This window comes from Mesocricetus auratus, unplaced genomic scaffold, assembly GCF_017639785.1.
Source record: "Mesocricetus auratus isolate SY011 unplaced genomic scaffold, BCM_Maur_2.0 Super-Scaffold_100008, whole genome shotgun sequence".
NCBI classification, from domain to species: Eukaryota; Metazoa; Chordata; class Mammalia; order Rodentia; family Cricetidae; genus Mesocricetus; species Mesocricetus auratus.
Window position 1 is genome coordinate 84,682,511 of NW_024429192.1, and position 143,226 is coordinate 84,825,736.

The 143,226-nt window shown below is 45.9% G+C and overlaps 3 protein-coding genes and 1 pseudogene across 6 annotated transcripts; 1 reads left to right on the plus strand and 3 right to left on the minus strand.

The window, feature by feature from the left end:
* Positions 1-5,362: 5,362 nt before the first annotated feature.
* Cdx2 (caudal type homeobox 2) lies at positions 5,363-11,919 on the minus strand. Of its 2 annotated transcripts, none has more exons than XM_040750264.1 (3): positions 11,096-11,919; positions 7,794-7,935; positions 5,363-6,597 (listed from the first exon to the last, which is right to left on the minus strand). In XM_040750264.1, exons 1-3 carry the CDS (start codon positions 11,631-11,633, stop codon positions 6,456-6,458), a joined length of 822 nt encoding a protein of 273 aa, XP_040606198.1. In that variant the 5' UTR covers positions 11,634-11,919; the 3' UTR covers positions 5,363-6,455.
* Positions 11,920-18,432: 6,513 nt separating this feature from the next.
* On the minus strand, positions 18,433-28,897 carry Urad (ureidoimidazoline (2-oxo-4-hydroxy-4-carboxy-5-) decarboxylase). The gene is made up of 3 exons (XM_005083203.4): positions 28,851-28,897; positions 26,747-27,019; positions 18,433-19,943 (listed from the first exon to the last, which is right to left on the minus strand). Exons 2-3 carry the CDS (start codon positions 26,919-26,921, stop codon positions 19,564-19,566), a joined length of 555 nt encoding a protein of 184 aa, XP_005083260.1. The 5' UTR covers positions 26,922-27,019; positions 28,851-28,897; the 3' UTR covers positions 18,433-19,563.
* A 6,227-nt stretch (positions 28,898-35,124) lies between these two features.
* On the minus strand, positions 35,125-114,146 carry Flt3 (fms related receptor tyrosine kinase 3). Of its 3 annotated transcripts, XM_040751382.1 has the most exons (25): positions 113,858-114,128; positions 102,133-102,459; positions 92,929-93,050; positions 80,589-80,791; positions 78,615-78,730; positions 74,053-74,182; positions 71,480-71,607; positions 70,526-70,665; positions 70,288-70,441; positions 68,655-68,823; positions 58,798-58,901; positions 57,829-57,937; positions 57,224-57,402; positions 56,198-56,304; positions 55,984-56,116; positions 55,635-55,739; positions 52,346-52,456; positions 51,211-51,364; positions 49,657-49,739; positions 48,100-48,227; positions 44,161-44,283; positions 40,360-40,471; positions 39,896-39,995; positions 37,717-37,822; positions 35,125-35,696 (listed from the first exon to the last, which is right to left on the minus strand). In XM_040751382.1, exons 3-25 carry the CDS (start codon positions 92,929-92,931, stop codon positions 35,562-35,564), a joined length of 2,832 nt encoding a protein of 943 aa, XP_040607316.1. In that variant the 5' UTR covers positions 92,932-93,050; positions 102,133-102,459; positions 113,858-114,128; the 3' UTR covers positions 35,125-35,561. The 3 variants fall into 3 exon arrangements, with proteins under 3 accessions (XP_040607316.1, XP_040607315.1, XP_040607317.1); XM_040751381.1 differs by lacking the exon at positions 102,133-102,459 and having other exon boundaries at positions 113,858-114,146; XM_040751383.1 differs by lacking the exons at positions 80,589-80,791; positions 92,929-93,050; positions 102,133-102,459; positions 113,858-114,128 and having other exon boundaries at positions 78,628-78,730.
* On the plus strand, positions 89,156-89,847 carry LOC121142046 (annotated as a pseudogene).
* Positions 114,147-143,226: the final 29,080 nt, after the last annotated feature.

The window sequence follows — 143,226 nt, forward strand, 5'->3', positions numbered from 1 at the left end:
GTCTAGGTAATTAATCTTTATTCGGATGTTACTATTGATCAATTAATTAAGATGATCTAAGTGCCATACAACACACCACTATCTCATATGATAATGATGAACTCTTTTTTGTTTGTTTATTTATTTGTTATTTATACAGTTTTCTGTCTGCATGTATCCCTGCAGGCCAGAAGAGGACACCAAATCTCACTACAGATGGTTGTAAACCATCATGTGGTTGCTGGGAATTGAACTCAGGGCCTCTGGAAGAGCAGCCAGTGCTCTTAATCTCTGAGCCATCTCTCCAGCCCAACAATGATTAACTCTTATTTTATTTTCCGTGTCTACTTTCCTGAATTCAGAGAGGATTTTTTAAAGTAGCATTTTTAATTATTTATTTTTATTTTATGTACATTAATGGGCTGGGGTTGTCACTTGTTTTGTTATGTTTGTTTTTCAAGACAGGATTTCTCTGTGTAACAGTTCTGGTTGTTTTGGAACTCTCTTTGTAGACCAGACTAGCCTCCAACTCAGAGATCCTGCCTCTGCCTCCTGAGTGCTGGTAGTACATGTGTGCATTTCCCCTTTTTGGTTGCACATTGATGCCTTGTCTGCAAGTATGTCTGTGTGATGGAATCAGACCCCCCCCCAAGAAAGGGAGTTAGAGACGATTGTGAACTGCCATGTGGGTGCTGTGAATTGAACCCAGGTCCCCAGAAGAGCAGCTAGTGTTATCACTGAGTCATCTCTCCAACCCTCAAGTAGCATTTTTATACAAACTTATACTGTCATACTGCATGTAGAATGTATTATGACAGCAGGCTGCTAAACCCAAGAGTTCTGTAACAACTCTTGAGCCTCAAGAAAATAATTCCTTTCCTAGAAGCTAAAATAGACATTCAGGAACTGCCTGGGGTTCTACTACCAATAAAATATGGGACCCATAAACCCAATGCATGAACTGAAAATTATTGTGTGTGTAAATGCGTGCATATGGAGAGATGATTCAGTAACCACTTCATCTGAGGGATGTCTTCACGCATCAACCGCTCTGGCGGTCTCACACCTGTGAATCCTTGAGTTTAATCTCCAAAGCCACAGACTAAGACCCAAACCAAACCTAGCTTTGTGCGTTCAACCCCTAGCCCAGAATCGCCAAGGGCTTGCAGGAAGAAAAATTAACTTTTCACTCTGGGGCATGGTATCTTAGTTGATAGTATCTATACCTGCAGTTGTTAATCACAAATTCCGATTTGGAGATGTTGTTAAAACAAATGTTAATGTTTGGGTAGTAGAGACAAAGGAGACAGAAGGTCACCTGTGTGCTAGCCTCCACCTTCTCTGAGCCAATTTCTCCTAAAGAATTTCAGGTATGGGCAAGAGAGAAGTTTCAGTGCTTAAGAGGTCCTGAGTTCAATTCCCAGAAAACACAAGGTGACTTCCAGCCATCTGTAATGAGATCTGGTGCCCTCTTCTGGCCTACAGGCATACATGCAGGCAGAACACTGTACATAATAGATAAATAAATCTTTTTTAAAAATTGTCAGAAGCTGGGCGTTGGTGGCGCACACCTTTAATCCCAGCACTCGGGAGGCAGAGGCAGGCGGATCTCTGTGAGTTCGAGACCAGCCTGGACTACCAATCGAGTTCCAGGACAGCCTCCAAAGCCACAGAGAAACCCTGTCTCGAAAAACCAAAAAAAAAAAAAAAAAAAAAAAAAAGAAGAAGAAGAAGAAGAAGAATAAAATAAAAATTGTCAGATATATGCTGGTCTAATCTCTGCACCTGAGATATTCTGCCTTTTTTTTTTAAGGCAGCCATGGGTGGGAGCGAACATCTTTAGTCCCAGCACTCAGGTGACAGAGGAAGGCAGATCTCTGTGAGTTCAAGGCCAGCCTGGTCTACAAAGTGAGTTCCAGGACAGCCAGGGATGTCACACAGAGAATTCAAGTCTCAAAAAACAAGAAAACAAGCAAACAAACAAAGACAAGGTCTCAGTCAGAAATAATGACCTTTAATCCCCACACTCAGGAGACAGAGGCAGGAGGAACTCTGAGTTTGAAGGCAGCTTGCTCCACAGAGTGACTTCAGAGCTACACAGTGAGACCCTGTTTCAAACAAAAACAAAAACCAAACAAAAAGTAAAGACAGGGTCTCACTATGTAACCCTGGCTGTGCTGGAACTCACTATGTAGACCAGGCTGACTTCAAACCCACAGAGATCCACCTGCCTCTCTCTGTCTCCTGAGTGTTGGTATCCAAAGATGTGGACCACCAAGCCTAGCTTAATTTTTTTCTTAAGGATTTCAAAATCGGGGGTGTGGTGACACATGCCTTTAATTCCAACACTCTGAAAGCAGGGGCAGGAGGATCTCTGTGACTTTGAGGTCGGTCATTCTGGTCTACATAGCAAGTTCCGGGATAGCCAGGGCACCATAATAAGACCCTATCTCAAAATAATAATTTCAGAGCTTTTTTTTTACCTCCTTAGAAATCTGATATAAGAAATAGATGTATTCCCTCTCATTTGTAGCTAAGGGAAACAAACAAACATTGAGGCACTGCGTGATGATTTGGCCCTAGGGTCTTTCTGGGCTACTCCTCCAGCTGTCACCAACACCTGCCTGGTTTCCTTCAGTCACAACACAGCTTCCAAGGAAGACAGAGGGGACCAGCAAAGGGACAAATGAAGTTAAGAGTTCATGAGACTCAGAAGCTCGTATAAGCTAGTGATGACTTAAGAAAACATTTTAAATATTTACAAGTAAACCTACATAATTTAGGCTTTCCTTTTTTGGCTTTCGAGGCTCATTTGGTACAATACCTGCCGCAGCAGTTTCAATGTCTGGAAACCTTAAGGACCAGAGTAAAGCACCTGTCTGGAAGACACTTGAGGGATGCAGGGGGACTTAGGGCATCAAACCACAACTGGCTTTGGGAATGACTCATGGAAGAGCATGGAATTAATGAGATGGTGTTGAGCACATCATCGCAAAAAAAAAAAGGGATCTTTTTTTTCTCCTTTGGGATAAATAACAGAACAAAACAGCAAAAAGAGTTACAAAGAGGGTTCAGAAGCACCTTCAACTAATCTTCCCTCCCCTAGAAACCATGTGTTTGGACATTTCTAGGAGTAGCAAGGAAGCCGCCCAATGACTGCTTGTTTGTCATCTTCCCATCTGGAACTCAGGCTAGTTTGTCTTCACATCTGGAACTCAGGCTAGTTTGTCTTCACATCTGGAACTCAGGCTAGTTTGTCTTCACATCTGGAACTCAGGCTAGCACCCTGCTGCTCCAGAGTGCATGAGGTTCTATGGGTGCAGCCGAGGTTATTTTGACAAAGCAACCAGAGCTAAAAGATCCAGGAGTTCCAGGAAGGGGCAGTTCTGTCGAGATCTGAGAAATGGTCCATCCCAAGGTTCTTCATCGTCAGGCCCTGGAGCGCTTTGCACAAGATCGGTCATGATAAAAAGCAGCGTGGCTGTTAGGAAGGCCTAATCGTAAGTGTGTGCTGTAAAGATACATGCACCTATGACCTCATCTGATTCCCATAATGCAGACAGGTGAGCTGTAACTCAGAGCTGAGATCTCCCCAAGGTCAACAGACCCTGAAATAGTAGCAAATTACAGCCCGCAAAACAACTATTTCTTCTCTGTCCTTCAGTAGCCCCGTATTGCTTTGTCTTTTTTCCCTTGTTGGTTATGAAAACAACAGCAAGAAAATGACTGGTTATATGTTTTAATTGCTAATCCCTACCCCTTCAGCGCTATACTAGTTTTCTGCAGGCCCAGGGCTATCTTGGGAGATCTCGGGAGCCCCAATGTGGCAGCAACTGAGGTGAGGAGAGGTGCTATTTGAAATTTTCTGACTGGCCAGGATCTGGAGCCCTTTCCAAGTGTTTCCCTGCAGAGCTCAGAGCACTAGCCAAGCCTCAGCTCTTCCCAGAGCACAGCGCCCCCTAGAGGCCTGAGCCCAGCTGGATGTCTCAAGGGCTCCATGCTGGGGCGTTTTGGAACCTCTTGAACCTCTTCTCTAAAACAGTTTCAAGTTCCAAGCACAAGGCGCCCTGAAATTTATTGCCTAAACTGAGGCTGCGCTGCCAGTTCCCGCCACATCCCACGTTTCCTCCAGCTGGCTTTGGCGATGACACTGTGTCTCTGGGCTTGAAGCGTCACTAGCCCGGGAGGCTCAGGCAGGCGTTTGTTGCAGATAGCCGGGTGGGGGCAGGGGGGTTGTCTGCTGGGTTGCTTTTCAGAGTGAGCCCCCAGATCATCTCTGTGCCTAGAGGGGGCCAAGCCCCGGGAAGGGGGAAAGAACTTGTAATCGCGTGCAGCAGGACAATGCCGACTTTTGAACCTCTAACCACTAAGCAAACAACCCTTGTGCTCTTGCTCCACTGTCCAAACAGGGTTTATTGACAGGCGTTTCACGGCAACGCATAGCAACCGCGCCGCCAGCGAAGGGCTGGCGTGTGGGCGCGGCCAGAGCTCTTTGCTGGGGCAGGAGGCACCTAGGAGCAATGGGGATGGATCACCTGGCCCTGAACCTGGGGAGCACCCGCCCCACAGACGCCCTCGCTGCTTCCCTCTGGGTGACCAACTCCTTCCTCTTCCCGCTGGAGCCACCCCCCCCCCTCGTTTCCCAATCTTATAACAAATCCACCACCTGGAAGGGCGGAGAAATTGGGGAGGTGCTGCCAGGGGGCTGGGGGGGGGGGAGCGCATGTGTCTCGCAGCTGCACACACCCTGCCCTGTGTGCCTCCTCCCTTCGAGAGTCCTCGCCCTGCGTTAGGGCGCGGTTTAGTCCTAAATGCTGGGGTAAATCTTCCCTTCCCGGCCTTGCCCGGAGACCGTCAGATATGCAACCACCACTTGGATCTTATACTGATCTTGAATTCTTGTTTGGGGAATGAGGATGGAGGATAAGGTCATTCCGGGTTCTAAAGGAGTGTAGACAAGAGAGGGCCCATGGAAATGTCTAGTGATTCGGAAGACTACATATAGTCATGGAAATGTTGTCTGGAAAGAACAGAAAAATATTAATCAATGCTTGTGTCCACTTCGCTGGGCTAAGGGGCATACCTGGGCGCTCGAGGGAGGGAGTTGTCCTATATTTGTATTGAGAAGGGAGTTGAAGCCCGCTTACCCCACCCCCATGGTTCTGTAGCAGCTGGGAAGCAGCTAGCCTTTGTGATGAGCATTTTGCCCAAAGGCACCCCTAGGAAAACCACACATTCCACAGCCCGATGCTGGACTGAGTCGTGGGGGCGGGGAAGGGCTCAGAACCTGCTCCTTCTGGCTTCTGAAGCTTTGGGGGAAAAGCAGGCCGGACGGTCTTCTCAACCTTCTTCCTTCCCCCACCCCACCCCCACAACTTCTAGCTTACAATCAGAGAACATATTTTATTTCCTGAAAAAAAATAATTTGTCAAAATCCAAAGAAGATAAATGCCAGGATCTGAAATCTGTAAAGTTGGTTTATCTTGTCTTCTTAGAAAATAAAAGTCGACTGTGTTCGGATACCCCTACTTCCCTACACCGTATCACCTGTCTACCCATGGCTTTTTAAAGGCTTGCTTAGCTGGTTACACAGATCAATGACTCCAACAGCAGCAACAGCTCCGTTCTTCACCAGCCAGAGACTAGGGAAAGAACCGGAAGTCCAGGTTGGCTCTGGCATTTACAACACAGACATACATTCAGCCTACAGCAGCTCTGGTGACAGGCTTTCCAAACAAGCCCTTGTCGCAGGGGCCTGGAGTTGGCTGACCACCCCCTCCTCTGGCCGCAGTCCCTGAACCCACCAACCCTTCCAGGTCTGTAAAGGGAGAAGAAAACACAGACCACCTGGGGGCTCTGCAGACTTTGATCAGCCCAGCCTGCGATGCAGCTGCCTCTGGCTCCTGCAGTTTGAACTGTCCCTGCCCCTGAGGCAGGACGTCCAGCTGGTTCTCAGAGAGCAGTCAGTAGGAAACAGCCATCTCGGCTCAAGTATTGCTCATTCTCCCAGCCTCACTCCCTCCAACCAGATACACAGTCCATATGGGAAGCTAAGAGCCGGGGCAGAAGAGGCTGAAAGCTTGTAGCCAGTCCTGGCAGGGAGCATGAACGAAGGCCCAGAGATCACTTCCTTTGTCATCACTGGCCGGAAGAGTCAGAATGGAAAAAATAAAAAACTGGACCATATCTTCCCCTGAGGCCCACAGTCCCACTTGTCTTTACTTCCGTCCCCATTCTTCATCTGTAGGTATTGTTTGTGGGTGGCAGGAGAGGGGTCTCTTCTGAGGACTCTAGCAGCGCCCATGCTCCTCATGGCTTAGCCTGGAATTGCTCTGCCGCCGCTACAGACCATGGGAGGGGTCACTGGGTAACAGTGGGGTTTAACACCCCTCCAGCTGGCCCCAGGACCCCAGGGACAGAACCAGGCACCGAGCCTTGCAGTGATGACACGGGACTCAAGGGCTCGGGCACGCTCCTCAGCGACCCTGGCTGAGGCTGCGAGGGCTGTGGTGGAGGTGATGCCAGCTGCTGCTGTTGCTGCTGCTGTTGCTGCTGCTGCAATTTCTTCTTGTTGATTTTCCTTTCCTTGGCTCTGCGGTTCTGAAACCAAATTTTAACCTAGAAATGACAAAAATAGAAGGTAGGAGAGGGTATGAAAAGAGAAACAGCACCACTGAGATCGTTCTCCCAGCTCTTCCAGAAGTTTCCAGTTGCCTTCCCCCATGGAGCTTCAGCGCAATGCCGAAGCCTTCATTCCCTGAAGAGAAGTGGCCGGCTCACTCCTTACCCACACCCTCCCCATGTTGCTTCCCAAAAGAGCCCTTTGGAGTCTCAGAATCAAGAACAGAAGCCCTATGCAGAGGGATGGTCCACTCAGGTGTGCTTCACCGGGACGGGACTTCCTTTGGCCCTCAAAAGCAGTGCAGGTAAACTACGTATATACAATGTTCTTCACCTTGGCGCTGGCAGTGAGATTTCGCACAAAATTTCCCGGCTGTTTATTTGTCCTGTTTTGTTTTATTTCCCTTTTCCCTAGACTGTAGAAGTGTTCTTGGGCCAAGTAGTAACTCCTTCGTTTTTTAAATAAAGCTTTTATTTTGAGTTATGTGTGTATGTGTCAGTATGTGTGTATAACAGAATGAGAGCACCCAGGGAAGCCAGAGGTACTGAGTGACCCCTGCAGCTGGAGCTACAGGCCACTGTAAGCCACCTGACATGGGCGCTGGCAACAGAACTTAATTCTCTGAAGGATCACTATGTGCTCTTAAGCACTGAGTCATCTCTCCAGCCCCTGCCTCTATAATGTTTATAAATAGACTGGGACTTTGTTTTCCTTAATTTTTTTTCTAGTGCTGGGTGTAAATCCTAATACAGTGCTTTCTCAACCTTCCTAATGCTGTAACCTTTTAATAGGCTCCCCATGATAAGGTGACCCCAACCGTAAAATTAGTTTGTCGTTACTTCATAACTGTAATGTTGCCACTGTTACGAATTGGAATGTAAGGATCTCTGGGCCCACAGGTGAAAAAAATCACTGTCCTAATAGATCTTTATTGGCCCAAGTGGAGTTCCATACTGCAGCAGCATCTTGGCTTTTTTTCTTGTAGCTCTCAGATCCCACAAAATAAAAAACAATTCAGAAACATCAGGAAAGACAACTGGAAACACAAGGATTCTCAAAAAGCAACTGCTTGCTCTCTTCCTTTCACGGAGGAAACAGGGGACTCTTGGCCAAGCTTTCTAATGCTACCCACCAGCCCCCCCCCCCGTCCATGCAATAATAACCAGACCCCCGGAAAGCGACACCCACCTGCCTCTCAGAGAGCCCCAGTGTGGCAGCTAATTCAGCTTTCCGCCTGATGGTGATGTATCGACTATAGTGAAACTCCTTCTCCAGCTCCAGCCGCTGATGGTCTGTGTACACCACCCGGTATTTGTCTTTCGTCCTGGTTTTCACTGGGGAGGAAGGAGAAGCTTTGGCTAAGAACTGTAATCCATCAGTCACAGGTAATGACAAACCTCCTTAACCCAGGAGCCATTTCTCTTCCTTCACTGATGTGGGGGAAACAGGTTTAACTGTCTACTACCCAGGCTCACAATATCCACCACAGGATCCCAGGGAAGGGGAAGGGTGTCAGCCTGGGGGCACAACTAAACTAAACGGGACTTCTCACACGGCCCCCTCCCTCTCATAAACCAAATATAGTAGATTTAGGCCCAGAAGAAAGGGAGGTGGGGGGAGTGGCCAGATTCCCCAGATATATAATATCCACAATTTCAGGTTTACTAGAAATGGCAGCCACCTTTAAAACACCTGGGGCTGTGGGGTCAACATAAGGGGGAAGCTACCCTTTGTTTCAATACAGTGCAAAGATGGATACAGGGACTGGCAGCTTCTTGAAAGCCACCGGAATCTTATTCTAGATACTCCTGCCCCGGAATTCTGAGCTCCGCAAGATCAGGAGGAAAACCCCTCCTGCTGAGAACACTTCACGCCTGCCCAACCAGGTTTGGCCCAGGGACCTTCTCTTTTTTAATTCCCCATTTATTCTCTGGGACAACTATCTGACCAGTGACCTACGATCATTGGATTGAGTCAACATATTAAATCTTGGATTGATTGTTTTACTGAAGGGCCTTGACAAATAGCGCGGGACTGCTGCATCACGCTGGAGCCTGGCTATCGGGGTTGCTCCTCCAACACAACGCTGGCCAGGAACTGTTCCACGTCCCAAGTTGGAGAGGCCTCACAGCAGAACAGGTTTTAGCGCCCAACGCCTAGTCGAACAAGGAGATCTAAGGGGTGGGAGTTGCCCAGAGGTGTTTAAGGCCCCGCAGGCTGACTTTGTTCAGGTAAAAACCTTTGCAAACCACAACAAAAGCGCCCTGGGAGGATACAGGCGGGATCAGAGAGAACCCCCCCAGCCTCTGAAAGGGGAACACAGTCGCAAACAATGCAGGACAAGGCGATCTTATCAAAGAAAAACCCTTTCAATGCCTTAATAACAACCGCGTTCTGTTTGAATTACCACTACTGAGCAAATGGCGGCCTCAGCTTTCATCCCCTTCCCCGCCAGGCGCATTAACATAAACACAGCCCCGCAGGCGCATTTGAATGGGAGCTGCGGCCCCGACCCCGCGCCTGCTTTGGAAGAAAGGCATCCAACACATCCTGAACCCCACTCGCGAGTGCCCCACTCTAGGGGACGACAGAATCGGACCCGGCTGCGCAGCCCAAATAGCACAGCATTTGGAGTCCTATAGAAAAGTGTCAGAGCTGAAAAGTGAGGCGCAGGACAGTTCCCCACAGCGGTCCTCGCTTAGGACGGATGCTGCCTTTTCAGCATCACGCAGGCTGAAGATAAGGACTCCTCTGCCCGCTCTGAGGTCCGCTCCCACAAGGGCCTTGGAGGTAGCCCCGCACCCCCTGGGAACCAAGGAGGGGGGCTGGAAGAGGGGAGGGATGAGAAGGAGTTGTCAGAATTCATTATTGACTGCGAAAGTCACCACCCTCTTTCCGGGGCCCTAAAAAAGACAATGGCTCGGCTGAAAAGGTGTACATCAAAGCCGGCCGGGAGGCGTACACGCCTCTGCCCCTTGACAGATGACGCTCTGCAGAGGAGTCGGGCTCGGGCGCTGCGGGCCACAGCCTCCCCACATTAACATCACAAGGGCGCCCGGCGCCGACAGCGGCCTTGCCACCTCGGCGCGGGACTTCACAGCGGCTTCTCATCTGCTGACCCCGCGGCCTGGGCTCCTGAAGTTATCTTCCCCCTCCCAGGACCTCAGTCTCGGACCACCCACCCCCTGCACGCTAAAGGTCTTTCGTAGGTCTAAGACCCCTGCCGGCGACCCCCGCCCACTGTCCTTTAGGCAGGCGTGTGGAAGGAAGGTTTGGGGGTAGCTCAGGTCTAGGAGTTAAGTCCTCCTGGAAATGGCCAAGCCAAAGCCCAATGGAGGCTAATCTCCAGTGATCATTTTGCCTTCTTTCTGACAACATTGCCCACCAGGACGCTCATGGGGTGTGCACAGTGACGCAGAAGAGTCCAGAGACAGGCCCCCAAGTGCCGCTCTGATTTATACGGCTGTAATTGGCTATAAACCTCCGCAAAGTGGCCATAACTTGCATGTGGCTCGTCTGTGCTGACAAGAAGCAAACCGAGAGAAGTGGAAACTCAAGGAGCTGGAGGTTTCACGGAACAAAAAGGGGACTCCAGTATCACTCCCCTGTCACACTTTTCTTACTTCCTTCCCACCCCCCCCATACACATCGGGGACATCAGAAAGGGTAGAGCCGGTGGCAGTGAACCCCGAAGTCCGGGAAATCTAGGGTCTTTAGTGAGTCTGGAACACACAACACGCGCAGACACACGAGATTCTTGAAGTGAAGGTTTGAGAAAAATGGCCCGCGTCTGAAGAAGCTGAGTCGGCTCAGGCCTTCCTCTCCCCCGATCCTTGCTCTCTGTGATGATCAGAGAAGACTTCCGTGGGAGACTTTGCTTAGCAGAAGGAAGGGTCAGGCATCCTGGAGCGCCCCCTTCCCCTTAGGCTCCTGAGGTCAGCGCCTTCTCTCCAGCGGCGCACAGCAGCGTCCGGTCTCTGCTCGAAGCATCGCTGACCCCTTGAATTGACCCATATGGCCAAACCGGTCCTGGCGCAGCCTCCACACTCCCTGGCCATTACCCCTTTTGCGGGTACTCAGATGGAGGAAGGAGAATGGGTAGCTAAGTGGTGTAGTCACAGTAAGGAGGATCCAAGGTCCCCACTTCTGTGAGCTGTGTAAGGAATGCCGGCGGCAGCGAACTCGAGGACGTGATTCTGCTCGCGGCCGACAGTGCTTACGACATTGCCCATTGCCGGGAGCTTCCGAAGGTATCCCGAGGTTGCCAACGAGGGACTGTTAGGAAAAGGAAACCATTCCTCTGCCCTAAACAAACCCTAGTGTGCGAGGCACAAAATATGCACTTCTGGGTACGCAGTCAGTAAAAGACCCCTTTTGGGGTCCATCCCTGTGTTTTTCCCTGTGCCCCTCCTCCTCTACTGGCGAGAAACTCGCAGACAGCTCGCGACAGCCCCGGAGCGCGCGGGACCTGGGGCGCGCCCCAGCACCGCTTACCTTGGCTTCCCAGGGACGGCTGCGCGGGCTTCCGCATCCACTCGCACAGGTTTCGCCGCTGGCCGCTGGGAGACAGCTGTTCGGCGGCGCCGGTGGCTGCGGGTCCCGGAGGGCCGGGGTTGAGCGTCTGCAGCAAGCCGGAGGCGCAGGACGGCGCGGCGGCCGGATGGTGCGGGTGGTGATGCGGGTGATGGTGAGCGTGGTAGTCGGCGGGGCTGCTGTAGCCCATAGCGGCGGCCGGTGAGCCCCCGTTGAGGCCGTGGGCTACAGCGTTGGCTGCGGCAGCGCCCCCAGGCGGGTAGCCGTTCCAGTCCTCGCGGAGAGGGGCTCCGTAAGCGGTGGACCAGGATGGCCCTGGCGACTGAGCGCTGTCCAAGTTCGCCGCAGCAGCAGCCGCGGCCGCCACGTGGTAACCACCGTAGTCCGGGTACTGCGGGGGGCTGACAAAGTTCTGCGGCGCTAGGTTGAGGCCGCCGGAGTGGCGCACGGAGCTGGGGTACATGCTCACGTCCTTGTCTAGGAGGTAGCTCACGTACATGGTGGCGAGGGACCCAGAACAGACCTCACCATGCTGCCTGGGGACGAACGCTGGAGGCTGCCAGGGGCGCAGAGGGCTAGGGATGAGGGGGCGCGGGGAGCTGCGGGTGGCTAGCTGCACCTCGACCCACGGTCCTCCGCTGGCTCCTTGCGGCGCTCCTGCCTCCCGGGCAGTCCCTCCCTCTGTCCTGCCTCCTCCCTCTCTTCCTTCTTTCCTCCCACCTCCTTGCCACTAGGCTGTAGAGGCGGGGAAGACCCGCCACAGGTTGGCTTGCAGAGTCCCAGGCCAGCAGCCTTACGTGATTAACGAGTGTTTACAAGACTCTATTAGTAATGACACAGACACCAATGGCTGGAGACGCCGAGGCGCAGCGCACTACGCTCACAACCCCCCCCCCGAAACAAGATTTGCATTTTAAAAGATAAAGGGGGGGCTCGCGAGGGGGCAGCGACCAGATCACAGCTAAATATTCAATCCTTTATTGTTAAAGAGTTTCCTCCTTCCAACCTGCTGCACTTTAACCTCCAATCACAGGCTCAAAGAACGAAATCAAGGGACTGGCGAAAACCTTGGGGAGAGCGAGAGCAATCTTGGTGGGAATCTGGGTTTAGAGACAGGAGCAGTTTTATCCATGCATTCGCAGGGAGGAGGCGGGTCAAGAAACTCAAAGAGAAGAGAAAAAAGAAGCCATTGCTTTGAGGACATTTCTGACCAGCCTAGAAAGTAACTTATGGAGCTAAGACCTTCCCCCCAGGATGAGACTGATTCCCAACAACTGTCAGCACTATTCCTTAAGTTTATTTCCTTGTCAAAGGAAATCACTGGACTTCCTCCAAAGATAAAAGACGATTCTAGTTCCAGGTTACGCCCTCAAATTCGTCCTTACACTTAGATTTGAGTTCAATTAAAGTAATTCATTTTTACATTAAAAAATCGAACACTTCTACAAAGCCATGCTATGTTTGGCTATGGCTTACCTTGGAAGGCAGTAATCGGAGGGATGGCTAGGATCTCGGTAAATTTCTACCCCTTGCTAATTACAGGGTGTATTCAGTTTGAAATTTCAACCAATTACACTTGTTTTTATTAGAAATATTTAAGAGTTGAAAAATCAAAGAGCGTATTTCTGTCTACACCTTACCCAGTTACTGTTGTCTTGCATCATGCCTCTGCCCCCTCCCTTTTTTTTTCAAGACAGGGATTCTCTGTAGGTTTTTTGGAGGCTGGAACTCTCTTTGAAGACCAGGCTGGCCTCGAACTCACAGAGATCCACCTGCCTCTGCCTCCCAAGTACTGGGATTAAAGGCGTGCCCCACCACCGCCCGCCCAGCCATGCCCCTGTCTTAAAAACACTTTCTCCTGGGAACTGGAAGGGTGTTAGGAGCACTGGCTGTTCTTTAGAGGACTTGGTGGCTCACAACTGTCCATATGTCCAGCCCAAGGGACCCTTGTTACTTCTTCAGGCACCAGGCACATGAGTGGTATACAGACATATGTGCAGACAAAATGCTCATACCCATAACATAATAAATAAATCTTTGAAAAAAATTGAATTAGTTTAAGACAGTCCTTTCTCCTTTATGATTTAAAGCCCTCTCTATAAAAATTTGGTGTTCATCCCCGGGGAATGAAGAGGCAATTCCCTGTCAGCATAAATTATTGCTAGTGAAAAGCAAATGCTGTCATGGAGACCTGGACAGGTCCCCTACAGCAGAGCCTCTAGGGTGGGTGGGAGAAGCCACCTAATTGCACTAGGCAGCTCGGTGATATTGGGGCTGCCGCTTCAGACACGAGGTTGCAACATGCCTAGGCCCAAGCTGAGCAGCTCTCCTTTGTTCTTGCCGGTGCCTGGAACCTTCCTTGGAGTCCTGCTTCAGTGGGTTCTCCTTTCACCATGCCTCTCTGGGTTTGTGTTGGGGGGGCACTTTCCGGGGTTCTTTATCTCCTTTTTTCCCCACCTCCTGTATGGCCTACAACTGTGGGAACTTGCCTGCTCTTCCTACCCTTTGGGCTTCGTCAGGAAGGTTAAAACTGGGGGTGACTGGATATTCAAGGGCTGTCCCTCAAGAGGCCCAGGATCTTTGTTGCTCCTCCATCAACCCTCCTGGGTGGGTACCTAGCAGGAACCATCTCACTTTCCAAGAAACAAACCTGGAAATAAATATCAAACCCTACTACAGAAGGCCAGAGAGAGCAGAGAGCAGATAGGGGTGTTCACAGTTTCCATGGGGTGGCTGGGATGTGGGATGTGGGGGATTAGATGAGGGGCACTGTAAGCTTTTGATCTTCAGTGTCCCTCACCTCTTCCTGAGACTCAATACCTCTTTCCATCTTCATGGCCCCTCCCAGGCTGGAGCTCTGGAAGGCCAGGACCAGACCCAAGCTCAGCCTGAGTCCTTGAATGCCTGCATTCTGGCATTTCTTTGAAACAATCACTTTATTAGGGACATCCATTCCCTCAGCCCTGTGGTGGCTACTTCCTGAGTTTTTATGGCCCAGGCTGCCAGCCTCTGGCTAATTGTCCTGTTCCAGCTGTGTCTCTGTGCCCTACCGTGGAAAAAGGACTCCAGCTTGGGCACCACAAGGGAAACAGACAAGATTACTCTGCTCCCCCAAACCAAGCAACAGGGGCCCATGCGCTTTATTTGGGGTGCTTGAACCCAGGAAAGGAGATGATACTAGCATACTAACAAAACTGGTTTTCCTCCTTGTAAAACCTAGGCACTCCCGCAGTAGTAGCCTGACCATGGTTGCAGTGGTAGAGTCTGGACTGTTTGGAGAGGAGAAAGGAACTGATTAATACTGTCTTTTAACAAGCACTTCAGAGTGGAAATTTTGCTAAGCCTCCCCCTCCTCCATGGATGGGTTCCTCTCTTAGCCTAAACAAGGCCCAGCTGTGTCCCCCAAAGGGACAAGTCTGTGAGTACAATTCTGACTTTTGTAGAGGGTGGCAAATGGGAAGTCTGTGTGTCATTCCACTGGGGACAGTTCTAGCATGTTGGCAGGTTGGTGGGCCACGCCTTGGGCTCAAGCATGTCCCATAGATGCAGAGCCCACCCATGACTCATGGCATAACAGCAGAGCAGGAAGCAGCAAAGTCCCACCTCAGACTCCCCTTACTGTTGCGCTGAAGAGCTTAGAAGCTTTCTTAGTGTTTTTTTAGTCTGAGCTGACACTACTAGAGAAGGGGCCACTCTGGGTGTCACCCGGCTGCACTGTAGGTGGAGGCTGGCTTCCACATACTATCCCAGGCACCAGCCTTCCATGTTGGGAAGGCATGAGCTGCTAGGGCAGAGAGTGGGAAGGGGAAGAAAAAAAAAAAGATGAAGCCACAGGAAGACTGCAGAGCTGCCAACCTGGTTATCAAAGGAATGGCTCTTTGTTACCGACAACCTAGAGGACATTCCACATTCCTTGAAGAGGGTGCCCTTTCAGGATCTAGGCCGGTGGCCTGAGCAGGGGCTCTGAAGGGACTGGAGGCTACCGGAAGGGGCGGCTCCCCCACCAGGCAGATGGGGCACTCCTTAAACCCACAGATCACTGACATGGCTCCCTGCCTGCTCAAAGGTCTTGCTGTTTGTTCCAGCCATAGGACCTTGCCTCTGACCCACATCTATGGCTCTTGCAGCTTGCAAGTGGGTCACCCACCTTCCACAGAGTGGGCTCTCTCTGCCCCTTTGGCACGAACGTGTCCTTTCTGAGTCCCATGTAGACAGGACTGATTTCAGCAATGCCACCTGCTCATTAAAAACCTGAATCTCCAGGAAGAGCAAGAGAGAGCCCGTGGCTAGTCCTCTCAGCCTGTCAGGCAGAGTGCTGTGGGGCACTGCCCAAACTCCAGGGATTTCTGAGCCGCTCTCCTCAATAGCAATCCACTCACACAAAGAAAGACTCAATATTGCATGAATTGACCCCACCAGGGCCTGCTGCAAACCCACTCAGCTGGCATCTCCGGGAGGGGAGTCAATAGCATTGCTCTTCCTCTAGGGCTTCCCCAGAGTCTGCCACCTGTCCAGCACACTAGGCTACAATGGAGGCCCAAGTGTCCATCTAGAGCAGGGAGGAGGTGCTGCAGCTGCTCACAGCTGTCTGCAGATGTGGTCTCAGCTGGCAAGATGTCACATGCTTTTCCCCCCTAAGCACACTGGGGGCCAGGTCCCCTCCAGCTAAGAGGCTTCCAGAATTTGTGGCAGGGCATTGGGCTGGGATTCCCGAGCTTGGGAGGGACACAACTGTCTCATGCCTCTCCTGGAGGGACCATGGGGTGTTCTGATCCAATGCAGGGGATATAGCTTGTTCTGTCCAAAATATATTCTCCCAGCCAGAAGGTCCAAGAAAAGAAGGCTGTTGAGGAAAGGGAGAAATGTCTAGAACTCTCTGTAGAATGATTTTGCTCATTGGATGAAAGTTAAACAAGTAATGGGAATAACTTATTTTTTCCTTTGTTCTAAAATTAGCGTGTGGATACTTGGAATGTTGGGCAATCCGTTTGATTGCTGTATGGGAGATGAAAACAAAATATGACTGGGAAGCACTGGGGAGAGCTGGTATCACAGACTCACAACAGAGAGCATTACCAGTGCTCTTCTGTTAGCATGTTCACTCACCATTGCCTCATGCCTGGAATGACCTTTGCTTATCATATGAAAATCTTTTCCAAGGAAAGCCTACAGAGTAAGTTTTGTATGGCCAGTTTGGGAATGAGCATAGACAAACCTGTCTCCCTCTCAGTTCATATCCACTAACAGGCTGGTTGCCTTGCCTGAAGCAGGGTGCTTGCTGGTGGTGCTGGTGATGATACTGATGGTGCTGGTGCTGGTGATGATACTGATGGTGCTGGTGCTGGTGATGATACTGATGGTGGTGGTGGTGACAGTGGTAGTGATGGCCACGCTTAGAACCTGGACAAGCTGCTGTTTTACAAAGACTAGAGAGGATTGGAGATTCTCCCAAGGCCTCCTAGCTAGCTGTTCAGGTCTCCAGTGTTAAACAAAAACACAGTATGTCTGATCTTTGCAACATACAGCAGTCTGTACAGATGTTAATTATTACTATGTCTGTTGGTACCACCCTGGAAACATCCCCAGTACAAAACCAGCTATCATGGTCTGAGAATTCCCCACCCTATACACACCACAATACCAGAGTAATCAGGTTCTCAGCTGCTACGATGGATGCTGACCACACTCCATACTGCTCTCCCTCTGGGGTACCTGCTCATTTTAGTCTTTCTGTTTATTGAGTACATTTCCCCCCAGAAGTACTATTCTAGCTTCTTCTCCAACTGGCTGTAAAGGTCTCCATCGACTTTTTTCTCATAGCAAACACCTTCTTAAAGGGGGGGGCATTCCATTTTTTTTAAAGAGTTGGAACTGATATTCTGTGACTCAGCTTGGAAAGGTATCAGCTTAAAAATGAGTAAAGGTTATCATCAAATGTGTGTCCCCCCTGCTGCCCCCTCGTTAAATACCAGCGTCTTTAAAGACCAAGGCCCCCAAATAGATTTTTAAACACCTTTCCTCCGTTCCCAGATACAAAGGTGAACCACAAGCTGGAAACGGGTTCCTGCTTTCCAGGCTGAACCTTGTGCGGAGATCCCTTTACAGGAACACTCGCCTGCTGGGCTCGGATGTTTTTGTAAGGGACAGTGACAGTGGGGGAGATGAGGAGAGAAGCCATCCCCTCCCCCAGTGTGTGTGTGTGTGTGTGTGTGTGTGTGTGTGTGTGTGTGTGTGTGTGTGTGTGTGTGATGAGCTGTCTGTTTATCGGCTGGAGTCAAAACACACTGTTCTCGAATCCTTAGGTTGTCTGGTTCTTTTTCATTTTCAATATTTTTTTCTTTGACGAATTCATAAGTAAAATATTAATTGTCCCCACCAAATGCAAACCAGCTATCCCTGCGCCCTCCTGGTGTTTGCCGGGTCCACCCAAGCGAGTGCCTTGCGGTGGTGCCTGCGCTGCAGGCTTGTCTCCCGCATGCTGCGCACCAGAGAGTAAGGAACCAGAGGAAGCGCCTGGTGCAGACTTGTCACTGTTGGGACTCAGATACGGAGGAAGGGAACTGCCTGCCATCCTCTGCAGCACCGATCACCCGCCCGGTGCGGGGAAGCCATACTTGGTTTCCCCAACACAGACAGGGCCTCTGACGCTTGACTCCCTTGACAGGGCTCTCCGTTCTTTCCCAGATCCCAGATGGCTTCCTCCCTCGCACATTCAGCTCTGACCTTCGGATTGCCAGCGCTCCAGCGTCTTTGGAAGAAGAGTCCTTGAGTAGCCAGTTCTCGTACCCTCACCGCCACCTCCCTCCAAAGGGACGCCAGCAATTGCCCAACCCCATGCCCTTTCCCGCAGGGGTAAAAAATTCGGGATAAGCCCTTGACTGTTAAAATGCAATTATGTCACTGGAGAGACCCGGTCGTTCTTCTGAAGCACAGATTGGATCTATGATTCTAAAAATAGCCCTAGGAATCTTGTCCCGTTGGATTCTCTGCATCTTCAGTTTAACAAATTTACATAAAGAGGGTGGATTCTGCGTTTTAGGGCCGTTTATCTAAGGGTTGGGTTTACCGGAGGGCTAGGCAGAATGCTTTGAGTATAGTGGATTTTGAGTCTTGGTCCTGTCCTGTGAGCCCGAGCGTGTGCTTGTGCTGAGTGTTCGAGCACTAAGAGAGAGAGGGAGCTAGGCATAGAGTGCTGGCCTTTGTGGGTATCTGGTGCTCCTGTGCCCCAGGCTCCATTCTCCCATCCCCAGTTTCTCATGCCCATATTGCTCAGGGAGGGACATAGAAGAGGTGACAGAAAAGGTAACTGGAGCCTTTATTTTGATTCTGGGTGCTCCAGGAGGGGATTATTTCTGTGGACCATCACCCCCCAAACCCAAAGTTCTGTGGCACAGCTTTTTACCGAGCGGGGCTATGCCTTTTGTCTTATTTGGTTGTTCACTATTGGAAATCAACTCTGCTTCTACCTGTCTGTGTTGGGGAAGCCAAGTATGGCTTTGTTTTTTCTTTGCCAAAAGAAGTGTAAGTAGTAGTCCTGGGACTCACTAACTCCGCCCCTTCTCTTTGGCAGGGGTGGCGGGAACGGGATTATGGGGGAGGGGGGATTTGATGGTCCCTCCTGCCAGTGGTGTTGCTTCTCATGTGGCTACCACAGGCTGCAGGGTAACTGACTCTGGAGCTCCAGGTTCCCAAGTCTGGCTTGTTCTACGGGAAGATCTCTATTGGCACCATCCCTGTGCCCATATTGCCAGCACTATGGGATGGCATCTTCACCTGGGCTCCACAAAACCCAGGGCTTGGCTTGCAGGGCCATCACCAAAGGCTGATCTTCTGGGGGGACAAGTGTGACACTGGCTCCTGATTATCAAAACTTTCCAACTTGGACACACACACACACACACACACACACACACACACACACACACACACTAAACTGACTGACCTCCTCAGGGCATCTTCCCCAGGCTGGAAGTTGAGTGGGAGGACTCAACTCCCACTGCTAGTTGGTCACCTAGGACCAAAATCAGTGTTTTAATTTTTTTTTTCAGAGTGGGAGAAGAAAGATCGCTCTGGAGTACAAGACCCCCTTTTCAGTGAGTGCCTTTTGCATTTCCAGTTCCTGCTTAGCAGGAGAGTGGGGGAGCCGGGTGGGAGCTTTCAATCTGCCGAGGCTGCAGTGTGGGCAGGCCGCAGGGCCAGTGGAGAATTGAAGCAGCCATCTGGATAAATCGGGGGCAAAGCGCTAAACGCTCTAGAATCTGACATATTTTGCCGACGCGTGCTGTGTGGATGGGTGTACAAAGGATGCATTAGTCGTGTCATTGCTTCAATTCTCCACTTCCTTTGTGTGGGTGAGTGGATTGTTCTTCCAGGCCGGAGCCAATCTCCAGCGAAGGGTGTGCAACGCCAAGTCCCCTACGTGGCGCATCCTACTGGCATTCGGATCTCCAGCCCCGGGGCGGTTCCACCCTGGCGGGATGGGCGCCTAGCAAATCTACCAGGCGCAGGTGGCCAATCTTCTTCACCTCGCCCAGGGCAGTACGCAGCTCGGACTCTGGCTGGCAGTGCAGCCGGCGGGCTAGCTCCCGGGGCACCGCGTCGCGGTCGCTCAGGCGCGCAGCCAGCACGAACGGGAAGCCGAAGCGCTCTCGGTATTGCGCGTTAAGCCGCTGCAGCCGCAGCCGGTCATCCGCATCCAGGCTGGTGAGGCCGGCTTGGCTCTGCTCGCGCTGCGACTCGGCGGTGAGCGTGCCCTGCTGCAGATCGCGGCCCGCTAGGTCCGGATGACAACGCAGGATGCCCTCCTGGCCTGCGGGGAAGTACAGACACGCACCGACAGAGGGTTACACCCCCGACCCCCGCAGATCAGAAAGCCAAGCAGGGTCCCCGGTAGTGGCCTCTTTCTCCAAAGACGGGATGCAAGCCCCTCTGTCCCCCACCCTCCCCCTCCCCCACCAGGACCCGGGGGCGGGGAGAGAGCGACAGGTTTGGCCTTTCAGACCAAGGGGTACCTGGAACGGAGGAGAGAGAAGGCAGTCGGGAGAGGCTGGGAATTTACGACCTGCTCTGCCCGCCCGCCCGAGAGCTAGGGAGCGATAAGGAGTCCCAGCTACTCCTATCTATTCAAAGTCCTTTGCTCTCAGGGGGGCTTTGATGTTGAAAGGGGGCCGGATGCGAGGGCTTGAAGACTTCCGCCAAAAGACCTGGAATGGGTTTCGTTCTGCCTCAGAGAAGAGGCAGGAGTAGGGTGGGCCCAGAGGATAATATCCATGGGACTTGACAAATAAATGCCTAGATTTTGTGACTTGAAGTGTGAGTTCTGGGTCCCTGGGATGAAACAGCCATAGAGCCTGGCGGATTAACCGAAACGGAAGCCCATTTCACCGAAACTCTTCCGCTTTTGATGAAAGCCTTTTTATTGTTGTTGCTGCGGGGGGGGGGCGTCTTTAATTATGACCACCCACTCTTCTGAGGTTGTGTTATTCCTTTTCCGACTGACTTCAGATTCCCGAAGGAGGCTGCGTGGGCGAAAGCGCTTGTCCTAGGCCTCACACCGTGGGAAAGTCTAGCTCTAATTCAAGGCAGGTTATGTGGTTTAAGCACTGTAAGGAACGAACTGGAATTCCTAGGCTAGACAAGATCTCAAATGTGACCATGAGGACGGCCCTCTGTAAAAGAAGAGCCGTGACACCTAATTTACTAATTGGCCGACTATGGAGAGCTAAAGATAATCCATTTCCCCCCACCCTGACACCTAAAGCACAAGCAGTTTGTGTTAGTAGGAAGTCCAGGAAATTGGAACCATGAGAAGCGACTGCCTTTTTAGACCATCTCCGCGCAAAGCAGGTGTCTGTCTCTCTTTGGCAGTGGGGATAGGTAGGCTTCGTTGGAAATGGGGAATGATGAAAACATCCTTTAGTAGTTGTATCTCAGTACTCACAAAGAGGAAAAACCCGCCTTAAATATGGTGCGGTTCTTACCACGTAGCCCCCCACCCAGTCCCTAACAGGATGGAAAGTAAGGCCTTGGCCAAAGCAAACCCGCGTCCAGTGTCCTGAGAACCTTGTATACGGAACTCCAGCTCCAGGGCATCCGACAATTTCTTCCGGGCTCCCTGGGCACCGTGGCGCACAAACAAGTGACATACAATCACACTCGCATAAATAAAAATAGACATTAAACCTAATTTTAAAAAGAACATTCAGCGGAGGCTCGGAAAGCAAACGTTAGTTGATCTGCCCAAGGTCACTGAGCTATGCACCTGTACCCTTTGCTCGAAGCCCACAGCCCCCTTCAAGGACGTGCCTATCCCTGCAAGTCGAAGGGGGGTCACCATTTCCACTCTTCCCGTCTCCTGGGTACCCTAATTCTAGGCCACCACAATCAGGCTTAGTTAGTTCTGCTTTGCCTCTGCCGTCACGCTTTCCGGGTGGTGCGAAAATGTAGGTGTTGAATTTTCCCCACCAGGGGGTTGCCACGCTACTCAAGGCAGGTTCGCCTCACAGTCACCCAATCCCAGGATGGGCAGGCAGCCTGGGCTGCTCCAGGGGAGCTGCAGGGGAGCCGGCACATTTGATACTAAAGGACCGCGCACCCCCAATTGATCCTCTCTTGTTCCGAGTTGAAACAACTCCAGGAGGATCCAATTGCTTTACTGTGTAGGTTCCCGGGACAGTCCAAGCTCCCATCAAAGTAGTTATGGGTAGGATTCTCGGGAGTGGAAAGTTTTTTTTTTTCCTCCTCCGTGTCCCTCAAGAACCTGCCAGCACGCATGCGTGGAGCGAGAGCGGGCTGCCTTGCAGCGCAACCCCCCCCCCCCCAGCGTTCTTGCCCTAACCCCTCACTTCTCACTCTTCCTAGGGTTTATCTTCCCTCTTGAAAGCATCGCCTGGGTTAATGTTTGCCTAGGTGCGAGATGTGTTTTCCACCCTTGCAGAGAGGACAAGAAGGGAGACGAGAAAAGAGGCCCAGAATAGGGCAGAGCAAAGGGCAGAAGAAAATACGCTAAATTAGCGGAACCGAAATTCACACACACACGCGCGCGCGCGCGCGCGCACACACACACACACGTCTTTCAGCGGCACATAAGAAAAAGAATTGACGTCTGAAATGCTAGCCTACCCAGAAGTAAATCTGACTTGCCCAGACACAGACCCCACCTTTGCTGCTCCAAAGCAGTGATTCAACACTCATCTGTCTTCAGTCACACAGCAAGGGCTTTCCCTAGTTCCAATCAACACTGGGTCTCCTTCAAGGTACCCCCAGCCGTGGCCAATAATCCTAGTAGATTATTGTGGAGGCTGAAGGCTGTGGAAGTCAGCCTACATTCCTGAGTCTCCCTACGTGGGTGGCCCAATGCCCGGCAGGTTCCCCACCATCGCCCGGCCCCTGATCTGTTTCTTTTTCCTTCCTTTCTTCCTTCCTTCCTTCCTTCCTTCCTTTCTTTCTTTCTTTTTGAGACAGGGTTTCTCTGCGCATGCCTGGTGCCCATGGATGAGGCGCTGGAGTTCCAGGTGATTGGTTGTGAGCCCTGGTGTGGGTGCTGGGAACAGACAGAACTCAGGTCCTCTACAGGAGCAGTATTCACTGTCAACCTCCCAGCCACTTCTCTAGACAAAGTGTTCCTTTGGTGACAGGGTCGCTTCTAGACAAGGCTGGCCTTGGACTCCTATCTTCCTCCCAAGTGCTGGAATTACTGCACCCACACTGAGTTTCCACCTGTGGTTTCTTTTGGGTGCATGCATGCCTGTGTATGTTTCTTGATATTGATCTCCCTCTGGCAAACCCACCCACCTAAATCTTGTTGACCTTGGCTCTCGCCTCTTTAGCAGCAGCTTCTAGCCGGCCCTGCTACCCTGACCACAGTGCAAACCACCCGCTCTCTCACTTCCAGCCATTGCAGTAGCCTCTTGACCCATCTCCCTGTGCACAGCGTAGCCTGTACACAGCTTTTCTAAAAAGTGGAATTGATACCGCAAAGACAGGAGCAAACACACACACACACACACACACACACACACACACACACACACACACACACGGGGGGGGTGTCTAGAGAAAGAGAGAAGAGAAATAGAGACAGAGAGAAAGATGGAGAAAAACTGGCAGAGACGGAGGAGCAAGAACAAAAGAGGAATGAGAGGGAAGGAGGGAGGGAGGGAGGGAGGGAGAGAGAGAGAGAGAGAGAGAGAGAGAGGGAGGGAGGGAGGGAGGGAGGGAGGGAGGGAGGGAGGGAGGGAGGGAGGGAGGGAGGTTTGGACACTGGAGATGGAACCCACAGCCTTAGGTGTGGTTGTTTCCCCTGGCCCACTATGACTTAGGACAGAACTGCGCCGGTACAGGGTCCCCGTCTCCCCCCCCATGTTTCAACCTGGCTTTCTTTCCTTACCATAGCTGTCACCTTGCCTCTGCTTAGGGCAGTAAGAGTTGATTGGCAGTAGGTAAGGCTTGGGCTCAATGTTAATCCTTTACTGCCATCTAGTGGCCACTATACATCATAGCTTCCCCTAAAGGAAAGATCAACCTCCCTTTTTACTCCAAAACTCCAATTTTCAGTTTTCTGTGAAAGGTAGAAAGTTTTTTTCTTTTTCTTTTTTTTTTTTTTTTGGTTTTTCGAGACAGGGTTTCTCTGTGGCTTTGGAGGCTGTCCTGGAACTAGCTCTTGTAGACCAGGCTGGTCTCGAACTCACAGAGATCCACCTGCCTCTGCCTCCCAAGTGCTGGGATTAAAGGCGTGCGCCAACAACGCCCGGTGAAAGTTTTTTTCTTTTTCTCTCTTTCTTTTTTTAAAAAAGATAATCCGTGGATATGGAGAGATGTCTCAGCAGCTCTGGCTGCTCTTCTAGAGGACCCGGGTTCAATTCCCAGCCCCCACATGGCAACTCACAACTCCAAGATCTGACACCCTCACACAGACATACATGCAGGCAAAATACCAATGCACATGAGTAAATAACTTTTAAAAGATCTGAACAAATCCTTCTCCAGGAAAAGCACTGAGTCTCTTTTTCCTCTCTCTCTCTCTCTCTTTCTCCTGTGTGTGCGCGCGCACGCACACACACACACACACACACACACACCTGTGATACTTCATTTTGTCACTTTGACACAAACCAACTTGTCATCTGTGCAGAGGAAACCTCAGCTGAATTGTCCTGTGGGGTGTGTATGTGGGGCATTTTCTTTTCCGTCTGTCCTTCCTTCCTTTTTCCTTCCTTCCTTTTTCTTCTTTGGTTTTTTTGAGACAGGATTTCTCTGGGTTACATCTCTAGCTGGCCTGGAACTCCTTCTGTAGACCAGGTTGGTGGGGGACTCGCAGAGGTCCACCTGCCTCTGCATCCCCAGTGCTGGGATTACAGATGTGCAGCACCGCTGCCTGGCTTATGGGGCATTTTCTTAATTGTTAATTGATGAGGGAGGGCCTGGGCCACTGTGGGCGGTGCCATCCCTAGGCTGGCAGGCTTGGGCTGGATAAGGCAGTTGAGCAAGCAAGAGAAAACAAGCTAGGCAGCAGTGTTGCTCCATGGCACCAGCTTCAGTTTCCTGCCGCTAGGTTCCTGCCTTGAGCTCCTGCCCTGACTTTCCTCAATACGGACTTGATGTGGAAGCGTAATCCATGTAAACTCTTTCTATGCCCAAGCTGGTTTTGGCTATGGCACTATATCACAGCAACAGAGAAGTAAAGTGGGGTGCCCTCTTAAGGTCTTTTCTACCCTTAAACTGCAAAGATTCTATTACCCAGTTTGCTCCTTGTTGTCCAAAGGCAAAAGATAGCACGGGGGGGGGTCAGAGTGTGATTGCCCGGCACCCATGTCAAAAGCCTGTCTTGACTGCCCGAGCCTGTGTCCCAGGATTGAGGGCAGGTACAGGCAGATCCTCCCAAAGCTTGCAGGCCAGTCTGGCTAAAACAGACTTTGGGTTCAGTGAGAGACCCTATCTCAAAGGGCTAAATCAGAGCGAGAGGGGAATTCACCCGATGTTGTCCCCTGTGTGTGCATCCCACCCATGCCTGTATGCACACACACACACACACACACAACACGTGTGCATGCATGTGTGAGTGCTCAAACACACCTTTCTAATTTTGTTTTAGATTATGTAGAAAATCCTCCAGAAGCTGAGGGATTGACTTCTAGTTTTGCCATTAAAAAAACAACAACGACAACAACAACAGAAAACCTTTAGGTTGGGGTGGAGAGATGGCTCAGTGGTTAAGAGCACTCGCTACTCTTGCAGAGGACCTGAGTTCAGTCCCTAGCACCCATGTCAGGTGGCTCACCACTGCCCATAGCTCAGTTCTAGGGGATCAGACACCCATTTCTGGCTCCACAGCCACAAACATATACTCTGTCACACACATAGTCATAAATAAATCAATTTAAATATCATGTTGGATTCATTATTTTAAGAACGGGGCCCCCATAGAACCAATGTGCAAGGGATTGACTGCAGCCCAGTGGATCCTGGGGTTATGGCCTGGGCCACTACTCTGGGCTTCAGTTTGAGATACGCACACTTACATTTGAAATTTGGTGTGTTTGAATGTCTTGCCTGCATTGTCTGTGTATCACATGTGTTCTTGGTGTCCACGGAGGCCAGAAGAGGACGTCAGGTTTTTGGAGGCAGTTGTGAGCAGCTATGTGGGTCCTGGGAATTGAACCCGGGTCCTCTGGAAGAACAGGCAGTGCTCTGGCCTGCCAAGCGTCTTTCTGGGCTCCCAGTTTGGTTTTGTGGCAATCCTGTTCTTCCTCGGTAAGTTCCCCTATGAGGTCATCCAGGTGAGGATGGGAAGCCACTGAATGTCACAGCTGTCCTGAGGGTAGCAGTGTGTGCCGCCCCTTTGTGAGACCACAGGGTCACCCTCCTGCCTGAAGTCCCCAAGGGTATGTCAGGTTCGTGGAATCAGGGTAGCCTGTGAGCAGGGACAGTGTGCCGTTGACCTCTATGCCATTCAGTCTGAATTTCTACCTCCTCACGTTCCCACCCCATGGCCCAAATGTCTCAGGGCTCTCTCTTTCTCTCTCTGTCTCCCTAGAGCACACCGATCCCCCTCAGCTTCTCTTCTGGGGTCTGAGTGAATGCACTTCCCTTGTAAACATGCCGGAGCTTTGCATCCCCCTTGGGGTCCCTGAAATGTACCCCTTCTCTCTTGCATCCAGAGCATGGCCAAAGCAGACCCTGGGTGGCTGAACAGGACCAGCCTCAGTCTGCCCTTTGGCCTCTAACTCACAGAGGCCTTTGCCCCATTCCGGTTGGTGGCCTCCAAGCTCCCATGTTTATTTGCCATGCTGTCTTACCAGACAAACTCTTAGGTCTACTTAGCATCTTCAGAGGGTGCTTACTGACCCCCCCATAAGCCCCCACTAAGTAATTTTAAGTATAAGCAACAAGGCTAAAATAACCTAAACTATTTTTTTTTTTTTTGGTTTTTACGAGACAGGGTTTCTCTGTATTATTTTGGAGGCTGTCGGTCCAACCAGGCCTCGAACTCACAGAGATCCACCTGCCTCTGCCTCCCCAGTGCTGGGATTAAAGGCGAGCTCCACCACTGCCCGGCAACCTAAACTATTTTTATAGACGAGATTAGAAATCGCTTTGTGCTCATGGTCTTACCTGATCTTGGAAGAGCATCGATAAAAGCAAAAAAGTGACTTTCTAAGTCTTCCAAGTTAGAGAATGGACGCTGGGACCACACAGCAGCTGCAACCAGAGGACATTTTTCAATGATGTTCCCAAACACATCCACAAATTCCCCGAAGCCCATGGAGTTGACTCTCTCCATATCCATGGCTGCTCTCACTGACCCAGTGGGTTGGATTTGCTGAACACACAAGCTGGCCTTGTGCAACACCAGCTGAGCCTCTGGGAGGAGCCTGCACAATGTTCCTGCAATGTGTAAACACAGGTTTCAGGATTTTGTTGGTGGCAGGGGTGACATGTGTGCTGGGGACAGAACCGGCTAGACAAGCATTCTACCTCCGAGTTTTGTCATACCCAGGCTTAAGGTCATAACCAAGAGAGCAGAGACTTCTGTATAATGAATGTTTCCAACCACGTTATTGCCGTAATCAGAGCCAGCGGTGGCCGTATTTCACTAGACAGAAGTGTGGCGTCCTTAACACCCTATTCTATGTGCATGGATGTTTTCCTGCATGCATACCCGTGTACCTCGTGCATATCTGGTGCCCACAGAGCTAGAATGGGGTATGGGGTCCCCTGAAACCGGAGTTACAGGTGATTGGGAATCACCACATGGATGGTGGGATAAAACTGGGGTTGCTCCTGGTGAAAAATTTCCTGGTAACTCAGACAGGTCACAGATCTGCCTACTTAAAAGTTGATTTTTTTCATCTGCCATTGAGGTTGTTCTAGAGCAGGCTCCCAGTCTTCCTAATGCTTCGACCTTTTAATACAGTTCCTTGTGTTGTGGTGACCCCCAACCATAGAATTATTATTGCTACTTCATAACTGTGGTTTTGCTATGAATCACAGTGTAAATATCTGATATTCAGGGTGTCTGATATTTGACCCCTGTAAAAGGGTCATTTGACTCCAAAGGGGTCATGGTCCACATGTTGAGAAGCATTGCTCTAGAAGCTAGAAACCATGTTTTAATCTATCTTTGTACCCCAAACACTTAACGGAACAGATACTTAATTAGTGGGTATGAAACAGGGTAGGTATCTCAGGAGTTCTGCCTCCTTCCTTGTGTGCTATTTTCTTTCTTTTTAAAAAAAGATTTACTTACTAATTTTAGTTTTTTTGAGACAGGATTTCTCTGTGTAACCCTTGGCTGTCCTGGATTCAATTCTGTAGGTAAGGCTGGCCTTGAACTCGCAGAGATCTGCCTGCCTCTGCCTCCCGAGTGCTTGGATTAAAGCCTTATTTTCGTTTTTTAAATTGGGTGTGTTATATGTGTGTGCACACATGAGTGAACCCAAGGAAGAGGGTGTCAAATCTGCCTGCAGGTTCCTGTTTGTGTTTTTTCAATAGCATTTCCCCCGCCCCCCCGGTTGTTTTGGTGAGTACTTTAGCACAGAAGACAGTGTGGCAAAAGAGTTCAGCTAGGCCTATTACCAGGAGAGTCCTTCTCGGGAAAAGAGCTCAGAAACGATTAGGAAGGAACACAAGACACCGCAGGGGGCGGGGTCCCAGACAGGAGGGCGTGGGGATGAGAAGAGGTAGTACAGGAGGCTCTGATCTCGGGGGACTCAGTTAGGGGCCAGCACGAAAAGCGCTCGTTACCATGAGTCCAGAAAAGATAGCACCCTGGGTAAATGATCTTCAAAGACTTTCCTTTCACTCAGTATTTGTCTTTCCAGTTATCAGGGAACAGTCGGGCCTGATGGTTGGGACTCCATTTAGAAACGGTGGTGTTCGGGCGCCACCTGCTGGCACAATCGCGTAAAGCACTGCTGGAAGGGGTTGCCTACAGACTCCTCTTAAAGCACGTTAAGGAGGGTGAGACCTTGTCAGCCGCTGGTGTCACCATGCAGGTCTAGGCAACCATATTGTTGAGATTAAAGGAGTCCTTGTAATGAGAAGCTTTTTCCTTGTCAGCCACTTGCCAGTTGCCTGTGCTCTGCCGCGTTGTAGTCCCCAAATAACACACAAGACTCTGTATTAATTATGAAGCTGTTGGCCTTGCTTGTTTCTTACTGCATAACTCTGACTTAAGTATTTATCCCATAATTGTTAATCTAAGTGTTTCTCTTACCGGAGAAGTTTCCAAGCTTCTTACCCCCTATGGCGGTTACATCTTGACTCCTGTGTTTCTCCTACCCAGAGTTCTCCTGGATTCTTAGTCCCACCTATCTTGCTTCCCTATTGGCCAACAGTGCTTTATTGACATAGGACCTCCCCATCAAGTCCTGGTCCTCTCTGTCTCTTAAAGTCTTTCTACAGCCACATTCCTGGTGTCTCCTGGGCCTTGGGATTACATTGTGAATGTACCAGTTGGGGCTGGGCACACTATGGTCACTTATTCTCTGCATTTTGACCAGTTGTAAAGACAACCAAGAGCTAAACACACAAAGCTAAAAGGATTCAGTAGGGTGTGTGTGTGTAACAATACTTATAGAAGAAGATGTCAGTCATGAACTTGATAGGCAGTGTGAGTGGGGGTGGGACATAGGAGGAGTTAGAGGGGGAAGAGAGAGGGGTAGATATGAAATTCTAAAAAACCATTTAAAGAGAGAAGTTATGGCAATCAGTACTCTAGTTACTGCCCAGCTGTGTGCCTCTTGTAGTGCATTTAATAAACCTTTCTTAAGAAAGAAAGAAAGAAAGAAAGAAAGAAAGAAAGAAAGAAAGAAAGAAAGAGAGAAAGAAAGAAGGGGTCACATCAGGGACACAGCTTGGCCCAAACTAAAGTGACCAGGAGCATGTTTATTGATCCCAGTTTCCCATTCTGTGAAGACATTGCCCACATTGCCCAGAAGCATATTTAAATATCATTAGTTTGAGAATGAGTGGTCATGGTGACCAAGGACTGTGTTTACACAGGACATCAGCAGAATGAGGAACATAGATAATATAAGACAGGCGGGACAGCCGTATCTAGAATGGTGGGACCAGACTGAATTCTAAGGTTGTCGGGATTGGAATATATTCGTGCATATAATTTACAAATCCATTTATGTTTCATGTGTGTCTTATTCATGGTAGCTTGATGCAAGAATTTTAACTTTCCTTTGTCTCACCTCCATTCACAGGAGGCCAGGCACAGGGTTTTCCGTGGGTGATGTATCAGGCTGGTGTTCAGTGAGTTCAGATTCTGGGTTTGTGTTTTGGATCAGAGATGCTCACTGCATAACATGAACATGTCTTTAAAGAACAAGCCTACATTGTACTTTAAAAATGGATTCATGTGTTTATTTTATGTCTGTGTGTACGCTCCTGAGTGTGGCTACACCATGTGCATATAGCACCTACAGAGGTCAGTAGAGGGTGTTAGATCCCTTAGAACTGGGGTTACAGGGCTGGAGAGATGGCTCAGCCGTTAAAGGCTAGGCTCACAACTAAAAATATAAGAACTGGGGTTACAGGTGGTTGTGAGTTCCCAATCATGGGTGCCGGGAACCAAACTCAGGCTCTCTGCAGGAGCTATGGACGATTAACTGTCTCTTCAGTCCCTACATTGTGCTTTTTAAAAGAAAGAAGCATCTGGTACTGTACATAGACTATTATACCATTTTTATACCACTCACAAACAAGAGGCTGCTCATTTTCATGGAAATGAAGTCCTTTGGTGATTTCAACATTGCACACCAGGAGGCGACTCCAGGTGTAAACAGTGTGCTTCACTCCGTCCACGGAGATGTCACAGACAGAGTGAGTGTGTGTATATCCCAGGCAGAGTCACTTTGAGAGAAGAAAGATGACTGCCAGGGAGTTAGCACACCAGCGATCGCCTTGTTGCCAGCACACATCTTATGACAGGCAGTCCAAGAGGCGTTAGCAAATGCCCATAGCTCTGCTCTCTCCTCCAGTTCCATCAAGACAATGGGGAAATGTAAACTGAGAAAGAGCACTGGTAGACTAAGAGAGAGAGAAGGCAAGGCCAGCAAATTCTTCAGCTGTGCCCCGAGCTAAGAGCCAGTCTGGGGGTGGGGGGTGGGGGTGTGTGTGTCCCACACTTAGGTTCTCAGGTGTAAGCAACAGAGGCAGGTATGAGGGCCAGAGGGCAAGAGCGGTGCAGCACTCAGGAGGCCGAGGCGAGGCTGAAGCAATCCAGGGTCTGTTGACAGATCAATGGCCAAATAAAACTTGCTGTGTGCACGTAGCAGGTTATGGAGCCCTTAAAGAGAAGAGAGTTCTGACACATGCTGTGGTTCAGGTGGGGCTTGTGGACACTGCGCTGAGTGAAATAAGCCAGACCCGCAATGACAAACTCTGAGGGATTCTGTCTCAGGTTCCAGGAGGGATCAGATTCCCCGCATCAGAATGGTGGCTTTGGGGGCTTGTGGGTTTGAGGAATCCAAGGTGTTTGCTAAAACAGAGCTTCAGAAGCACTGAAAAGCACTCTGGAGACCTTGGATTTGGACTCAACAATGCATATTACTGTTAATGAGCTCAGGTGTTTTTGTTTGTTCGTTTGGTTGGTTGGTTGGTTTTTTTGAGAGAGGTCCTTTCTACATAGTCCTGGTTGTCCTGGAACCCTCTCTGTAGACCAGGCTGGTCTCGAACTCACAGAGATCTGCCTGCCTCTGCCTCCCGAGTGCTGGGATTAAAGGCGTTCGCCACCAACGCCCGGCTGAGCTAAGGTTTTTTTTTTTTTTAAGTTTTATTTATTTTATGTATATGATACTTATCTGCATGTACATCTGCAGGCCACAAGTGAGCATCAGACCTCATTATAGATGGTTGTGAGCCACCATGTGGTTGCTGGGAATTGAACTCAGGACCTCTGGAAGAGCAGACAGTGCTCTTAACCTCTGAGCCATCTCTCCAGCCCCCTGAGCTAAGGTTTTTTTTTTTTTTTAGATTTATTTATTTATTTATTTATTTATTTAACACACAGTATTCTGCCTGCATGTATGTCTGCAGGCCCGAAGAGGGCACCAGGTCTCATCATAGATGGTTGTGAGCCACCATGTGGTTGCTGGGAATTGAACTCAGGACCTTTGGAAGAGCAGTCAGTGCTCTTAACCTCTGAGCCATCTCTCCAGCCCCGAGCTAAGGTTTTTAATTTTAGTTTTTTAAATGAAGAATCTTTTTTAGGTTTATTTACTTGTATCATTTTGTTTTATTTATATTATTTTATGTGTCTTAGTGTTTCTCCTGTGTGTGTGTCTCTGCACCAAGTGTGTGCTTGGTGTCTGCAGAGGTTAGAAGAATGTTGTGGAATAATCTTTTTGTACACTGTGAAGATGTGTCTTTGCTAAGGCACCTTCTGGTTGGTTTAATAAAGAATTGAATGGCCAATAGCTAGGCAGGAGAGGGTAGGCAGGATTTCCAGGGAGAGAGCGGCAGAGGAGAAGGAGGAATCTAGGAGTTCAGATTACACCAGTGAGATACCAGGGAGACACTGAAGAGGTTGGACATAGGGTACAGAGTAGAGGTAACCAAGCCACTTGGCAGAATGTAGATTAATAAAAGCAGGTTATAAGAGCTAGTCGGGGACTAGAGAGATGGCTCAGAGGTTAAGAGCACGGGCTGCTTTTCTAGAGGTCCTGAGTTCAATTCCCAGCAACCGTATGGTGGTTTACAACCATCCATAATGAGATATGGTGCCCTCTTCTGGTGTGCAGACATACATGGAGGCAGGATGTTGTATACACAATAAATAAAATCTTTAAAAAAGCCCTCATGATAAAAAAAATAAAGAGCTAGTGGGACAATCCTAAGCTAATGGCCAAGCTTCCATAGTTAATAAGTCTCTGTGCTTTTTATTGTGAGGTGACAGTCTTAAAGGAAAGTCAAGCTACAGAAGAGAGTGCTGGATCCCCTGGAACTGGAGTTATGGATGGCTCTGAGCCACCATGTGAGAGTGGGGAACTGTACACAGGCCTTGTGCTTCTGCTGTGCCACTCTGCTGGCCAACACAGGCCTTCTGCTAGAACAAGTGCTCATAACCACTGAGTCAACTTGCCAGCCCGAGTTCTGTTTTTAAAAAGGTTTAAGATGGTACATATTGTGTTTTGTGCTTTTCCCCCAACCAAGACAGATAAGTTTTACTTTCAAAAAAAAAAAAGAGACCAAGACTTCCTGTGTGCTGTCTTTTATGCCTTCCCCCGTAACGCCCCCTAGCCATGCCCAAAAGTGGGCCTGGCTAGTGACGTAGTTCACCTCACCGCCTACGTAGTTCACCGCCTGCGTACGTACATATACGTCTTTACATCCGGCTGTATACGTCTTTAGTCATGCCTAAAGTGGGTGTGGTTAGCGGTGTGGTAAACGACCCTTTTATTACCTCATCTGTATGCGCCTCTAGTAAGTCACATGGTTAATGGCGGCATACAGGCTTTCTCCTACAGATAAGTAAATAGAATCAGTGAGTAATGCTAGAGTCCACATGTACTCTCAGGAGATAACAGGGTTTGGAGACTGCAAGTCATACTCTTCCGGTTTCCTCAGAGGAAAACTAAGCAATCAGAAGGTTGAATGCAAGCAATTATGGACTTCTAGATCATACAAGGGTCTCGCAAATATGCAGATGTGAGGAGTTCCCCACATATTATCAAGGACAAAAAGCACATTTGTCAACATGGCTAGTGTGTCTGCTTCCATTTATGTAAAAGCAGAAAAGCGTGTGACGGTTTGACCGAGAATGTCCCCCTTAGGCTCGTGTGTTTGAATGCTTGGTCTCTGGTTGACAGTGTTGTTTGGGTTGGGTGTTTTGGAACCTTTATGAGAGACATGGCCTTGCTAGAGGAAGCATGTTTCTGGTGTGGACTTTTGCGTTTTAGGGGTTTCTTGTTTGTTTGAGACAAGGTCTCAATACATATCCTGGGCTGTCCTGAAACTCACTATGTAGATCAGGCTAGACTCGAATTCATAGGGATCTGTCTGCCTCTGCCTCCTAAGCGCTGGGATTGAAGGCGTGCACCTACCTGGCTTGGGGTGGGATTTTGAGAGTTCATGGCCTCTGCCCACTCCAGTTCACTTTCTGCTTTGTGCTTTGTGGTTGAGAATATGCACTCTCAACTTCCTGCTGCAGCTGCCATGCCCGCTGCCTGCCATGCCCACTGCCTGCCATGCTGTGCCTCTCTTCTGTGATGGGCTCTTATCCCAAACAAATTCTTTCTTCCATCAGTTGCTTTTGGTGATGATGCTTTATCACAACCACAGAAAGGTTACGCATGCATGTGCATGCATGCATGCATGCGTGTGTGTGTGTGTGTGTGTGTGTGTGTGTGTGTGTGTGTGTGTGTGTGTTAGGAATACATTTAGAAGGTAGGAAAAATACACCTGACACCTGAACAGGACTTCAGCTAGAGAGGTGTCCCAACATTTGTTACATGGCTAAAGGAGCGTGGCACTTTCAAGTCTCAGTAAAAACAACACTAGTTGAATGTTTATCATCACGCATATCTTACGTTTTTACATCAAAGGGCTAAACTGGACCAATGGGGGTGGAGGGATTGTTACCGGGGCACACTCAAGTATGTAAGTACTTAGGGAGATGGACGCTGCAGCAGCTGAGAGACACATTAGATCAATGGTTCTCAACCTGTGCCTCAGGAATTCCTGCACATCAGATATTTCCATAACGATTCATAACAGTAGCAAAATTACAGATACAAAGTAGCAACAAAATAATTTTACGGTTGGGGGGTCACCATGACAGGAGGAACTGTATTAAAGGGTCACAGTGTTAGGAAGGTTGAGAACTGCATGAGACAGGCTTAGAGAAGAATCAGTGAAGCCAGGCATGGTGGCACAGCCTGGAATCCCAGCACTTGGGAGGTAGACACAGGTCATCCTTGGCTACTTAGTAAATCTGAGGCCAGCCTGGGACACACGAGATCCTGTCTTAGGACAAAACAGAGGTCTACAAGACAGAACCTAGCGGCATCCAGCAATGCAAGGGGACAAAGCAAGTCAATTTATGAGTTGGGAGTTGCTCAGTTTCAAAAGAGATCAATAGCATGGGTAAGAAAGGGAGTTAGTTACAAAGGACAGAATAGATATGGCATCGGTTGCCCTCAGCGTGGGGGACTCTGGATACTTTTAATATTCTGATGAAAGGGTCCACCTTCTGCCAGATGTAAGGATGCATGCTGTTAACCTCAGGACTCGAGGCAGAGGAAGAGGGTCTCAAGTTCGAGGCCAGCCTGAGATATATAACTAAGTCCTCTCTCAAAGACTGACAACAACAAGGAAGCTGCTCCCAGAATGCACCTGCTCAAGAGGGAAACGCGCGCGCGCGCGCACACACACACACACACACACACACACACACACACACACACACACACACGAGGCCATGAGCTCCAGCTTGGGCCTTCCCTGAATAGTTTGAGGAAAGGATTGAAGACCAACATTTCTATAGTAGAAAGTTTATTTCCATCCATAAAATATATCACTAAACAGATGAAAAAGGTACGTATTATTTTAAAACATAGATTTTAAAAAATCATATTTAGCTTCTCCCTTAGCAAAAAATGGGTCTTATTTTGTTTTGTCTCATGTATTTACAAGAATATACTATATTTCAGATGCATGGTTTCCTCCTCAAGCCAGCCTGGGAGGCCTCCCGATGTAGGCGGGCTCGCCAATAAATTTCATTACTGGCTCTTCCTGCCTGTTCGAGGGGTGGTTTGATTTTAGAGAAGTCACTTTGGAAATGAGAGTAATGGCAGACAGCATCTAGAGACGAGCCCAGCAAAGCAGCAGCCGGCAGGCCACTTCCTCTGAGGCGAGGCTAATCTTGGCTCTGCAATCTACAGCCTGTCGAGGGTGGCGGGGGACAAAGGCCTCCTCACTAACTTCTTTCTCTATGAATCTTCACCTGGGCCTGTGGCGATGGCGGCTCCGAGCCTGCCTCTCTGCTGACAGGCTGCCTGTTTTGGTAGATAGAAGGATGTTCTGGAACGTTGTCCCCCAAGTTCTGATACATCTGGAAAAGGGGAGAGGCAGCAAGGGTGATGATCTGAGCAAGACTCACCTGTTCGCCTAAAGGCAAAGTACTCAGATAAGCCACCTTTATACAGACCATTTAAAACTGTGGACTTAGGGGCTAAAGAGATGGCTCAGCGGTTAAGCGTGTTGGCTGTTCTTGCAGAGGACCTGAGTTTGGTTCCCAGAACCCACACAGTAGCTCATAACTGCCTATAACTCCAGGTCCAGGGAGTTTAACATCACCTTCTGTTTTCTGAGGGTCCTCATACACATTAATACACATAATAAAAAATAAATCTGAAAAAAGAGAATTATGAATTTGGATAGTTTCCTCAGCTTTTTTTTTTTTTAGATTTATTTATTATGAATACAACATCCTGCCTCCATGTATGTCTGCATGCCAGAAGAGGGCGCCAGATCTCATTACGGATGGTTGTGAGCCACCATGTGGTTGCTGGGAATTGAACTCAGGACCTCTGGAAGAGTAATCAGTGCTCTTAACCTCTAAGCCATCTCTCCAGCCCCCTCAGCTTTTTAAAATGCTTTATTTACTTTTATTTGCACATACAAGTGTGTGCCAGCTTGTTGGTATATGCACCACATGAGTACAATGCCTGCTGAGGCCAGAAGAGGGTGTTGGATCCCCTGGAACTGGAGTTATAGGTGATTGTGAGTCACCAGGAAGGTACTGGGAAGTGAACCCTGTTGCAAGAACAAGTGTTCTTAACCATTGAACCATCTCTCCAGCACCTTCCATGGTTTTTGTCTTTTCTTAAATAACAGCCACTCAGTTTTAATAAAAAGTAGGGAAAGGGCAGATGAATCGTCCTTTATAGAACTACAATCCTGACCCCACAAGATGTCCACGTTGAAGGGTAAAGTAGCAAGCACTACATAAGATGTAAGTGATGGAGGTAGGATCTGACCCTGAGAGCTCAAGGCTCCATCCTTGGCTCATCGCTGGACCAGTTCTCTCTCTAGTGCTGCTAGGAGGAGGAGTAAGAGAGTGAGGTAATCCCAAGATCCTGTTGCTGGAGGATCAGCTAGCTTTGTAACCCATTTTACAGATGGGAACACTGAAGCTGAAAAAAAGAGATTCTCCATCATCAATGAGGATTAGTCAGCAGAGCTGGAATGGGTCCTCACAGCATCAGACCAGAGACCTTCCCAGCTTCTGCACTCACCGACCCAGCCAGGAGGAGCCCATGCTCCAGCTTCACGCTGAGTTAGAAAAGGCCAGTGGTTTCTGGAGGAGTTAAGTTTCATTTACTTGTCTAGTCCTTTGTACTGGACCCTTAAGAGCCCCACACCTCCCAGACAGGGTTTCTCTGTGTAGTTTTAGCTGGCCTCAAACTCACAGAGATCTGCCTGCATCTGCCTCCCGAGTGCTGGGATTAAAGATGTGAGCCACCACCACCCAGCTCCTTAAGAGCTATTAACTTATTATTATTATTTATTTTATTTTATTTTTTTTTTGGTTTTTCGAGACAGGGTTTCTCTGTGGCTTTGGAGGCTGTCCTGGCACTAGCTCTTGTAGACCAGGCTGGCCTCGAACTCACAGAGATCCGCCTGCCTCTGCCTCCCAAGTGCTGGGATTAAAGGCGTGCGCCACCAACGCCCGTCTTAAGAGCTATTAACTTATTAATCAGTTGGGTGAAATCACAGTGGTCCCCCAAAACCACATTAAAAAGTAGGCGGTGGTGACGCATGCCTTTAATCTCAGCACTTGGGAGGCGGAGGCAGGCAGATCTCTGTGAGTTCTAGGCCAGCCTGGTCTAGAGAGTGAGTTCTAGGACAGCCAGGACTACACTGAGAAAGTCTTTAAAAACCAACTGCGCACAACTGTGAAAGGGTAATCAAGACAAACTGAAGACTCAGGTGAGAGTCAGTCTGCCACAACTGGATCTGATGAGAGTCAGTCTGCCACAGCTGGATCTGAGGACATGATGCCCCCACTGTCACTCACACATCTCCTTCTTGGGGGTGGTTATTATCATCAAGCCCACATCTCTACATACCGCTTCCTCTGCCTCTGCCAGCTGACATCCTAAGAATGACGTCAGATTAGGGAAGGATGGCCGCTTTCTTGAGTCAAAAGCCCAGCAGGACTGCATTACAAAGTATCTGTAAGAGCAAGACAGAAGGCCGCAGTGAGGAGGAGAGAATGGACGCAAATAGACTGTCACCCTCCGCCCACACCCAGGGCAGCTTCCATCTGAGGCATTAGCTTTCGGCAGCCTGTGCACGATGCACGGGCTTTGTGGAAAGCCCGTATCAGAATGTGTGTGATGGGAGCACTGCATGATGCCTGAGGTGGAGTCAAACCTTGCAAGCAAAGGAGTTAAGCCCTGGAGTACTGCCTGTTAGGACAGCAAAGTTACCTGAAGCGAAAGGCAAAGTTCTTCTCTGCTTGTCTTGTTTGTTTGTTTATAGCCTTGCTATTAGGACAGGCTAGCCTACTGCCCCAAGCCTCCTCTCCAAAGTGCTGGGATTATAGGCAAGCATCCCCTTGCCCTTCCCGTTTCTTCTTCCTCCTTTCTCTTGAAACTTTTTATTGATTGAGTGATTTTTTTTTCAAGACAGGGTTTCACTGTTTTGAAACTCTTGCTGTTCTTGAACTCACTAGCTAGACCAGACTGGCTTCAACTCAGAGATCCTCCTGCCTCTGCCTCCCAATGCTGGGATGTTGTGGAATATTTCTTACACTGTGTAAATATGTGTCACTGCAGAGGAACCTTGGGGTGACTGTCCAGGCAGCCAGATGTCTCTGTCATTTCTATAGCTTTGGAAACTGCTTTCTCTGTATTCCCTGTTCACTCAGGTAATATTTTATCCTTCTTGAGTCTCTGTTGGGGATTGAAGATTAGATAGTTTTACAGTTTTTCTTGCTATCAAATTCAGAAAAAAACTTAAAGAGATGTAACATTTATAAGGTTGAGAAACATAAAAACTTAAGTTATTTATCTAAAAAGATGTTTTAAGGTCTAAAAAGATATTTTAGGATGGCAATGTAAATTATGACAAAAATGGTTTAGGTATAAAACTTTAGACTAAGATAGGATAGATAATGAAGCATTTTCTCTAAATTTGGACTGGACGTTGTGAATGTGATTCTTTTTTTTTTTTAAGGTTTATTTATTATGCGTAGTGTTCTGTCTGCATGTATCCCCTCAGGCCAGAAGAAGGCACCAGATTTCATTTCAGATGGTTGTGAGCCATCATGTGGTTGCTTGGAATTGAACTCAGGACCTCTGGAGGACCAGTTAGTGTTCTTAACCACTGAATCATCTCTCTAGGCCGTGAATGTAATTCTTACCTAGTAATTGTTCCTATTGTATATAGGTTTACCATATTAGAGTTAAACCCTTTCTTTTTTATTTAGATAAAAGGGGGAAATGTGGAATATTCCTTTACATTGTGTGAAGATGTGTCACTGTGATGGGCAGGAGGTATGGGCAGGACTCTGGACAGAGAGAACTCTGGGAAGAAGGCGGAGTCAACAGCTGGATGGATTGGAAGCAGGAAGGGGAGTACAGAATAAAGGCAACTGAGCCACATAAGAGAACACTGATTAAAAAATATGGGTCAGTTTAAGTTACAAGATCTAGTTAGGAGCAAGCTAAGCTAAGGCTGAGCTTTCATAATTAATAATTAGTCCCCATGTCATTTTTTTGTCAGCTGGTACAAAAAGAAAAGTCTGCCTGCATGGGATTAAAGACATGTGCCACTGCACCCAGCTTTCTCTGTTTTTGGTGATCAAGGGCTGGAGAGATGGCTCAGAGGTTAAGAGCACAGGCTGCTTTTCTAGAGGTCCTGAGTTCAATTCCCAGCAACCACATGGTGGCTCACAACCATCTTTAACTGTAGTCTCACGGGATCCAATGTACATGCCAACAAAACACCCAAACACATAAATAAATATGTCTTAAAAAAATAAGAAGAAACCTAAGCAATGTAATAGGAAAGTGATTTTTAGTTGGGTGTGGTAGTATATGTCTTTGGAGACCAAGGCAGGAAGATCTCTGAGTTTAAAGCCAGCCTGGTTTACAGAGTGAATTCCAGGATAGTAACACAGAGAAACCATCTCAGAAAACCAAAAACAAACAAAGCAAGCAATCAATTTTCTGTCATGCATTTGGAAGATTTACAGCACACAGTAAATGTCCTGCTACCAAACCCCAGTCTGACTGTACTTACATCTCTTCTGTAGCATAGAATGGCTGGTCCATTTTAAATCCACTCTGAATCAGTTTATAGAAGTTAGCATCAACGGGAATGCCAGGGTAAGGGTTCACACCTGAGAAAAACACAAGCTCAGTGGGGCCACACAAACATTGGTTTTCCATGTTTTGTTGCTGTCGTTTATATATTCTGTTGGCAAACAGGCAAAGAGAATTCCTCAGTGTCCTCGACTGAGGGCTGCAAGCAGACCCAGAACTCCCAAGGCCTCTGCATCAGTCATAGTTAAAGGCAGATAGCAGCATGTCAACAACTCACAAACAGTGACAACAGAAGGCCAGAAGCAAGGCCAGGAGCCACTGGAGCGACTGGGTGGTCTCACCTACCTTCTGACTTGGATGACAGAAGGGTGGGGGAGGGGTGCAGAGGGAGCAGGAGACACAAAGCCAGAGCCCAGGGAGACCTGCCATGTGCATACACACCCAGTGAGAATATCTCCCAGAGAAGGATTCCGTAGGACCAGACGTCACTCTTGATTGTGTAGATGCCTTCAAATAAGCTCTCGGGAGCCATCCACTTCACGGGTAGCCGCGCCTGCGGGGTCAATCACAAGAGAGGATGGTGAAGTTCCCATGCGCAGACTCACGGATTTTTAAGTTTTTGTTTTTAGCTTTATGTGCATGGGTGGTTTGTCCGCATAGATTTAAGCGCACCACATGCATGCAGTGCCAGAGGAGGCCACAAGGGGGTGTCAGGTCCCTCTGGAACTGAAGTTCTAGTGGTTCTCAACCTTCCTAACGCTGCTACCCTTTAATACAGTTCCTCACGTTGTGGTGACCCCCAACCATAAAATTGTCTTCATTGCTACTTCATAACTGTATTTTTGCTACCGTTATTAATTGTGATGTAAATATTTGATGTGCCACCCTCCTAGCAAAGCACACTTCTTTGAAAGTCATCTTGGACACAGGCTTCTGAATTGGCAAGTCTAATAGTAACGACTTCCCATGAAGGAAAGGCTAGCTCATCATTTGCTGGGAGATAAGCAAGTTCGAGCCAATGAGCATAATTCTTTACCAGAGCGTTTCTCAGGAAGTATCATCCTTGAGGATGTGGCGCAGGCCTTGGGTTGTCACATCCAGAAATAACATGAGACTGCTCTGTGGCTTCCAGCAGCATGTAGGGGGGCGGGGGAGGGGGGGAGCTTGCCTTAGTCTGTGCAGTCTTCCATTTGAATCGAGACCCAGTGACCAGCTCCTGGGGCACAGGGTTTTGCTCTGAGTGGGTCTCAGGAACCCTTAGTGCCTGTGTAACCAGCCAGGCAAAAGCAGACTCCCAGAAAGAAATCCTCTTTTAAGTTCTATGTAAATGGAGTCACGGAACAAGTCAAGTGGGCCAGCCTGGGTGACCTGACTCAGTAATAGAAGGTTCTGGATGGAATTCACCTTCCCGCATGAGAACATATGGGGTGGAAGCCACATAGCCACACAGAGCAGTCAGCATTTCATAACTGCAGCTATAATCACCGTGAGCCGATTTTAAGCCATCGGAGATGGGATTTAACTTGAGTTTTCACACTGTGGGGCATTTACCCTCAGTAAAGGGCTTTGGCACTGGTGTCACTGATTTCCGGGATCCTACAGGAGATATGTTTGCCACTGCAGTGAGTGACATAGACTCAGACTCTACGTGCTCATAGCCACACATGCACTTAGTAACCACAGGCAAGCTGCTTCTCTCTGCCTTAATTTCCTCTTCACAGAGTGGGCACTTTCAGAACTTGTGAAACGCCCAAGAGACTGTTGAGCATGGAGGAGGAACTGGACCAGCCCTGGCTGCTTTTATTTCACAGAATAGCAATGATAATACTGGGAGAATCCCCCAGCACCAAGTGAATAAACAAGAAGCAGCATAGGCACTTAAACCCAGGTGTAATTCCTTCCCCATTCTGAGGCTCGAGCCAAAGCCGCTCACAAGCCTGGTAGGAGCGCTATGCAGAGTGACACCTGGCCCCCTGACTGTTCTTTTCATTTTCTGCCTGCATGTATGCCTGCATGCTGGAAGAGGACATGAGATTCCACTATAGATGGTTGTGAGGCACCATGTGGTGGCTGGGAATTGAACCCGGGTCCTCTGGAAGAGTAGCTGCCGGTGCTCTTAACCTCTGAGCCATCTCTCCAGCCCCTCATTCTTTCTTTCTTTAAAAATTTCAGCTGGGTGCACGCCTTTAATCCCAACACTTGGGAGGCAGAGGCAGGAGGATCTCTGTGAGTTCGAGGCCAGCCTGGTCTACAGAGTGAGTGCCAGGACAGCCTCCAAAACAATACAGAGAAACCCTGTCTCAAAAGACCAAAAAAAAAAAAAAAAATCATGCCATGGGGCTGTAGAGATGGCTCAGTGGTTAAGAGCACTGGCTGCTCTTCCAGAGGATTTGGGTTCAATCCCCAGCACCCAAATGGCAGCTCACATCTGTCTGTAAATCCAGTTCTAGGGGATCTCATACCTTCACACCAATGCACATAAAATGAATTTAAATAATTTATTTAAAAAAATTATGCCAGGCGGTGGTGGTGCCTTTATTCCCAGTACTCAGGAGGCAGAAACAAGTGGATCTCTGAGTTCAAAGCCAGCCTGGTCTACACAGCGAGTTCTAGGACAGCCCAGGGCTACACAGAGAAACTGTCTTGAAAAAATGTTTTTAATTGTGTGTTAATTTATTCATGTGCATGAAGTGGGAATTGGGGGAGGGTGCCTGCGACAGTACACAGGTGAAGGTTAGAGGTCAACTTATAGGATTCTGTTTTTTTCCTCCATGTGGGTCTGGGGGATAGAACTCAGATCCTCAGGCTTACCTACAAGTGCTTTTACCTGCTGAGCCATCTCATCCATCCATCCATCCATCCATCCACCCATCCATCCACACACCCACTATCTACCTATCTATCATCTATCTACCTACTGTCTGTCTTTCATCTATCTACCTGCATACTACTTATCTTTCTACTATCTATCTATCTATCTATCTATCTGTTCTTCCTTTATTCTCTCTCTTTTTTTTTTTTTTTTTTTTTTTTTGGTTTTTCGAGACAGGGTTTCTCTGTGGCTTTGGAGGTTGTCCTGGAACTCGCTAGGTAGTCCAGGCTGGTCTCGAACTCACAGAGATCCGCCTGCCTCTGCCTCCCGAGTGCTGGGATTAAAGGCGTGCGCCACCAACGCCCGGCCCTTTATTCTCTTCTTAAACATTTATTTTACTTCATCATACTTTAAATTTATTTTAAACTATGTGTGGGTATGTCCACATGAGTGTAGTTATTGGAGGAGGCCTGAGGCACTGGATTCCCTAGAGATAGAGTTACAGATGACTGAGTTTCCTGACATGGGTGCTGGCAATCAAACTTGGGTCCAGTGGAAAAGCAGTATTTTTTTCCTGTTTCTTTTTCAAGACATGGTGTCTCTGTATAGCCTTGGATATACTGGAACTCACTCTGTAGACCAGACTGGCCTTGAACTCAGAGATCTACCCACCTCTGCCTCCTGAGTGCTGGGATTAAAGGTGTGTGCTACCACCACCTGTCCCTTCCTTCCTTCCTTCCTTCCTTCCTTCCTTCCTTCCTTCCTTCCTTCCTTCCTTCCTTCCTTCCTTTCTTTTTGTTGTTGTTTTGTTTTTTGAGACAGGGCTTCTCTGTGTAGCTTTGAAGGTAGTTCTGGAACTCACTCTGTAGACCAGGCTGGTCTCGAACTCAGAGATCCGCCTGCTTCTGCCTCCCAAGTGCTGGGACTAAAGGTGTGTGCCACCATTGCCTGGCTGTCCCTTTCTTTTTTAACAATCGTGTTTTAGATCTTCCTGAATTAACAAATAGTATCAGGATAACAAATATTAATAGTTAACTACAGTGCCTTTAAACTTTATAGTTAATATCTGTGTGCTCCTGTTCTGAAAAAAAAAAGAAGCCTGTTGCACATGTTAGCTTCTGTCATGATCAGAAACATAACTCAACAGCCACTTTATAGCTAAGGAAACTGAAACAGGTCCAAGTAAGGACATTTTTGGTTGTTTTTTTTTTTACATGAAGACCACAAGCCTAATGGATCTATTCTGAGTGGCCAGCCCAGGAAGAGACTGTGGCTCAGTTACTCAGCTCTTATTAAGCACAGAACAACCTTTTCAGCCTAAATAAGCAAAGCCTGGGAGGTGTTTTTTTCTCTGTGTTGCCATAAATCAAAAGCTCATTGCAGCGAGTGCAGATGTTTCCTGTACGTGTGGCAAAAAGCAAACGGCTCACATTGCCCCTGACGACGTAGCTGGAGTCACTCAGGATGTCTCGGGCCAGTCCAAAGTCACAGATCTTCACCACCTTCCCGTGGGTGACCAGCACATTCCTGGCTGCCAGGTCTCTGTGAACACACTAGGAGAAAGAAGCTAGAATGAAAATGCCTGTGACTTACGCCTTTAGAGAGTGACAGCTCTCGGGTTTCAGGTTCACAATAGTGACAGAGGACAGTGGGTGGGCTGACACACACTTGAACACAGCGGCTGACTCCTCAGTTACCTTCCCTGAAGTCCTTCCTTTGAGTCTCTACAGAGCATCCTTGGAGCTATCAGCAAAAGCAGTGCCCACAGCTGCCTTCTGTGAGCCCCAAAGAAGCTTCTAGCAGCTGCCTTCTTGTGCATGAGTGTAAGAACAGTCTCTTCTAGATAAAGACATGGCCTTAGGAAGGCAACAGGCCTGATGGTGCATACCCATAATCCTAGGACTTGGGAGGCTGAGGCAGGAGGATTTCCAAGTTTGAGACCAGCGTGGGCTACACAGAGAGATCTTGTCTCTGAATAAATAAATGAACACACTAATATTAAAGAAAGTATTCAGGCTGGGCGTTGGTGGCGCACGCCTTTAATCCCAGCACTCGGGAGGCAGAGGCAGGTGGATCACTGTGAGTTCAAGACCAGCCTGGTCTACCGAACGAGTTCCAGGACAGCCTCCAAAGCCACAGGGAAACCCTGTCTCGAAAAACCAAAAAAAAAAAAAAAAAAAAAAAAAGAAAGTATTCAGAAGAAATGAATTTTGATGGCCAAAGGGATGATGGCTCAGTGGGAAGAAGCATTTACCATGTAAACCTGAGGACCTGTGTTCCACCCCTGATCCCACAGGGAGAGGAGGAAATGAACTCCCCAAGTTGTCCTCTGACCATAGCACACACGCTCTAACTAAAAGTTATTTTTAAAGGGGGAGGACTGGAGAGAGGGCTCAGAGGTTAAGAGCAAGTACGGCTCTTGCAGAGGACCTGAGTTCAGTTCCAAGCACCCACATCAGACAGCTCACAGCCTCCTGTAACTCCGACTCCAAGGAGACCTGACACCTTCTCTGGCCTCCATGGACACTACTCTCATGTATACGTGTGCACACACTCACGCACACATACACACACACATACACACACACATACACACACACACACACACACACACACACACACACACACGGGGCAGGGGCAAGATTCAGGGAGGTTTCTGAAAGTAGAACTACAAGTCTCTGAAGGGGAATGAACTCTTTGAAAGAAGATGCTGGAGAGAGCATGGCGCCCACAGGAGTCCGGTTGCTCCCTTCAACCTTTAAAAGGACAAAACCCACACAAATGAAAATGCCTGTGCTGTCACCCCTCCTGCTCACCTTCTCCAAGACCGTTTTGTTGTTTGTTTGTTTGTTTGTTTTGCTTGTTTCATTTTATTCTGTTTTGTTTTGATGTGGCAACTTCTTGTAGTCTGCCCCAACATGCCCTCCTGGCTACCTGCCCCACCCATCTTATCCATACCTGTCCTGGGAAAGACCCAGCAAGATGCCCGCCCTGCCTGGACTCCCTCCCGCCCTTCCCTCTGACTCCATCTGAGGTTCTCTTGCTCTCTCTCCTGTTCCTCATTCCTTTCTCCACCACAGCTCTTCAGCCCATTCTTTTCCATGCCTCCACATCCTCCTTCAAGAAAGTTCCATCCAACCTAGGGATGCCACTGCCACCACTCAAGTCTCAATTTTCAACCCAAAGGCTACTTTTGTCCTTCAGACAGGCATGCCCAGCATCTCCTTCCCTGGGCTGTCCCACATCATGAGCTTCTGCAGATCTGCGATTAACTTTGTCCAAACGTTTTCCTCCAGACCCACACTCCCTAACCATCCCATGTTCCTGCCCTGACTGCTGCATGAGCCCCCACCTGAAGCCTTTTCTTCCGGGTCCCTCACTGGCCAGATCTGTCACTCATGTTCCAGGTTAACTTCAGGGACAAAATTTTTCATAGGACACTGATCTGATTTGTATGTGTGCTTGCTTGCCTTTCCCCTATCAACATAAAATCTGTGGGACCAGAAGTCACAACCTCACTGTGTCTCTGCTCCAACAGTGTCAGCACAGAGCCAAACAAATGTCTAATGGAACCATGCAGCAGGAAGGACACAATGCCGGGCACGACTCAGAGAGGAAGTCCTGCAGTAGAAACGAATGGGTCTAAAAATTGGTCATTCTTCAAAGGATAATGCTGGAACACGCCTAAGAGTGAAAAGAAAAGGGAAGCCAGTGCCCTTGACCAAATACAGATTCTCTTCAATTTGCTTTTGGGCTACCCCTTCTCACAGGCCCACTGAAAGTAGAGAATATGAAAAGAAAAAAAAAGTGCCATTGGCCATTGTAGCTCAGCAACATGGGGTACTGCTGATACCCCTCACGGTCACAAGGACTGGCCATAGTCTCTGCCACTGCCCAGCATCACGAGAGAAGACTGGAATGCACACACTAGCCCAGGGAAAGCATAAATCCAAAATTCCAAGTACTGGTCCCATTGAATATACAGCTTTTGCACCATCTTAAAGCTGAAGGTTTCAAGTGGAGCCACAGAAGGAGAGGACCGTGTTAGCTTTACAGCTAGCAAACTGTGACAGGTCACCAAGGCAGCTCTCCACTTTTTTGGGGGGGTCTCGAGACAGGGTTTCTCTGTGGCTTTGGAGCCTGTCCTGGAACTAGCTCTTGTAGACCAGGCTGGTCTCGAACTCACAGGGGTCCTTCTCACACCAGCTGCCATGTTGGACGGACAAAGGGCCCAAGTTAACGCAGTTAACTTGTTAAACAGCAATAAAAGACTCTTTGCTTTTGCATCAGAACGGGTCTCTTGGTGATTTTGGGGTTCAGAATCTGGGCAAACAATGATTGTATATAATAACGTGTTATTTTTTTTATTCTACCAGTTCTGTTCCTTTAGGGAACTCTAATTAATATACTATCCCTCTGGATTACACACATCTATCCTTATGGAGAAACTTGTAAGATGCCACAACCTAGCCCTTCTCCGCTTTCCAATATTTTATGTAGCACACACACAGGTAAACATTTGTATGCTTCTTCACCTGCTAATGTGTTTCTTAGCACTGAACTTCAGCAGACAGAAAGCTCTGAGGCTTGGCTGTGATAGAGGTTTGTCACTACAAGGAAGACAGTGATGAAAGAAAAGACCCAGAGAACAGCGTTGATGGCTGACAATGTGACATGGCAGGGAACAGTAGGTGGAGAAACAGTGACATGAGCCAACACTGGAGGGTGACCATGGTGCAGTGCTAGTGAACATGGGAACTAGCAACTGTGGAGACAAATGCTCTACAGTGCTGATGCTAGCCTGGGCTACACACATTTGGGTTAGCTGCCAGGGAGGCACAACTGGCCAACTTTGGGCCCACATTCCTCCCTTGAATGCAGGCACTCTGTGCAGGGCACAGCCTGAATTCCTGTTTCAGCAGGGATGATGACACTGTGCTTCTTTCAATGGGGCTTTTCAGGGACTTCCTATGAACTTCCCTGGACGGCCCACAGGACTTTGGCTCTAACAAGGGGCTCTGGTCTTTACCCTGCAGCCAGTACATTGTAGATGTGGAAGTTCAGGGGCAGGAGGACAGACATTAAGGGAAGGATGTTAAAAGAAATAAGTGGGGCACTCCTTTAATCCCAGCACTTGGGAGGCAGGGGCAGATCTCTGTGAGTTCGAGGCCAGCCTGGTTTACAGAGTGAGTTCGAGGTCAGTCTCCAAAGCCATACAGAGAAACCCTGTCTCAAAAACAAACAAACAAACAAGAAAAAAAAACAACAAAAAAGATAAGCATATCTCTTTTTCACAGCGGTATGCACACGTCCTTTTCTATAGTTCTCTTTTTACACTTATTTTAGTTTTCTCTTTAAAGGGTCCTTACCGACTTAAACTCCAGGAATTCCATGCCTTTGGCCACTTGATACGCAAAGCAAAGAAGGTCTTCAAATGTCAGCACATTCAAATCTTCTTCTTCTTCCAGCCTCTTTTGGTTTTCATATTCAATCTCATCTGTAAAATATATCCACTCTTCACTCTTCCCCCCAAACACTAGGTCCGCCTTCTCAGACTTCTGTGAGAAATAGCCAAGGAGATGGGCAGTGTGTGGAAGTGAGGAAATATAAGAGGCCTTTAGCAAGCCGGGAGCTGGTGGAGCACGCCTTTAATCCAGCACTCGGGAGGCAGAGGCAGGCGGATCTCTGTGAGTTTGAGGCCAGCCTGGTCTATAGAGCCAGTTCCAGGACAGCCTCCAAAACAATACAGAGAAACCCTGTCTCGAAAAACAAAAACGAAACAAAAATAAATAAGTAAAAATAGAGACCTTTAGCTCCATCTGCCCTCCTGTATGAGGCTCAACAGACCAAAACAAACCTCATTACCCACACAAAAGGTCCATTATACAAAAAGAAAGCATTATTTGACATTTGGAAAACCAAAGTAACTGCCAAACCTCCCCCAAAGGCCAGGTTCCTGGGCACCCGGGATGCAGTTGCTTTTTCTCTTGGGTCAGCGGATCCAATCGGAAGGGCAGAGGAATACTGCAGTGGTTCTTTATTACCTGTATAAGTGTTCCCCAATAAACACCCATTTATCATTTATCTTGGTCTAGTGAAATCATTAACCTTGCCTTCATAGCTCTACATGGCCCTGGCTGACCTTGAACTCACACACAGCCTATTGCTCTACTTCCTGATTAAAATTGTGCACTGCCTTTCCTGTTCTACTCTTCACGTCTATACTTTTTTCAGTCATTTTCCTCTCTGTAAACCAGCCTCTTCTGAGCCCACTTGAACACTATTCTGCTTTCTGGAATGAAGCACTACTCAACTTCCAAGGGGCTGGAGAGATGGCTCCGTGGTTAAGATTACTGGCTGTCCTTGCAGAGAACCCAGGCTTGGTTCCCAGCATCCATGTGTTGGTTCACAACCATCTGTAACTCTAGGTTCAGGGAATGTGACATCCTCTCCTGGCCTCCACAGGTATCAGGCACACACATGCTACACATACATATGTGAAGGAAAACACTCATAAAATAACAAATGAATTTAAAAATATCCTAACTCTTAACCAATAGTATCAGGAGCGGGGTCTTTGTAAAATGCTTAGGTTGTGAGAACGAGACCAGGGAAAGAGGAGGATGGTGAAGACGGCTCATCAGCTAAAGGTGTCCCCATGAGGCTGAAGACCCAGTTCAGTCCCTGGAACAACCCACACGGTTCCCATAAGCTGCTTTCTCTCTCTCTCTCTCTCTCTCTCTCTCTCTCTCTCTCTCTCTCTCTCTCTCTCTCACACACACACACACACACACACACACAGACACATACAGACACACACACACACACACACACACACACACTGCAAGTTTTAAAAAGTATTTTTAAAACGCTGTATGATACTCTTGGATTCATTTCAATTGCTACCAATGACAATAAATGATTACCTTCAGAATGAATCGAATTTCCGTTGAACCCTGAGATATGATCCAAGGCCGGGTGCATCTGAACTTCTCGTGAACCATGCACACTATTAAAAATAAATTTGTTTGTTATTTACATTGTTCTTTTGGGGCAGACACTTTTTTTTTTTTTTTTTTTTTTTAGAAAAAGTACAGTTCATCAGAAGAACAGATTCCAGTTCCAAATGGACTTGTAAGTGGAAAGCACATTGCCGGCCTGTCAGTGGTACCCTGTGTACATTAAGAACATCTGTGTACTGGGATTTGTGGGCCCAACCTGGATACAAGGGTTCACTCGGTCACTGTTGCACTTAAAACAGAAACCGGGGTGGTAAATGATTTGCTGTATCCCGAAGTTTACAGAGAAAGGAGCAGTGTTCCGGCTGGTCTTAAACACAAACCATTTTCCCCAAGTTCAGAGCTTACAAATGAAGTGCTGTACTATCTCTTTAAAGAAGTTTGCTTGCTCTCTGGGTTTCTGCTGTGCTAGGGACATAGCTGGGGCCTGGTGTGCCTTGCATATACCTGCTTTGCGTCAAAGGTGCACGACCCCCCAGCTCAGCATCCTCCTCTTTTTTTTTTTTTTTTTTTTTTTTGGTTTTTCAAGACAGAGTTTCTCTGTGGCTTTGGAAGCTGTCCTGGAACTCGCTCTGTAGACTAGGCTGTCCTCGAACTCACAGAGATCTGCCTGCCTCTGCCTCCTGAGTGCTGGGATTAAAGGCATGTGCCACCAACGCCTGCTCGGTGTAGCACCCTCCTCTTTTTAGGGTGGCTTCTATAAAGCAGCTCTCCTTCCTCTGTAAACAAAGGGCTACAACAGGCTCTTTTCAAGTACATCTGATAGATGCCTGCACCAGCGCAACTCCAGGTGTGGCTCAGCGTTTCCCAACATGTGAGTTCACCACAATTTATAACTTTCCATTGGGAAATGGCTCAGTGCTTCCAGCACACAGACATTCCAAATAAACTGCCAGGTTATTTAACACCCCAGCGACCAAAACGAAGCAAAGGGGCTAATTGCTGGTCACACGTATCTGTGTTGGGGTAGCTTCTCTGTTCAGAGTGTGCATGGCAGGCTGGGGGTGAGGCTCAGTGGTCGAGGATGTATTGAGCATGCATGGCACCCTGGGTTTGACCCCCTAGTTCTGCAACCTCCCCCACAGATAATATATAAATTACAAATCAACAAATAGATCAGGCGCAGTAACAGGTGAGCAGTAACAATGGTGGTCAAAGAGTACGATGCTGATAATAACTGTTTGTAAAGTCACTTAAGACCTAAGGATTATTTATTTCTGGGATTTCCTACGTCGTATTTTTGGGCAGTGGTTTCCGATGGGAAACTGAAACTTTACTAAATAAAAGAAGAGCTAATGGGGCAGAAGTCCACAACACAGGCTAACAACTGCCTGGGGTCACAGTGTCTACAATGTTTGCCAGAGGTTGTGTGTGTGTGTGTGTGTGTGTGTGTGTGTGTGTGTGTGTGTGTAGTGGTCATTGCATATCTCTGTCCCATGAGTAGATACATGTGCCTCTTACCTGGAATTTGAATGTGACTGGAAAGTGGGGTAAAAACTGAAATTATGCTCCTTGAAAATCTCTGTCCATGTCCTGTGGAACTTTTCTCTTTTACTTCTCAGATAGTTGAGGAGATCGCCATAGCAACAATACTCAAAAATCAAGTACACGGGCCCTGCAAGAGTTAAATTTTAGTTACAGGTAGGCAAGCCCCAGATCATGCTTCCAGAATCTCATGTAGCATGACAATGTCTGTGACTTTTCAGCGCTCACCTTCCAGAAAGGGTTTTGTTTGCTTGGTTGGTTTTTTTCAAGACGGGGTCTCTCTGTGTAGCCTTGGCTGAGCTGGAACTTGCTCTATAGACCAAGTCAGCCTCAGCCTCAAACTTGCAGCGATCAACCTACCTCTGCCTGGTGAGTGCTGGGATTAAAGGCGTTTGCCACCACACCCTACCTGGAAGAATGAGCCCATTTCTTAGATTTTACATTCTATCTCAGTTTTGGGCTCAAATGTCTGAGTGTTATAGCTCTGAGCACATGACTTCACCATCTCCAATGGGGGTGTGTTGTGAGCTCTGAAACTAATTTCACTACTGCATTTAGGCCATCCTGACAGCGTAGGAAGGAGCTCAGATACCACAGGGTGCAGGGTGGAGGCTGTTCTTTAGGAGGTTAGAATTCTGTGATAGAGTAGCTGCAAAAGAGGACCGTGTGTGCTCTACAGAGTGGTCAATGTCTAATCCACTTGAACTGGGGCTGAAGAAAGAGTGAAAATGGGAACAAAGGCCGGGCGGTGGTGGCACATGCCTTTTATCCCAGAAGCAGATCTCTGAGTTGGAGGCCAGCCTGGTCTACAGTGCTAGTTCCAGGCCAGTCAGGGCAGTTACACAGAAAAGCCCTATCTCAGAGAAGGGGAGAGAGAGGAAGGGGGGAATGAGGGAGAGAGAGAGAGAGAGAGAGAGAGAGAGAGAGAGAGAGAGAGAGAGAGAGAGAGAGAGAGAGAGAATACAGGCTTCTCTACCTCCAGGAGCTGCAGCTTAGAACAGGTGTTCTGTGTTCGTACATTACCTGACAGCATGCACGCTCCCAGGTGTTCTATCTGCATACATTACCTGACAGCATGCACGCTCCCAGGTGTTCTGCCTGCATACATTACCTGACAGTGTGCATGCTCCCAGCAGATTCACAATGTTGTCATGGTGTCCCAGCTGAGTCATCATTTTGAGCTCCGACATGAGTGCCTCTTTTTCACAGCTGTCAGCTTTTTCTGTTAATGGGGGGGGGGAGCAGAAACAATGCTGACCTCCAGTACCTGGATGGTGCTTTATAAATCAAAATTTTTCCCAGTTCAGAGATCACAATTTACATAAATTCAAAACTATAAGAGAAAAACTGACACAGAAATAAGGCATGACTTTTGATGGTAATGCCCTATGTTTTATGACAGAATTTAAAGACATGAGTTATAAATGTTGACTATATGAATATATTCTTTGCTATTACCTTCCTTGAGACAGGGTCTCAACTCTGTTCTCAAAGTCACCATGTAGATTAGGTTAGTTCGAAACAGAGTCTCCTGAGACTTGCATACCTTTACCTCCTGAATGCTGGGATCAAAGTTTGCACTGCCATGTCCAGAAAGAATATACATTTCTACTAGATTTTCCCCAGCAAACAAAAACAACACCCATTCCCACCCCAGCTCTCAAGACAGGCAGACAACATGATTGCCCTAGTGGAGAAGCTGCTGGGTAACAAGGCCAGTAAGAGCTTCAGCAAGCACAGTTGTCTCTAACTTGAAGCTGGTCCTCTGATCTAGAAACTTCCATTAGCAAGTATGTCTGACAGGTAAAAGTTGGAAGAGACAACACATTTATACTCTGGTCAATGCAATCTCTCCAGGGAAGGGACGGAAACAGTGTGGCCACCTGTACTCACAACCTTGTTAGGAAGCAAGCACAAGAGTGTCACAGCTCTCCTGTCACTGAGGCCAGTGTAGCTGCTTGGGGGCATGGCGCCCCAGGGGCTAGCATCTTTCTTAGGAATCTCTACTCCAGGCTGCATGCACTCTTGGTTCTATGCAAGCACTGCTGACATATAAAGGGGACTTGATCATCTGGGGTTCTGGTGTCTGCAGAGGGGACGGTGGAACCACTTCCTAAAAAAGCTGGGGGATGACCATACAAGACAAAGGAAATACAACGAAAGAACTGTGAGGTTACACTAGGGGGACACAGAAGAGGCAGGGAGAGGGGTCCACTGGACCCTGAAGGAAGCCGAGTGAGTCTCCTACAGTGGGACTGGACATTGAAGCCCACTGCAGACTGAAGCAGCAGCTAGCCTGGTCTACAAGAGCTAGTTCCAGGACAGCCTCCAAAGCCACAGAGAAACCCTGTCTCGAAAAGAAAAAGAAAAGAAAAAAAAAGAATATACGTGTATAGGCCGGGTGTTGGTGGCGCACGCTTTTAATCCCAGCACTTGGGAGGTAGAGGCAGGAGGATCTTTGTGAGTTCGAGGCCAGCCTGGTCTACAGAGTGAGTTCCAGGACAGCCTCCAAAACCTTGTCTCTAAAAACAAAACAAAACAAAAAAACCAACCAAACAAACAAACAAAACAAAACAAAACAAAAACAAAAACCAACCAAACAAAAAAAGACAGAACAGCACAGGAAACACCACGTGCTGCTCTCAGAAGGCTCTGATGCAGCCAGTGAGACAAGAACTGGAGAGCCAAACAAACAACTGTGCTAGAACTCTGGAGAAGTCTATAGAGTGCTCTGTGGCTTACTGCAGAAAACCTGATTCTTCTTTTTTTAATGGTAGGATTAAACTCAGGGCTTCAAGCATGCTCAGTATGTGTTCTACTACCTAGCTACATCCACAGCCTCCAGGAACTTGATCTGGTCCATGGCGTGAGAGCAGGTTTCCCTAAGGAAGTGATGTCTAAGCTGACATCTGAAAGGCGAGTGGGTTCCTAAAGTGAAAGGGGAAGAGCAGGTGGAAGGGTTCACCTGTGCAGAGTTGAGGCATGACGGGAAACTGAAAGGAGGCACGCTGAGAAGGACAGGTAAAGGCTGAGCCGGGGCTGAATTGCCCAAGGCTGTGGGAACCATTTTCAGAGCAATAGAAAACCACTGGCACACACCTTTAATCCTAACACCCTGGAGGCAGAGGCAGGTGGATCTCCGAGTTCAAGGCCAGCCTGGGCTACAGAGTGAGTTCCAAGACAGCCAGGACTATATAGAGAAACCTTGTCACTTTGTCACAAAAAACAAACGAGAGAGAGAGAGAGAGAGAGAGAGAGAGAGAGAGAGAGAGAGAGAGAGAGAGAGAGAGAGAGAGAGAGAGAGAGAGCGTTAAGGTAATGTCATAAGGGAAGACGGTGTGATCTGTTCTGCATCATGGCCATGTCCCACCCCAGCACACGGTCCCCAGCAGAAGATGCAGGGTGCCGGCTTTGGAAGCTACCATTGGTGGCCAGAAGAGACAGAACTGGGTCACCATGGAGACAGAGAGAAGAGGATGGGCCCAGCAGACACTGTGCAGGAAACCTGTTGGGGAAGGGTGGAACGGGACCAGCGATGAGTACCTGCTTCCTCATTTCTATTACTGTGTGGAATGTAGTCTCACAACATTACTCATTACATTACTTACACACTAATCACCAAATTGGCGTAGAGATGGGGTTCAGGCTGGGGGCTCTAACTTGGATGAGTGACACTGAGAAACAAGTATGTGGGCACACGGAGCCGAGGCTTAGAAGGGAAATGGTTATGAGAGCTCTTGATACAGAGGATGAGGCTAGCTTCTAGAGGGTGGTCCACGGTGAGTGTGTGGAGTGAGTGGAGATAGGAACTCCACAGAGGAAGCTGATGGTGCCACTATTACAACAGTCATGCGATCTAACCAGCCTAGGAACCTGCAGCAGATGAACAGACAATGAACATGTGGCTCGCTCATAGGATGGGTTTATTCAGTTGTGAGGAACAGGGTTATGCCATATGGATAGATGGAACCAGAGACTGCCATGTTAAGTAAAAAAAAAAGCCAAACTCAGAAAAACAAAGAGCATGTGTCATCTCTCATATACAGAATCTAGATCCAAATCAGGTGAGGACGCCCTTGTCTGAGAGTGGACGCCAGATGGAGTGGAGGGCGTAGAGTGGGAAGTGAGAAGTACCTGGTCTGTTCTCCTCCCCAGAATCTGTGTCAAACTGTAACACAGGAGCCAATAAAAACTGAATCAAGAGAGAAGAGGAAGAAGTGGGCTTTGCCTCTTGACTTGTACTCCTGACTCCTCAGCCTATCAGCTGCTGGCTCCTTATTAACCTTAATGCGTAGCAAACCGGAAGCATTAGAATAGGAGCGAGAACGGAGGGGAGGGGAGGCAGCTGCCCCCTATCTCCCAGCGACTTTGCTGAGATAACCCCACCTTTTGCACTGTACCTTTTAGCATTTTCACCGCCACCTGAATTGAGACTCCCGTTTTACTAATCCCATAGGCTGTCGCATTCATCACTCTCCCGAAAGCACCGGACCCCAGGACTTTCCCTGCAAAGATGGGGTAAGCACGTGTTAAAGATTTTGCAAGGATGCCGGGTGGTGGTGGCGCACACCTTTAATTCCAGCACTCGGGAAGCAGAGGCAGGAGGATCCTTGTGAGTTCAAGACCAGCCTGGTCTACTAAGCAAGTTCCTTGACAGCCAGAGCTACACAGAGAGAGACTTTCTGGAAAAAAAAAAGATTTTGCAAGGAAGAGGAAATACCACAGAAACTCGGATCATTGGGTCCTTACCAAACTCTAAGTTTTCTCTTGGAAACTCCCACTTGAGGTCGTATTCGCAGTCCCTGAAGTCAACGTAGAAGTACTCATTATCCAGGGGCCCAGTCACCTGGATCATCTGCAGCTGGCTTTCGTACCTAAATTGCTTCAGAGATGAACAGGGAGTCAGCAACAGTCTGCAGTGCTGCAGAGCCAAGGCAGGCATAAGCCTTCACTGAGCTTTTACCTTTTTGTACTTGTGACAGATCAGCACAGTTAAAACGATGATGAAGGGAAGACAAAGGCCGATCGTTGCATAGAAGGAGATGTTGTCCTGGATGAAAGGGAAGGGACCTACAAAGGAAGCAGTCGCTAGGCAGTGAGATAAAATTCCTGTTTGCGGTTAACAGTAGTCACCCCTCTCTATTTAGACTCTCTCAAATCCTATTCAAGTAACCACCATTCTCAGACCTGCGGGTATTCTGTGTATTCTGGGCGCCCCATAGAAAATCAAGTGTTTGTCTGTATGTGTGTCTGTGCACCATGTGCATGTCTGGTGCCCTCAGAGGCCAGAAGAGGGCATCAGATCCCTGAAACTGGAGTTATTGGTGGTTGTGAGCTGCTTAATGGCTGTTGGGAACTGAACCCTGGCCCTCTACAAGAGCAGCAAGTGCTCTTAACTGTTGAGCCATCTCTCCAAAGCCAGAGCTTTGACTTATTTGCTTGCTTCGTTTTGCATTTTTCTGAGGCATGGTCACTGGATAGCCCAGACTGGACCTGAACTTGGGGTCCTCTTGCTTCTCCACCTGGAATGGGATGTGGGCTGTGTCCACCACTCCTGGTTTGAATTAATCAATATTATCCAGCGACCCTAAACTATTAGTGCAACATTAGGAAGACTCTAAACACAACCCTAAGATATAGAACAGTAGGCTAAGAGTAAATAAGGGAATTAACAAAACTGAAAAGGACAGAAATTCCAAATCACTAAGTCTGTTTTGCTGTACCTTTGGTAGTTGTTTGCCCCTCCAGGAGTTCACAGGACTCCACAGTTCTGGTGACTCAATACCTAAGGAGAACTGGGTCCCAAAAAGTAAAATGGGACAAGAGTCTGTCTGGGGATTCTTGCCTGACTCAAAAAAGATCTCACACTCACTCAGAACTACACTGCCTTATTAAAAGTCCCCAGCAAAAGCCAGCCACTGTGGCTGACTTTGCATGGGGAATTTCTGGGGGCAGCGCGTGTTCATCACAACAGCAAATGTCTGCATACCTGGTGAGTTTAAAAGGATGGTTTCACAAGACGTGCCCATGGAATTGTGCGCACAGCATTTGACCAGAAACCCCTTTCCAGCCTGACTCATATTTAGGGTGCTGCTTGACACCCACTGTCCAAACACTTTCCTGTTAGCCTTTTTATTCCAAACTCCTTCTGGGATTTCCTCGGTGCAGCTGAAACAAAACAAAACAAAACAAAAAAGGTGGGAAGGGAAGTTAGTTGTGCGGGGTCATGGTAAGACCAGAAGTCAGGGTTTCTACCAGTGGGTCCCAAAGAAACAAGCTGTGGCCTACTGAGTGACAGCAGAGTCAGGCACGCATTTCTTCCTTAAGCTGTATTCACGACAAAAGGTCAGGGAATCTTACTCCTGTTCTCATTCTCCTTCTCCCTCTCTTTCCCCCTTCCCTCTCCTCCCACCCCACTCCCTCCCTCCCTTCCTTCCTTCTTGTGTTTTGGAATAGGGCCTCACTATGTACCCTATGCTGGCCTCAAACTCTAAGATCCTCCTGCCTCAGCCTCCCGAGTGCTGGGATTACAGGCGTGCACCACCATGTCCAGCTTGGCTCTTCCATTTCAAGAGACGTCAAGCTTCTCATTACTTGAGAGACTTGTCCGAACACTTCTTCCAGGTCCAAGAGGGTAATGGGTACCCATCAGAGGAGCAGGATGCCTGGCTGGCCGAGGTCTTTGCTAGCACTTGAGGTTTCCCTGCAGAAAGTAGCAGGCAATAAACTCATGGAAGACGGGTCTTTCTAGCAACAGCTCAGAGCTGGCTTCAGCTTAGATTGCCTATTTACTCTGGGCACTGTGTGCCCCTGGGGAAGCCCCTCATTTATGATTTCTCAGATCTTTGGTTGGTTCCTCCTTCCTCTGTCATATAGTCTTCTTGACTGTGGCTCACCTCCTAGAGGGAGCTGACGTATAGAACCTCCATCTACCTGTACACTACAACACAACCTCGGGTTCAAAATACCTGCAAAAAAAATCTAATGAAATGTATTGTCTTTTTCTTACTTTTACATAGACCAAAATGAAAATCATTAAAACAAATAAACAGCAGGTGACTCTACAGCCTTTCCTTTGTGTTCGTATCAAAGTGTCAAGTCAATAAAGTCACAGCAGAAGGCACAGGCACATAGGAGACAGAACATGTCTTGCTCTAAGGATAAATATAGAAAGAATAAATACAGCTAAAGTCAACATACAAGAAGCATGTAGCTTACAAAAGCAGTTGCAGGGGCTGGAAAGATGGTTCAGCAATTAAAAGCACTGTCTGCTCTTCCAGAGGACTTAGGTTCAGTTTCCAGCACCCACATGGTGGCTCACAACCATTTGTAATACCAGCTTCAGGGGAACAGCCTCCCTCTTCTGGTCTTTGTGGGTACTGCATGCATGTAGTACAGAGATATCCATGCAGGCAAAATACTCACATACACAAAAATATAAAATAAGTAAGTCTTTTTAAAAAAACAAAAGAAGTTTGATAGCATCCCTTCTAAGCTGTGTTTGGCTCTTCTTGGTTAAAAGTTAATCGGGCATCAGAAGTGAGAAAATGAGATATAACTTACTTCTTATATTCAGTGTGAACATTTTGGTGAACTGAGCATCATCATTTTCTGCGTGGAATATGTACTCGCCTGGCTTGTTCTTATGATCACAAAATTTAGATATGCTGTTTGAGAAAAGTTAAAGATGAATTTAGCTCAGTGTTTCCAAGGGAGGCTACAGTGAAGAATAGTCACCAGGCTAGGAGGTACCTGTATTCCAACACTTGCTACTCAAAGTGCCTGGACACACACAGCCTCACCACCAGCATGGGCAGCATTTGAGGACTTTGTAGAAATGCAAACACAGAAAGAGTTAGGGTTTGCTAGGACTAAGGCTCCTCGGAGAGATAGGAAGTCCCTGGCCCCACTCCTGCATAACTTGCTTTGACATTCCAGGATACAGACAAATGCCCAAACCCACTGACTTCTCAGATCTTTTTTTTTTTTTTTTTTTTCGAGACAGAGTTTCTCTGTGACTTTGCAGGATGTCCTGGAACTAGCTCTTATAGACCAGGCTGGTCTTGAACTCACAGAGATCTGCCTGCCTCTGCCTCCCAAGTGCTGGGATTAAAAGCATGTGCCACCACCACCTGGGGACTTCTCAGATCTTTAACTGAACTGGGCAGACTCCAATGCCTACTTGGGTTGCCCATCAAGCATGTGTTTTTACAGGAGTAACTTCATATTGAGGGTAAACCACCACACTTACTAGGCCTAGGGGCTGCTGGAGACTGTAGTGGGATGCTGGCTAGAGTCAGAGGAGGCAAGAAACTACTTAATATGCTTTCACAACTTGATGTGACAAAGACCAAAGAAAAGGAAAAAGGATTACTCAGGAGATACTGATTTTTTAAAAAATAAAGTTGTTAGAAGAGTCATATTTTTATGTATTTTATTTTAATTAAAATTTTGTATTTTTTAAAAGTTATAAAAAGTACAAATGAATGGGTCATTATGACATTTTCACACATTGTCATTATCTCCGTTCTTCTTTGTCCCCCTCCCCTGGGTTCTTCCCATGAGAAAATATTTAATTAGACTATAACTTGCTTGAAGATGAGTGTGGGAAGAGGGAAGCGTGCAAATACGGCAGGACAGGAAGGCAGGCAGGTGTAGGTGGAGTTTTTGTTGGGACTGGCGGCTCCAAAATAAACCCACAGAGACTGAATATTAATTACAAATGCTCGGCTGATAGTTTAGGCTTGTCTCCAGTCAGTGCTCACAACTTAAATTAACCCATTTCTATTCATCTGTGTGCTGTCTGGAGGCTCATTTAACTCATCTATGAACTCCGTGTTGCTTCTTCCTTGTCTGGCTCACAACTCTGGAGACCCCGCCATCTTTCTTCCCAGAATTCCTCTGGCCCTAAAATCCTGCCTAGCTCTCAGTCTGTCAGCTCTTTATTAACCAATTGCTGAGAGCCTTTATCATTTTTGGAGAAGTAGCAGTTCATATTCTAGGTATCAACCCACCAGAATTAACTTCTGATGGAGAAAATACACTAGGTGCTTTATTATCAAAAAGGCCCCAGAGAAAGGAAATTCCTTCTCACTGGGTGTCAGCAGTGAGAGCTGCAGCCTCCAGATCTTATGTAGCCCCTTACTCCATTTAACCCTTCCCCATCTCTTAAATTTGCCCACATGTTTTACAAATCACCTCTCCTCTGAGACTTAAGTTTGCCCAGACATTTCACAAGCCATTTCACAAGTCTCCTCTCTTTTGTCAAGATCTTACCTGCCTTTCTGATACTGAGAGATATGCATGCCTGGTGTCCTTGCTATTGTCGGATAATTGCTAATTGTATCTGTGGGCATATAAACTGGAAACCTTATGGGATCTGGGAGAATTTTTAAGAAGAACGTTTAGATCATTTTTAAGAAGAACATCTAAAGAGAACCTCAAGAGAGCTTTTGGAGAAAGAACTTTTGAGGAGAAAACTTTTGGAGAGGAACTTTTTAAAAGTTCTTTTAAAAGAACTCAGGGGAAGAACACTTTTTGAAGAATGAAGAGCCTTGAGAAGAACAACATGTGCATGATTTGCTGGCCCTCAGATCTTATTAGTCAGCCCAATCTGCCTGTTGTAAGCCTCCTGCATGAGCTCTTGCTAAGCAATGAGAGCTGTACATATTCATATTGTACAGAAATTCATATTGTATAGAAATTCATATTTGTAGAAATTGTTCTATAGCAGGTGGGCATGCTGAGAAGATGACTCATCAGGGACTCTGGTCACCAAGCCTGAGAAGCCAAATTTCATCTCCGGAATGCACAAGGTGGAAAGAGAGAACTGACTCCCAGCGTTGTCCTCTGACCTCCACACACAACATACTTGGCCACACACACAATCAATAACTGGATAAGATGTAAAAAATTTATTCTGAGTGAAAGAAAGGTAGGCAGGAGTCAGCATGGATGCCATCCAGAAGCCTGCTGTGCAGGATACAGATCTGAAAGTTCTCATTTAGCTCACTTTCTGTCAGCCTAACAGAGAGCTGAGGTAAAACAATGCATAGAGAACGAGCTGATTGGGGTGCACAGGTTTGGAGGCTTCAATCCACAGGTGGCCGTCCTTGTTGCTCTGGGGCCTGTGAGGGGGCACAACATGTGGAGAGTTCAAGGCACAGTGAGGAAGCCAAAGACAGGGAGTGGGGGCCATTCTCCACTTCAAGAGAGTGTACCCAATCACCCACATGCTTCCCACATGGCCTCACCAATCAAGGCTCTTTAACATCTCCTAGCACCACTCTGGGGGCGGGACAAGGCTTCAACATGTAAGGGCCCAGCTATTCCCCTCCCATCTTCAAGAAGATTGTGTCCCAAGTGGGCTATAAAACCCGTATAAGTGGAACAGGTAAAGCATTAAGTTGAAGAACTTTTTAAAAGTTCTCTTTATTAAAAGGGAGTCTCTGGCATCCAGCCTGACCTTCATAGCAATGAAAGGGCTCTGAGCTTCTGCTTCTACCCTCTGAGCATACTGCCACGTCTGGCTCTATGAAACCAGAGCCTGAACCCAGCTTTGCGGAAGTGAGGCAAGCACACCACCATCTGAGCTACTCCCGCAGCCCCCATTTCCTATCCTGGCCTACTTCAGGACAAGGAAAAATGCTGGTGAAGTGACAGAATGACTGTAGGAAAAGCCACAGGCCAGCGGTGGGGGGTGGCGTGGGGGTGGGGCAAACTACAGCAATTCCCAAGCTTCAGAAAGGGAAGATGCACATAAGCTTCCAAAGCAGAGAATGTGATTCTCTATGGACAATGGCCAAGGCCTTGAAAAGGAAGGAAGAAGAGAATTCAAACAAACAAACAAAGACCCAGCCAGCGCTGAGAGAACTGGCACACACCTGTAATCTCAGTGCTCAGGAAGCAGAAATGGGAGGATAAGAGTTCAAGGTCAAGGCCTGCAGCAATGACTCAGTGGGTTGGTCTTCTGAGAGGACCCAGATTCAGTTCCCAAAACCCACATGGTGACTCACAGATACCTATACCTCCACCGGGAGATCCAATGCCTTTCTCTGGTCTCCATGGGCACCAGGCATGCCCATACAAACATTCAGACCAACACTAATATACAGAAAGTAACAATACATAAACCCTTAAAAAAAAAAGGAGTTCAGGGCTGATGTGGGTCTCATAGTGAGCCTTGCTTATATCAAACAGAGGGAGAGAAGGAGACAGAGACAGGAGGAGAGGGATGGCTGAATGAAATGACATAGTTAGCCAGGGACCATGCCAAAAGTTCCGCTCAGGTTGGGGAAGAAACTAATGATCACACAACTGTTGTGGAATAATTTTTCTGTACACTGTGAAGATGTGTCACTCAGATTGGTTTAATAAAAAGCTGAACAGTCAATAGCTAGGCAGGATTTCTGGGGCAAAAAGAACACTGGGATAGAAAAAGGGAGTTGTCAGCCAGACACAGAGGACGGGAGGTGTTCAGGGAGAGAGAGAAAAGCCATGAGCCGGGTGGCAACATGTAGGCCAACAGAAATGTGTTAATTTAAGTTATAGGAGCTAAGCTATATATTAGAAACAAGCCCAAGTTATGGGTTGAGCTTTCAGAATTAATATAAGTCTCCGTGTCTTTGTTTTGTTTTGTTTTTTGGTGAGTTGGCGGCCCAAAGAAAAATCCGACTATGCACAACCATCTTGCACTGTGCAGAACGAAGTACAAGACTGCGTGAAGGTTTTTCTTTTCTGTCCTTTGTGCTGGCACCACAGGGTGTGGCTTGTCACAGAAAAAGCCCCTGAGGTAGTTTCCCATCAACAATATCCAGGTGGGAAACTCATCACATAATTTAGTGGGACTCAGAACCAAATCTCCAGATGGCTCTACCAATTTCCCTTCAGCCTCCTGTGTTCCAGGGTGACAGACCTGTGCCACCATGCCTGGCCTTCTCCCACCATTATGATCCCAGCAACAATCTGAGTGGCCATCAGCTGATCAGGAGACTCAGAGCCTCATTTCTTCCGGTTTTTTTTTCCTTTCTTTATTTCTTTTTTGGTTCAGGAAAACTGATTTCACAGTGACGTATCTCGGAGACTGAAACAATGTAGTGTCAGTACAATTAGGAAGAGGGGGTTCATACTGTCACCAAATCACCTTCTACTTCCTTGTATTTAGCCCCCAGAGGGAGGAGCTGAGAAAGACCAAGCTTGGTTCAAGGGCTCAGGAACCTGCTTATGATTCATAAAGAATGTTATTTCTAAGGCCAGGCATGGTGGCACATGCCTTTAATGACAGTACTCAGGAGGCAGAGGCAGGTGAATCTCTGTGATCTACATATTAAGTTCCAGGCTAGCCAGTGCTACACAATGAGATCCTGTTTCAGCTTCTAAAATCTATAATACTATATAGCTATTAAAATTATAACTAAGATATGATAGTACAACTATTAAGTTAAAGATACTTATGACATACATTTAAGACAGGGTCTCACCGTGTAGCCCCGGAAAAGAAGGAGCCAAGACCACTGTTAAATGAATAAAGCGAGATGCAACAGAGTTGGGTCTTGTGGTATTGTTTAGAGCCAAATACCTTTCCCTTCCTTTCTGTATGCATCCAGGCTTACTTCCCGCCTACCCCTAAACCCCACTCATTAAATGTCAGTTCTGCCACAGGTCCTGTCCAGAGGCTTCTGTGTCCCTGCTCTTGTCCTGAGCTAGTCATCCAGACTGAGAACACGAGGCACCCTCGGTGAGTGCCTTGGTAGGGACACAGCTGAGACTCAGGGAGGAGAGAATGAAATATTTCTGGGGACAAGTTATGACAAGCTCATGCTTTTTCTACCATGACACTAATGTGGATTTGATGTTTATTAGTAAGTCTAGATAATTACTCTAAGAGAGGGGCGAACATTCTCCAATCTTTTTTTTTTCCAGAAGTAAAAGGACACCATGGCAGCTGGAAACTGAAGGCAAGCAAGCACAGAAAGACGAGCCCCAGTAGCCCTTAGGGTGAGATTTGAGGAAGTAAATTGCAGAAATGAAGCTGTGAAGGTGGGGAAGCTGAGACTTCTGGTATACACTATGACCACACTGGAGCTTCTGCAGGCATCCAGCTAGTACACAGATGGGGAAAAAGAAAAAACAAAAACACAACCCCCATCCCCCACCCTCACCACTCTGCCACTCAACTCAGCTCTCAGAACACAACCAAGATGCTTTGCCACCCCACTCATCTCAAGCAAGCTGCTGCGTCTAGTCGGGGGTTAAGGATGTGAGCTCCTTTGGCTTATTAGTGAATTTGAAACCTTTTATTATAGAAAGTTAAACAGAGCTTGCATTACCTCCCACCTCAACCCTGAGCCTGCAGCAGAGAGAAGAGTCCGTGGAAGACCGAGAAGCGGGTTCACCTCTCTCACTGTTCAGCTCTCTTAGCTTGGGAGAGCGCTGTCTGCTTCACCTTGGGCTTTGGTGGCCCCGCTACACCGGGCACAGTTTTTATTCACTGGGAGCCTTCAAAGAAATGCACACAATAAGCACTTGGTGTCATGTGTGGTTCGTGGGAGTCACCAAGGATTCAGCTTTCTCCTAGAAGTGATATGCAGGAGTGATGATGACTCCATCACATACACATTTCCTGGCTGAGGCATTGGGCAGGGCTAGAGGGATGACAGTGCAGCCATCTTTATGGAGATTTTAAACTCAGAGCCAATCCCAGGTGACCGAAACGAGAGGGACAGAACTACTGAAGCTGGGATGGGAAGCTGCTGGGGTTCAGGCTTGCAGAATGGAGCCCTGGATGCAATGTGTTACCTAGCCCAGTGGAGTAGCCCCCGGCTGAGTGGCAGACACGGCTCTGTGATACCTCAAGAGGTTCTGTTGTGTATCACCATGTCACAACAGCTACAATATGTGTCATCTGGGGGAGAAGGAAAGTGGCAACACCTTACCCACTCACATGGCACTTTGCTTTGTAGTCCAGGCTGGCCTGAACTCGAGGTGTAGCCTAGGCTGGCCTGGAACTCACAGAAATCCACCTGTTTCTGTTTCTGGAATGCTCGGACTAAAGACATACACCACCACTACCTAAAGGGACATTTGTTAAACCAAATTTAACTCCTCTTTTACCTGAGTCAGGTTCACAAATGTCCTGGAATGCAAGGGGAGTCTAAGGCTGGGTTCTATCACACTGGTGCAGAGGAGTCAGCAAGCAGCTGTTCTGAACACAGGCTGCCTTGTCATCACACGGCTCCCTCCCTTCTGGAACTCAAGTTCTGGGTAAGAGGTTATTAGAGCCAGGCATGGTGAATTCAAGGCCAGCGTGGTCTACATGGCAAATTCCTGGACACTCAGGACTACATAGAGAGACCCTGTCCCAAAACAAGCAAGCAAGCAAACAAAGAAACACAAGTGCTCATGAGAATAGGTGGGAACACTCAACCAAGGGCTCTTTTTTTCTGCCACGAGACATCTGGAGATGTCTTTGGTCAATGATGATCGAGAGAAGGTAGATGAGCTGCTGGTACCCAGTGAGTGGAGGTCAGGGATGCTGTTTAGCCGGTCTGCAATGCAGACAGTTCTCTGCAACAGAGGGAAGATTCAGTTCCGATTGCTAGTACACCAAGCACACTGCAGGTGGGAAACCCTGCCCTCTCACTTAACCTCACACCGAATCCTCGAACACTAGGGTAACTTTTGTAGGAAGAGGTACACAGCTCTCTGCAATCGCTGCATTACAACTCTAAAGATCCAGATTGGGAGCTGCAGGGGTGGCTCGGTGGACAAAGGGCTTGCTGCACGGTAATGAGGATCTGAGTTCAGATCTGTACCCTGTAAAAGACGGGTGCCACCGTGTGCTTCTGCAACCCTCAGGTAGGGATAGGGGGGCCACACAGAGACAGGTGGATCCTGGGGCTCCATCGCCAGCCAGTCTAGCTAAAAGGGTGAACTCCAAGCTCAGTGAGAGAGCCTGTTTTAAAAAAAATAGTGGGGGAGACTAGAGAGATGACTCAGGGGTTAAGAGCACTTGTTTTTGCAGATGACCCAGGTTTGATTCCTAATACCCGCATGGTGGCTCACAACCATCCATAACTCTATTTCCAAGTAATCTGAACCTGCCACCAAGCACACATGTGATCTGATACCTGTGGTGATATATTATTTATGATTTATTAAAGCTTGTCTGAGGGTTCAGAATGCAAAGCCAGCCACATGTTGTGGTGATATCTGTGTTTTCTTTGTTTGTTTTGTTTGGTTTTTCGAGACAGGGTTTTTCTGTATTGTCTTGGGGGCTGTCCTGGAACTCACTTTGTAGACCAGGCTGGCCTCGAACTCACAGAGATCTACCTGCCTCTGCCTCCGGAGTGCTGGGATTAAAGGCGTGCGTCACCAAGCCAGGCTGCTGTGGTGATATGTTACTTGAACAAATAAAACCTGGCTGAGAGATCAGAGAGAAGGAGCAAGCCACAGCACACCTTACTTTAGCGTCCTGGCAGACAAGAAATCAGTTTCCTATTTCTTCCTGCTTATATGCCGTTTCTGCCCAGCTACCTCTTCCTGTATGTCTGTACAGACCTCTAGACCTCTATGGTTAGCTAATGGCAAACTCCATTCTGTGACCCCCAGACAGGCTTTATTTGTTCCAGCAAAATATCACCACAACAAGTCACAGAGTCAGTCAGTGGTGGCACACACCTTTAATCCCAGGACTCAGGAGACAGACAGATGAATCTTTATGAGTTCAAGGCCACTCTGGCCTACACAAGAGTGAAGAGTAACAGAGCTCACCCCTTTGGTCCCAGTACTTGGGATCCCACACCTTTAATGCCGGCACTAGGGAGGTGGAGACAGGAGTGATATAGCTAGGCAGAGAAAGGAATATAAGGCAGGAGGAGAAGGAATTCAGAGCTTTTACCTCTGAGGATTCATGAAGACAGGATTGCCATTTCAGCTGGGTAGAGGTAAGATCTACTGGTTTGGCTACTTTGCTTCTCTAATCTTCATCTTGAAGCTTGAACCCCAATATCTATCTCTGGGTTTTTATTATTCCTGTTACAGATACCCCACCAGTCACACATGTGATCTGATGCCCCACAAGGCACACTGTGGTCTGACTTCCCATCAGGAACACACATGATCTGATACCCCATCAGGCACATATGTGATCTGAGATCTCACCAGGAACACATATGATTTGACATCTCACCAGTCACACGTGTGATCTGACACCCCAACGGGTACAGGTACACATGGATAGACATGCATGCAACCAAAGCACTCATATGCATAAAATAAATAAATAATTTGTATATCATGGAGAACAATAGAGGATGACTTCCAGTGTTGATCTGGCCTCTGCATGTGGGTGCTCATATACACACACCCCACTGGACACCCCTGTCCCCAAGAAATCCAGGGGTAGAGAGATGGCTCAGGGATTAAAGGCAAGTGTTGCTCTTCCAGAAGACCTGGGTTCAATTTCCAGCACCCATATCAAGTAGTTCACAACTGCCTATAACTCCAGTTCCAGGGGCTCTGTCATAGGCAGGCACACACGTGCACGCACACACACACACCTAAAACTACTAGAAATAAATTCTGAAAAGAAAGAAAGACAGAAGAGGCCCCATAGTCAAAGGAAGAAACCGAGAAAAGCAGGCTTTTGCTTTTCAAAAATGGAATGAGAATTTCTCCCCTAGAATATAGCTGAACAGATCCCTGGGAGAATTAAATTGTCCTTTACCACAATGGTTGGGCTATTTCCGCATTTTTGTTTGAAAACATAAATCAGTTCACCTACGGGCAATGTTTTCGGTTGGCAAGGAGGTTCGATTCCTCCATTGCTCACAACCCTACTGTCACAGCGCAGCATTCAGACAGGAAACCACAATCTCTTGACGGAAAAACTGCCAGGGTTCTGTGTTCATACAGCTTTACTCCCAGACGAGAATGTGGGGCGGCTATCTTCAATAGGGCCCCCTTTGCTTTCAGCCTTCAGTTCTCTGGCTCAACAATAAATCAACTCACAAACTCATGGGGATGAGTCTAGGGTTCAGGGTTTGGCTAACACATGCAAGGGAGGGTCCAGGCTTGATCCTCAGTACCAGTGTACGTGTGTGTGTGCGTGCGCGCGCGCGCGTGTGTGTGTGTGCGTGTGTGTGGTGTGCGTGTGTGTGTGCGTGTGTGTGTGTGTGTGTGTGGTGTGTGTGTGTGGGGGTGTGTGTGTGGGGTGTGTGTGTGTGTGTGTGGTGTGTGTGCGTGTGTGTGGTGTGTGTGTGGGGGGGTGTGTGTGTGTGCGTGCGTGTGTGCGTGTGTGTGTGTGTGTGTGTGTGTGTGTGTGTGTGTGGTGTGTGTACTGAGATAATTCACTTACACAAATACAACCCTGTCATTCACAAGGGTGAGAGAGTGGAGAACTGTGCTCCGTGCTGTCTCACCTGTATCCATCCTCCAGGCCACTTTGTTCACAAGGAAATGACGTTTGAGAGAAGGTCCACGTACATCGGATCCGTGGGTATGCTTGAAACCTGACCGAAAAGCAGAACTTTTCGTATGGGTCAATTTCATACTCTTCCTGTGAGCTGGTAGCATTTATAAATCCTTTTTCTGTAAAAAGAAAAAGTTTACAAAGTAGGTATTCACATTGTATTAGGATGGTAAAATAATCTCTCTCTCTCACACACACACACACACACACATACATACACACAACTCATAAAAAAAAAAAAAACACGGTTTTACTGTGTCACTAACTTGGACCAGGCTGACCTCATAAAGACCTGCAGTAAAACAACTTTTTTATTTGCCAGTTTAATGCAAGAAAGCACAGTTGTTGGTGAGCTGTGGGTTGGGGGAAGTCCAAGAAGCAGCACAGGGGCTTCAGCCCCAGATGCCAGGCTGAACTCATCTGTTATAGTCAGGACTTTACTAGGGATGGGGCGTTAGAGCTGGATGGGTGGCTCAGAAGCTGAAAGGACACACTCCCCTTGCTGAGGACCCAGGGACAAGCCCCATGCTAAAAAATCTCCAGGTACAAATCAACGTTCCATGTGGAAAGCGAAAAGCAACACACACAAGGCTCCCTCATGAGCCTCCGTACTGTTCTGTCAAGAGCACAGCTGTCCCCTTAGCTTGCTCACATTGCTAAAGCCTGCACCCCAGTGTGACATCACCTATATGTGGTTGTTATTCTGAACCCCTTGAGGGCATCCCTAATTCCCATCCACCCAGCGTGGGAGCGGTTCTCACAGTCATGACTAAGCACATGCCCAGGACAAGGATTCACTAGGCAGGCATTTAGTACCAGGTTCTGGGATTCCAACTACAGAAGGGACTGCCCTGTCCATAGGAAGTTATGGTCTATGGAGGACAAAGTCAGGCAGACACACTGATGCCATTGCAATGTGGTGTGAGTGAAGTCAGTGGCATCCAAGTGTGCATTGCCAAACTGGAGAGGAAGCTTATCTTGACCACAGTATCCTAATCAGTCTCCTTTACAACTTTTGGCTGGAGAGATGGCTCAGCAGTTAGAGCAATGGCTGCTCTCCCAGAGAACTTCGGCTCACAGCCACCTGTAACTCCAGCCCCAAAGGAACTGACACTCTCTTCTGGTCTCTGTAGGCACTACACACACACTTTGAGGCACAGACATAGGTGTGGGGAAAACACCCATGCATATAAATAAAAATAAAAGTTATTTTTTTAAAGTTACACTTACGTACTGTGTTTTGGGTAACACATGCAGCAAAGACCACATGTAGAGGTCAGAGGACAACTTACAGGAGTCAGTTCTCTCCTTCTACCAGGGGTCCCAGGGATGGAACTCAGGCCATGATCATCTCTAGTGATTGAGCCATCCCGTCAACCTCCCTTTACAGTTTCCAAAAGCAACTATAAATACAAGTAGAGCTGAGTGTGGTGGCACACGCCTACAGTCGCAGCGCTCGGCAGACACACCGTTCGGGGCCAGCCGATCTACACAGTGAGTTCCAAGATAGCCAAGGCTACATGGGGAGACTATATCTCAAAAAATAAAACCAAACAAGAGTTTTCCTGAGCTGCCTGTGTTACCTAGGATGGTCACCAGCGCTGACTGGCTGGGATGTTTTGAAGATGAGCAGGTGTAATATCCGGTGTCGTTTCTTCCCACAGAGGACACAAAAGCCAGCAGAATGCGGATCATGGCTCTGTTTGTGGAGTAGGTGCTCATCTCAAAGTAGCTGCCCTGTGTGTTAATGAAACAGGAGTCTGCAATTCAGGCCGCCAGCCGTGCGGGGGCGCTCGCTGTAAATACCAGTGGTGCCATTACCTCCTCCAGGGCTTGGTTTTCTAGTTCCCAGGTGAGTCCAAATCCATGGTTCACATGGATGGCCTTGCACCTCATCCACAAGGGTTCCCCCACTTTCAGGAATAACTGGGGCAGTGTGGTCTGAGGAGCTTGATTTAGATCTAGAAGATAAAAATATCCCAATTAAGAAAAAAGTGAGCATGTTGAGAAGAAAGGGTGTCAGTGTTCCCAATATTACTAATCAAATCAAAATGATCTTTTTATTTTATTTTATTTTTGTTTTTTGAGACAGGGTTTCTTTGTATTGTTTTGGAGCCTGTCCTGGAACTTGCTCTATAGACCAGGCTGGCCTTGAACTCACAGAGATGCCCCTGCCTCTGCCTCCCAAGTGCTGGGATTAAAGGCGTTCACAACCAACGCCTGGCTCAAAACGATCTTGAACTGAGAATATCACAAAGGAAGAGGCCAGCCTAGAGAAGCCCTGCATTCTGTCCCCAGAAATGACAAAATAGAACAACACTCTAAAGATGGAATCCCCTTTGTTAAAGAAATCCCCACTTACAGAATCTATACTATGAAACTTTAAATGGCTTGAATGGGCCATGGAGATGACTCAGTGGGTAAAGGTGCCCACTGCCCTGTTGGATGGTCTGAATTGGATCCTAGGGCCCCACATGATGGGTTGAGAGAACAGACTCTCACAAGTTGCCCTCCGATCTCCACATGCATACTGTAGTGCGTGTGTGCACACACGCAATAAATAAACAAAGTGCTGTGAAGCATCTAAGTGGAACATGGGGGCAGAGCACACGTTCAGAGTCCCTGGGTTCGAGCCCAGCACCTAAATAAAGGCAAGTCAAACAAAGTGCTATGAAAGAAATAAAAAGAACGTCTGAAGTCGAACGATTACCTAAGCAGATGCTCTCAGTCCAAGGAATAGCCACTAACAACTCATAGGTGACAGTGCCCAGTTACCTATGGTGAACAGCTTGGTGCATTCTCGGCCCAGTTCGTTGCTCGCACAGCACCTGATGTCTGCCCCGAACAGCTCGTAGAGTACGTTTTCCTCCTTTCTGACAACAGCAGGACCTTCTTCCTTACAGCTGCAGTCAGAAGATGGGTTTCCTTCATGAAATGTTTCAGAGTGACAGATAACAGGCTGGCAGCACCACTTAGTGTAGACTGCTTACACAGCATATTCGAAGCCCTGGGTTCAACGCCACCCAGTCTGTTTAGGGGGACCAAGCTACAAAGTATATCAGAAGGGATGGAAGAAAAAAGCCATTGAAAAAGTAAGCAAACTCAACTGTGTTCAGCTTGGGAATCTCGGGACCAGCCAGCTACTCTATCTAATTAAAACAATAGTATGTGATTACTTGTAGACTTTTTTTTTTTTGGATGGGGGGCTTGGTGCCTTTTTTTCTCCTAAATAGGGTCTCTCCAGGCCGTTCAGGCTGGCTTAAGACTCCAAGTGATCCTCTCCCCTCAGCTTTCTGAGTTCTGAGATTACAGGTGTATGTCACTACACAGAAATGCTTGGTGACCTTTTTTTCTGGTTGTCATTTAAAGACAAGTAAAAAAGAAAAAGGGAAAAACTAAGAAAGGAAACAGGTGACAAGAAGCACAGATTTGGGAAGAAGAGGCAATCAGATCTCTGTGAGACCAGCCTGATCTACAGAGCAAGTTTCAGAACAGGCTCCAATGTGGTGATATATTATGATTTATTAAAGCTTGCCTGAGGATTCAGAAAGTAAAGCCAACCACAAGCTATAGAGGTCAGGTAGTGGTGGCACACACCTTTAATCCCAGGACTCAGGATTAAGAGGTAGACAGATCTCTGTTAGTTCAAGGCCACACTGACTACACAAAATTGATCCAGCCCTAAAAGAAAGAGCTCACACAAAGGTGATCTCAGCACCCGGGATCACACCCCTCTACTCCCATCACTAGGGAGGTGGAGACAGGAGTGATTATGCCTGGGCAGAGAAAGGAATATAAGGCAGGAGGAGACAGGAACTCAGAGCTTTTGCCTCTGAGGATTCATGGAGACAGGATTGCCATTTCAGCTTGGATTGGCTGCTTTGCTTCTCTGACCTTCAGTGGCTTTAATAAATCATAAACAATATATCACCACACTCCAAAGCTACATAGAGAAACCCTATCTTGAGAGAGAGAAAAAAAAGGTTGGCAATGTTTTCTTGCAATTACAGGATCATGCAGAGAGAGGCCGACACTGCCTATGGGGGTGGGGGAGGGGTGGGAGAGTGAATTCCCAATACAAACTGGAGAGAAAAACCAAAAACAAGTGTGACTTCTAAGGAAGACCACCAGACCATGGTAGTGTTGACAGAGTGACACTTGCCTGCCTCAGCAGAAATGCCTCCGCATGGCTTTCCCAGGGTATATGACAGCTTTGGGGGCTGTGACCTCACTTCTGTCTTTCTCCACTAAATCAAAGGCACTTTTCTTTCTAATTACAAATCGCCAATTTCCTGTCACCCCAAGACAAATGTTGTCACGCTGATGTGACAGCATTCCAACCTTCTTATTCTATAATACATTACATACACACATGCATGTCAAACACACACACAGTTCAGGTCATCATTTTATTTCATATTAAGATCACATTAATAGTATTTGAGACTCTGGTTTTCCTTTTCCTCTCTTCTGCTCTGTTCCATTAACTTTTCTGCACACTGACTTGGCTAGTTCGGACCACAGGGCTTCTTACCTAGTGGGAGCTCAGCTCTAGCTCAGTGAAAAGCAGAAGGTGACTTGCACTCTGTGCCTGGTACCTGCCAGGCTGGCTCTGTGGCCTCACATCTCAACTCACTCTGTCATATGGGTAATTCTGTTCTTCTTTTAAAAATCTAAGACAGGGCTCGAGAGATGTCTCAGCAGTTGAGAGCACTGGCTGCTCTTCCAGAGGGCCTGAGTTCAATCCCCAGAAACCACATAGTGGCTTGCAGCCATCCATAATGAGATCTGATGCCTTCTTCTGGCCTGCAGGCATACCTGCCGACAGAGCACTCATAGACAATAAAAACAAAAACCTGTTTATTTTGCCTGCTTTTCTTCCAGTCTCACTTTTCTGACTCGACACAGAGAGCTTAAGGATCTTGTCTGAGACCACACAGCTTGGTAAACAAAGCTGGTTCTCATGCTCTAGAGTCCATCTTTTTAAGAATTCCATAAATGGCTTCTCCAGAGTAAACAGAACGATCACAAAGTAGACATTTACTCACAAGACACTTCTTAGATATATATAAGCTCCCCTACTCAGATGCTCTGGGATCCAACAATTGAAGTTAAGTCTTCCTTTTGTAGGGAATGGCTGGGAGAGCCCTGCAGCTACCCTGTGGGTTTCTAAAATCCATTTACCAAAAATCACCCATTTCCTCCTCATAAAATCCATAGCAATCATTCTGTTGAAACGTGGAGGAGGTGTTATATCAAATTCCACATACAGTATGACATCAAGCACGGTAGAAAACAACTCACGTTCCGGCAGGAACAGTGGCCACGGACAGTTAGGTGTGCCTTACCTCTCTCCGTGGGAACTGCAGAGCACCCACTCCACGGTGGGCTCCGGAACACTCTCAGACACACACACCAGTGCGTCCTGGTTTTCCATCTTCCTGAAATAAGGTCTTCTCAGTACATACAGCTGCGTATCTGTGGCATGACAACATACTGCCACTTAATACTTAAAACTGTCTCAGCAGCCCCTCAAATCCAAACAGCTGATCTATCTTACCAGGTCATAGTCTGACTCCGCACTACCCTCGGGTGATGTCAGGGTTTTGTTTGTTCGTTTGTATGCTTGTTTTGAGACAGCGTCTCCCTGTGCAGCCTTGTCTGGCCTGGAACTTTTTTATGTAGACCAGGCTGGTCTCAAACTCACAGAGATCCGCCTGCCTCTGACTCCCTAGTGCTGGGATTAAAGGTGTGTGCCACCATGCTGGGTGTGAGGTCAGTTTTTACATATGGTCTCTTGTCAGTTTCTTGGGGTTCACAAATCCATAGATGAATAAGTAAGGTGAAGTCACATGACATAGTGTAAAAGGAGAAAAAATGAGCAAAAACAGGGCTTAGTTCTTACGCAAAGTTTAAAATCTACAACTAGGTACAAACTAATACAACAGAGAACAGGGGAAACAGAATAGGATAGAGCTAAACCTAGAGTAGAATTTAGAAGTTTAGCTTACTAGACCATTACACACACACACATACATATATATAAGCACATACATAAAATACACATACAAAAAATGACTACCCACTTTATTCAGCTACTGAGAAGGGAGATATTTTGCTTTAGTTTTGTTCCTTATTTATTTATTTATAGATGCTTTTTATATATCATTACTATTAATCTGGAGTGAATTGTAAACTGCAAGCATCTTTTCCCATCCCGTAGTAGTTTCATTTTTTAACCTAGTGATTTCTAAATTTGGTTCCAATTCTACATGGTTTTTAGGGATATCCAGGCATGCCCAACCTGCAGCCACCCTATAAGTCTCATGGTCCCAGAACAGTTATGAATGGGGACAAGACATTTGCAGACCACAATATCATGTTGCAATATTCAAAGGTTGGACACCCCTACTTCCGTTGAATTTTTTTCCTTAACTACAGCATTGAACTCAGGTGTGGTGATGTAAACCCGCAACCCCCAAAAGTAGGGAGTGAGGCAATTGTGAGCTTAGAGCCAGCCTGGGCTACACATTGAGACCTTTGTAAAAGAAGAAAAATCTTGCTGCTTGCCTCCACATGACAACCCTGTAAGTACCTTACATTAGAAACTGCGGCCTTGGGAGCTTATTACCATGCAAGGTATTTCCGTGAGTTTGGGTTCCCAAGGCAGACCCCAGATCACTTTCCCTGTGTAACTCCAACCAATCTCCCCTCCTCAGAAGACCCCTACATTACACTAAGTATCCCCCGTTTCCTGAGCTGCTCCTAATGGCAGAAATTCCAAGCACTTTGCTATCTTGATTGACCTGTCTTGCTTTTTCATCTGAAAAAGAAAATGCAAAATTAAAAATAGTATAACGCCAGGAGTGGTGGCACACATTTTTGTCCCACACATAGGTGGCAGAGGCAGGCAGATCTCTGTGCATTCAAGGGTAGCCTGGTCTACAGAGGGCTAGCCAGAAATAAAGTAAGACTCTGTCTAAAAAAATAACTATTAATTTTTTAGAATAATAATGAGGTTTGGATTGATTTATTTATTTTTTGTAACTATGTCCCACTTTTGAACACTGAGTTTATGACCAACTCCTCCTTACTGGAGTTGCAAGTCTCTCCTCCATACCGGAGTTGCTAGTCTCTCCTATTTTTCATTTCACACCTCACCACTCAGGAAATGCTGGAAAGTTGTAATTTACATTTTATTTTGGATGGCGTTTAATCCCAAGGATCTTCAGTTGTGGATGGTTGCCAGCTGCCATGTGGATGCTGGCAACTGAACCCTGTGGTCCCCTGGAAGAGCAGCCAATTCTCCCAATCACTGACCCATCTTTCCATCCCGTTTCTTACCTTTCCTTTCTTTTCTTTCCTTTTTTTTTTTTTTTTTTTTTTTTGAGACAGTCTAGCCTAGAACTCACTATGCAGCTCAGGCTGGCACCAGGCTTAGGATCCTCCTGCCTCAGATTCCTAAGTGCCAGAGTTATGACGTAGAACTTAAAGTAAAAGGGAGGCACTGTGAATATAACGGAGACACAGAGGATTTTCCGCTCAGCATACACAGCTACACAGCAATGCTGCGAGAGAGAGAAAGAAGATGCCTACGGTATTCCGTGTTCTCAGCCGGCAGGGAGCCCATACTTAATGTCCTACAAGAGGGCTGAGGAAGGGGGCAGGGGTGGAGGCTCAAGGCAGAGAGCGGCCCAGACAGCTCTGGAGCTTTGTACTTTCCTGGTTGTGTTCCTCCTGTTTCAGAGACCCTGAGGGACTTCTCAGAGAAAATGGGTGAAGTTGCTCTGTACTTGACTTTGCCCAAGGTGATATCCCTCAGGGAACATAGTGTAAGCCCCCTGAACCACATGAGTGGCTCTAACCACCTAAATGCCCTAACTACTGGACCCTGAATCCACCCTACAGAGTAAAAAACCCAATCTCTAAACATAAAATCCCACCAATCTCCACCCTGAAAAGTTCCGACCCCTTCCCAAGAAACCCTACGTAAGCCCTCTAACCTGTTCAGTTTGCCGCTGTTTCTCATCCAAGCAGAGGCAGCCACCTCCTGGCTTTTGCCCCTCCCAATAAATGTCTTGTGTGAGGTTTGTTGTGCGATGTGACTTCGTGGTATTCCTTGGCTCCTGGCTGCCAGGATACCTTTCCAGCCAAGCTGCAATGCTTACACTTAGCATGCTCCCCTGTGCTATGACTGTAAGACCACAAGTGTCACACAGGCCCAGTGTGGAGTGATGAGCAAGTCCAGACCTAGCTCTCAAGGGCCCCGGATTTGCCGGTCACAAATATGCCAGGTGTCTGCGTTCACGTCAACATGCAGGCCAACCTCAGTGAGCGCCTGAGATGAGGCACACAGAGCTCCACGACAAATGCTCTCTGTGGCCGTACACTACCCCAGATTTGCAAAGCTAAGCTGCTGACAGGGAAGAAAGCAGCCTGGCCAGTCCTGGAAATGTGCAGCGGGCAACTTAGTTGTCAACTCTGAGCCCATGGCACTGCCTCAGCCCCCAAAGACTCAAGGCTCTGTACGTGCAGCCACCTCCACAGTCACCGATAGGCAAACAGGTGTGCAGTGTGTACAGCACCGAGTCTGCACACATGAGGTCTGTGGGTAACGGGACCAAATGGACAGAAGCCAGAGAGCCCATGCTGGTGGCATCCCTGCCACCCACACAGCCACCAACTGTGCAGTTATCCAACCACTCCGACAGCTTGCACTTGCATAAACCAGCATCGTCCTCCACAGTGTTCACTGGCTACATGTGGTTATTCAGATTCTAATTAGTTCACATGAAACAAAATAGAGAATTTGGTCCCTCGGTTACACTAGCCAAAGTTCAAGTGCAGGGTCTGTGCTGCTGGGTGTAGGAGACAGGAACAGTGACTTTATGTCAGGAAGTTCTGTGACGTCACACCACAAGGCCTTAGATAATTAATCCTATTTCATTTTTCACGTGTAAGGGTGTTTGGCCTGCATATGTCTGTCCCTGCATCATGTACAGACAGTACCCAAACGTCAGAAGGGTGTTGGATCCCCTGGGACTGGAGTTGCATGTGGTTGTGAGCTGCCATGAGGATGTTTGGGACCCAATCCAGGTCCCTTGCAAGAGCAGCCAGTGTTTTTAACCACTGAACCACCTCTCCAGTCCAGAGGCATGCATTTTCATCCCCCTTTTATTACAGATAAGGAAGTTGAGTCTCGGAGAGACTCTGCCACCCTTGGAAGCTGGTGGTATTAGAAGCAGAATTAGAACTCAGAACATTTAGTCAGCATGGTACCAAATGCCTGCAATCAAATACTTGGGAGACTGGAGCAGGAAAAAATTCAAGGCAACCCTAGCTTAAACTGTTTGAGGTTAGTTTGGGAAAAATTTAAAGAGACAGAATTTTTTCATTCCCAAGTCTTCCAGTTCTTTCAGTTCTGTGTTGAAAGACCCCTGAGTATCTGAATTTGGTGGCCCCAGAGGTGAGGGAAAGTACAGTGAGTCCCAAGGCACTCCCGTGGGCTGCTGGAATACCTAGTCCCGGAGCTCTCCCGTGGGCTGCTGGAGTACCCAGTCCCGGAGCTCTCCCGTGGGCTGCTGGAGTACCCAGTCCCGGAGCTCTCCCGTGGGCTGCTGGAGTACTACCACCCAGTCCCGGAGCTCTCCAGTGGGCTGCTAGAGTACCCAGTCCCGGAGCTCTCCCGTGGGCTGCTGGAATACCCAGTCCCAGAGCTCTCCCGTGGGCTGCTGGAGTACCAAGTCCCAGAGCTCTCCCGTGGGCTGCTGGAGTACCACCCAGTCCCGGAGCTCTCCCGTGGGCTGCTGGAGTACCACCCAGTCCCGGAGCTCTCCCGTGGGCTGCTGGAGTACCCAGTCCCGGAGCTCTCCCGTGGGCTGCTGGAGTACCAGTAGTGAGCTGGACTTACTTCGTATACTCACTGTGAAGAGTACTGTGTAGTTGGCAGCTTCACTCTGAATATACAGTAGGTATTCTCCACTCTGGGTCTCTGTCACATTCAACATGACCATGGAAACAATCCCTCTGCAGAATGAGAAAGAGGACTGGCTACTCTGGAAAACACTCAGGACCAAAAGCATCAAGTTCACCCTGAGTCTCTCGAGCCTGTCCTCAAGGCTGTGACCCTAAGAGCTGCCCTGTGGTCCTGCACTGGCCTCAGCCTGAGTGCTATCAGCCTGGCTGTAACTTTTGTCCACCCTCAAAATCAGGTGAGAGGGTTACAGCATTGGGAAGCTCCATAGTTTTAGGTTTCTTACAAGTTTACAAAATATTACTAATTATTAAAACGTTTTTGTTTTTTAATTTATTTACTTATTATGCATACAGTGTTCTGCCTGCATGTATATCTATACTCCAGAAGAGGATACCAGATCTCATTACAGATGGTTGTGAGCCACCATGTGGATGCTGGGAATTGAACTCAGGACTTCTGGAAGAGCAGCCAGTGCTCTTAACCTTTAAGCCACCTCTCCAGCCCCTATTAAAACTTTTTTTAGAACTGCATCTTATATCCAATAACAAAATACTTCTTTTGTCAGAGCAAATCAAGGTTTCAAACTACATAGGTAATTTATATGTACATAAACTTTTAAAATTAAATTATTTTTGCCAGGCAGTGATGGCAAACACCTTTTATCCCAGCACTTGTTTTTGTTGTTGCTGTTGTTTGTTTTGTTTTTGTTTGTTGAGACAGGGTTTCTCTGTGGCTTTGGAGACTGCCCTGGAACTAGCTCTTGTAGATGAGGCTAATTCCAACACTTGGGAAGTAGAGGCAGGTGGATCTCTGAATTCGAGGCCAACCTGGTCTACAGAGTGAGTTCCAGGACAGCCAGGACTACACAGAGAAACCCTATCTTGAAAAACAACTCCAAAAATAAATAATAAATTATTCTTATTGTGTATGTATGAGTGTTTGCATGCATATATATGTATATGTATATGTATGTGTATACCACTTGCATGCTATGTCCATGGAGGCCAAGAGAAGGCATCAGATCTCCTGGGACTGGAATTATAGATGGTTGTGAATGGCTGTGTGGATGCTGGGAACCCAAGCTGGATCCTCAGAAGAGCAACCAGTGCTCCTAACTACTGAGCCATCTCTCAATGCCCATGATTCTATTTTTTAGAGTAGTTTTGGATTTGCCCTTCCCACCAGATATCCTCAACATTATCAATCTTTTTTTGTTTGTTTGTTTTTGTTTTTCAAGACACGGTTTCTCTGTGTAACAGAGCCCTGGCTGTCCTGGAACTTGTTCTGTAGACCAGGCTGGCCTTGATCTCACTCTGCCTCCCAAGTGCTGGGATTAAAGGTGAGTGCCTGGCATGTGCAAGGCGACACATTAGCAATATCTTTTTTTTTTTTTTTTTGGTTTTGCGAAACAGGGTTTCTCTGTATTGTTTTGGAGGCTGTCGGTCCAGCCCGGCCTTGAACTCACAGAGATCTGCCTGCCTCTGCCTCCCGAGTGCTGGGACTAAAGGCGTGTGCCACCACCACCCGGCTGCACATTAGCAATATCGTGTACAGGTCTAGTTTGTTGTAACTAAAAAACTGAGATGGATACATCATGGTCAGCTGACACCCACACATGTAATCAGCTTCCCTTTGGGGCAGCACCTCCTATGACTGGCAGATATGTAATGTCATGTGTCCATAACCTAATTCTACATTTAATTCATTAGTTCACCAGAAATAAGTTACAACAAACGTGGATGAAAGCTGGAAGGGGATTCTGAGCCAACCCAGTAGTCCAAGCCTATAAGCTCAGCATTCAATAGACAGAGACAGGAGAACCTTGAGTTTGGGGGAAAAGAAAAAAAAAGATGGGGGAGTCCAAATGAATTTCATTTTATACAGAAAATTTGACCTTGAAACCCTTACCTGTTTTGTAAATCAAAATGTGGCTGGCAGCCCAGGGAACTGTGCTTAAAGACCCAGAAGCAAGAAATGTCCCCTGGGGTGGTGACCAGTACTTGCAATGTGATGGATGCAGACTCGGCCACCTCCACAGTGGCAGCTTCGTACATCACCCCTGCACTGTGATGCCTCAGTGTACACCCAAGGTCTTCTGGGGATTCGGAAACCTATGTTGTAGATAGAACAACAAAAATTCACGTTTTTCTTAATATCAAGCCTGTTTGCATAATGACATTCTGCATATGTGGTTGTTTGGATGAAAATGGCCCCCATAGGCTCAAAGGGAGTCAGGCTAGTAGGAGTTGTGGCCTTGTTGGAGGAAGTGTGTCAACCAGGTGGACTTTGAGGTTTCAGATGTTCAAGTCAGGCCCAGTGGCTCTCTCTCTTTCTGCTGCCTGTGGATCTCTATCTAGAACTCTCAAGTTCCTTCTCCCAGAACTATATCTGCCTGCCTGCTGTCATGCTCCCCATCATGATGACAATGGACTAAACCTCTGGAAATGTAAGTCAGCCCCAATTAAATGTTTTCCTTTTTAAGAGTTGCCATGGTTAGCCTGGCGATGGTGGCTCATGCCTTTAATTCCAACATTAGGAAGGTAGAGGTAGGAGGATCTCTGAGTTTGAGGCCAGCCTGGTCTACAGAGTGAGCTCCAGGACAGCCAGGGCTATACAGAGAAACTCTGAAAAAACAAACAAACAAGCCCCAGCCGTGTCATGTTGAGAACACGTGAACACACAAATGAAAAAGTTGTGGGTACTGAGCATTGTGTGCACTGGTGTTTTCCCTGTATGTCTGTGTGAGGGTGTTGGGTTCTGGAGTTGCACAGAGTTCTAAGCTGCCATGTAGATGCTGAGATTTGAACCCAGGGTCCTATGGAAGAGCAGTCAGTGCTCTTATCCACTGAGCCATCTCTCCAGCCCTGTTCTTAACATGAACCCAGCACCAGAAAAAAGGCACAAACAGAAAAACCAAAGGGCTGGAGTGTAGCTCGACCATACAGTGCCTGCCTGGCACGCACAGAATCTTGAAGAAACACAAAACACAAGAAGGATGAAAGGCCCAGGATACGCAAGGGCAGTCCAAGCGAAAGTGATCAAGTCAAGGCAAAAGAGAAGGCTGGGAAATGAGAAGCCCCTCTGGTGTGGCAGCCCATGCCCAGGGAGAAGAAACGTTGAAGAGTTCAAACAGCGAAGAGGAAGACAGTGCAGACGAGCCTGCTCCCCGTGCCTCCTCTGCTGGAAGAGCTGCTAACCAGAGACACCCATCAGTTCAAGGGGCATATGTCTCCAGAAAGCCAGGCTCACACTCCTTGGGGACCAAAGGAACCCTGCTGCCCCACTACACTATTGATGAACTCGGTGAGTGGGGCCCTGGGACATGAGGAGACCTGATGAATGGCAGTTTGCCACCAACACTGGGGACCACAAGCAAGCCTTTCATGGCTGGCCTGTGGGTCCATATAAGGCAGCCCCGTGCTACCCAGGTCTACACACAAGCAAGAAGCTGTAGACACAGTGTTCTTTCTTTTCTTTTCTCAAGACAGGGCCTCACTATGTAGCCCTGGCTGGCTTAGAACTCTCTCTCTGTAGACCAGGGTGACTGTAAACACTAAGAGATCTGCCTGCCTCTGCCTTTGCTGGAATTAAGGTCAGGCTGCACCACGCCCAGCTTCCACTTGTTTTCAAACAAGACCCCTCTATGTAACCAAGGCTGCATGCATCACCACACCCAGGTTATACAATTTTTTCCGTAAAGTTGGGGAATAAATACGGCCTTGTCCATGCTACCTGATAGGCATTTTGTCATTGGATGTCTCCTCATGTGATGTTTCCAGATACCACCAAATAGCCTAACATGTCTGCACTCATCACAAGAACCAGAAACTAGGTTGTAAAAATTAAAACACATTAAAATGATCTAATTTTAGTCTAAAGGAGAAGAAGAGAAGGAGGAGAAAGGGTTCTATAAAGACAGCTCAGCAGTTAAGAGCACTGGCTGACCTTCCAGAGGATCCAGGTTCGGTTCCCAGCACCCACATGGTGGCTCACAACCACCTGTCACTCCACTTCCAGGAGGTCCAATGCCCTCTTTTGAACTCTACAGGCACCATGAAAGCATGAGGGGCACAGATATACACACAGGCAAAACAGTCACACACATAAAATAAATCTAAAAAAAAAGTAATGATTTATTTTTTTCAAAAAGATACAGAGTGACCCTCAACTGTACAAGAAGATGTTGAAACCTGCATAAATGAAAATGCTTCTCATCTGCAAGACTGGTAAACACTGAGAAGTCTGCCAACACATGCTGATAGTGACACTTTGAGGAAGTGGACACTCACACACTGCTGCAGGCATTTACACCAAACAACGTTCTGAAGGGGAATTCAGCAACACCTAAGCAACTCACACATGCACTTGCTGTGCGACCAGCCATCCCCACATTTAGAAATATGTCTCCAGTGACATCAACTGCAGTGCTATTTGTAATTTCGAAATATTCTAAACAATCTAAATGTCCAAACAGGAGAGTGACTGAACAAACTATGGTACATCCATACAGTGAGTATGATGTGGCTGTTTAAAAAAAAAAGAATGAGGACAGGCTCTGGGAACTGACTTGCAGTGATTTGCTATATCACTCAAGGGGAAAAGGCTTACTACAAAATTATCCTCACCAAGTGCATGATCACAAGCAAGAAAGAGGTGGGCATGAGACATGCATACATCTGCTTGTTATATACAAGGAATTCAGGACTAATACCTAAGAACTAAAGAAATCAGCTAACTGCAGGAGATAGGAGGGTTCAGTGCTAGAGATGCAGGGGAGATAATACTTCTCCGAATATATATATATTTCTAAAATAAAAGACATGAATAATATGCATGTATGTGTGAGTTCATGTGTACCACATGAGTGCAGGAGCCTGCAGAGGCCAAGAGGTATCCTCAAGAGAGCATCAGAGTAGCTGGAACTGGAATTACAGGTGGTTGTGAGACGCCATGTGGTGCCAGGAAAGAAACCCAGGTCCTCTGCAAGAGCAGTCAGTGATCTTAACTGCGGAACTGTCTTTCTAGACAACTTTTCCCCTCCTGTGTCTATTTTTTTTTTTTAGTACTGGGGCTGGAACCCCAGATTCACATGTGCTAGGCACCTGTTCTACCATTGAGCTTAACTCATAGCCTTAAATATACCCTTTTTAAAATATATAACTCTGGCCGGGAGGTGGTAGTGCATGTCTTTAATCCCAGCACACGGGAGGTAGAGGCAGATGGATCTCTATGAGTTTGAGGCCAGCCTCGTCTACTGAGTGAGTTCCAGGACAGTCTCCAAAGCTACAGAGACACTCTGTCTGGAAACAACAATATATATCTGACTTTCAGGACCCTTAATAAATTTTAAGAGTAAATAACCAGCCAGCAGCCAGGCATAGCAAGCTTTAATCCAAGACTTGGGAGGACTACCTGAATTTGAGGCCAACGTGAACTATATAGTTTCACGCCAACTTAGGCTATAAAATGAGACCCAGTGTCAGAAAGCGAAAGGTGGGAGGAGCTACACAACCAGGGTATTGTAGAAAGGCATCAAAATGGAATACAAACCAAAGTAACTCAACTTTGTTGGAAATAAATTACAAAGCTATAATGAAAAGGGTAGGACAGAAAAGAACTGACATACATAGACTGGTGTCCAATGTGGAGACTTGGATATTTAAATATTGGGCCAAACATAGGGCTAAGAAAATCTCTGAAGGGGGAGCTCATGGGCCGCAGACTGATAGCTGAGAGGCCAGTATGGAACTGATTCAGACTCCCTGAATGTGGGTGTCAGTGAGGAGGCCTTGCCATTCTTTGGGGCCTCAGACAATAGATCAGCACTCATCCCTAGCATCCAGATGGACTTTGGGAGCCCATTCCACGTGGAGGAATGCTCTCTTGGTCTGGACACATGGGGAGGACCTAGGCTCTGCCCTGGATGATATGACAGACATTGGAGATCCCCCCACGAAGTGCCTTACCCTCCCTGGAGAGTGGAGTGGGGACTGAGTGGGGGTTCAGGGGGGGCTGAAGGGGGGGTGGGGGAGGAGGGGAGGGAAAGGGAGCTGGGATTGATATGTGAAGCAAGCTTGTTTCTAATTTAAATTAAAAAAAAGAAAAGCTCTGGACAAGGAGCTGGACATGGCTTCCTAGTCCCAGTCTCTCAGGTGGCCAATGCCCAGCATACAGAGGCATGGCTACTGGCCACTGCCTGTGGTCCTGAGCCAGCCACCAGTGCCATGTGCTAAGCCAATCTACACGTTGATAGACTGGCCCTTTAAGGCTTGGTTCACCTTGTCAGAGAATGCAGCAGATGTGCATAAAGTCAGATACACACACACACACACACACACACACAAATTCTAAAAAGGTACAGTGTGTTTTAAAAGGTACTTAGGTGCTAAGGAAAGAAAAGAAAGTGGGTACATAAAAAAATAAATATTTTAAAAATAATAAAGTCTTTAAAGAGAGGGTAAAGTTATATTTTAAAAAGCCCCTTAAGGATGGGAAGTATTATAACACAGGGAGTTTGGATCTTATATGATGCTTTGTTAATTTTGAATTTGTTAAATGCTAGTGAACAGAGACCAACAGCTGTAGAGAGATATTGGATTGTGGAAGGAAGTGCTGAATTAAACCATCTTATAAACTTTAGGAGTATCTTGGCTTCAGAATGGAAGTCAGGAAATGTGTTGCATGGGGGAGAGGTTGTGCTTTTGTTTCCATAGGGTTTCTTTAAAGTTAATCAAGATCAGATTTGACCAGGGAAGACCCCCTAAGGATCTTGGCTGCAGACATAGGGAGGAAGCCAGAAAAGACTACAGGACAAGTGATTTGTATGCTGATCCCTTTACATGGAAACAACTCTGAGACTGGATGAGAAATGATAAATCTTGTTGTCTAGAGTCCTTATGACTTATAATTACATGTCATCTTTTCATATGACATGGATAGAGATCTATATTACAGTTTTGTTATGCCATCTAAATGGATTTTATAAAGTTGACAAAAGCCTTTTACCTGTTTAAACATAAAACAAAAACTCATCTGTAGCTGACACACTGCAATTCCACACTTATGTTAATACAGATATATCTGTTACCTTTATTTATTTATTTTTATTTATTATGTATACAGAACTTTATGTCTGCCTGCAGGCCAGAAGAGGGCACCAGATCTCATTGCAGATGGTTGTGAGCCACCATGTGGTTGCTGGGAATTGAACTCAGGACCTCTGGAAGAACAGCCAGTGCTCTTAACCTCTGAGCCATCTCTCCAGCCCTATCTGTTACCTTTAAAAGCTTGTGTATTTTAAGAAAAAAAAACAGACACCAGTAAAGATAAGTAGCCCAGATGATCCAGCCTCTCAGAATACCTCTGTTGTTACAGTTTCCTCAAAATTCTGCACCTGGAACAACTTTAAAACTGCTAACTGAGATGGTCCAACTTCACAGACTACTCCAGCCAGGACTTCAGATGATCTCTGTACTTTCCCATTATACAGAGACTGGAGAAAATTGCTACAGCTAGCTTTCCCAGGACTTGACCATTATCCCAGTTTTCTCAGAGTCCCCCAAAGTTGCTGCTGCCCCCCAGACAACAGAAAGCAGTGTAGAGAACAGGACACCCACATTCCTAAAAGGTGGGGTGGGTGGTTTCTGGTCACTTAGTGGATGTTTGTCATCATTTAGGAGGGTTAGCTGCAAGTTGCTATTGGTCATAGTTAGGGAAGAAACTAAGCAAAGGAGATTAGATTCAGGGATCTCATTCTGAAAAGAAAAAAGGGGGATACAGGAATGATAGGATAAAAGGATAGATTATTGCATCTACCTTTAAACTTAAAAGGCAACTATAGCAACTATAGTTGCTAATCTCAACTATTTTACAATGGTATGGATTTTTGTATATTGATACAAATTTAAGGTTGTTTTTGTTTTAACATTTCACACACACACACACACACACACACACGTTTCTACTCTGTCTAAGATATTATACCTATGCAACTCCATTTTAAAATGTAATATAGTTCTAATCCTTAGAGGCTATCACTACAAACTGTTTAGGATAATTTTTAAAATGCAGATTAGTAGCTAGTCATCTATAACAATCAAACTTGCATATGTAAGTATGCTTTCAAGGTTAAACAAATATATTTTAGATAGAAAGGTGGTCTTCAAACACTTCAGAGTCTTACAAAATATGTACTTATTAACACAAGGCTTTTCATGACAGTGAGACATGTCTGCTCCTGGCAGCACCAACTTACTTCAAAAAAAGGATGATAGGCACTGAAGAGCCTCTGTATGGAGTTTGCTTTCTTTGTTGCAAAGCTAGCCACCGGGCAAGAAACTTCCCTTGTGTCAACTGCTGACAACATGCTGTCCAAACTGGACAAGCGGGACACAAAAGAAGGTGACTGTCCAGCTTTGCCAAGACAAGGTAGGATAGTCCTTCAAAATTCTTGCTTCATGAAAGAGCCTGCCAGATGTGCTAGGCCTGGAGGCTGAAGATGGATGTTCTAACATTGCAGAGCAACCTTGGGTGACTGTCCAGGCAGCCAGCTGTTTCCATCATTTCTGTAATTTTAGAAGTTGCTTGCTCTACTTCTGGTGTACCCAAGTAATATTTTATCCTTTTGGTTCTCTGATGGGAGTTGAAGAGTAGATAGTTATACTGTCTTCTTTGTTATTATCAAAAAAGAAACTTACAAAAGAGATGTAACATTTATAAGGTTGAAAGGCATAAAAGCTTAAATTGTTCATCTAAGAAATGTTTAAAGGTCTAAAAAGATATTTTTAGGATAACAACATAAGTTAGGATAGAAAGTAGTTTAGGCATAAAATTTTAGACTCATCAATATAGGATAGTTAATAGAGTATTTTCTCTGAATTTGCCAAACGCAAATGAACTGGACATTGTAAATATAATTCTTACTTGATAATTGTTCTTATTATACATAGGTTTACTTTATTAGAGTTAAATATTATTGGATATTTTTACACTGTGTAAAGATGTATTACTGTGATTGGTGTAATAAAAAGCTGAACTTCCAATAGCTAGGCAGGAGAGCATAGGTGGGAATTCTGGGCAGAGAGAGAACTCTGGGGAAAAAAAGGTGTCTCCAGCCAGAACCAGAGGAAGCAGGATGGGCAGTACTGAGTGAGGTAACAAGCCCCATGGAAGAATGTAAATTGAAAACTATGGGTTAATTTAAGTTATAGGAATTAGTTAGGAAGAAGCCTAATTTAAGACTTTTATAATTAATAGGTCTCCATGTCATTATTTGTGGACTGGCAGTCTCAATGAGAAGGTACTACTACAATAGATAACTCTGGACAAGAAACATTGGATGTCACACAGCAAAAGACAAAACTCACTGTGCACAGCTCCGCTAGTGCCCACTGGGTACTGGGGCACAGTTCCTGTACACAGCTCCGCTAGTGCCCACTGGGTACTGGTCAGCACTTTTTTTAAGACTCGGTTACAGACTAGGATGGAATAAATAAATAAGCATGTCTCAGGTATGAGCCAGGTCTCTCACAATCATAGAGCAGTACAAAAAAGGAAAGGGGTAGGCTGGAATGAACCCTCACTGTTGTATTGAAACCACAGTTATCAGCATTAAGTTAGAGGGAGAAAGAGACACAAATGATGGAAAGTAAGTGTTACCCTGAATGGGCTCAAGATCTACACAATGTCATGAGTCTGTGATGAACTAAACAGATAATGGGGGAAAAGACATAGCTCTTCCTCATGACATAATTCCAATTAATAAACATAGAAGAAGCCAGGCATCTACCTAATAGTGCTTGGCCATGCAAAACTCCACTGGACTATGGGATTTCCACAAAGATGTCTCAAGGACAAATAAACTCTTTTTATCCTCAAGTTGCTTTTGGTCTTGGTCTTTATCACTGAGACAGACAGCAAACTGAGATAATGTCCCAGCAGAACAGGTTACACTACAACGAGAGCCTAGGACAAGAGCTCATGTTTTCTGAAGTTCGTATTGCGTGGCTATTTGTTATATTATTTCAGGAACTACTTGGTCTTCACATGTGGAGGTTTGAAAGAAAATGGCCACCAAAGGGAGTGGCACTATTAGGAGACATGACTTTGCTGGAGTAGGTGTGGCCTTGTTGGAAGAAGTGTGTAATTGTGGAGGTGGGCTTTGAGACTTCATTTATGCTCAAGATACCATCCAGTGTCTCAGTTCATTTCCTGTTGCCTTTGGATCAAGATGTAAAGACTCGATTCTTCTACTTCGGGAAAACACCAAGTGGTGGATGACACCAGTGCATCGGGAGGGCCCAGAGGACCCAGGAGCCTAGAGGACAGTGGGGGCCGGGATTAGGAGCTTCCACGGAGGCTTCGGCAGTGGTTTCAGGGGCCTCGGTTGTGGTTGAGGCTGTGGCTGTGGTAGAGGCCAGGGGGCTCGTGGAGGTAAAGCCGAAGACAAGGAGTGAATCCCCATCACCAAGCTGAGCCGTCTGGTTAAGGACATGAAGATCAAGTCCCTGGAGGAGATCTACCTGTTCTCCAAGATTATTGATTTTTTTTCTGGGTGCATCTTTAAAGGATGAGGTTCTAAAAATCATGCCAGTACAGAAGCAGACTCGGGCTGGCCAGCAGACCAGGTTCAAGGCTTTTGTCGCTATTGGGAACTACAATGGTCATGTTGGTATTGGTGTTAAATGCTCCAAGGAGGTAGCCACTGCCACCTGGGGTGCCATCATCTTGACCAAGCTTTCCATTGTCCCTGTGCGGAGAGGCTACTGGGGGAACAAGATTGGCAAGCCCCACACTGTCCCTGCAAAGTGACGGGCCGCTGTGGCTCTGTGTTGGTGTATCTCATCCCTGCCCCCAGAGGCACTGGCATCGTCTCTGCTCCTGTGCCCAAGAAACTACTGATGATGGCTGGTATTGATGACTGCTACACATCAGCCAGGGGCTGCACTGCCACCCTGGGCAACTTTGCCAAGGCCACCTTTGATGCCATCTCCAAGACCTACAGCTACCTGACCCCCGACCTCTGGAAAGAGACTGTGTTCACCAAGTCTCCTTATCAGGAATTCTCGAACCATCTTGTGAAAGCCCACACTAGAGTCTCTATTCAGAGGACCCAGGCTCCAGCTGTGGCCACCACATAAGGGTTTTCATACAAGAAAAATAAAGTGAACTAAGTCTGTTAAAAAAAAAAAAAGATGTAAGGACTCTCAGTTCCAGCACTATGTCTGCCTGCACGCTGCCATGCTTCCTGCCATGATGATAATAGACTGAACTCTGAACTATAAGCAAGCCACCCCAATTAAATGTTTTCCTTGATAAGAGTTGCCATGGTCATAGAAACCCTAAGACATCACATGATCCTCAATAAAGTCTAAGAATATTATATTAGAATAATAATGCATGATTGATTAGGAACCAAGACCAGTAGATATTCATTTAGTTTAAAGATTGATCTTTATAGGTAGTATACAAGGGCTGATGAGATAGCTCAGTGCTAAAGGCACTGAGCTTGAAGACCTGCAGGCATCCCAGGGATCCACATGATGGCAGATGAGAACTGTTGTCTTCTGATGTCCACGTGTGTGTGGCGGCACCTGCATGAACTGCACACAAATGCACAGAAACCCACGTACACAGTAAATAAGTAAAAGTTTGTATGTTTTAAATCAGTGTTTGGAACTTGGGAGATGGCTCAGAGGCTTAGGGTACTTCTCACTCAGCTGATGACCTGAGTTTGACCCCCAGTGTCCATGTGTTGGAAGACATGAGCACAATTCTGCAGTTCTCTTCAGACCCTGGCTGTACTCATGCTGTGTCGTGCACACACACCCTACACACACACACACACACACACACACTAAATAAGTATATGTAACAGAAAAAGAAAACATATATACGTGAATAGCTATTTTATTAGCTTGGAAAAACACTAAGAGTTGAAATCGGATACCAGGTAACACTCTTTTGTATGCACACAGAAACGCTACTATGCTGTGACCTGCAAACTTTGGACCTGACCTGACCTGAGTCAATCAGGAAATGATGACAGACGCACAGATATACATGCAAAAAAAAATTGGGCTCAGCTGGGATGTGCACTGTGATGGAGACTCAGTGTGTTTATTATATACAACTCAACAAGGAAGCAGGTGAGCTAATTTAGGTGTGTGTGGGAGCTCTGTGTAGGGGAGCAGTCTCAGGCTGCAGTCACCCAGGAAGAAGAAGCTGTGGTTGGTACTTTCTGAAGAAACTGTCAACATCTTTACTCAGACCTTGCCATTCCCAAGTCTGACCTGGGGAAGGGTTTACCATTCCCATGAGTCTGGGGCACTGGGGTCAATAATACACATTTACTCAGGACTTCATCTGGTCTCCACACTGTTATATATTAAAATGTCTTCATTATTAAGATGTCAGTTTGTTACAATGCTAATACCTATTTAGAAATTAAAACCAATAATGCTTCTACCAACAGAGCACTATGGTACACACCCTTAATCCCAGCACTTGGGAAGCAGGTGGATCTCTGTGAGTTCAAGGCCAGCCTGCTCTACAAATCGAGTTCTAAGACAGCTCTGTCTTGAAAAACCAAAAAAAGAAAGAAAGAAAGAAAGAAAGAAAGAACGGAGGGAGGGAGGGGGAGGGAGGGAAGGAAGGAAGAAAGGAAAGAAGGAAGGAAGGAAGGAAAAATGTGCTTAGGTTGAGGCGTTTGTGTGTGTGTGTAGTGCATACATATATATGTCTATGATATATATATATATATAATGCTATTATTGAAACCCATGTCATACTATTATTTTAAGTTAGTATTATTTCTAGTCTCTGATAATTGGAGGAGGGCAAGCCATAACATACATTTTTATATATCCACAAAAGAAAACAGAGTTAGTGAATCCTAAACTGGAAATGTGCATACAGTTAGTTGATGTATTCTTATTTGATGTATAGAAATGTCTAATATTTTCAGTTCTCTGTCATGTAACTTCCTCATTTGAGTGCTTTCACTAAACATATATTTTAAGAAGTAGACAGGTGGGGATAACCCTGTTAGATGACTAGTATTGAAGAGAGGGGGTTGGAGAGTTGCCTCAATGGTTAAAAAAACTGGCTGCTCTTCCAGAGGCTGGTTCAGGTCCCAGCAAAGGCATGGCATCTCACAGCCTTCTGGAATTCAAGTCACAGGGAATTCAATGTCCTCTTCTGGCCTCTGTGGGCACCAGGCATGCACATGGTGCACAGACATCCATGCAGACAAAACACTCACACACCAAAACAAATAATAACAATTAAAATAATAACAAACTTTTGCCGGGCAGTGGTGGTGCACGCCTTTAATTCCAACACTCGGGAGGCAGAGGCAGGCAGATCTCTGTGAGTTCGAGACCAGTCTGGTCTACAAGAACCAGTTCCAGGACAGCCTCCAAAGCCACAGAGAAACCTTGTCTCGAAAAACCAAAATAATAATAATAATAATAATAATAATAATAATAATAATAATAATAATAAACTTTTGAAGAGAGAGGAACGAGCTGGAAAGGGGCTCAGTGGTTAAAAGCACTGACTGCTTTTGCAGAGGACCTAGGGTGGATTTCCAGCACCCACAGGGTAGCTCATAACTGTCTGTAACTCCAGTTTCAGGGGATCTGATGCCCTCTTCTGGTCTAGGTGTGCACCAGGATGCACATGGTGTACATACATACATTCAGGCAAAACATTCGTACGTATCAAATAAAAATAAACAAATCTTTAGAAAAGAAAAGGGAAATGTAGACAGTGTAATGGATCAGTGGGCAAAGGCACCTGTTGCAAAGCAAGAGAACCAACTTGCTCTGGTTGTCCTCTGACCATCACACCAGCTCCCTGTACACACACACACACACACACACACACACACACACACACACACACACACACATACACACAGGGGGCGGGGCTCACACTTCTCCACACTAGGTATACATACATACCCTTTCAAATCCACACCCACATGGATCTCCCCATGTGCATGTGTGAGGGAAGCACACTAACCCTCAGTGCTAGAAATCCAATCCACAGGCTCTCACACCCCTGGAATATGGTTCTTGATGTCCTTTGCAGCAAGGCAGCTGGCAGTATAGATGCTGCTCCACCGATAAGAGTTCAGTACACTAAACGGATAGCAGTGCCCACTGAGTCATGACAGGTTCCAATAGCCTACAAAGTATAGTCTCTAGAGTAAAACGGAGGAAGCCACATGCTCCTATTACTTTACCATGATATATGACGATGACTTTCCAGCTGATGAGCCATTGTTCTTATGACTGATTAAAACACACTTGATCACAGGCAGATCTTGGTTTGTAATGGTCTCAAGAATTGTTAAGGACAAAACAACTGTAAAACAAAACAAAAATAATGACATTAGTATACACACACACACACACACACACACACACACACACACACCTCAGAAATAAAAGAAGTGTTTGGCTTGCCACAGAACAAAGAAAAGATTCCAGCTGTGCTCCTGTGTACTAACACACATGGGATTCCAGCTGTGCTCCTGTGTACTGACACACATGGGATTCCAGCTGTGCTCCTGTGTACTGACACACGTAGGATTCCAGCTGCGTTCCTGTGTACTCTGACACACACATGGAATTCCAACTGTGTCACAATATCTGCTAAAATGAGACCTTCAGTTTTTTCTATTATTAAATTTTATCTTCTCTGTGTGTGTGTGTGCGTGTGTGTGGTGTGTGTGTGTGCTGTGGTGTGTGTGTGTGGTGTGTGTGGTGTGTGTGTGTGGTGTGTGTGTGCGTGTGTGTGTGGTGTGTGTGTGTGTGTGCGTGTGTGTGGTGTGTGTGTGTGGTGTGTGTGTGTGCTGTGGTGTGTGTGTGTGTGTGCGCGTGTGTGTGGTGTGTGTGTGTGTGCTGTGGTGTGTGTGTGTGTGGTGTGTGTGTGCGTGTGTGTGGTGTGTGTGTGTGCACTCACACGCGCGTGCCACAGGTCAGAGCAGCTGAGCTTTTGTGGCAAGCGCTTTTATCCACCGGATCATCTTCTGCTTCTTCATAGGATAGCAGGTGTGTCCTCTCGCTGTGGCTTTTCTTCTGCCTTTTTCATTACTGAGACAGAGCTTTGCTCAGTACTCCTTCTAGCCACAAACTTCTGCCTCAGGCTCTCAAGAGCTGGAGTGATAGGTGTGCGCCATACAGGGACACACTGTGGCTTTAATTGCCCTGTTGAATTATAGTGTTTAGTATCCTTTCAGTTACTTTAAAATGTTCTCTAATTTCTGTCATTGTGGTAGCACATCTCTTCAGATGTTTTGACCAAGTCAAGTGTTGTAAGATTTTATTTTTAGTTTTAGAAAGTTGTATGTGATACACGATGCTTTTAACAACTGTGCATGTGTGTCTTTGATCTGGTGGTCTCACTGAGGTTCATCAGTTTAACTGATCTTTTATCAATCTTGGTTACATTGACTTTTTGCCATTGTTTTGCTTTTCTTGTTCATGATTATTTTCTTTATTTTGCTCATATAGAGCTTGTGGTAAGTAGTTTGAATGTAATTGGCCCCAAAAGCTCATAGGGAGTGGCACTATTAAGAGGTATGACTTTGTTGAAGTAGGTGTGACTTTGTTGGAGGAAGCATGTCACTGTGGGGGTGAGCTTTGAGGTCTCCTATGTTCAAGCTATGCCTAGTGTGACAGTTCACTTCCTGGTGCCTGTGGATCAAGATATAGATAGAACCCTTAGTTCCTTCTCCAGAACCATGTCTGCCTGCATGCTGCCATGTCTCAACATGATGATAATGGACTAAACCTCTGAAACTAAGCCACCCAATTAAATGTGTTCTTTTATAAGAGTTGTCATGGGGGCTAGAGAGACGGCTCAGTAGTTAAGAGCACTGGCTACTCTTCCAGAGGTCCTGAGTTCAATTCCTAGCAACCAGATGGTGGTTCACAACTATTTATAGTGAGATCTGGTGCCCTCTTTTGGCCTGCAGACATACATGCAGGCAGAACATGGTATGCATAATTAAAAAAAAAAAAGAGTTGCCATGGTCATGGTGTCTCTTCACAACAATAGAAATTAAAACAGAGTAAAACAGAGTTTAATTTGACATTTTCTTTCTGCTTCTTCTTTTCTTGTCTGTTTTGTTGTTGTCGTGTATTGTTGTTTGAGACAGGGTCGTCTCTCTACCCAGTCCTGTTGTCCTGGAAGTTACTATGTAGACCTGGCTGGCCTTGAATTAAAAATCCGCCTCTGAGCCGGGTGGTGGTGGTTCACGCCTTTAATTCCAGCACTCAGGAAGCAGAGGCAGGTGGATCTCTGTGAGTTCGAGACCAAGCCTGCAAGTTCCAGGACAGCTTCCAAAACCACAGAGAAACCCTGCCTCGAAAAAACAAAACAAAACAAAAATCCACCTCTGTCTCCTGAGAACTGGGAGCAAAGGCAATAGACCACTATACCTGGCTTCCTTTTGTTTCTTATACTTGAACGTGATGCCCTTGATTTGAGATCTTTATTCTTTTAAAATGTCTCACACCTGTAAGCCCAGCACTGGAGAAGCTCAGCAGTAAGACAATTTCCATGAGAAAGTTTGAGGCCAGTCTGGGCCTTAGAATGAGACTCTGTCTCAAAATAAACAAACAATCATCACACTCTAAAAAGAAAAAGCTCTAATTAATAATTAATAAGTAAATGTCTAATAATAAGCTAACCTTATAAATTTGGGTCTGGGTTATGACTCTGTAATAGAGGGTTTCCCTCAAATGTGTGATGTACTTGGTTCAATCCCTAACACCAAAACAAACAAACAAACAAACAAACTTGGGCTAGAATGATGGCTCAGTTGTAATTTCTGCTCAACTACAGCCTTAGAGGCTTCCCACATATTACCATAGTCATCTCATTTTCATTGCCATTCAATTCAAAATACATTTGATTTTCTGGTTTCCTCTTCATCCGTGGACCCTTCAAAACTGCTTTGATTTCTCAGTAGTTGGTGACCTTCCAATTTTTTTTCTGCTGGCAATTTCTAATTTAATACCCTTTCAATCAAAAGCTCTATCTTGTGTTTCTGGAATCTTTCAGAGTTTGTTGAGCTGTGTTTCATAGCTCAGAGTATACTCTGTAAGTACATTCACTACATGTACTTGGAGGGAGACAGGATTGGGGAGCGTTTGACTGCTGCCATCTTGTCATCTTGGTCGAGAGGCAGCCAAGGCTTCTCTCTCCCTTATTTGTCTCTTTGTCCTCACAGTGCTAATTACTGCGGGAGCGCTGCACTCTGTGGGGATGCCAGTGGGTTTATCCACCTTTCCTTGCAGCTCAACCAGGATTCCCTACACATACTTCCAAGATCTGTTACTGATCAGGAATGTTCTGTTGAAGAAACAAGCCTCACAGCATTGCACATGCTGTTAAAGCCCCACTAGCTGTTTAGATTAGTGTTAGCATAAAACTTTCCCTTCATTTAATTAATTAGTTAACTAATTTTGAGGCAGGATCTCAGTGTATAGCTCTAATAGTCCTGGCACTGGTTCTGTAGAGCAGGCTGGCCTTGAACTCACAGAGATCCTCCTGCCTCTGCCTCCCTGGTGCTGATATTAAGGGTGTGCATTGCCACACTCTATTCCTTTTAGCCTGCGATGTTCTCATATGCAGCACTGACTTCATTTGTATGGTACAAAGTTTGAACTTCTTTTCTTAATGAAATCTGACCAACTTTGCCTTTTAAAACATTGATTTTCATTTTCATGTTTTAAATAAAACTATTTTAAAGAACTTGCCAATAAAAACAGTGCACACCAAAATTAACCTTTTTGTTGTGATACTGGTGTTATTTAAGCTCATGAGATTATTAGTGTGACTAAGCTTGACTCCATCATCCTGTCATTTGATTCTCTGTCCTGTTTGCTCTTAATCCCCTTGTCTTCTTTTTCTGCCTCCTTTGAGAATAGCTGACTTTTTACATTATTTACGTGTGTGTTCATGCACACATGTGTACACCCCCATGCATGTGCATATAGAGGCCAGAGATTGACATTTGATATGTTCTTCCATCACTCACCACTTTATTTTCTGAGACAGGGTCTCTCTGTTTCAGCTAGACCAGCCATCAAGCCACTGGACTCGACCTGTCTCTACATCCCCAGCACTAGAGTTATAGAAGCATGGCCTTTACATAGGGGTGCAAAGAATTCAAACTCTCAGAATGAAGGTATTTTCAGGTCACTTCTTGTGTGACAAACTTTTTCTGGAGGGACACACATGTCTATTCAACCTAGATAGGGAGCCCACGACAGAAAGTAGAATGCTCTCGAAGTCTAGCTTGCTGAACCAACGAGTTTTACTGGAGTTACCTACATGAATATGGGTGAGGGGTTACCTAAAGGAGAAGAAATGACTCAAAGACAGCTGCATCACCAAAGCCTACCCCAGCATGGAGAACAATTCACAAAAGTCAGGAACCTGGAGCACACTGCATAGCCTGCAAGCAGCTCAACAGGTTGGTGAGCATCCTTTCCAAGGGACTCAGTTGGTCTAAACACCTTTCAGGCAGCTCTGCTAGTTTTTGTTTCTTGCCAGCAGCTGGTTGATCATGGTTATCTCAAGAGTCTTTTCTGCAGCTCTTATTGCTTACTCTGGTAGGGACCTAGTGAATCTGGCCAGTTTCAGGGACTTCCTGAGCTCTTTTTTGAGTTAGTTACTACCCTGCTTAAAGAGCTTCCCTGCAGGATGGAATGCTTCAATTTCAGAGGAAACTGTTACACAACACAACTCCAACAAATAATCTGTATCCATATCATACAAATAACTCCTAAAACCCAATAATAAGAAAATAATCCAATAACAAAGTAAGGTAATGATGAAGTGAATAGAAATTACTTCTCATCATCAGTTGCTAGGGAAACACAACTCAAACCACCACACGTTGCTACAACGTTGTTAGGATGGGGTGGGGAACAAAACACCAGACTACAACACAGACTGGGAAGGGGACCAGGGACAAAAACAAAAAACTGACTGCAGCACATGCTGACAATGGTGTTGAGTAACTGCAGTCCCCATGGCATAATCACTTGTAAACACAAATTGGTTAAGACAACAGTTGAAGCCGGGTGGTGGTGGCGCATGCATTTAATCCCAGCATTTAGGAGGCAGAGGCAGGTGGATCTCTGTGAATTCGAGACCAGCCTGGTCTACAAGAGCTAGTTCCAGGACAACTACCAAAGCCACAGAGAAATCCTGTCTTGAAAAACCAAAAAAAAAAAAAGGCAACAGTTGGGCCAGGCAGTGGTGGCACACCTTTAATCCCAGAATTTGGGAGGCAGAGGCAGGTGGATCTCTGTGAGTTCAAGGTCAGCCTGGACCACAGAGTGAGTTCCAGGACAGCCAAGGCTACAAAGAGAAACCCTGTCTTACCCTCTCTCCCCAAAGACATCAGCTGAGAATTTATATAGCATAAAATTCATCCACACAACACCATGTATTTATGCAGGAGAAATTAAGACTATCCTTACATGAACCACCTGTACTTGAACACTTATAAAACCATTCATAATCAACAAAAACCAGGAGAAAATCAATGGCCAGAAAAAGTCAGCTTAATGAATAAACTATGACATATCCACACTAAACAACTGAAAGGAAAAAAATACTGGCATATAACAGCATGAGGAAGCCTCAAAAAAATTTATGACAAGCCAGCCATGGTGATGCACACCTTTAATCCTAGCACTCAGGAGGCAGAGACAGGTGAATCTTGTGAGTTCCAGGCCATCCTGGTCTAAACAAAACAACAAAAAAGCCTAAAACATTATTCTATGTGGGTAAACAAACTCAAAAGACCACATATACAATTCCATACATGATCTTTTGAAAAGGGGAAAAAATAGGAACAGAGAAGATATTACTGGTTGCCAGGGGTTAGGTGTAGAGAATGGGGTTGTTGACACTGGTCATGAGGGAACTGTGGGTGGATATGGAAATGCCCTGCATATGGATAGTCATGGCAGTTCTAAGACTGTCCCTAATACACTCTGGGAAACTGGCTTTTTGTTTGTTTGGTTTGGTTTTTCAAGACAGGGTTTCCCTGTGTGGTAGCTCTGGCTGTCCTAGAACTCACTTTGTAGACCAAACTGGCCTTAAACTCTCAGAGATCCTTCTGTCTCTGCCTCCAGAGTGCTGGGATTAAAGGGGTGCACCACCACTCCAGGCAGGAAACAGACATTTTAAAAGGTGAAGTTATTATAGAAATATGACTCATCACATCTGCCTTTAAAAGGCTGATGCATAATTTGACATCATCAACTCAAAGGTTCTTTTCCAAGAATCTATTCCAAAGTCTTGGTGGAAATTCCCAGATTGTGGTTGCAAATCATTCTAGAGCCCTAAGGGAGCTTTGAAATTAAAAAAAAAAAAAAAAAAAGGTGGGGAGGCAGGGACTGGAGAGATAGCTCCAGAGGTCCTAAGTGCAATTTCCCAATTCCCAGCAACCACATGGTGACCCACAACCATCTATAATGAGATCTGGTGCCCTCTTCTGGCCTGAAGGCAAACATGCAGACAGAACACTGTGTGTATAGTAGATAAATTAATTAACCTAAAAAAAAAAAAGGCGAGGGGGCTCAAAAAACTATATGCTTTGAAAGAAAAAGAATTGTGGAATATTAAGTTATGTAAAGATGTTACATTTTGCAGGGTGGTGGTGCATGCCTTTAATCCCAGCAAGGGGGGCAGGGGAGGGGGCAGAGGCAGGAGGATCTCTGTGAGTTTGAAGCCAGCCTGATCTACAGAGTGAGTTCCAGGACAACCTCCAAAGCCACAGAGAAACCCTGTCTTGAACCCCCCCAAAACCCCAAAAACCAAAATAAAACAAACAAAAAACCTCCATAACTTTGCTTCACAATAAATAAATAAATAGCTAGATAAACCGAAGTGTGGTAATTCATTGGTGAAAACCCTCCTCAGCTTACAGTATTCAGGAGGCAGGGGCTGGAGGAGCACCTCAACTCTCAGGCAAGGCTGGTCTGCATGAGTTCAAAGCTATTAAGAGCTACCCAGTGAGACTCTCTCAACAAACACAAAACACAGAGTAAATATCTACTCTCCAATGACAGAGCTATGGATTTAGATTGTATAGGAGAATGCCTAGACACATTGTTTTCTCTTTCTTTTCTTTTTTTTTTTTTGAACAATACCAAGAAAAGTTCAAATTGTTGTACATGTGAGCATTTGCTTGACTATACCACATGTATGCCCTATAACTTCAGAGGCCGAAAGAGGGCGTCAGATCCCCTAGGACTGGAGTCACAGATGGTTATGAGCTGCCGTGAGGGTTTGGGGAACAGAACTTGGTCCTCTGTAAGAACAGAAGTGCTCTTAACAGCTGAGCCATCTCTCTAGCGCCAATGCCTCGATTCCAAGTGACGTCTTGTGAGGCAAATAGGTCTAAGTGAGAGCTAGAGACCTGCGTTCAAGTTCCCCTGTGGGAGTTTAGTTTGGATAACACGGAATTTAAACAAAGTTAACAACCTCTCTGAGCCTCATTTTACCACCTGACAAATGAGGGTGACAGATTAATCTGCTTTTTTGTTTTTTCTATTCATACTCTGTACCTTTTCCCTGAAAACTGTCACGATTTTAACTACCACCTATTTGCTTGTAGGCTCCAAACTTTTGCCTCTAGGTCTCACACCTCTGAATATATATAGTTATAGATATGGGTGTCTTCAGTTAGTATCAACACCCACACTGTCACCAAAACTAGACATCTAGAGATCAGAGCATCTTTGCTGTGAACTCTTGGTATCAAAGGATCCTCCTGCCTCAGCATCCCACATTGTTGGGGCTGCAGGTATGGCCATTCACCTAGCCCCAGGAGATAGCTCTGAGTCCTCTTCTGCCTTCATTTCCCATCCAAGCAGTAGCCACACCCTAACATTTTTTGCCTTCTTGATATCCTCAAATCTTCCCTCAGTTCAGCCTCTGGATTACCATTGTCACGATTAAAGTCTTGACTGTTTCTGGCCTGGACCACTGCCTGCAGCTTCCTCGCTGGCCGCTGTGCAACAGTTCAGCAGACCCACTCCATCCTCCACACAAACACCACACACCCTCCACTGGAAACCCTCCGTAACTCACAGCACTGGTTCTTCCCTTATTTGGACTCCCTCACAGGCCCCTTTGAAACTCAGTGAAAGTTATGGACACTTTCTCTTTAAAGTAAATAAAGAGCTGGGCAGTGGTGTTGCACACCTTTAATCCCAGCACTCAGAAGGCAGAGGCAGGTGGATCTTTGTGAGTCTGAGGCCAACCAGGTCTACGGAGCAAGTGCCAGGACAGCCTCCAAAGCTACACAGAGAAACCCTGTCTCAAAAAAAAATCAAGAATAAAAAAAGTAAATAAATAAAATAACATAGTTGGATGACAGAGAGAAAGAGAGGAGGAAGGGGAGGGAGAGAGGGGAGAGGGAAAGAGAGGGGAGAGGAAAAAACAGTGTAAGGAAATCAACCAGAGATTCTTGGCCTCTGTGATAAAGGTCAAGCTCCAGGCCATCAAGATGGCTCTGTGGGCACTTGCCACCAATCGTGAGAACCTGAGTTTTGATTCCTGGGACCTACATGGTAGAATGAGACTGTTAGTGTTCAGACATCTGTACTGGCCTGCCCTTGGGGTTCTGACAGGATTCGCCCTCAGCTGCAGACACTAAGCGCACCAACTGTGCACATTCACTGTGTTCCCTTTTAAAGGACCCTGCCCACCTCCCACCTCCCATATCTCTCTCTGCCTTTCTCTTCTCTTCTGCCACTCTTGTCCCCAGAGGCCGCTCTCCCCTCTCCTCTCCCCTCTTTTTCCATTCATTTTCTCCCAATAAAAACCCCTCCACCCAAGCTCTGTCACATGGTGTCTTTCTCTGGAGTGCTGCTTTTTAAAATTACAACAGAAAGCCGGGCGTTGGTGGCGAACGCCTTTAATCCCAGCACTCGGGAGGCAGAGACAGGTGGATCTCTGTGAGTTCTGAGGCCATCCTGGTCTACAGAGCGAGTTCCAGGACAGCCTCCAAAACAATACAGAGAAACCCTGTCTCGTAAAAACCAAAAAAAAAAAAAAAAATTACAACAGAGACAACCAACTCTCTCAAGTTGTCCTCTGACCTCCATACACGAGCCTTGGCACTCCCACACACAATTGAATGCATGCACACAGACACATACACACTAAGTATTAAAAAAATCAAATTTCCTATGCAGGGCAGTGGTGGCATATGCCTTTAATTCCAGCATTAGGGAGGCACAGACAATCAGATCTCTGTGAGTTTGAGGCCAGCCTGATCTATAGTTCCAGGATAGACTCCAAAGCTACAGAGAAACCCTGTCTCAAAAAAAAAAAAAAAGCCAAAAAGAAATCAATTTCCTGAGTTATAACCTTGAGACTGAATTGTGGTTTTGCTCAGGTTTGTTACCTGTGAACCTTGTTCCTTGCTAGCCCAATTGCTGGGAGAGTCCTCACTCTCTGCTTTCCAGTCACCGATCACACACCTTCCCAGCCACGGTTGGAATGGTCTCCTCTGGGAACCTTGGCCTCCTTTTCTGTCTGGGTTAGAGGTCACGCTTCTGTAGATGCTTCTAAAAGTGCGTCAGTTGCAGCTCCGAGACTCTTGCTGCTGGCGTCATAGCGTTAGCCTGGGAATCCTCTGAGGGCAGTACTGGGCCATTTTGGAAGTCGATGTATGGTGTCTGGGAAGGTGCTCAGGACAGAACTAGGTCCTCACGAATGCTGGGCTGTAACACTGAGACATACCACATCCCTGCTCAGAAGTACTCAGAAGAAGTGGGGGACAGGAGGCGGGTAGGGAAGCCTTACATACAGGACTGACTCCCAACCCTGACTCAGTGTCTTCCTTTCTGCAAAGGAAGCCCCTATGGGATTCATCTGATGTTCAGAAACAGGAACTTCAATTGCAGAGCCGTCGCCACCAGCATGTGTCCTATTTGCATTGTGAGTCCTAAGATGTCTATCTGCATTTCCTCCAAGAATAGGACAGCATTAGGAAACCTGACTCTGATCACAGAGGATTTTGAAGACTGAATTTGGTGGGCATCCTATAATTAAAACACTGTATTGGAGAGGAAGAATGACAATATCTCCTGCTGCAGTGTAAACTGTAAATAGTTCTATAGAGGACTCTTGGCCCCCAATCAACTAATAATGACAGTCGTGAAACAAAGATTTTTTTTTTACTGTTTAACAACCCCAAAAAAATACCAATAGTTCCTCTTTTAGGATCTTATGCAATTCCTCCAGCCACAAAAGAACACTGTGTGTGTGCTTCATATATTTTTATATTTCCTTCACATGTGTTAGTATCTAAAGAACAGAATGGTATGAGTCAAGTTAACGACCACAACAGCGTTCATTAGTTCATGTCCACGGAGGAGACAGCCACTGGAAAAACTACCCACACCACGAAGGCGCAGGGCTCACACCCCATCCCTTAAAGACAGAAAAACTTCTGACCTTGTAACTATGACTAAAGCCTCCTTAGAGCCACAGTGAGGGTAAGTCTGAAGATGAACAGAGACAGACAGACATGGTTACCCCGGCACTTGGAAAACTGAGATAGGAGGAACTCAAGATCCAGGTCAACCTTGTCTGTGAGATTCTTTGTCTCAGAAAAGAAAAAAAAAATCAACTACACCACAAACAAAGATAACTCAGACTCCAAATGCTCTGCTTGGGTAAATCTCTTCACTGGAGGGTCATCAGCTTGTCTGAGGGAATGAAGGGCGGGCAGAGCAGCAGGATCAAGCTACGCAGTATGCTAAGCCAAATTTGTACTCCCATTATCTGCAAGGCCCCTTTGGAACTCCTGGGGACTGGGTGTGGTAGCACACACACCTGTAATCCCAGAACTAAGGAGGCCAAAACAGGCGGACTTGAGGCACCTTGGGATACCACCTGAAAAAAAACCCTCCTAAAAAGCCCAAAAGAGGAGAGGGGAAACGATAAATTTGCAGTACTTTGTATGCTAATTAAATTTTTTTGTTTGTTTGTTTTTCGAGACAGGGTTTCTCTGTGGCTTTGGAGGCTGTCCTGGAACTCGCTCTGTAGACCAGGCTGGCCTCGAACTCACAGAGATCCACTTGCCTCTGTCTCCCGAGTGCTGCGATTAAAGGCGTGCGCCACCAACGCCTGGCTGCTAATTAATTTTTAAGAATAAAATTTTACAGTGCTCCTCAGATTATCTGAGCTTTTTTGTTTGTTTGATTTTTTGTCAAATCAAAACTTCACCAGGAGCCAGGTGTGGTGGTCCATGCCTTTATTCCCAGCACTAGAAGACAGAGGCAGGTGGATGGATATCTGTGCATTTGAGGCCAGCCTGGTCTACATAGTGAGTTCCAGGCCAGCTCTTTCAAAACAAAACAATACTTAGGAGGTATTTTGAATAAGCAATCTATAAATGGCAATCTATAGATATCAACCTCCCTCCCTCTCTCCCTCCTTCCTTCCTTCCCTCCCTCCCTCTCTCCCTCCTTCCTTCCTTCCCTCCCTCCCTCTCTCCCTCCTTCCTTCCTTCCTTCCCTCCCTCCCTCCCTCTCTCCCTCCCTCCCTCCTTCCTTCCTTCCTTCCTTTTCTTTCTCTTTTGATGGCAATCTCCAACATGAGATGCATATTTTATTGTCAGGGACTCCTGCCACACTAATTTCTTAGTATCATTAGGGAGTAAAGACACGACAGGCACAGTTTAAATCGAGAAGATGGTATGGGGAAGCAGGGAGGTTCTCAATGGAACACAGATACTCTCTGGTGATAAAATGTAGTCAACACATTTGTTCAAAGAACCATTTAGAAAACTGCTTCTTGCTAGGTGCCATGGCCTGAGATATGGTAGCTTAAGACCAGCCTAGCTGACATAGTAGAATGACCATCTGGAAAATCCAAAACAGCCCCCAAGCCAGGCTTCAGAATGTATCCTTATAGTCCTAGCACTTAGAAGGCTGGGGCAGGAGGATCAAGAATTCAAAGGCATCCTTGGTTACATATTAAATTGGAGATCAGCCTGGATAATATAAGACTCACTCTCTGTCTCTGTCTACTCTGTCTGTCTGTCTGTCTGTCTGTCTGTCTGTCTGTCTCTCTCTCTCATACACACACACACACAATTCCAAACCCAAACTGTTTCTTCCCTAAATGCAAAAATCATATTTGTTTAGATGGTAGTGGCCCACACCTTTAATCCCAGCACTTGGGAGACAGAGGCAGGTGGATCTCTGTGAGTTCAAGGCCAGTCTGGTCTACAAACCTAGTTCCAGGATAGCCAGGGATACACAAAGAAACCCTTGAAAAAAAATCATATTTGACTTTGTGACAGATCATTCATTTTACCCCAAATGCAAGTGCACTGCCATTTCTATGAGCATATAATACAATCTATCTATATTCAAGTAGTTGCACAAGGTAATGCCCTTGGAATTCCTATTCTTTTTTTTTTTTTTTTTTTTGTTTTTACAAGACAGGGTTTCTCTGTATTGTTTTGGAGGCTATCGGTCCAGCCCTGCCTCGAACTCACAGAGATCTGCCTGCCTCTGCCTCCCGAGTGCTGGGACTAAAGGCGTGCGCCACCACCGCCCGGCCTGGAATTCCTATCTTATCTAGTTGAAACTTCATTGAAGCATGCTGTTTTTATTTCATTTTTTAATTTTTTTAACCTTGTGTGTACTTGTGTGGTTCACACAGCAGTGCAGGCATGTACAGGCCAATGTGTATCTCTGTGAGTTCAAGGCCAGCCTGGTCTAGGGTGACTGAGTTCCAGGACAGACTCCAAAGCAATACAGAGAAACCCTGTCTCGAAAAACCAAAAAAAAAAAAAAAAAAAAAAAGAAAGAAACTAAAGCATTAGAGTCCAGAGCAATGAAGAAGGAAAATAAATATGGTGATATAAATGAGAATGACCCCCATAGGTTCACATATTTGAATGCTTGGTTCCCAGGTTGGTTGAGCTGTTTGGGAAGGATTAGAAGGTGTGGCTTTGGAGGAGGTGTGTCGGGGGGGGGGAGGGGGTGGAGTGGAGGGAGGGTGGGCTCACGTTTCAAAAGTCCATACCAGTCCCAGTTAGCTCTCTCTGCTCCTGGATCAAGACATGATCACTCAGCACCACCCCTGCCTGTCTACTGCCATGCTCCCCACCACAATGGTCATAGACTCTAACCTCTGAAACTGTGAGCTTTATTAAAATATTTTTCCCATAAGTTGCTTGGCCATGGTGTCTTTACAGCAAAAGAAAAGTAAGACGGAAGTTTGTACCAGGAGTGGGGTGTAGAAAAATTTGGAACTTTGAACACTATAAAGAGAGTTTACTGTGCCATTCTACTAGGCACTCAGAAAACAGTATGCTAACTAGGGAGCAATGACTAATGTTGACTAGACAGCAAAGTGGACTAGGGAAGCCCAGCTCAGGTGGTTTTAGAGGGGAAAAAATACTAGCAATTGGGCTTGAGATCATTCTTGTGGTATTTTGGCAAAGAATGTGGCTGGTTTTTGCCCTTGTCCTAAGAATCTGCCTGGGGACTACTTTCTTTGGCAGAGGATCTTTCAGGACAGGCTAACAATGACTGTGGTATGTGGTTATTAGTAGTCCCTGTTATGCAGATTTACAACAAAAATGAGCAAATAGGACAAAGAGAAATACAAAATGTGCAGTTTGAGGGGAAAAAAGGAGGAAATTCAATGTTGAAGCCAAGTCTTGTGCTCAAAGAGATGAGAAGTTTAAAGAAAGGCTTGATGTGAAACTGAATAAAGGGAGTGGTACCATCCAAGCAAGGTCCCACTTAATCAAGCTTCCAACCTGCAAAGGGGAAATGCCTAAGGAATCTTCTGCTCCTAAATTCAGGAAAGCTTGTTCAATAAAGGAAGAAAAATCAAAGCTCATGCAAATGTAATTCCCACCCAAACAGGCAGCAGAACCTGCCAGCGTCAGTCATGAGGTTTTAGCTTTTGACTTATGAAGAATAAAGGAGTAAAGGGGTTGTGGAGTCTTCCTCTTCACTTAAGGAGATCCTCTGAGACCAGGAATGTGTCAGGGAAGTCGCTGCATGGAGACCAAACAAGGCCATGCAAAGAGCTGTGAAAGTGAAGCCTGGGTTGTGCTGTTGACCCTAGGATGTTGGGGATGCTGAGCTTTAGGATACCTGCAGCAGATCAGGAGTTGAACCAGCCCTAGGAAAAGAAGGGTGTGGCGGTCACCAAGACTGGAAGGGCAGAGCCATCTAAGCCCTCTGACATCAAAGGTAGAGAATAGAATTGAAGTTTGCCTTCCTGGATTTTGATCTTGCTTTGATCCAGTATTTCCTTACTACACTCTCATTCTTCACTTTTGGAATGGTAATATATATTGGAAGCATATTGCTTTTTGCTTTTGATTTTACAGGGGGTTACAATTAAGAAACTGCCTTGAGTCTCAGAAGAGACTTTGAACTTTTAAACTGTGTTGAGATTGTGATAGACTACGGGGCCTTCTGAAGTTGGACTAAATGTACTTTGCATTATGATAGGGCTACAAGTGTATGGGAGCCAGGAAATGGAATATGCTGGTTTGAATGAGAATAGCCCTATAGACTCATATATTTAAATGTTTATGCCACAGATGGTGAAACTGTTTGGGAAGGATTGGAGGTGTGGCCTTGTTGGAGGAAGACTGTCAGTAGGGGTGGACTTTGAGGTTTCAAAAGCCCTAGTAGGCAATGGTGGAACACACCTTTAATCCCAGAAATCCTAGGCAGAGACAGGCACATCTCTGTGGGTTTGAGGCCAGTGTGGTTTACAGAGTGAGTCCCAAAACAACCAGAGCTGCACAGAGAAACCTCGTCTCCAAAAACAAAACAAAAAATAAACAAACAAAAAAACCAAAGCAAAATAAAATAAAACAAAAAAGCTCAAGACAGTCCCACTTAGCTTTCTCTGCCTCATGCTTGTGGATCCAGATGTAGCCCTCGGCTATTGCTCCAGCACCCCGCCTGCCTGCCTGCCCACCTGCCTGCCTGCCTGCAGCCATACATGCCCATCCCCATGCCATAATGATCATGGACACACCCTCTGAAACTATAAGCAAGTTCCCAATAAACTCTTTCTTTTATAAGTTGCCTTGGTCATGGTATCTCTTCACAGCAATGGAAAAGTAACTAAGGCAAGCAAGAAGGACAAAAAACAGTGGCAAGAATGTATAATTCAAGGCTCTGACTGTTAATTCTCTGACAATGAAAGAGACAGTATTTTAGTTATTGTAATATTGAACTCTTCTCTTGGCAGTATCAGTACCCAATGTAGATAAAGTCACAGAGAGTTCCTTCTTCCTGTTGTGGGATATTTGTACACTGTGTGAGCGTGTATTGCTATGATTGGTGTAATAAAAAGATGAACTGCCAATAGTTAGGCAGGAGGTATAGGTAGAATTTCTGGGGATAGAAAGAAAGAGGAGGAGGAATCTAGGTGTGCAGGGAGAATCCAGGAGACACAGTAAGAAAACAGGAGGTGCAAAATGGAAGAGAGAAGCCGGGCGTTGGTGGCGCACGCCTTTAATCCCAGCACTCGGGAGGCAGAGGCAGGCGGATCTCTGTGAGTTCGAGGCCAGCCTGATCTACAAAGTGAGTTCCAGGACAGCCTCCAAAGCCACAGAGAAACCCTGCCTCGAAAAACCAAAAAAAAAAAAAGGAAGAGAGAAAATGCCATGTGATAGAACATAGATTAATATAAGTGGGTTAATTTAAGTTATAAGAGCTAGTTTGAAATAAGCCTAAACTATAGGCTGAGTTTCATAATTAGTAAGAAGTCTCCATGTCATTATTTGGGAGCTGGCTGGTGGGACAGAGAAAGACTCAATATATATGGCATCCAACATGGAGGCTCAAATATCCATATAAAGTCTGAGAAAACAGGCGTTCAGATAGCCTGGGCATGAAAAGTCATGACTTTTTTGTTTGTTTTTTGTTTTTAGAGACAATGTTTCTCTGTAGCTTTGGGGCCTGTCCTGGCACTCACTCTGTAGACCAGGCAGGCCTCAAACTCAGAGATCTACTGGAATTAAAGGTGTGCACCACCATGGCCTGGGCTGAGGTATGGCTTTTTTAAAGAGGCCTTGCTATACAGCTGAGCACTTGAGCAGCCAGCACTGGGCACAAACTCCTGCTTCAGGAAGACACAATACATTCCCAGAGCTGGGCGGGTAAATGTGTCTCCAGGCTGGTACCCACTGACATAAGACTAAGTTCTTGTGGAACTGAGGGGCACAGAAGCAGCTGCCAGGAGCCATATGCTAAGCAGAACCTTAAAGGCCATAGCCTAGCATTTTAAGATTTGGCTCACATGGTCAGAGGAGGCTACAGACTCACAGAAAAAATAAAAATTAAATAAATAAATAAGTCCAGGCAGACAAAAACCTCTGAACAGGAGGTCACAGTGTGTTTTAAAATGTGCTTAGGCGTAAGAAAGAAAAGAAAAATGGGGGCTGGAAAAATGGCTTAGTGGTAAAGAGCACTGGCTGCTCTTCCAGAGGATACAGGTTCAATTCACAGCACCCACAAGGCAGCTCACCACTTCCAGTTATAGGGGCTCTGACACCTTCATACAGACAGACATGCAGGCAAAGCCAGTAAAGCACATGAAGTAAAAATAAATAAACAATTTTTAAAAGAAAAGAAAAATGGGTACAGACAAAGAAAATATAGCTTAAAAACAGTAAAGTATTTAAAGAGGCAATAAAGTAATATTAAAAAAATAAGTCACATAAAGATGGAAAATACACAGGGTGCCTGGATACTGTATGGTGCTTTGCTGACTTTGAATTTTTAAATGCTAATGAGCAAAAACAAAGCTGCTGAGAGACATTGAATTATGGAAACTTCTAAATTAAGCCAACCTATATATTTTAAGAATGTCTTAACTCAAAATGGAAGTTAGAAAACATGTTGCATTAGGGGAGAGGCTATGCCTTTGTTTCTACAGGAAACAAAAAGTTATGGTTCTCTTCAAAAATAATGAAGATCAAATTTGATTGGGGGAGACATTCTGAAACTCTTGGCTACAGACATGAAAAAAAGAAACCAAGAAAAACTATGCAACAGGTGATATATATGTTGATCCCTCTACATGGGAACAGCTCTCAGACTGGATGAGACTTGATAAATCTAGTTGTCTACAGAGTCCTTTTGACTTATTATTACATGTCAGTCTTTCATATGGCATGGGTAGAGATTTATATTATAGTTTCACTATGCAGTCCAAATGAACTTATAAAAGTAACAGATGTCTTTTATCTGCTCAAACATAAAACAAAAAGTCATCTTTAGCTGACTCGTACACACCGTGTTAATGCAGAAATATGTCACCTTCAAAAGTTTGTGTTTTTTTTAAAGGACCAGACATCAATGAAAACAAGTAGCCCATGTGATCCAGCCTCTCAGAATGCTTCAGATGCACTTTCCTCAACATTCTATGTTCAGAACAACTTCAAAGCTGCTCGCTGAGGTGGTCCAGCTTCACAGACTACTCCAGAAATGACTTCAGATAAGCTCTACACTTTCCCATCACACAGAGATTAAACAAAAAATAACACAGCTAGTTCTCCCAGAACTTGACCATTAGCCCAATTTTCTCAGGGTCCCCTAGAGATGCTGTTGCCCCCCAGACTGAAGGAAGCACTCTAGGAGCTGGAGAGATGGCTCAGTGGTTCTTCCAGAGGTTCAATTCTCAGCACCTACACGGTAGCTCACAACTGTCTGTAACTCCCTTACATATTTGCAGCACCAATGCACATAAAATAAAAATAAATTATTTTTTAAAGAACATGATGCCCACACTTTCAAGAGGTGGGATGGATAATTTTTTTGGTCATTCGGTGGGTTATAGATGTTTGTCATCATTTAGCAGGGTTGGTTACAAGTTACTATTGGTCATGGTCATGAAAAAGCTGAACAAAGGAGATTAGATTCAGGGATCTCTTTCTAAAGGGGAAAGGGGAAATAGAGTATAGAAATGATGGTATAAAAGGGTGCATTGTTCATTCTACTTTTGAACAACCACTAGTTTTTGTATATTGATAACAAATTTAAGGTTATTTTTTATTATATTGTATATATGTTTCTACTCTTGTTTAAGGTATTACACCCATGCAGCTCATTTTTAAATGCAATGTAAAAGTTCTAGTCCTTGGAAGCTATTATTATAAACCATTTATGTTGTAGAATATTTGTATACTGTGTGAAGATATTTTGCTATGGTTGGTATAATAAAAAGATGAATGGCCAGTAGTTAGCCAGGAGGTATAGGTGGGATTTCTGGGGATAGAAAGGGCGAGGAGGAATCTAGGTGTGCAGGGAGAAGCCAGGAGACACAGTGAGAAAACAGGAGGTGCAAGATGGAAGAGAGAGCTGGGCAGTGGTGGCGCACGCCTTTAATCCCAGCACTCGGGAGGCAGAGGCAGGCGGATCTCTGTGAGTTCCAAGCCAGCCTGGTCTACAGATTGAGTTCCAGGACAGCCTCAAAGAAAAATATGGAAGAGACAGAATGTCATGTGATAGAACATAGATTAGTATAAGTGGATTAATTTCAGTTTTACGAGTTAGAATAAGCCTAAACTATAGGCCAAGCTTTCATAATGAATGAGTCTCTGTGTCATTATTTATGAGGTGGCAGCCCAAGGAAAAATCCAATTACACCTTCCCTCTCTTCCAGAGCCTCTTAGAAAATATCATTGTTATCCATGGAAAATAGTGCTTACAAAGGAAACAGAAACCAAATGCTTTTCTTGTAATGCAAGAAATGTAACTCTTTTTCCATTTTTTGTTTTTTCCAGACAAGGTGTCTCTGTGTAACAAACAGCCCTGGCTGTACTGGAACTAGTTTTGTAGACCAGGCTGGCCTCGAACTCACAGAGATGTGCCTGCCTCTGCCTCCCAAGTGCTGGGATTAAAGGTGTATACCACTATGCTTGGCTGAAAGTCCTCACTTTTAAGATCCTTACTTTATCCAAGAAGAAAATATTTACCAACGAGCATCATAAAGGTGTGGGCTGGAGTTTCCACACCATTAGTAGGGGGTGTGAATTGGTACAACTACTTTGGAAAATTCATCTGCAGTACCTACCCAAATTGCATATATGTCCTCCTTCTGGGAAAATCCTACAAGAAATGAGAGTTCAGGTCCACCAAAAACAGATGACGATCACAGAAGTATTGTTTGTAATTACAAACAAAAACAGAAGCAACATTTTCAAAAGGGGTTCTGAGAATTGAACCCAAGGGTTTCATGTATACTAAGCAAGTACTCTGCTATAGAGATACATCCTTAGTCCAGGAAGAGCTTGAATGATCAACAAGGGAATGTATAAACACACAGAAAAGAGTATCACATCAGAGAATGGCAGCCAGCGCTGTTTTCAAGAACTACATTACAGGGAACAAAGTCTTTGCTCACAAGCACTGTTGAGTCAGAGAGGCTGGAGAGCCGTCTCAGCAGTTAGGAGCACTTGCTGTTTTTGCAGAAGGCCTGGGTTTGCTGTCTAGCACCCACAGGGTGGCTCACCATCATCTGCAGATTCATTTCAGGGGGAGCTGACCACCTTTTCAGAGCATCACAGGCACACATGCGGTGCACGTGTGCAGGTCAGCATTTGTCCCCATATAAAAACAAGTGATACAGAAGGTAACTGAGCATGAAGGGAGAGTTAGGGGTGCGCCTCATCTATGTGAGGCCCTGAGTTTGATTCCCAGCATTGAAGACAGAGAGGGGAGGGGTGGGGTATAACAATGATTTCCTTCTTGTGCATTTCAAAAACAGGCAAAAGTAATATAGAGTTTGAGATATCAGAGTAGTGGTCACTTTGAACCTGAGTCACCCTGTGTTTTGACCCCCTCCCATGGTTACGAGGACATACTGATATATAACAGATGGATGGACTCGGAAGATTGTGCGTATTTGTTGTCTGTGTGTTGCATTTTGATTCTGGAGAGGGATATAGACATTTCCTAAGAAGGAGTCCAGTGCGGTTTGAGTGTGGTTCCCAGTGCTGCTCTGATAATACCAAGCTACTTCCCTAGATCCCTTTAGCCCTTCAGAAAGTCTTTTCTGCTACGGAAAAGGCACTAATAGCATACACAACCAAAACCTTTTGCATTAACATAACCTGAAAAGCAAAGCTATGTATTTGAAACACACCTATTTACATATCTGTTTAAGAAAGGTAAAACGTCTATTTTCCCACCTTTTTTATATCCTACATTTTTTACTTTGTAATCCTTATTTTTTTAAACGATAAGAAATAATTTCTGCTCATTATATTGCAAATATTTTCTCTATTTGTCGTCGATGTTCAAGCCCTAATCCTAAGCGTTAGAGCCGAAGGGGAAGTAGGTTACCGGGCGCCAAGGCCAGGCCGTAAGTGCCTCCCAAGGCTGCAAAACTAGGGCAGGGCCGGATCTTCCTCAGACTCCCAGAACTCTGTTTCCAACTTAAATTCAATCCAACCCCTCATCTTCCCAAACAGAAAGCCGACGCGAACCGATCTGAACTGGGTCAGAAGGGGACCTTTTCTTTATGGTTAACGTTTTCAATTACAACTACCACCCAAGAGGTAATTTGGGAGGGCAGTCCTCAGAGTCCTTGAAAAATCTCACTAGGGTTTAATCCTACAATAAGAATAAAAGGACAGCTAATATTTTAATTTGTAAATCCGTTTTGGATAGTATTTACTAAGTAACTAGCCATTGATCTAACCGAAAATTGGCACAGGTGGGGGTCACCAGCGGGGCGGACTGCTCTAGCAGAAGATGCCGTTTTTTTCACATTAGAGTTTACTCGGTCAACCCACGTCTCAAAGAGGTGAGAACGCCACTCCTTGAGAATCCACAGAAGCCAGGGAACTAATCAGGGGGTCCCGGGCCGCCTGTGCTGCTGCAGTTTCTCCAGGGCTGGCCGCCCGCATCCAAACCCAAGCCTAGGCGAGGCGGCCTGGGGACTGCGAAGGAGTGCTGCGGTGGAGGGTGGGAGCGAGGGCGGAGGGGGGGCTAGACGAGCCGCAGCCAAGTTCACCGCTTGCGCGGGAGGGCCCGAAAGTGGGGAGGGACGCGGTGGCCAGGGGAGCGCAGGGGCGGGGGTGCGCACTCAGCCGGGGCGGGGAGGGGGCGAGGGGGCCTTACCGAGCAGAGGCAGTCGGCCGCCGCGCCGCGTCAACGCCCGCATGGCCTCCGGAGCGCGCGGTACCCAAGCCACCAGCCCAGGCTGCGATGCGGCTCCAGCGGCGCGCCGGGGGCTGCAGGTGGCTCGCCGAAGGATGCGCGTCACCGACCGCAGATTCCCTCGGACTGGTGCAGAGCAGAGGGGGAGGAACCTCTCCCCAGAGGCCGGGGCAGCGCGCGAGCCCCTGGGCTGCCAGGCGGGCAGAACTGGCGCAGCACTGCGCCGAACCCACGTGCCTGCCGTGGTCCGCAGCCTGCGCTCCTGGCGCCCGGGGCAACCCGACTGCGGCGGGGGGAGACTGGGTGTGGTCCTGCTGGGGAAGTTGCTCGGACTGGGTGGCTCGGGCCGTATTGCGGTTCCCGGGAGTCCCCGGACCTCTGCTTTAGATTCCAGAGCGTGAGAAGAGCGGTGACCCACAGACCTCCCTCTTTGCGCGGGCATCTTTGACGCCCCATGAAGGGTGCGGAATTGATGCCACACACTGGCGACTCCGAGGGTTTTATTCCTCGCCTGGTAGATCTTCATTGTGAACTGATTTTCTTTGTCTTCTCCCTCTTATCTCTTAGGATAGCCAAGACTCCATCTGCCTCCAATTCAGAAAAACAGGCTTGGTTTCAATGTCAACTGCATAAACTGTGGAGGTTAAACACGCTCAAACAAATTAGTGCATCTCAAAGTCCTCTCCTACTTCTGGCTTTTAGTCTCATAGTGTTTCGAGGTGACAGTTGTTTTCCATACTTCAGGCTGAATATCGAAAGCTCAGGCTAGCCGCCCTGGCTTCTCCATCCAGGAGCCCTCCTGAGCCATTTGTCCTCTTCGTCCTAGATCCCTCCCCACAATGACAGATGTGGATCAAAGGTCGGTAATATCTCTCCACCACAGCAGTTCTATGCTCTTCATTCTTTTAATAGTTTTCTCTTCAGGCATGGCCATTGTGAATCTACGACCTCGGTCATCACTGTTTCTTCTCTGCTGCAGTCCACAGCAATTATCAAGTTTCTCTCTAGGGCAAACTTCAAAGTGACTTCTAAAACGCAGTCACTGTGGAAAATGACATGGGCTTGGTGCTTTAGGTATTTTAAGCTTATATGACCGACCCATCGACTAGGCTTCTGGAATTGCAGCAGGGACACGAAGGAACATTCCTACACTCCTGTCTACAGGGGCATTATTCACACTAGTGAGACTGCGCTGACTTGTGGCCGGATGGAGAAAATGTACAAGGAGGACAATTCTGATACAGCACGGGAATCTTGAGGACACTGTGCTAAAATTTGCAGAGACAGAAAGTAGAAAGTAGCCAGGCAGAGCTGGCTGGGGGTGGCAGAGCATCGGGCAGGTATTGCGACCCCCGGGAAGGGACCCCCCGACCCACGGGGATGAGGTGATGAGGGTCGCTACTAATTTGGTGGGCCTTCACGAGCAGATCCGATCTGAAAAGTAAACTTCAAGAGGTTAAAGGAAACAGGCTCAAGACAACGTTCGCTGATCAAGAGCCTTTATTTTTGGGGGGCACTGGAACTTATAGAGGAAGAACCTCAGGGGGGTGGTACAAGCATCTCAGGGGGTGGTACAAGCATGTCAATCAAGTCTCAACTCAAATATACACCAAATACGGTAAAGACAAAGCTGTAGTTTTCCATCAGTCATCAGTTGCATTCCACAAATGCTTGTCAGCATAAGTCAGGTGCAGGAATTAGGGAGGAGTCGGAAGTATTCAACAGAACCCTTTAATCTTTTGTTAACAAAGACAATTACTCTGTAAGGGTTACTTCCCTCTGGCTAGGCAGGTGGGCTGCCCTGTGTAAATTTAACTTTTATTGTTAGCCTTTTCCTTTGTCTCAAGGGCATGTGTGCTCGTAGTCACGTAGTCAGAAGGCCAAGAAACGGTTGACAGACTCCATTTTGTTCAAGGTTCTAGCAGTCCCCAACAAGGTATCTGGTGACTACAGGGTTTTATTTTATAGGATGAAATGAATTGCAAAATGTGTGAATGTGTTTAACACACCAAAATGCACACTTAAGATGGTTAAGATGGCCGGGCAGTGGTGGCTCACGCCTTTAATCCCAGCACTCGGGAGGCAGAGGCAGGCGGATCTCTGTGAGTTCGAGGCCAGCCTGGTCTACAGAGTGAGTTCCAGGACAGCCTCCAAAGCCACAGAGAAACCCTGTCTCGAAAAACCAAAAAAAAGAAAAAAAAATTTAAAGTTTGAAAAGGACATAAACCAGATCATATGACCCCCTTCTGAGTCTTAGAAATAAATTCTATGTATGTATGCTGAAAGCATACACCAAAGTCCAGGAAGATGCCTCTGACTTGTGGCCCCATGAGTGAGACAAAGATGGAGTCACCATCAGAACCCTAGTTCAAGCTGGAAGCTAGGAGAGGCTGAACCCACTGGAATTCCAGCTGGCTTCCATCAAAGTCCCTGCTTCAGACTTATCCACACTCTGTTGACCCCTCCCATCAGAGAATGACCTCCAAAAGGATATCTCTTTACACTGACAAAGCCCAAGACAAGACCAGAACCCAGCATAAAAAGAACAAGTGTGTTCCCTGACTAATGAAAGTAAAGGGGAGTCCAGCCAGAAAGGCAACTTCCCAGCCACAGTTTGAGGGATGGAGGTGAGGTACAGGGTAAGGGAGGAGGATAGGGGGCAGAACGACTAAGAAGCAGGAGGCGATTGCATATCCTGGCTGGGGTAGGCAGTTTATAGTCTGGTACTTGTGGTCATGATAATATGTCTTTTACAAACATGCTTACTTTAATAAGTACTTATTTTAATAGTAAGTACTTGATAAATTTAAATGCTATTCAGTAAATATATTTAATAAAAATTTACATTTAATAAGCCGGGCTTTGGTGGCACACGCCTTTAATCCCAGCACTCGGGAGGCAGAGGCAGGTGGATCTCTGTGAGTTCGAGGCCAGCCTGGTCTACAGAGTGAGTTCCAGGACAGCCTCCAAAGCCACAGAGAAGCCCTGTCTCGAGAAACCAAAAAAAAATTACGTTTAATAATAGTCTGAATATTCAATTATGGCTGTAAGTTTTAGTACTTAGTATTTTAAAGCTTTGAACTCATTCATACATGTTCATAGTGGAATCTTGTTCTGCCAACAGACTTGAAGTAATGGCCACATCTTAGGGTGTGGCTTCAGTGTTGCAGACGTGACCCCTTATAAGGGAGAGGGAGGCTTGCTGGAGCTTTCTTGGGTTGTGGTCAGAGCATCCTGAAGGGCAGACACTGGACACTGCACCCCCAGGTGGGGTTATTTATCATCACTGTGTGAGTGCTTCCCAAATAAATACTGTCAATTCTTTATTCAGGCATTCATGAACTTCCTTTAACCTGCCTTCACATATTGTCATTTTATTTATGAATCTAATGTAGCTTGAAACTTTATCATTTTCACTGTATGTTGGTTAGTAATCATCTTATTACATTTAAATATTGAATTTAAGTCCCTCTAAACATTAAATACCTTCACCAATTTTTCCTAGACATATGTCTTATACTGTTCTATTGCTATGAAGAGACGCCATGATCAAAGCAACCCTTATAAAAGGAAGCATTTAATTGGGGCTGGCTTACAGTTCAGAGGCGTAGTCCAGTATCATCATGGCAGGGAGCATGGCTGCAAGCATGGTGCTGGAGCAGCAGCTGAGAGCCTGATCCACAGGTCAGGAGAAAGAGGGGAGGGGAGGAAGGCAAGATGGAGAAGAGTGGGTCTGGTAGAGTACCATGGGCTTCTGAAACCTCAAAGCCCATCCCCAGTGAAACATTTCCTCCAACAAGGCCACACCTCCTAATCCTTCTTCAAATAAGGGCAGTCCCTCATCACTAAGCATTGAACTATGTGAACTTATGGGGGTCATTCTTATTCAAACCACCACAGCACAAGTCATCCATTAAATATTTCTCAGTGCCTCAAACACTTAATAAAAATCCAATCAAGGTTCTTCAGTGTTTAAGTAGTATTTACATGACTAAGACAGATTTTGTAAATTTAATAAGTAAATTCCATTCAGTGTTTAAACAGCAATTTCAGACTTACCTATATCATTTAAAAAATGTCAACTTATGGGGCTGGAGAGATGGTTCAGTTATTAAGAGCACTTATTGTTCAGTTCCCACAGCTGCCTGGAACTCCACTTCAAAGAGAACCAGCGCCCTCTCTGGCCTCTGAGGGTATCAGCACACACATAGAACACAAACTCACAAAGGCAAACCGACAGTCACATAAATAATAAATACATCTTTTTAAAATATTTTATTTATTATGTATATAGTCTTCTGCCTGCAGGCCAGCAGAAGCACCACATCTCATTATAGATGGTTGTGAGCCACCATGTGGTTGCCAGGAATTGAACTCAGGACCTCTGGAAGAGCAGTCAGTACTTTTAACTGCTGATCCATCTCTCCAGTCCATAAATATATCTTTTTAAGATTTATTTTTATATGCATTCATGTTTTGCCTATATATATATATCTGCGTGAGGGTGTAGAATCCCCTGGAACTCAAGTTACAGACCGTTATTAACTCCTATGTGGTTGTTGGGAATTGAACTCAGGTTCTTTGGAAGAGTAGCTAGTACTCTTTACCACTGAACCATCTCTCCAACCCAATAGACGTATCTTAAAAAATAAAATTTCAGCTGGGCATTGGTGGTGCACGCCTTTAGTCCCAGCATTTGGGAGGCAGAGGCAGGCAGATCTCTGTGAATTTGAGGCCAGCCTGGTGTACAGAGCAAGTGCCAGGATAGGCTCCAAAGCTACAGAGAAACCCTGTCTCGAAAAAACAAAAAAAAATTAATAAAATAAAATTTCAATATACAAACGAGTCTAACATGTTAGATTCCCTCGAAACATATAAGATACCACAAATCATGAAGAAAACACAAGTTATTCAAATAATTACAAAATTTGGTAACACCTATATGAACATACTAACAATGTACACTGGCATAAATTGACTTATTTTTTAATTATATCCATTTAAAGTTGTGGGCAATGTATGCCATGGCTCACCTATGGAGGTTGTAGGACAACTTTCAGGGGTCTGTTCTTGTCTTCCACTAAGTAGCTCTAGGGGATCAAACCCAAGCTTGGTGGCAAGTGCTGTTACCTACACAGCCATCTCTCTAGACTATTCATGGATTTTTATCATCTAAAATCTTTCTGGGGCTGGAGGTATAATTCAGTGGTAGATTTCTAGTTTAGCTCTTGCAAGGCCCTGGGTTATGTCATCAGCAAGGAAAAACACAAACTGAAAAATGTGTGGGTGTTGTGAGTCTGCTTACCCCACTACGTGGAGTTCAGGTTGCTGAGGTACGTATCTGTGATTATTGGTTATTCACCTAGAGCCAGAGGGAAAGCTTAGGGCCCATTGTTACAAATACAGTGCCAGGTGGACTGTGACAGACAAACACACCATCAGGCAGAACTTACATGGAAAGGAAGCTTTATTGGAAAGGGAGTGGGGAGAAGGCGGTGAGGGGGACAGAACAGACAGGGATCTGTCTGCCTCCTCAGAGAGATGGCAGAGAGAGAGAGAGAGGGAAGTAGGCAGAGTTTTCCTCTTAAAGGGCCAGGGTACATACACCTACCATGCAGGGATGAGAGGGATGAGAGGTGGGACCGGGTTTGCCTGGATTACAACATCCATTCCAGGTCAGCTTCACAGAGGCCAGGCTCCACTTGGGAGGGCACTTCTTCAAACCGTGCTTTGTTTGTTTGTTTTTAAGTTTTTACCTTTTTGTTTTGTTTCGTCTTATTTTGCTTTTCAAGACAAAGTTTCTCTGTAGCTTTAGAGCCTGTCCTGGAGCTCACTCTGTAGAAAAGGCTGGCCCTGAACTCACAGAGATCCGCCTGCTTCTGCCTCCCAAGTGCTGGGATTAAAGGTGTGTGCCACCACCGCCCAGCTAAGTTTTTGCCTTTAATGAAATGGAAAGACAAGATATTTCATGACACCAGTACTAAGTTTTTCCAGACCCGGTATATCTCCAATTATAATAATAGACAACGTTTTCTAAAATTCGGGAGCTAGGTTTGTTGGCCTGTATCTGTAATCCCATGAGGTTGAGGAATGTCTGAACGTTAGTCAGCCTGGGCTACACAACAAGACCCTATCTAAGAACAAAACAAACAAAAAACCGGGGAGGGTGGGTAGGGAGATGGCTCAGTCAGTAAAGTGTTTGTCACCTAAGTCTCAGGATCCCAGAACCCAGAGCACTGGACCTACTGAGCTATCCACCTGCTCCCATTTATTTCCTTAATCAGGTTCTAACAAACATGGCCAGAAGAGGGCGCTGGTTCTCTTGGAAGTAGAGTTACAGGAAGTTGTGGGCAGGGTGTGTTGCTGGTTAGAGTCCCTATAGCCCCTAAGGGGTTTACTGTCTTTGTGGGAGAAGATGGGGAGAACAGACTCTTGTCCTTACCTGACTGGCAACTGGGTCTGGAGACCTCTGGGAGCATCTTTATCAGTTAGGTGACAGATAGAGCCGAAGTTTAGCCAGTGTGCTGACATTATCAGGCAACCATACACTGATTTTTTTTTTTTCAGGTATGTTTGTCACAGCAATGGAAAATGAACTGACATAATTGTTAGGATACTGGCTGGAAGATAGTATAGAAGAAAGAGAGACAACTGTTCTAGTGACATTTTTTATACTTTTTGGTTTCTTTAACCAGCCCTTCTGGTTTTTATTATTTATTTATTTATGTCTGTCCATTTATTTTTAGACAGAGTCTCACTCTGTAGCCAGGTTGGCTGGAACTCACTATGTTGCCTAGGCTGGCATGAACTCATGGAATTCCTCCTGCTGAGGTTATGGGAATGACTTTCTCCCCTAGGTGCTGGGGACTGAACTGAGGGCCTTGGTGCATACTCTACCACTGAACTATACCCACAGCCCCATTAGCCAAGTCATTATTTATCATCATCATCACCATCATCTCCATCACCATCATCATTTAGATGGGATTTTGCTATTTGCACCCTGGGCTGGCCTCAAACTCAAGGCAATTCTCCTGTCTCAGCCACCTGAGGGTTGGAATAGATAGCACAGCTAGGCTTTATGATTTAGTGTCAGGGAAGAAGAAAGGCAGAGTCACCAGCCAGATGCAGAGGAGGAAGGAGATGAACATCCGATGCTGAAAAAAGAATGTCTGGCAGTTTCCTCTGTGAAGTGGGAACCCTGAAGGACCATTCTGTCCCTTGGCAAGTTCAGCAGTCACTTTCCTATGGATCCTGTATGTCCAGTTTATACAGCTTATAGTCAAGCAGTCTAGACAAGATCAGTTTATTGTCCAAATGGCAAAGAGGATGTCCATCATCCTCTTTGAAGTAATTGGTGATGCCAGGAGTAAATGAGTCTCATTGTCATGAAAAGCCCTAAGCTAACAAACCATTTTAGACGTCATATTCTGTAGGTCTTTGAAAGGTTTAAAGAATACCTATACATCTGAAATATCTCTATATATCTAGAAAACCTAACTAACATGACTACAAGTTTGATTATCCCAGATGACTATTAATCTGTATTTCTTAACTACACATCACATTTTAAAGGAGCTGTATAAACATAATACCTTAAACAAGAGTAGAAATATACATATAAAAACTGACCTTAAATTTGTGTCAACAAACCAAAATCCATACCGATCTTTTTTTTTTTTTTTTGGTTTTTCGAGACAGGGTTTCTCTGTATTGTTTTGGAGGCTGTCCTGGAATTAGCTCTGTAGATCAGGCTGGCCTCGAACTCACAGAGATCCACCTGCCTCTGCCTCCCGAGTGCTGGGATTAAAGGTGTGCGCCACCAACGCCCGGCCCATACCACTTTTAAAAAAAAGATTTAGTATCTGTGTCACATTTCCTACAGAGTTTGGACCAAATTGGACATTTAATACTATATTTCAAGTGCTATACATCCACACATGGGTAGTGGCAACCATATTACACAGTGCTGTCTCATATTTTCTGTGTGAAATCCAGAAAGTATCATCTATACATATTACAAATAACAGTCATATTATGTGTAAATATAGTTTTGCTTTTTCCAAAACAAAAACTTTTCTTTATTATTAGTTCAAACTCTTCTATTAAAGAGAAAACAAAAACTAGGGGTGGAGAGATGGCTCAGAGGGTAAGAGCACTGATTGCTCTTCCAGAGGTCCTGAGTTAAATTGCAGCAACCACAGATGGCTCGCAGCCATCTGTAATAAGATATGGTGCCCTCTTCTGGCCTGCAAGCAGACATACATGCAGGCAGAACACTATACATAGAAATAAATAAATCTTTAAAACAAACAAAGAACCTAACAAATAATGGTAATAGCAAGCATCCATGTCTAACTAATCTCCAATCCTTGCCTAGGAGGGCTTTCTTTCTTTTTTCACTTTTATTCTATAATATTGCTGCCACTTTTTTTCCCATTGTTACTGAGTTGTAGATTGTCCTAGTTAGGGTTTCTATTGTGATGAAACACCATGACCAAGAAGCAAGTTGGAGATGAGTTTGTTTGGCTTTGACAATGTAATCTATCATTGAAGGAAGTCAGGACAGAAACCTGGAGTCAGGAGCTGATGTAAAGGCCATGGAGGGATGCTGGTTATTGGCTTGCTCCTCATAGCTTACTCAGCCAGCTCTCTTATAGAACCCAGGACCACTTGCCCTGGAATGGCACCACCCACAATGGGCTGGGCCCTCCCAAATCAATCACTAATTGCTCTACAGGTTTGCCAACAGCCCAATCTTATGGAGACATTTTTTCTAAATTGAGGTTACCTTTTTTCAGGTTAACTCTAGCTTCCCTGGATAGTGGTGGCTCACGGCTTTGATACAAGAACTTGGGAGACAAAGGCAGGCAGATCTCAGATCTCTGTGAGTTCGAGGCCAGTGTGGTCTACAGAGCTAAACCCTATCTTGAAAAAACAAAAAGGTAACTATAGGCCCAGCGGCGGTGGCACACGCCTTTAATCCCAGCACTCGGGAGGCAGAGGCAGGCAGATCTCTGTGAGTTCGAGGCCAGGCTGGACCGACAGCCTCCAAAACAATACAGAGAAACCCTGTCTCATAAAACCAAAAAAAAAAAAAAAAGATAACTCTACCTTGTATCAAGTTGATATACGACTAGCCAGTACATGGATGTTCTGTATTTAATTGTTTGTTGCTGTGTTTTGATCTTGTTTTGTAAAATGTTGCATTGTTACTTTGTTTCTTTCTTTCTGAGCAAGGCTGGAGATGGAGCCTGGTACCTTGAACACACTGGGCAGCGGCCTTCCTGCTCAGGAACACCCACAGCCCAGTTGAAGGAAACTGCAGGCCAGGAGTTGGTGGTGCACACTTTTCTTTTTTTTTTTTTTTTTTTTGGTTTTTCGAGACAGGGTTTCTCTGTGGCTTTGGAGGCTGTCCTGGAACTAGCTCTTGTAGACCAGGCTGGCCTCGAACTCACAGAGATCCGCCTGCCTCTGCCTCCCAAGTGCTGGGATTAAAGGCGTGCGCCACCAGCGCCCGGCGGTGGCGCACACTTTTAATCCCAGCACTAGGGAGGTAGAGGCAGGTGGATCTCAGTGAGTTCAAAGTGGATCTCAGTGAGTTGGAGGCCAGCCTGGTCTACAGAGCAAGTGCTCCAAAAGCTACAGAGAAACCCTGTCTCGAAAAAACAAAACAAAACAAATAAACAACCCCCCCCACAAAATCAACAACAACAACAAAAACTAATTGGAATGGAAATCCACAGTATTCAAACCGATAGCCAAAAGTGTGTCGTGGAGACAAGGCTACCCCCTAGAAGAAGGCCCTCATCTAATAGTGGGAGAGACATTGCCCCCAATAGATACAGAAATCTATCTTAACATAGAAAATATGAAAAAGACGGCAATCTGACCTCTCTAAAAGTTCACAGCTCTCGCCGGGTGGTGGTGATGCACACCTTTAGTCCCAGCACTCTGGAGATAGAGGTAGGAAGATCTCTGTGAGTTCAAGGTCAGCCTGATCTATAGAGCTAGTTCTAGGACAGTCAGGGATACACAAAGAAACCCTGTCTCAAGATCCCCCCCCCCCCAAAAAAGAAGTTTACAGCACTCTAGAAATGGATCCCAAGGATACTGAAGTAGATGGAATATTGCAGATAGCCTGAAAAGGGATGATGCTATATTTCAGTGAGTTCAAGCAAATAAATAGCTGACTGGATTAAAGAAGACACTACAGGGTATAAAGAAGAAATTCAGTAAAGATACGAAGATCCCAAAGAAAACAAAAAGATATAGGCAATCCCAGAAGTTTTGTTTGCTAGCTTTTAGTCAGTTTTACTATGTAACTTCAACTGACCTGGAACTTGCTCTGTAGACCCAGCTGGCCTTGAACTCACAGAGATCCACCTGCTTCTGCCTCCCTCCTGAGTACTAGGATTAAAGACAGGTGCCACCCCACTCAGCTGCAATCCCAGCAATTGGAAGGTGGAGGCAGGGTGAATCAGAAGGGACAGTGTTCCCTATGTAGCAAGTTTCTGGCTGACCTGGGCTACATGAAACACTGCTTTGACTAAAGAAGAAATCTTGGAACTTAAAATCTCAATATATCAAGCAAAAGTTGAAAACCTTGCCAATAGACCAAATACAGAGCATAGGAGAGAACATCAGGGATTGAAGACTTAGATTGAAGTATTAACACATTCAGACACACAAAGAAAAACAGGAAAGAGTGAACAGAACACAGGAGGCTCTGCAAGATGCCATTCAAAGACTTAGACTTAAGTCAGACTGAAGCAATAGAAAATTTAACCAATGAAACAATATCAAATTCTCCAAATAGAGGGAAAGATATGCAAGTCTAGGTAGAGGAGGCATTTCTAATTCCAAGTAGACATCACCAGAAAAGAATCTGTAGACATAATATAATTAAGTAATAGTTCTGAGTGCATGAGTGAGATGAAAGTGATATTACAGCAGATGGTAGTAAAACCCACGGGATCATGAGGGAATAACTTGAAAAGCATAGCCAATTAGCTAAAAAATGGATCTCTCTCTCTCTCTCTCTCTCTCTCTCTCTCTCTCTCACACACACACACACACACACTTACACGCACACATGCATGTAGGATGTAGGATATACTGAAATTGAAACATGATGATATAAAGTCAATGGTAATCAATGATATCAAAGCATTATCAAAAGTTTCCCAACAGAAGCCCAGGACTGGAAAGATCCACCACCAAATCTTGTCAGACCTTTAAAGAAAAACTAGAATTGATGTTCCTCAAACTCTTCTGGAAAACAGAAAGTGAATGTTTCCAAATTCCAATCTACTAACCACTCTTACCCTGTTAAAGACCTGACCTAACAGCATCACCAACAAAACCATCTAGCAATATCCTTCATAAACACAGACACAAATATTCTCAATAAGATACTTGGAAACGGAATTTAGCAACATATTAATAATTCATACATGATGATCAAGTTGGTTTTAGCCCATGGATGGTTCAACATGACAATAAGCATAATATAAAACACAAAATTAGGGATAAAAGTTATTTGAAATCATACCTCAGTAGATGTTCCAAAAACCTTGATACTTATTGCTCAACATTTCATGACAAAAACCCTGAAAAACTCAGTATAAAAGGCCCTTGCCAGGGCTTGAGAGATGGCTCAGAGGTTAAGAGCAATGTCCTGAGTTCAATTCCCAGCAACTACATGGTGGCTCACAACCATCTGTAATGAGATCTGGTGCCCTCTTCTGGTGTGCAGATATACATACAGAACACTGTGTACATAATTAATATATAAATATTTAAAAAGATAAAGAAAAAAGAAAGCTCATGTCTTACTTAGATTTTTATTGCTGCAATAAAATATCATGACCAAAAACAACTTGGGAAGGAGTTTATTTCATCTTACAGTTTGTAGCCCATTATCCAGGGAAGTTAGGACAGGAACTCAAAGCAAGAACCTTGAGGCAGAAGCTGATGCAAAGGCCATGGAGGGGTGCTGCTTACTTGCTTGCTCCTCTTGGCTTGCTCAGGCTGCTTTCTTATAGAACCTAGCCCACCTGACCAGGCATGGCACCACCTACAGTGATCTGGGTCCTGTCACCATCAATCATCACAAACAAGAAAATGCCCTATAGGTTTGCTGGTAGGCTAATCTGGTGGGAACATTCTCTCAGTTGAGGCTTCCTCTTCCCAAATGATTGTAGCTTTTATCAAGTTGTCAGAACACCAGCCAGCACGCTTAAACATAATAAAGTCTAAGGTAGAACAAACTGATAGCCCATATTTTACCAAATGGAGGAAAGTTGAGAACATTTCTGTAGTGGCAGCTGGCCTTGCCAGTGAATTGGTGTTAGTGGCCATGTTACTTTGGGCATGGCTTCAGGTACAGATTAAGCAGAAGCAGGGCAGGCTCTCTCTCTCTCTCTCTCTCTCTCTCTCTCTCTCTCTCTCTCTCTCTCTCTCTCTCTCTCTCTCCCCTCTCTCCCTCTCTGGTCTTGGATCAGATTGGCAGGGCAGAGACTGCATCTTCTGGAGCAAGAAGGCCACGGTGGTTCTTTATTATTATCTGTGTAAGTTGTTCCTCAATAAAACACCCATTTATCATTTTTTTCTTGGATCTAATGAACTCATTACTACCCTGCCTTCACATTTCTTCTAAAATCAGGAACAAGGCAAGGCGTCCCTTGCCTCCTAACCCCCCCCAGTTAGGGCTTCTTTTTTTTGTGGCTCTCCTGTCCTGGAACTCCCTATGTAGACCAGGTTGGCCTACTCAAACTCAGAGATCCGCCTGCTTCTGTCTCCTGAGTACTGGAATTAAAAAAGGTCTTGCCACCATTGCCAGGCTAAGGGTGTCTCTTGCCACCAAACTTATTCAATAAGGTATTTAAAATTTTACTGAAAACAAATTAGGCAAAAGAAAGAAATAAGGCCAGGAGTTGGTGGCACACACCTTTAATCCCAGAACTTGGGAGGTAGAGGCAGATAGATCTCTGTGAGTTTGAGGCTGGCCTGGTCTACAGAGCAAGTTTCAGGTCAGTCTTCAAAACAATACAGAGAAACCATCTCTCAAAAAACCAAAGAGAGAGAGAGAGAGAGAGAGAGAGAGAGAGAGAGAGAGAGAGAGAGAGAGAGAGAGAGAGAGACACAGAAAGGAAAGGGAGAAGCCAAGTAGATGGCAGGGCTACTTAGCAGACCCTAAAAACTCCACCAGAAGACTGTAGAGTTGATAACTCCAGCTACGTATTACTATTCAAAACCAACACCTTTTCGCACAGCAGGAATGAGTTCATGGAGAAACTGATCAGGAAAACAACCTCATTCACTATAGCAGAAAACAAAACAAAACTAAACTAAACCTGTAGTGGTAGCTCAGCAGTAAGCAGTTGCCTAACATGCTCAAGGCCCTGGGTTCAATCCTTAGCAAAACTAGAAAACCTAACCATAGAGGTGAAGGTTAACCCTGAAGAAAGACAATAAAGATGACATTAAAAGGTGTAAACAGGGGCTGGAGAGATGGCTCAGAGGTTAAGAGCACTAACTGTTCTTTCAGAGGACCTGGGTTCAATTCCCAGCACCCACATGGCAGCTCCCACCTGTCTGTAATACCAAGATCTGACAACCTAACCCAGACATGCAGGCAAAATACCAATGCAAGTGAGATAAAAAATTATTTTAAAAGTTTTTTTTAAAGATTTATTTATTACATATACAGTGTTCTGCCTACAGGCCAGAAGAGGGCACCAGACTGAATTGTAGGTGGTTTGTGAGCTACCATGTGGTTGCTGGGAATTGAACTCCTGACCTCTGGAAGAGCAGTCAGCACTCTTAGCCTCTGAGCCATCTCTCCAGCCCCCTATTTAAAAAGATTTTTAACATCATCAAGTTACATGATTTAATAAAATTATGAAATTGTAATAAGAACAGGTGTCATGAATATTTTTAGAGAAATAAAACCATGACTGTATATCCTGGGAATCTGCTGTCCCTGTGTTTAACACCAGTCAGCATGATGAATCAGTTAAAAGAACTTCTAATGCAATAATCTAGCATGTCAATCATGAGAAACTGGGAAATGAGCAAAATTAAAATAGGAAAATAAAGCCAGGCGTTGGTGGCGCACGCCTTTAATCCCAGCACTCGGGAGGCAGAGGCAGGCGGATCTCTGTGAGTTCGAGACCAGCCTGGACTACCAAGTGAGTTCCAGGACAGCCTCCAAAGCCACAGAGAAACCCTGTCTCGAAAAACCAAAAAAAAAAAATAGGAAAATAAAATTGTTATGATAGTACAACAGAAGATACTTTGCTTTTTTTAACCAACTTTATTAAATCTTCAAGACCCCCTGTCATATATTAACAATTGTGTCCTTTGATATAAATATCTCCCTATGCTAGTCACTTGTTGCTGTGGTGGAACACAGTAGCAGAGGGACTCACTGTGACTCAGAGTTCAGAGGTGTCCATCAAGAGTGCATGCAGGAGAAGAGAACACATATCACCATGGTGGGAAAGTGTGGGAACACCAGACCTTGAGCAGAGACCCACTTCCCCTTCTGCCTGGGAGTAGGCAGCTGTAAGACAATGTTTACTAAAAACATGTTTACTAAAAACAATACAATGCCTGGGGGCATTAAGTTCCTGGGAAAGGCCTGCCCACAGAAACCACCCTGACCTCAACCTTGTCCAAAGACTAACCACCTCTTCTGCCACGCCCAGATCAGTTTCTGGGGTCAGAGAGAACCAGCCAGGGGAGAAGAGAGAGCAGAAGCTTCTCTGGTGGGAGCCTTTCTTAGGAAGTTTTCTTGAACCTTTTTGGGGCCTGCTTAAAGTTTTCTTTACATCATTGAACAAGTCTCTGTGTTGTCAATCCCCGACACCCTCCGCACGTGTTCTCGGACACAGGCTGCGCAGCAGACGCGACAGGAAAGAAGCAAAGGAGACAAAATCTGAATCTTTTTTTGTTTGTGTTTTGGTTTTTTGAGACAGGGTATTTCTGCGTAACCCTGGCTGTCCTGGAACTCTAGGACAGCCTGGCCTTGAACTCGCAGAGATCTGCCTGCCTCTGCCTCCTGAGTCCTGGGATTACCACAGTCTGGCCTCAAAACTTGAATCTATGCTGTATTTGGTCAAGGAAGATACTCAGTGATTAAAGTGCTTATTGTGAAAGCCAGAGGAACTGAGTTCAGATCCCCAGAGCCCATGCTGGGTAGCCATGGTGGTCAGCCAGTGATTCCAGTCTGAGCAAGTCAGCTAGTGAGACAATGTCCTGGAGCTCTGGGTGTGACTGAGAGAGCCTGCCTCGGTGTGTAAGATAAGGAGAAAATTCCCACTGTTGTCAGTTCTTCAACACACATCCACACATATGCACTCGTATCACACATACAAAAAAAAAAGATAATTGCCATTTTTTTCTCATTGTTATAACCAAATACCTGACCAGAAGCAACTCAAGGCAGGAAGGGAACTGTGGGTTACAGTTTAAGAAGGGCTTTGCCATGGCAGGGAACATGAGGCAGCTGGCCACATTCATCAGTTGTCAGGAAGCACAGGGCAGGACATGCAGCCAGGTTGTAAATCCTCAGTCTTTAGCGAGGCTGCACCTCCTCAGGGAGCCATAATAGTCCAAAACATTGTCACCAGCTGAACACAAAGTGTTGAAATGCATGAGCCTAATTGGGGGGGGGTTGAAGGAGTTGGCAGTGGGGAGCATTTATTTAATAGCTAAACTACAGTTAATTCATTTTGAGTTGTCTTTTTTGTTTTGTTTTTCAAGACAGGGGTTTCTGTTTTAACAGCCCTAACTGTCCTGGAACTCAATCTGTAGACCAGGCTGGCCTGGAACTCACAGAGCCTCTGCCTCTGCTGGGATTAAAGGAGTGCAATCGAGCTGAGTCATTTCTCCAGTCCCAACAAGAGACAGGGTTTCTCTGTATTGTTTTGGAACCTGTCCTGGAACTCGCTCTGTAGACCAGGCTGGCCTTGAAGTCACAGAGCTCCATCTGCCTCTGCCTCCTGAGTGCTGGAATTAAAGGCGTGTGCCACCAATGCCTGGCCATGAGAAATCTTAAAACGTGAAAGTACTAGAACAAAATGGGAAATTCATTAAGCTGCACAGCCAAGAAGTAAACACATGAATAGAATTCCAATAGCTCAGTAGGGTTCTGGTGATGCACACCTTTTATCCCAGCACTCAGGAGGCAGAGGCAGGTGGATCTCCATGAGTTCAAGGCCAGCCTGGTCTACAACTTTGAGTTCCAGGACAGCCAATGCTGGTATACAGAGAACCCTGTCTCAAAAAACAAAAAACAAAACAAAACAAAAAAACCAAACAAACAAACAAACAAAAAAAGAAATAAAAGAAAACATTGAAATAAAGAAAAATCCTAACAACAGGAGAGGGGATTACCAGTTATTTATCTGAAAAAATTATTAATTCAAAATATATTAAAGGACTTTAAAAGTTACCAAAAAACAAATAGTCCAGTAAATAAATGGGCAAATGATCTGAACAGACTGTCTCCAAGGCAGTAGAAATGGTGGGCCTGGAGAGATGGCTCAGCAGTTAGTACTTCCTGCTTATCCAGGAGATCTGAGTTTGGTTCCCAGCACCCACATTGGGTGGCTCACAACTGCCTGTAAGTCTGAATCCAGGACATCTGATGCCCTCTTCTGACACACACACACACACACACACACACACACACACACACACAATTTAAAAAAAAGTTCAAATGACAAATACATGAAAAAAGACTCAACATTTTTATCCATTAGGAAAATGCAAATCAATTCAAACTACATTAAGATTCCATTTCATGCTGGGTACTGGTGGCACATGCCTTTAATCCCAGCACTTGGGAAGCAGAGACAGGTGGATCTCTTTGAGTTCAAGGCCAGCCTGATCTACAGAGCAAGTTCCAGGACAACCTCCCAAGCAATACAGAGAAACCGTGTCTCAAAACAAACAAACAAACAAACAAACAAAAAACCCACCAGAAAGCACTGTAAGGGACAGAGTCTGGGGAGACTGGCACCCAGGGTACAAGTGCTATCGGAAGAAGTATGACAACTTCTACAAAATATACTGCCATAATAATGTGATCCACAAGTTGGCCAAGAACAGGAAGCCATGTCACATGTCCACAGTCGTCACACTATTCATAACAGCCAAAAGGAGGGAGAAAGCCAAATGTGCCCTGAAGGAGACATCCGAAGGACATGTGCATCTCTGCACACGCTACAACCTTGAGCAGCCCTGAGGTGGGAAAAGCAGTCCTGACTCGTAGATACTTGTTTAATAAATACACTTTCAGTTTTTCAAGGTGAAAGCAGATCTGGGTCTTGGTTCCACAACAAAGTGAACACATGATCTAGTTATCTTCTGCTGTTGACTCAACACAGCCCAGAGTTATCTGAACAAGTCTCAATCCAGGGAGTGCCTTGGTTAGACTTACCTGTGGGCATATTTTCTTGACTGCTAGTTGATGTAGGCCAGTTCAGCTCATCCTGGGTGGTTCCAACCCTTAGCAGGGGGTCCAAGACTATGTAAGAAAGATGAGCAGAGGCTAGGAAGCCATGAGCAAGCATTTTTCTTCCATGGTTCCTGCCTCTGCTAGTTGAGTTCCTGCCCTGACTTGTCTCACTAAAGGATTATGAGCTGGAAGTGAAATATAAAATAGTCCTTTCCTCCCCAAATTCCGTTTTGGTAGCAGCGTTTATCATATCAACAGAAAGCAAAGTAGGACACATGGCACTACTAAACACTTAGAATTAAGTGGGCAATGATAACTGCAGAAGCTTACAGTTGGTAGCAGCGTTTATCATATCAACAGAAAGCAAAGTAGGACACATGGCACTACTAAACACTTAGAATTAAGTGGGCAATGGTAACTGCAAAAGCTTACAATTGGTTTAAGTGCTGAGAACAAGTAATCCTTGAAAGATTAACCATAAATGGGATATCTTAATCACCGCCTCCAGGGCCTAGGGAATACTGCACCAGAGACAGAATGTGAGAGGTAGAGAAGGGTGCGTATCTAAAGGGAAAGCTGATTTCTAGGCAGGCCGAGGCTGTTACATTCTTGAACCCATTGCTGCTGTGATCATGAGATATGGCCTGTCAACTCCCACTCATGGAACTCCACCTATCCCTGAGGATTTATACATAGTTAAATGGTTTCCAGCAAAGAGAATGACATTTCCTTTAGTGGGATAGCCACTGAAAGTTGTCCATGCTCCAGTCAACAATCCTCATCCAAGCTCCCAGTGAAACCCACTGGGCCACAAAACAACAGCAAAAAAGACATCAAAGTAGAAGTGGAAAGAGGAAAGGGATCAGTGTGAATGTGATAATGGAAGAAAATGGAGAAAAATTATCATAACAAAACTTGTACGATATATGTTAATAAAAATATCCACAATCAAACAAAACCTTTCAATATGCTAGTGTAACTGCTGTAAATAGGAAGGTTTTGCTTCTGGGTTACAGAAAAATCTTAAAACAAGATTGACATTTGCTAATAATTCGGTAAGTTAAAGAAGCATGCTACATCTGTTTGAGCGATAAATTAACTGAGGATACAAGGGAAAGAGACACAGCTCTGATCTATTTCAAACGTGTAGGGATGTTTTTGATGTCGGGGTGAGCTGAACAGAGAAGTGAATGAAGTGAGAACTGGGAGATGGTTCAGAGGATACAGATGCTTGCTGTCTGTGCTGTCTGGTTTTATCAACCTGACACAAACCACAGTCCATGGAGAAGGAGCCTCAATTGGGAAATGCCTTCATAAGACTGGGCTGCAGGCAAGTCCATAGGGCATTTTCTTAATTAGTGATTGATGGGGGAGGGCCCAGCCCGTTGTGGGCGGGGCCACCCCTGAGCTGGAGATTCTGGATCCTGTAAGAAAGCAGGCTGAAGTGGGGCAATGGTGGCGCATGTCTTTGATTCCAGCACTGGGAAAGCAGAGGCAGGTGGATCTCTTTCAGTTCAAGGCTAGCCTGGTCTACAAAATTTACACAGAGAAACCCTGTGCCGAAAAAAAAAGAAGAAAGAAAGTAGGCTGAGCAGTACTCCATGCATGGCGACAGCATCAGCCCCAAGTTCAGCCCTGCATGAGTTCCTGTCCTGACTAATTTGATGTCTAGTGTAAGCCCAATTAACTTTCCTCCCCAACTTGCTTTTGGTCAGGGTCAATTTTGGTCATGTTCATTATAGCAATAGTAACCTTAACCAGGACACTGTGCAAGCGGGAACCTAGGAAAACACCAGATGCAAAGACAAGCGTCTGTAAACCACAAGACTCCAGTGGAGAGACCTAAAGCTTGTGTTTGCAGCACAGTGACAGGAGGGAGGGAGAGAAGTGACTCTCAAACTTGTTCTCTGACCTCCACAAGACTCCTATGGAATGGGCACAGCCACACACACTACTAAATAAACAAACCTAAGAGAACAACCCATAACCAAACACAAAACAAAAAACCCAAACTGAAAAGATCCAAACCCCAAGAATTTGACTGGCTTATTAGAAAAAGAGAGCCAGGGATGGAGTTTAGAGACCTCTATTTAATGCTAAGTGTCTGTGGTGGTTTTAATGAACATAGCCCCCATAGGTTCACAGGGGGCTGCACTGATAGGTGGTGTGGCCTTGTTGGAGGAAGTGTGTCCCTGTGAGTGGGCTTTGAGGTCTCAGATGCTCAACTCAGGTCCAGTGTCTCTCTCTCTTACTGTTGCCAGTGATACAGACATAGAACTCTCAGCTACTTCTCCAGCACCATGTGTGGCATGTGTGGACATGCTTCCTGCCATGACAATAATGGACTAAACTTCAGAACTGTAAGACAGTCCCAATTACATGTTTTCCTTTATAAGAGTTGCTATGGCTGGGCGTTGGTGGTGCATGCCTTTTTTTTTTTTTTTTTTTTTGGTTTTACAAGACAGGGTTTCTCTGTTTTGGAGGCTGTCGGTCCAGCCTGGCCTCGAACTCACAGAGATCCGCCTGCCTCTGCCTCCCGAGTGCTGGGATTAAAAGCGTGCGCCACCAACGCCTGGCGGTGGTGCATGCCTTTAATCCCAGAATTTGCACTTGGGAGGCAGAGGCAGGCGATCTCTGTGAGTTCGAAGCCAGCCTGGTCTACAGAGCGAGTTCCAGGACAGCCTCCAAAACAATACAGAGAAACCCTGCCTCAAAAAAAAAAAAAAAAAAAAAAAAAGAGTTGCCATGGTCATGGTGTTTCTTCACAGCATAGAAACCCTGACAGATGCTTAGAAACAGAAACTCACAGATCCTTCAAACTCAGATTCCCAAGGTTACATACAAAACAATATCTTCACTTACTGTTTCATAGGATTACTGGGAGGAACATAGGAAGCATGAGGCATCATCACTGTCCAAGTCATCATCGTAGAAATAGAGGGGTTCAGAGAGAATGATAAAGGAGATAAAGAAAATACAACGTTGTCAGAAGTAAAAGCCCCACTGTACCACCATGTGGGAGGAATAATTTTGGCTACGAAGACTTCTGTTTCTGCTACTACTGGCAAGAAAGAGGTTCTTTCCTCCAAGAAAAGAGGCTCTACTTCCTAATGACCCTTTAAGGTAGGCAGGCATTCTTTCCAGACTTGTCAAAAGTCACACAGGTCGCCGGGCGTTGGTGGCGCATGCCTTTAATCCCAGCACTCGGGAGGCAGAGGCAGGCGGATCTCTGTGAGTTCGAGGCCAGCCTGGTCTACAGAGCGAGTTCCAGGACAGCCTCCAAAGCCACAGAGAAACCCTGTCTCAAAAAACCAAAAAAAAAAAAAAAAAAAAAAAAAGTCACACAGGTCTAATGTATCCGGGAAGAGGGAGCCTATGCCTCCATCAGACTGTCCTGTGGGGGCATTTTAAAAAAATTAACGATTGATGTGGGAGGGCCCAATCACTGTGAGAGTGTCACTCAGGCAGGTGCTCTTGGGTGGCTAAGAAAGCAAGCTGAGCAACAATGTTCTCCTCAAGTGTCAGCTTCCGTTCCTGCCCTGACTTCTAACATGGGGTGTAGCTTGTAAACTGAAATAGCTTTCTTCCCAGCCTTGCTTCCTTCGCCTTCGTGGAGTTGCTACACTAGAAAGCACACTGGGACACTATTATCAACAATTCTTCAAATGTATCTGGACAGCTGACTCTCCCAGGTGTTTTGGAGGGTAGACAGCAGAAGTGTAATGTGTATTTTTTAAAAAAATATCTTATTTATTTATTTATTTATTTATTTATTTATTTATTTATTGTGTATACAGTCTTCTGCCTGCATGCCAGCAGAGGGCACCAGATCTCATTCAAGGTGGTTGAGAACCACCATGTGGTAGCTGGGAATTGAACTCAGGACCTCTGGAAGAATAGTCAGTGCTCTTAACTTCTGAGCCATCTCTCCAGCCCGTGTAGTGTGTATTCTACAGATCCCATTTTGTGTATGGTACCCAAGCTGTCTTCCAAACCAGTCCGATCTTTTAGTCTTACCAACAATGCTTCAGTTTTCTGGATTGTTCTAATTAAAGAAAGTTCACAGGAAGGGACTGACGACAGGGAGTAACTAGGTTCCTGAGGAAATGTTACGGGGGAAGCTGTAGACATGTTTTTGTTCTGTGAAAGCTTTTGGTAGAAGGCAAAGCAGAAGTTGGGGGGCACCGCAGAATGTGAACATGTTTTACAATCCATTTCAGTGTTTCTGGAAGCACGGTCTGGAGGCACTCACTTCACAAACTGACAGGAAGTGTACTGTTGGAAACCTGGCAAATTTGGTAATGTAGCCTACTTCAGTGGTAATAATAACGTCAACATAGTCAAAGTTCTGAAAAAGACTCTGTTTCTCAAAATTTTCCAATGCTAGCAGGGTTTTTTTTGTACAAATTAATACTGCTGAACCAGTCTTCAATGAAATACACTTTGAGATACAATATAGTGAAAATGTGAAGAAATGGCCAACAAGTGTCTAATTGTTTTAATTATTTGAAATCTAGAATAGAGAATAATTTAATGAATACCACCTACCCACTTCTCAGAATTAAAAGACTAATTAAATTCAACAAATCTTGGTGGGGAGTGGCGGTGTACCCCTTCATTCCTAGCACCCCAGAAGTAGAGGCAGATAAATCTCTTGAGAATCGAGACCAGACTGATTTACCTAAGTTCCAGGCCAGAGCTACAAAGCAAGACCCTCAAAAACAAAATAATTACAACAAATTAATGCTTATTTTTCAATTATAGAATATATGCTTACCAGGCAAGGAAAAGAGAAAAATAGGCAAAATCTTTATACTTTGTTATCACCTTATTAAAAATAGGCTAATGTCTGGAGACAATTACTCTAATTCTTATCCTATTATGTTTTAAAAACATTACTTATAAAGCATTATTATAATATAATTTTGCATCATGTTTAACATCCAGAGAACATCATAAATGTAAGTTTTCATGGCTTTGATTTTTATAGTTGCTTAATATCCTAAATGTGCACTCCACTACTGGTTTCACTATTCCTCGTGTTTACAGTTCAGGTGGCCTGCATCTTTTGTTGGCTTTCTTGAGTAATACTGCAAAGAGTACACTAGAATATGAAACCTAGGAGAGGTACCTTCTTGGGGTTTATCTGTCAAGAACAGTAATATTTCAAACTGCTCATTTTACAAGCTAAGGAAATCAGTCAATTTACTTTTGGGAGTAAGGGAGTATATCATCAATGATATGTCAGAAGTACCCCTATTCCTCCAACTTAATTCAGATTCAAAGCTTAGTATTCATATCTGGTTTTTTTTTTTTTTTTTTTTTTTTTTTTTGGTTTTTCGAGACAGGGTTTCTCTGTGGCTTTGGAGACTGTCCTGGAACTCGCTCTGTAGACCAGGTTGGTCTCAAACTCACAGAGATCCGCCTGTCTCTGCCTCCCGAGTGCTGGGATTAAAGGTGTGTGCCACCAAGCCCGGCTCCAGGGCTAATTTTATCTGAGACTAGTGAAGCTGCCTGAATGAATATCTTAGTCTACTTTTCTCGAATTTGTTTAGAAGGATTTACTATAATTTGTTTCAAATGTGGTACTCAGCAATGACTTTAGGAGTGGCATTTTCTAATTACTCCATGCTAATTTCTGATGCCCACTTTTTTTTAAAATTCACTTATTTTTATTTCATGTGCATTTATGTTTTGCCTGCATGTGTGTCTGTGTGAAGGTGTTGGATCCCCTGAAACTGGAGTTACAGTTATGAGCTGCCATGTGGGTTCTGGGACTTGAACCTGGGTCCTCTGGAAGAGCAGCCAGTGCTCTTAATCACTGAGCCATCTCTCCAGCCTCTGAGGCTCAATCTTACACATTTTAATTCTTCTATCTACATGCTTCTTTATGAATGCATGTGCATGTGTGTACAGGGTACATATGGAAGCCAGAGGACAAACTCAGGCTGGAAAGGCTGTTTACCTTGAGACAGGGTCTTTTTTCTCTCACCAGTCTGGAGCTCCAAGGCTAGACTTGCTAGCCAGCTACCACAAGGGATTCTTCTGTGTCTGCCTTCCCCGCATTGGTATTATAAGCACAACTACCATGTCCAGCATTTTTATTGGGTTCTAGGGAATTGAACTTAGTTCAAGTCAAGAGTTTTCCTGTCTGAATGCTGGTTCCAGCCTAGTATTCCAGTCCATGTTTGATAGGAAGAGTGTGGTTTGAGAAATGGCAGATAGAAAATTAAAGATACTAAAGAAAAGACAGAGATACAGGATAGAGTCGGGAGGACATTCCAGTGAATATTGGAACTGCCCCTAGTTTATTTCTCATAGGCCCTTTATACCCCAAGCAAAAGGGGAGGGCAAAATGACTGATTTTTCCCCATGATACAAAGAACACTCAGAACATTCAATAGCTCAAACATCTTGTTATTTATGTCTTAAGGAGCAAAACATCCAGCAGTCACACCCTTGGCCAAGCATCTTGTTATCTAAGGAAGACATTCAGCAACTACACTTGAGGCCAAACATCCTGTTGATTGACCTTGAAGGAGTAAAAACAAACTTGAATTCTCTAATCTTAAATCAAAATGGAATCAAGGCACAAGATGGAGTCATTATGGGCTCCCAAATTTCCCTTTTAATGCCTGTGCTTCTGCCACAGAACAAGATGACTGTGTTTGTCTTAGGGGGTCTTTTTCAACCTCCTAGCCTTACCTGTCATTGGCACATACATTCTGTCATGTATGCCCTGTCCTGTCTTAGGTTGACTATAAACAAAAAGATCTACCTGCCTCTGTTTATAAAGAGTTAAGAGAGAGTGTGTAGCTAGATACCATGCACCTCCGATCCAGCTTTCCAATCAGAGTTCACAGGTAGCTGCTATGGCTATAATATCTCCTAATAAAAGGAGTAAAGGATGACAAAGGTGGAATGGTTGCTTTAAATTGGTGCAGGATGTCTCTAGCAGTTTTAGTTGCATCAAAATCCACATCTGTCTTTCCAATCACACTGTATCAAAAGACTCATTAGTGTCATGTCAAACTCTCAAAGTGAGCTGACTTTTTTTTGTTTGTTTTGTTTTTCGAGACAGGGTTTCTCTGTATTGTTTAGGAGGCTGTCCTGGAACTCGCTCTGTAGACCAGGCTGGCCTCGAACTCACAGAGATCTGCCTCTGCCTCCCGAGTGCCAAGTGCTGGGATTAAAGGTGTGCGACACCAATGCCTGGCTGAGCTCTGACTCTTTTCTGTCCATTAACACTTATATAGTACAGCAAAGGCTACTGATTACAAACATTAATAGGCTAATACCACAACTCCAGTATGATTACACACAATTGGTTACATTACAATTTTCATGTGATGGCAGAAGTCTGAGTTTCCTTTTTCCCACTTTAAAAGTTCGATTGCTGTGTCTAATTTTCAAAAATAACTTTGAGCTGTTACAGTCGCAGCAGAAAAGCTTGTGTCTTATTCCTCCCCATCAATTTTGGGGGGGTGTCTCTTCAGTACCTTCAATGTGGTTTATTATACTGAGAAGAGGCTTTAGCAGCACACTGCCTCTACAATAACGTCCAATTGTTTCAACGAATCTCTTTCCCACAGAGGGGAAGTCTCTGAGGCACCTGTTTTCCAGGCATTCTATTCTAATAACAGATGAATCAAAAATGAGTTCTGTGTAAACTGCCAAACATTCGGTCCTTGGCTGGATCCAGAATAATCAAAACTCACAGAGGTCTGGGAAGTTGGTGCAATAGGTTTGTCAAGAAGGTGGGAGTCACTTGCCATCATCACAATCTCCTTCCCTTTAAGGACTACAGAGTGATGACATCAGAGGGTCAGGAACACAAATTCAGCAAATTTCACTCAAACTCCTCTGGGAGGGCCTCTGCAGCAATGATGCTATCAGGGCTGGCATTCTTCTGTTCCACACACTGCATCAAATGTTCAGGGAGCCACTGAGCTTCATTTTCTTCCTGGGAACAAACAAAAACATGCCCTCGACCTCATATTAAAACAGGATCAGGTCCTTTCCAACATCCCGTGCAAGGATCTTTCCATTAGATTTGAGCGAAAGTCGTTTGAGTGCCATCATGTCAAAATCTATCCATGGCAGGTTGTTCACGGGCATCCACATTCAGAAAATTTCCTCTACCAGGGCCAGCATGGCCCTGAAGGATCAGAAAATGAGGATGATGGCTATGATGTGCCTAAGCCACCTATATAGGCTGTCCTGGCTCATCTGACTCTGACATCTCTAATGCCAGCTCCTCCTTTGGCTGGTTGTCTCTGGATTGTGATCCCACAAAAAAACTTCAAAGAAGGTTTCCAAGTTCCTGAGTGGCCCCCTAAACCATTCCCTCAGAAAATCAACTCTGAATGAAAAGCAAGTAGCTATTAGCAAGGTGGAGGTGCCACTGCTAACCCTGCTGCAACAGCCCCCTCACCCAGCCTCATGAGTCAGGGCCACTACTCCTACCGGGACATTCAGAAAGCACTGGTCATTGCCCACAGCAACATCCAGATGGCCAAAAACATCCTCTGGGAATTTGTTTCTATTTCTTCTCATGCCCATGAAGCTACCTAGCAACACCTCTCCCTGCCATGGCTTCAGAGGACCTATGAGCTGGGCTCTTATTCAAGGAGCAGGAAAGCAGTGGCTTCTTTTGGGACATCACAGTGAGGTCCTGCCTTTTCTGTGGGCAATGACACCAAGATTTCAAAGCAGTGGAATGACAATGGAGCTGCTGTGATTACAAGATTATCCTGCTGTGTGTGGGAATCCAGGCAGGGAGCTAGCACAAGAGCTTAAGGAAGGAATCTCTGAAGACTTCCATCTATTGTGGTATTGCACCCAACCCTGCTGGATGCTACAACCTCAACACTCCTCTATCAGGACACTGCCTGACCTGGTGTTCTTTCTGATCACATTCAAAGCAATTCCTCGGAGGCTCTGAAGTCCTCCTTCTCCCTGGGCCTTGACTTCTTTGTTGGAATTAACTGTAATTCCTTGTAATGCATCAGCCATAGGTAACCCGAGTATATGAGGGCCCAATATCTAAACAAAAAACAAAACAGAGATGTCACCTATCTTTCTATAGGGTCTCAAAGCAGCTTGACATACATTACATTCTCATAGGTTAGCTGTTAAAAGTTCTGCTTCTGTATCCCCAATTAACCTGCGTGATGCATGCATTAGCCTAGAGACAAGGGCTCAAAATAATTCCTCAGTCTGCCCTCCAGAAGATGGAAGCTTGTTCCAGGCCCTCTTGGCAGCTGCACTAACCTGGGTATATGCTGTCACCTCAAATTTAACTGCTGATCTATATCTCTACACTGCCTTTCACCAGAAAGCATATAAGAAATGGGGCAGCACTTCTTTTAGCTGGGCGTTCATGGCACACACCTTTAATCCCAGCACTCGGGAGGCAGAGGCAGGCGAGTATCTGTGAGTTCCACGCCAGACTGGTCTACAGAGAGTTCCAGGACAGCCAGGAATACACACAGAGAAACCCTGAAATAAAAAAGAAATTGAAAGGTTCAGGCATTACGCTGGCCTGCCCTGTTACCTGGCAGGATACACTCAGGCAGCACTCTGGCCAGCCCAGAGTTCTGTGAGAACCATGCAGGTGCAAAGGACCCCTTTAAAGGACTGAGCCCTGCCCACTTACACTCTCATCTTCCTCTACATCTCATCTCTCTCTCATCTTCTCTCTCTCTCTCATCTTATCTCTCAGCTCTGTATGGGTTGGTTACCTCTCACCCTCCTTTCCCTCCCTGTCTACCAATAAAACTCCACGTGGGATCGTTGAGTCACGGTTTGTGTCTCGTTACTGGGTAAGCCTAGACATTTTAACAACATTGGTTCCCTGACCAGACAGGCTCTCCCTGCGGCTTGGCCACCTGCTGACCCGGCAGGTGACCACGAAGGTAATGTGCAACATCTAACCAACAGCCCACTTTCCATCGACAGGAACACTAAATTTTACATCCAACAGCTGCGATTTGGTAAGGACCCCCCTCTAAGTTGGCGTAAGCATTTCCCTGAACCCTAAGGACTGACAGCTGAGCATCTGGCACCCTTACGGTGTTCTTGGAAATGTGGGGAACTCACACAGCCACCGCCTTCAAGGCCACGGTTGACCCCCATCGTCTGACAATCATTTTCGGTTTGTTTTCCATGGGTACGGTCTATTGGTAATTTTTTCGGCTCCTTTCTGAGCCTTCGGCGGCTTTTCACCACTTGGACTCTGGTTCCTTTTTTTGGGTAGTCTTGGGCTGACGAGTTCTTAGAGTTCTGAAGAGCTGATCTTGCCATTTTATTTTCCTTTAAACCTGGCTCATGGGTAACAAACCGACAAAGGAAATTGACCCATCCTCTCCTCTGGGATGCCTCTTAATGCCTTAAGTCATCCAGACTCACTTATCTCAGTATATTTTATGGGACCTCTCTAGTCACTGCCAGCGATCTGTTCGATGGAAGGAGTTGCCCTATGTTCAGGCGGCTTTTCTCTACCTCTCTGATAAACATTCTTTTCAACATTCTTTCTTCCTCTAAATCTCATTCTTCTAGCTTTTAAAGCTAAACCTACAAAACTCCCTCCGGTCATAGAGGCTTCCCGCCACTTCCCATCTTGATTAAACCTGTCTCAGGGTGAGAACCGCCTTCCACCTGCGAGTGTCCTATTTTGTCTCTCCTGTTCATTCAGCTTGGAATGGCAAATTCCTCGTTTCTATCCAGTTTTGCTTCTACCGTATTTCTTTTCCATACAGATGCCAACAGCTTACAATAGCCTGGTTTGGGTTAGTGTCTGCTCCGGACACTCTAAGGAATGTGCCTATGGAGGCCGTCATCTTGGCGATCTTAACCATGCAGCCTAGCTTGGAAACATGTTTACTGAGGCTGCCATGTTTACCGAATGACCTAGCTGTAGGCATGCTCACTCAGTCCAGCCAGCTTCTGCCGGCCAAGCCTGCTGATAGATACAATTCATTTACTTTTTGTCTCTAATTTCTTCTTTCACTGACTCGGTTTTCCATGGCTTGTTTATGGAATACTGTGCCTTTCCAGGGTCCCCTGTTCTATCTGTAATAAATCTTCCTTCTTGTCACTGTCTCTTTAAATCTGCCTGTTTCCTACAAGTGTGGGTCAAACACTTTTACCCAATCCTGTTTAATGTATCTATATGTATGTGTGAAAAATAAGGTAACTTTAATTCAACCATACTAAATATCAAATATTTCTTTTTTTTTTTTTTTGGTTTTTCGAGACAGGGTTTCTCTGTATTGTTTTGGAGCCTGTCCTGGAACTCACTCGGTAGACCAGGCTGGTCTCGAACTCACAGTGATCTGCCTGTCTCTGCCTCCCGAGTGCTGGGATTAAAGGCATGCGCCACCAACGCCCGGCTCAAATATTTCTAAATTGTTGTATCTTTTAAGTGATGATAGACATTTAAAATTATAAGGGTCTATTTCAAATTAACAAAGTATTTATAACACCCAGTCGTTCTTGTAAGCTGTTTACAAAGGTAAAGCTATTACAAAAGGGATTTTTCTGTAGTCACCAATGTACTTAAGACAAGTCACTAAAGATAAATTTTGTCTACTATGATAAAATAAACAAACAGTCCTCAAATGCTCAGAGACCTAGAGAACATGGCATTTAAATGTTTTATTAAAAAGCTTTTTAGCCGGGCATTGGTGGCGCACACCTTTAATCCCAGCACTCGGGAGGCAGAGTCAGGCGGATCTCTGTGAGTTCGAGGCCAGCCTGGTCTACAGAGTGAGTTCCAGGACAATCTCCAAAGCCACAGAAAAACCCTGTCTCGAAAAAATAAAAAAATAAAAAGCTTTTTATGCAGGGCGTTGGTGGT

Excerpts from the sequence above, each read along its gene's own strand:
- Urad (XM_005083203.4), bottom strand. The coding sequence starts at position 26,921 with ATGGATATGGAGAGAGTCAACTCCATGGGCTTCGGGGAATTTGTGGAT. Across the intron at positions 19,944-26,746 it reads CGATGCTCTTCCAAGATCAG|GCCAGGAGGGCATCCTGCGT; the intron begins GTAAGACCATGA and ends ACTTCCCCGCAG.
- Cdx2 (XM_040750264.1), bottom strand. The coding sequence starts at position 11,633 with ATGTACGTGAGCTACCTCCTAGACAAGGACGTGAGCATGTACCCCAGC. Across the intron at positions 7,936-11,095 it reads GCCGTCCCTGGGAAGCCAAG|TGAAAACCAGGACGAAAGAC; the intron begins GTAAGCGGTGCT and ends CTTCCTCCCCAG. Across the intron at positions 6,598-7,793 it reads ACACTGGGGCTCTCTGAGAG|GTTAAAATTTGGTTTCAGAA; the intron begins GCAGGTGGGTGT and ends TGTCATTTCTAG.
- Flt3 (XM_040751381.1), bottom strand. The coding sequence starts at position 113,900 with ATGCGGGCGTTGACGCGGCGCGGCGGCCGACTGCCTCTGCTCG. Across the intron at positions 56,117-56,197 it reads TCTGTCACAAGTACAAAAAG|CAATTTAGGTACGAAAGCCA; the intron begins GTAAAAGCTCAG and ends TCATCTCTGAAG. Across the intron at positions 39,996-40,359 it reads CTGGGAGATATTCTCACTGG|GTGTGAACCCTTACCCTGGC; the intron begins GTGTGTATGCAC and ends TGTTTTTCTCAG.